Genomic DNA, 123,464 nt, shown 5'->3' on the forward strand with positions numbered 1-123,464 from the left:
GCAGTGAGGCCAGAGAGCTCATTTCTCAGCCAACTTGAGTGCTGTGAGCAGAGGACACCAGGCAGAGAGAAGCCCCAGAGGCAGTCAGATCACAGGAGCACAGCAGCCTCTCTTCAGGAGCTGAAAAGAAGAAAATCTGGGGGCGCCTGGGTGGCTTAGTTGGTTAAGCGTCCGACTTTCGCTTAGGTCATGATCTCGCGGTTCGTGGGTTCGGGCCCCACATCGGGCTCTGTGCTGACTGCCAGCTCAGAGCCTGGAGCCTGTTTCAGTCTGTGACTCCCTCTCTCTCTGACCCTCCCCTGCTCAGGCTGTCTCTCTCTCTCTCTCTCCTAGAAATAAATAAAACATTAAAAAAAAAAAAGAAGAAAAGAAAAGAAGAAAATCTGTTGTCTGGTTGGCGCGGTCTTATGCCCTGAGTGTGCCATCTGCCATGTCTCCTGGCCCAGAGGAGGCCAGGTTCTGGGAACTGCCTCTGGAACTGGCCATAGGGCCTTAGAATAAACCCATCTGGGCCACCCAGTCCCTGGTTCTGCTGCGGGCGCCACCCATTCTTTTCTCCTCTTCCAAGTCCTGGAAGCTTCCCCAGAAGCCGAGCTGCTCTCCAGTGTCCCCCCTCCCGCCACCTCCCTCTCATATCTCCTGGAGCCAAGGCCTCGCTGCACAAATCCTGATGCCAAGGAACATCAGAGCACGAAAGGGACACAAGGGGTAGAGGAATGTGAGCCTGGTGCCCCTCCCCCTCCCCATCTCCATTTACCATTTCAAAGAGCAGGAGCTGAGGCTGAGGCTGGGAAGGGCTGCCGTGGAGGTCACAGGCACGGCCCAGAGCCCCAGGGCCTGCCTCTTCACACGGGCCGCTTCACCCTGGTTTGAGCCCAGGCTTGATAAAGCACAGGCCAGGAGTCCCACAGATCCCGGGAGCAGCAAAACTCACGGGGAATCGGAAGCCCCCAACCCAACCCAAAGCAAAGGAGAGGTGTCAACTACTGGAAGGAAGAGCTTTGTGATCACAGCGCTGCCATCCACTGGCAGTCACCTGGGTGTCCCCAGAGCACTCCCTGCACAGACACCAGTATGGTCAACAAGGGCACCAGCCTTAGAGCAAAGCACCGGAAGCCCCTCAGGCTCGCTCAGGGAGGGACTGGTCTAGACGGGAGCTGAGACAAGCGGGCTTTGGACCCAACGCTGTGGGGGTAGGGCTCCAATCCCAGATGGGGGACTTGGGACAAGTTATGTAAACTCTTTTAGCCTCAGCTTCGCCATCTGTACAAAGAGATCAATAGAAATTTCTACACGTCTTACTGGATGTTTTAAGGACTTGACAACATAGTAAGTAACTAGAAAAGTGCTGAGCAGAGTGCGTAGAGAGCACTTGATAAACAGATCATGTTGATAGATGATAGATCATGCTGCTATTATTATCTTTATGACAACCTTTTATCCCCGTAACTCTGGATACCACATGAGGTGCAGGGGTAAAGGAGTTATAGGGCGAGCAAAGGGAGAGAGCTCCTCTCTGCAGCAGGATGCGCCCCTCCCCCCACCCCCACCACTGAGGGAGACCCAGAGGCAGGAAAAGGGCAGAACTGCAGGCAGCCTGTGCCCCCAGCAAGGGGCCCCCCTAACATTCCTGTTGGGACTTAACAGGGGGTGGCCAGTTAGTTCCTGGAATGTCCAAGAAAAACAAACTGGTTATTCTGAGTGAAACTGCAGCCTGGCTAAGGCGGGCTCAGTCTGCTTTAAATTAAACACAACATTTCTGAGATTCTTTTCATCTCCTGGCCACTGTGGGTTAGTGGAGACATTACCTCACCTCACCTTCCTGCTCTGAGGTGGGGAAGCTGACAGGGTGTGGGCCTGGGGGTGAGATGAGATGGGGTGGGGGGTGGGGAGCCTGAGAGTGGCCTGGGCTCCTCGGGGTGGCCAGAGGTGAGCAGGCCCTCCTCCTCTGACAACTCGGTCTACCTCTGGGGCTGGGGTACTGGGTATTTGGGTCTACCTTCGGGTAGCGTACTGGGTATTTGGAGATACGGGGTGGGGGGGTGTTCCCATACGCAGTCAACTCTGTCCTTGGTATTTAGCTAAGGAATTCCAGCATTTGCAAATACATTGCTTTTCTAGTTCTTGGAGAAAAACAAAACAAAATTTGGCTGTTTTACAAATCCAGAGTTGGTCCCTTCCTTGACCCTCAAACACCTGGGTGCTGGGTGGCCACTCCTGCCAGCCCCTAGGTAGAACCTCAAGGAGCCTTAGCTAGCAAGCTGAGACAGCAAGTCCTGTTTCCCCACAGGGGTGCCTTGGTCAAGGGTGGAGTTCCCTTCTGGTTTTGGAAATTGCTTTCAGCCAGCTTTGTCAGCTTGTGGAGTCCTAGAAAATTCTGAAGTGTTGGAGTCAGGCCAAGCCAAGTGTAAGTGAGTCCCGGTTTCCTCAATGAAGATTATCTAATCTTACTGGGACCTTCAATACCCTCATCTTTAAAATGGGGGATAGGGGTGCCTGGGTGGCTTAGTTGGTTGAGCGTCCGACTTTCGCTTAGGTCATGATCTCACGGTTCGTGGGTTCGAGCCCCGCGTCAGGCTCTGTGCTGACTGCCAGCTCAGAGCCTGGAGCCTGTTTCAGTCTGTGACTCCCTCTCTGACCCTCCCCTGCTCACGCTGTCTCTCTCTCTGTCTCCTAGAAATAAATAAACATTAAAAAAAATAATAATAAATAAATAAATAAAATGGGGGATAAAGGCACCCACCTTTCAGGGTTGTTACATGGATTAAATGAAATTCAGTGTGAGGTTCTCGTTTCAAATGAAGTATACCCACAGTTCCTTGGTTGTCAGAAATTGAAAATCTCCGCATGATGTCTTATGTAAAAGGGAAATGTTTCGTGTGGAACCAAGGGACTTTCATGAAAACAGGCCACCAGGCCTTTCCGGAGAAGTGGAACCAGGAAACTAAAGGGGGATTTGCAGCTTCTCTCTTGCTCTGTCTCCACCGGCCCTGGGCTGCCTGCTTCTTTCCGGACCTGGACGCCAGTCTTCTGTCCCCGTGGACCAGCTTTCTCTTTCCCATTTACTCAAATCCCTGCCTTAGCTTGACATCATTTCCTCACGCTAGGTCCACGGTGAGTGCCATTTGCTAGCGTGTGACTTTATCCTGTGTATGAAATACTAGCGTGCTGGATGTTCTGTCGGTCTCTCCAGTTCTGCTCCTCTGTCGTCTCCACCTTGCCCTGTCCCTGGGGCCGAGCTATATAAAGTGTGTCAACAGAGCTTCCTCGCCTTCTCTGTTCTGGTCGACCTGAGCCCACTGTGGACACCAGCAGGAAACAGGAGGGCAGGAGAAAAGAGCGGCAGGGCATCTACTGTTCCTTGCCTGTGGCGGATGGGTGGGAGGCGGTGTGACCGGTTGTTTCCTGTAGGAAGGCCACAGCAACCCCCTCCTTCAGTGATAGGCCTCGCTGGGTTCTTACAATCACTTCCTCTCCTTGTCTTTGCAAGCTTAACTGCACAGATGGCGCTCCAGTTAGATCCTGGAGGTGCTGCACCATTCCCTTGCCTGATGCCTTTCATCCTGCCCACATCTTTATAAATAGTCCATTCATTACATTCTCTCCGGTAATAGCAGTAAGGGCAACACTGAAATGCCATCTCTCTCCTGCTGGGACTCATGATACAAATAAGATCAAGGGGGAAAAGGTAGCCTTGTCTCCTTGTCCCACCTCCCACTCTGGCTCCTGTAGACAACAGGTGAAGAGCTAGAAGCTCTTGGAGATAAGCATTATAAACTCGATGCCCAGAACTGAGAAGACAGCCAGAATTCTGCTAGAAGTCTGTGAGAAGTCTTCTCATGTGCACTGAGAAGAGATACTTCCTTTGTAAGAGACTCTACGATTTCCTGAGAGGATATGACCCACATAAAAGTGTTAAAAATTTGCTACCAAATTAGGTAGGGCCTTTCTCTTTCCTAGGACACAAAGGCCTAAAAATGAGCTTCACACAGGTTGTGAACAGAGCATATTTTTAAACTGTCGACTTCTTTGTATTTTTCACTCCCAAATTTGTTGGATTGGTCACCAGCATCTCGGTCTTTTTCTTTTCCCTGTCTCTGGTCTCACCTACTCTGTTTCACGGCTCACTATCAAATTTCTGGAAAGCTTTCCCTGGGAGAGAGTATTTTATGCAAAGACCTGAAGAATGAGTAGAAACCATCCAGGTGAAGAGCTGGGGAAAAGGAAATTGCACTGGCCAAGCTAGAGGTGAGAAAGACGTTGGTACTACGGGTACAGTGAAGTTAACATGAAGTTAGCCAAAGGAGGGCAGACAGTAAGGACTACGATATGGATCAGGTCAGTGTGGGAGAGACATAGAGGTCAGATTGTGTAGGGAGCTCACTGTCCACGGCACCTAATGGGCAGCCATGGAGATAAAAAGACTCAGTTTTACATACCATAAACATTCAACAACTTTTTGGGGGAGGAAGGAGACTCGTAGAGAGTGAACCGCCTAGGATTCTTCTCACAGAACTAGGGCTGGTCAAAGAGTGGGCGTAGAGACTACTTCCCAGGGCACTCCAGAGAGCACAGACAGTGCCGGGGACACCCTCACCTCTCTGTGACTCTACTCCTGGGGGTCAACGGCCTTTTTGGCTGGACTAGTGAGACCTCCAGGAAGACAGTGAGGAAATGGAAAGGTCAGTGCCCTTCGGATGGTTCTCCTGGGAAGGCTTGCCAGGGTCCTGCGAAATGATCCAACCTTGGGAAACTCTGTGGAGGCGAGGCCGGGTTGAGTGCTGGGCCCTGGGCCCCTTGGGTCCTGAGCAGAGCTGGGCCCTGCTCCCTTCTTTCTCAGCAATAACTACATGAGACAGTGTCGATGGATAAGGAGACAGAACCCCAAGTGAACCAGCAGCAGAAGCCCTTGCTCTATTCTCCAGGTTGCAAGCCCCAGAGAGCAGGCTCCTGGTGCTGTCTCTGCTGTCCTGTGTAACCCAAACACCTCCACCCAGGCTGGTCCCCTTCCCTGTCCCCCCTGTTCCCTCCCTCCACTGCAGGCAAACCGGGGCGCACTGGCCGAAACCCAGCTGCACAGCCCTGGGCCTGCTCACCTGCCCTCCCCACCCAGCCATACAGGTCACGGCCTCAGGTCCTCCCAAAACACAGCTGGCCCCCAGGGTCCTGCCATTGACACTGTCCATGAGCTCCTTAAAGCAGGATCACACCTCATGCAGGTAGACACTGTGCCGGCTGAGAATGAGTGTCTGGTGGGGGGAGATCACAGCAGGCCCAGAGCAGGAGCGGGGCCGGGGCAGGATGTCTGTCCATCTACAGTGGTCTACAAGGGGTTCAGCCACAGGGCACACGGCCAGGCTGACAGAGACAGACCCAAAGGCTGGTGGGGGCAGTGTGGCTGAGCACGAGGGGCGAAGCAGGAGAAGCAGCAGGCCCAAGCGTATACATTCACACACGCACTCACGTCTCCATGAGCTGCATTCCAACAGCAGCACTTGAGACTTGAGTACATTTCCCCTTTAACCACGACACCCGTCTCCCCATCTCAGTCCCCCCACCCCGCCCCCACCTGCTCGTGACTTTCCTGCATCACAGCACAAGTTAACATGTCCCATAGGAAGGCAGGCCAGGCCCTCCTTTGCTACAAGGCTTGGTGACCACAGAATCAATTTGCTTCTCAAAGTGACAGCAGCCAGACGGTGGGGGTGCACCACTGGGGTGAGTGGGGGTGCAGGGGCAGCAGGCAGTGAGAACTGTTCTAGGGAACAGTGTCAGTGAGAGCCACCTGTGATCCCGACAGACATCCGTCGAGGCATGCATCTGTGCAGAGTCGCTAAGACAATTGCAGCACTTCCAGCCCAGGGTGAGGGGAGAAAAGGAAAAACACCTTAAAGATTTCCAACCACCCACCCATTCACCTATTCTGGCTTTAACCCACGCTTCACCCCTCGGTGAAATCGCCCATTGGCAATGTGCTTTGAGACCATTACTCACTTGTTGATTCATTCATTGAAAATGTGTCAGGGGCCTGGTATGTGTCAGGGGTTGTCCTAGGGCCAAGAGAGAGGCTGGCAAGGATGAGCACATAAAGCAGGGGAAGAAAATATATGGTATGTGAGCCACCCCAATCTCTCTTGCCAAGTCCAAGGCAGACATCATGAATCAAGCATAGTGCTTTTTATCACAGAGTCTGGGAAAAACCTCTGACTTCTTATCAACACCTTTCTCCAGGCAGCCTAGTTGGATATTATGGACCAAATGTTTGTGTTCCCCCCTACCCACAAAATTCATGTATTGAAGCCCTAACCTCCAAAGGTGTCTGTATTTGAAGATGGGGGCCTCTAACAAAGGAATGACAGTTAAATGCAGTCATAAGGGTGGGACCCTGACCAAATAGGATTAGGTCCTTCTGAGTACAGACCCCAGAGAGCTGGCCCTCTCTCTCCTCAGGCACATGCACCATGTAAGCACACGGCAACATGGCAGCCACCTACAAGTCAAGACAAGAAGCCTCAGAATGAAACCTCGCTTGCCAGCACCTTGATCTTGGACTTCTAGCCTTTAAACTGTGAGAGATAAATTGGTGTTTAAACCATACAGTCTGCGGGATTCTGTTAGGATAGCCGAAGCAGACTGAGACTTTGAATTAATGTGAAGGATGAAGCCGTGTCATCCTTCAGGTTTGTTGTGCCCCGGGGCAAAGGCATGGAGGTGTTAACAGGCATAGCTTGCATCAGAAACAGGGAGCAGCATGGTATGTCCAGGGCCCCTGGTATTTAGAGGGGGGAGTGGACAGAGATGGGATTAGAGAGTAAGGCAGCAGCCATATTGTGAATTAATGTGTAGGTCTTTGTCAGGGGCTTGGGAGTTACCCTAAGAGCACTGGGGAATGCCCTTCAGATCTGTATTTAGAAAAATGGATCTGACAGCTACAGTCAGGCTTGTGTGGGGCAGGTGGGGTGGGGAGTTGGGAGATCAGTAGGTGTCTCCCTGTACATGAATCCTGGGGTGGATGTGCACCCTGTGAAGGGGACAGCCTGGCTGCAGATAAGAGGAAGAGGTGAGGTGATTTCCTGATTTCTGGCCTGGACAGTGGGTTGGATAGATGGTCCTCGCTTTGACAGGACCTGTCTCCTGTAGAGAGAGCAATTTCTCAGCCTGTACAGACCTCAGGTTCTGAGCAAAGCAGAAGTCCCTGAAGCTCAGGTCAGCCTCATTCTATTGGTCAGAGCAAGGCAACAGCCAGCCCAGATTCGATGTGGCTGGCAACTACATGAATATAGAGAAGCGTGAGTCACAGGGGCCACTTTGTCATAATCTACCACCATATGCAAGTAACAGGCAGGAAGCAAGAGCAAGAGCAAGGCCCAAAGCCAAATGCACTTGCCACTTGATGAATTGATGAGTTTCTTTGCAGCCCGGGGAATTCCTCTGTGCCAGAGATAGAACTGGGTCATGTGATTACCCTTAGCTCCAAGGAATTCTGGGAACCTGAATATTTTAACTTGAGCACATTGCAATTTCCTACAGAACCTGAATTTTCAGCCAGGAAGAAGGAGAGAATGGCACTTGAGGATGGTAACAGGCAGAATGTTGTATAGAAGCCTTGGAGGGGTAGGGAGGAAATAATGGCTGCTGAGCCCCTTTATAGCAGAGAAATCACACTCAGCACTTTTCATACATCCCCTCAGAAGAAAATGGAGAATCTGGTTTTGTAGGTCAGGGGTGGGGCCCAAATGTGCATCTCTAACAAGCGTCCTGGGGGTGCTGACACTGCGGAAGGAAAGCCACATTTTGAGTGGCCCAGAACCAGGGTACACTGAAGAAACAAGCAACCCCCAAATCTCAGCGGATTAAATGGCAAAGGCTTGTTTTGTACTCATGCCACATGTTCATTGTGTGTTTCTGTGGCTTTCCTGCACTGGTGACCAGGCCGGAGGGAAAGACGTTGTGGCAAAGCACCAACTGGCTCTTATACCAGGCATTCCAGTTGAGTGGCCATGATCACCATCAGGTGGGGAGGAGAAGCTGTATTGGAGAATAATACTGCAGATTACCACAGCCTTCACCAAAGCAGTGGGATTTGAGCTGATGGGGCTTTGAGGGATGAACAAGGGCTTATCCTATAGAGCAGGTGGGGAGAACATTCCAGGCTGAGGGCACACCATAAATAACTACCATCGCCTGAACACCTGTTATGTGCCAGAAGCTTTCAGACTGTTTCCTAATTGGCTCTCACAAGAACCTAAGATATTTTTAGTCATTTTTATAAAAGAGGAGACTGAAGGTCTGACATCAGCTCAGCTGCTTGCTGAGGGTCACAGGGCCAGAAAGTAGGAGCCCAGGAAATCAAACCCAATGTCTGGGGCTTTCCCTTCCATGCCACAGTGGACAAGTGGAGGCACGTGGCTGTGCAGGGTGTTTGCAGAATCTGTATGCTGCTGCTGTTTCCCTGGAAATGGTCCCAACGTCTAGAGGATATTTTTTTATTAAAGAAATTTTAACATTTATTTTTGAGAGAGAGAGAGAGAGAGAGAGAGGCAGAGACAGAGAGAGTGCGAGCAGGGGAGGGCAGAGAAAGAGGGGGACAAAGAATCCGAAGCAGGCTTCAGGCTCTGAGCTATCAGCACAGAGCCTGACGAGCTCAGAGCCTGACGCAGGGCTCAAGCTCACAAACTGCGAGACCATGATCTGAGCCGAAGTTGGATCTTTAACTGACTGAGCCACCCAGATGCCCCTAGGGATTTTTAAAAAAACTTTTATTTGAGAGAGAGATAGAGACAGAGACAGAGACAGACAGAGAAACAGAGAGAAAGTGAATCCTAAGCAGGCTGCACACTCTGTGTAGAGCTCGATGTGAGCCTCGATTCCGTGACCCTAGTATCATGATCTGAGCTGAAATCAAGAAGCAGACACTCAACCGAGCCTCCCAGGCACCCCAAGGATTTTGTTTTTGTTTTTCAAGGAGGGATCACAGATTGTAACTTTTATTATGGTAAACATAAAACTTACCATGTTACCCATTTGTAAGTCTACAGTTCAGTGGCATTAAGTACATTCCCACTGTTGTGCAATGACTGCCACCGTCCACCTGCAGAACTTTTTCATCTTGCGAAACTGAAATTGGGCCCAGTGAGCACTAATGCCCCCTTCTCCCTCTCCCCCGGCCCCTGGCAACCACCATTCTACTTTCTGCCTTTATGATTTTGATGACTCTAGAAGCTTGCTCTGGTGTGTCCAGCTTCTCACTGAGCACAGAGCTTCACTGCTCACCTTGTGGTAGTAATCCTGAAACATTATTCCTTTATATGGCTGAATAATGTTCCATTTTATGTATGTACCCCATTCTTATCCATTCACCTGCTGATGGATGTTTGGATTGTTTCCACCTTTTTGGAGGGTATGCTGCTATACACGTGTGTGCAAATATCTCTTTGAGTCCCTGCTTTTGAATTCTTTTGTGTATGCACCCAGAAGTGGGGCAGCTGGGTCCAGAGGAATTTTTAACATAAAGGACTGTATATGGGCCAGAGGTGCCGATGGGCTTTGTTGGGGTGCAGAGAAAATGCAGCGCGCCAGCACCGTAGAGGAGGCCAAGCCCCACCAGGCAACCCCAGCCCCCTCACTGCGCCCGCACAGGCGGGAGAGCCCCGTGCTACACCACCCAGGCGCAGGGAGGCTCTCTGCCTGGTTATTTAACTGTCTTGCAGGCCTAGAAGTGATCGGGAGTCGGAATGCCCTGGAGGGAGAACAGCCATTAACCCCTCTGAGACTCCCTTTCCCTCATCTATCAAACCAAGGCAGTGGTATTCTCCTGTCTACCTTGCAAATTGTCGGGAGGTTCCAAATGAACATGAGACTGTGAGAGACGCGGAGCGGCTGCAGCCTGCTGTAGACCCACCACCCCTGCCCCGGCTGCCCTCCAGACACCTCCCACCCCGTGCTGGGTCAAACAGGGGCACTGCAGGGGTTCTGTCTGGGAAGGCAGAGGCGCCTCTGGGGCCATTTCAATAAGGCCAGGAGAGCCCTACGGCTGGGAGCTAGAAAGAAGACGGCAGAGGCAAGAACGCTCCCTGGCGACAGTTCCAGGGCAGTGGTTCTCAATCTGGGGCAGGTCGGAGAAGCCCCAGAGGGCTCATTAAGACACGGGGGTTGGGGGGGGCACTCCAAAGATTCTAATTCTGGAAGTCCAGGGTGGGGTCCAAGAGTCTGCATCTCTGCAAGTTCTTGGGGATGCTGATACTGCTGGTCTGGGACTGCTCTAGAAAATGGAAGAGGAAAAGCTGCTCATTTGGGGACCACGGACACGAGACCCTCCACCCCTCCCAGCCTCTTCCCTCCCTTTCTGGTCCAACACTTAATATTAGAGTGCAGGGTCTGGGCTAGGCTGACCAGATGGTTGTTGGCTGCTGAGGGCCCCAGGCCTGTGGTGTGACCGGATGTGGAGGAGTCAGTGAGTCAGATCGCCAGCGGAGGGAAAATACCGTGTTCCAGGCGATGGGCCAGGGCGACCTTCCAGGCTCCGTAAGAGCCCAGGGCGTTGTGCAAAGCCGGGACAGCCTTCCCCTGGGGTCGGGTGGTCCCCAGGCAGCAGGACACTGGGACAGACAGCTGATAGAGTGCTGTGCCAGGCCCACGAGCCCGGCCCCAAGGCGCTCACCCAGACTAGGCCTTCAGAGACGGGACTGGAAAGCGAGCTGGGAAGTGCAGTGACCAGGGGCAGAAGTCCTGTGGCCACTTGGGAGCAGCCAGCCCTCAGCCCTTAGATGGCCAAGCCGTTAGATTTGCCCCTTCGTTAGACTTGCTCCAAAGTCCTAGTGTCTCACTCGTGACCCATGGTGAAGCCTACAGTCCACCTTCCCATGGGCTCGTCCACCAGACTTGTGTGGGCCTTTTCCTCCCTTCCCTAACCTGGGCCTCATTTCTCAGGGCCCCTATTTGTTTTCAGGGAGATCACTAACCTGCCTGATAATGGAATCTAAGACTTGTCACCTGTGCCATCAGAACCTGATGAAAATGCCAGGAGGTGCACTGTGTAAAGATGCAGCTCCAAGAAGGACATCAGCCCCAGGCATCTTTGTCAGGAGTGGATCTGCCTCGAGGGCACTGCTTTCACATTTTCTAAATCTACTTCTTCAACCACGCAATGGGGCCAATGGGACACCAAGTGCAGGGAGTCAGGGGAGATACTAACAGAAGTTCTCTGCAGCGAAGCGTCAGCCTCGAGGTTCTGAGAGTCCCTCTGGTAATGCACAACAGGTGAGGCCCTCATGACGTTTTCTCAAACTCTTCAAAATGTACTTCTACTTTTATTTGGGTCACAGATTGGGGTTCTTAGTTCTTCACGGTGAAGGAGATCTCCACACCTGTAACGGGGCTGTAACGGGGCCAGAGACGCTATGTAGGAGCCCTGGGCTCTCTGTGCACTGCTCCCGACTTCTGGGAATTTTGTTACCGCGGTCCCTCCAGCACTGTGGAGACACAGTCATGGGTCTACTTCTTCTTCTTAGTCACCCCCCCTTTTTTTTTTTTTACAAACAGTTTATTGTCAAATTAGTTCCCACATAACACTCAGTGCTCATCCCCACAAGTGCCCTCCTCCATGCCCATCCCTCCTCCCCCCCACATCCATCAGTCCTCAGTTTTTGTCAGCATTCAAGAGTCTCTCATGGTTTGCCTCTCCCCCTTTCCCCCACCATTTCCCCCCTTCTTCTCCCCCATGGTCCTCAGTTAAGTTCCTCCTAATCCTCCTATACGTGCGAACATATGGTATTTGTCCTTCTCTGCCTGACTTATTTCACTAAGCATAATACCCTCAAGGTCCATCCATGTTGCTACACATGGCCAGATTTCATTCTTTCTCATTGCCATGTAGTATTCCATGGTATAGATAAACCACATCTTCTTGATCCATTCGTCCGTTGATGGACCTTAGTCCCCCTTTCAATCTATGTACCTCAGAAGATGCTCCAGCTGCCCCAACTAAAATCTAGGGGTGAGCATGGTCCAGTGTGGCCTGCAGCTAACTTGCTTAACCACAGTGTGGGTTCTGCACTAAACTCTGGGCCTGTAGGATCTCGTTCATTTCACTTTGGGGAGAAAGTATTTAATGCGGATGACAAAAGGTTATCTATTTCCAGGCTTGGGGAGGCGGAGGGACACAGTCAGGATATTTACGTTGGCACGTGTCTTCCAGGCATTCATTCCTAGCCTTGCTCGAGGGGAGTCACCTGAGCAGCCCAGGTGAGCGGGGGGTGGAGCTCAGCCCTGCTCCCTGTCACGGGGTTGTGGCCTTTCACCGGGCCTGGGAACAGACCAGAGCTATATGGAGTTCTGGACTGAATGGAGCTCCCGGATTACCATCATGGAGTGAGGAGGGCATGCTGCTTAGAGCTTGGGGTATAGTCTTCACTGAAGGGCTTGAGTTCCACATGGCAACTTCTCACAGAATTTCTTCTAGGAAAGACTTGCTGGGCAAGTGTCCCCTCCTCCTGTGCCCCTGCAGGTGTGTTACCAGCAGGAACTTCTAAGTTGAACAAGCAGCTTCCGTAATGTGCTGGGCTGGGAGGCCACTGTGGGCCTCTTGCTTTCTGCCTGGAAGCATCACGCCTTTTCTGTGCTGAACCCCAGGTAGAACAGAGTGAGGCATCCTTTGGCCTCCACTCTATCATTGTGGACATCTACCATGGCTCTATGACTGCTTTATCTCACACACCCTCCACTTTTTGAGGGCAGGGATCAGATCTTAAGATCTAAGTGGTGAAACTTGGCATCAGTGACTCACTCACTGAGACGTAATGACACAGAAAGTGAATGACTGTGACTTGCAATATAGGGCTTAATTCTAAGTCAGTTGCTAACCTGCTGCAATTCAGACTCTTCCTGGAGATCTTCCAATGTGCAGGCCACCCTCCAGGACTCATGAAAACAATCTCTGTGAGAGCGCCCTGGAATCAGTTTTTACAAAGTCTCCCAGGTGTTCTACCCCTGATACTACATTACCTGTTGACTAACATGGATTTAAATAAATTATCAGAAGAAGAAAAAAAAAAGCTTCCCACATGGTCTGAATGTGCAGAATTGAGAACCTCTGTTCTAAATAGACCCAGGCAAAAAGGTGTGCTTGATGGTGTTAAGAATTTAAAATTTTTGACGGTAGCTATTCTGGTGGCTGTGGTTGAAGAACTCCATGTAAACGAGGCAGGGGAGAGAAAATTGCACTGTGGTTGGGAGACCTGTGGAGGGCCCAGCAATTCCACCTGAACCGCGGTGACTGCCCTACCCACCCTGCCCCATTCAGAAGTCTGAAAGACTTGTCACCTAACTGGGCTTAAGGACCAGTCTTTCCTATTTCAGGAGTATTTTCTAGAGTCCTAAAGCCCCCAATTCAATCATAAACTAAAATTTTAAGATTGGCAAGCAACAGAGAAACACTTAAGTGTTAACTTAAGTCTGTGTGGATGCAGACCACCTAAGGGCCCCAACATCTGACTGACTGATTTAGAGTGTACACGTGCACACACTTGCACAGGCAGGGGAGAGGGAGAGAGAGAATCCCAAGCAGGCTCCATGCCCAGTGCAGAATCCAGTGCGGGGCTTGATCTCATGACTTTCAGATCATGACCTGAGCCGACATCAAGAGTTGGACGCCTAACAGACGAGGCACCCAGGCGTCCTGCAACATCTGATTAGATCGGGTCACAACAGCTACTATATATAACAGAAGAGGAAATAACATATCAGCAGGGGTGTGAAGAAGTCAGAACTCTTGTGAGCTGTTGGTGGGAATGTAAAATGGTACAGACGCTGTGGAAAATAGTATGGCAGCTTCTCAAAACCTTAAAAATAGAACTGCCATATGATCCGACAATTCCTCTTCTGGGTCTAAACCCTAAAACTAGAAGCAAGAACTCTAGGAGACTTCTACATCTATGTTCATAGCAGCGTTATTTACAAGAGCCAAAAGGCAGAAGCAATCCAAGTATCCACTGATGGGTGAATGGAAAAACAAGATATACATACAGCGAAATGTTATTATTCAGCATTAAAAAGGAAGGAAGTTCGGACACATGCTACAACACAGACGACATTATGGTAAGTCAAATAAGCCAACCACAAAAGGGCAAATACTGTACCATGCACTTATATGAGGTACTAGTCAAACATAGCAAGTAGAACGGTGGCTGTGAGGGGCAAGTGGTCACCAGAGGAATAGGGAGTCCATGTTTAAGGGTGACAGAGTTTTAGTTTTGCCAAGAGGAAGCCGTGTGTGGATGGCGGATGGCGCTGTTAACTTAACAATGTTAATCACTTAATGCCACTGAACTACATAATTAAAAATGGTTAAGAGGGAAAATTTTATGTTACTTTACCAAGATTAAAACAACCCAGAGCCTTTGTCTGGGAGGGGCGCACATGAAGGAGACAACCTTTCTGGGAAGTGGTTTATCAGAGTTACGGGTTAAAAGAGTCCTGACAGAGCAGTGAGGCCTAGGAGGGGCCCACCTATGTTTTGTACGTATATTTTGGGATGAGGACCATGGAGAGAAAGGACTAAGATCTAGGCTGGGAATGGGATGAGGTGCTTCACCTACCCCTCAATTTTCTTCCTGATTCAGACAGAAAATGTCAAAGACTCACGGGGGGTACTTGTGAGAATGCTGGTAGTGTTTTCTATGACAACCCAAAGAAGAAAGGTTAAAAAGAAGTGAAGTTATAAGCAAGTGGACAGGATGTGGACACAGGAAGGGGTGAAGCGGGGTGACATCCAAGAGCAGTGGCTGGCTCTAGCACCTCAGAGTCTTCTAAGATTTCAACAGCTTCCATGAAGTTTGTGAACCCTGCCAATCACTCTCCATTCCACTTTGATTGATTATGTACCATGATCTATTCTCTTCATCAAATGTGGGCCGGACCTACTTGTGGTGCTTTCCAAAAAAACAAGAGTGCCCTCAGAGCATTTACAATACACAGAATATTCTCAAGAATGCACCACCCTAGGGGCACCTGGTTAAGTGTCTGACTCTTAATCTCAGCTCAGGTCATGATGTCATAGCTGTGAGCTCGAGCCACACTTTGGGTGAGCCTCACTTTTCTCTCTCTCTGCCCCTCATGGGATTCTCTCTCTCTGCCACTTGCTCACTTGCGCCCTCTCTCCTCCAGCGCAAAAGAATATGCCATCTTAAATTGCAAAAAAGGGCCCCCAAGGAGGCTTCCGACAGAAGCAGGGAGCGTGTGATGCCCTAAGGGGATCCAGAGGATTCCTGGCCCACCATGATGTGCAAGCTCTGGAATGTCTGCTTACAAAGCAGGTGTATCCTGGGAAAGAAACACATGGGAAACACAGGTGTCCAGGAAATGCATGGAAGGATGGGCAGGGGACCATCACCTCACCTCCCAAGACAAGTGAAGAGTCTAACTTCAGGGGTGCCTGGGTGGCTCAGTCAGTTAAGTGTCCAACGTCAGCTCAGGTCATGATCTCACGGTTCCTGGGTTCGAGCCCTGCATCGAGCTCTGTGCTGATAGCTAGCTCAGAGCCTGGAGCCTGCTTCAGATTCTGTGTCTCCCTCTCTCTCTGACCCTCCCCTGCTCACGCTGTCTTTCTCTCTCTCAGAAATAAATAAAACATTAAAAAAAACTTAAAAAAAAAAAAAAAAGAGTCTAACTTCAGTGTGCATGGTCCATGCCCTGGCTACATTCTGGGCTGGCTCTTTCCCTTTCGTACATTCAGCGCCTGGTTGGGGCTGAGCCACAGAACTTACTCGCTTTAAGCTGAGCTGTGGGGCCATGTGACCATGCGCTTGCTTGTCCAGCAGGTTACCTTGTGACCACCTGAGGACCCTCTCCCACAATTCTAGCATGAGTGGAAACCATCAAGTAGTGAATCGGCCCACACCCCTGAGAACACACGCCTTAACCTGTGGCACAGGATTCCACTGTGGCCGTTCTTCCTGTGTCCCTCAGAAGCGGTGCTGATTCCTCTGTACCCAAGCCCTAGTAAACCACTTCTGCCATGTTCCCCAGCGTGGGCATAGGAGGCAAAGGCCAGACCCATCACATGTCTGGAGGAGCTCCCCGATAAGGCCTCCCTTCCCACCCAACACACAAAGGTCCTTCCCACTAGCTTCCACTCTTCTGGTTGTGGGGCCAGAAGCTGGCTCGGGAAAGGGGGACACAGCAGGGGCTGAGCTCTCCCCCACATCCTCTAACAAGAACAGAAGGGACCAAGATGGGACTGCGCTGAGAAATTCCAGTCCTGGGCTCTCAAATCACAAATGTAGAAACCACAAACCAAGGGAAAAAACAAAAAACCCCAAGTCTTTAAAAAAAATTTTTTTTCTCCTCCCAATAGCTAGTTCCAGTGATGTTTATTACTCAGCCTGAGTTGGAATAACATTAGACAAAAATAGAAACAGCCTCTGGGTTTACAAAGTCTTTGTACAAGTCCTCTGACTTTTCTGTTCATGCCAGGGCCCCCTGCTGTGGTGCCAGAGGTCGGGTGGGGGTGGGGCTGGACGGCCCAGATGAAGCAGGGCCCGCAGAGAGGGATGCAGGCCTCCACGATGGGCTGAGAGCAGTGCCAGGAAAGATAAGGCAGGCAACTTGTCCAAACAGCTCGGCTGGCGACTTGGGGCTCTACGTGTGGGGCTGAGCTGCTGGGGCGCTGCCCCGGGTATAGAGGTTGGGTGGGCAGAGGTGTGGGCGTGGCCCAGGCAAAGGATTGTGGGTAGACTATATGGGACCTGTGCCCCTAGGAACCGGTGCAGCTGGGAGGGGCAGGCCATGGGGCAGCAGGCTCCAGGTTCCTGCTCTGCCAGAGCCCTCGGGAAACCTCCTTGCAGTCACTGGCTGCTCACAGCCAACAGGACGTCACCTCCTTGCTCCAGAGGTGGCACACAGAGGAAGGCCTGGCCACTCGGTGAACCTCATTCATGGTGTGAGATGGGGAAAGGCAAGGACAAGGAAGGCTGCCGCTTTCCGGGTGAGGCTGGTCGAGCACAAAGGCCGGCTGCTTTTCGGACCCCCCACATCCCTGCTGTGCCCTACTTGGTCACTTTGAACCATCTTGGGCTCTGTCCTCAGGCCTCTCAAGTGAGTGGCAGGTCAGGCCCTCACCTTGGTCCTCCTGGCCGTCCTGAGCAAGGCAGATGGTGCTGTGGTGGCCACTATCTCAGGGGCTGCTTGAGCTCGAACAGGCCTGTCCCGCCTCTGACGACTTTCCCAACCACGATGCAGGCTGAAGGGGACCTCAGCTCATCATGTGATCCTGGGAAACACAAGAGCTCATTAGATGGTTGAGGGAGAAGTTGGGGGTGATGTAAGAGGACTGGGTGGGGTGGGTGGCTGAGAAGATGGGCCACCTCAGAGGCCAGCACGAGGCTGAGTCCTAGAGGCTGATGAGGTTATGCAAGAGAGCACTGCTTGTAGAAAGAGGAAGGCCTTTCTCCTTTTCCTTCAAAAGGCAGACACAGACTTCCCAGCTACTGCCCACCCTCCCCAGCTGCTTCCACAGTGGGATTCCAGCATCTCACTTGTGTGGAAGGTGTGTGGAAAGGTGCCCGAGGGACAAGCCTATTGGCCCAGAGCTCATTTAGGAGAGGGAAGGCCAAGGGCACTTGCCCATGCACTGACCCATCATGGTGGCCTGCTTCAGAAACTGGAAGCTGGTTTCAAATGTCATTTGCTGCAGAGGGGAGGAGTTGGACCGGATCCCAAAGCGATTCAACGGCTTGTACACACCCTCGAAGCACATATAGTCGGCGACCAGGGAGAGATGGCGGGGATCGACCTCAATGCCTGTCACATTGGCAACAACATCAGGAAGGATTATACGATGACAAGGTGACAGTTGGGGCAACGTCACCTGACACAAGCCAGGACATAAGCTCAGATGTCAGACCCCAGGGCTCCACTTTCAGCTCCATCACCTACTCACTCGGCAACTTAACCCCTAACCTCAGCTGGGCAGCCCCCTACCCCCGTTCCAGGCCACATCAGCCCAGCCCACTCTCCACTTCTGTCCAGTAGCCCAGGAAATAGACTCCAGACTTGCAGGACACGAGAACTTCACAGCATAGTTTTACTTGGGACCCAAACCCCTGAAGGTAGGCAGGCTGGGCCCATTCATCAGACAGGGGCTTCTTCAGAGGCCAGAGGAGAAACAAGTAGGGAGGCCCCAGTGATGGTACTGAAACTTCCTCTCCCTGGTCACTCTCAGGGTCTCCCATAGGCCACACGCTCACTGTACCCATGTTTTGGTCCCGTACAGAGCTGGCCTGACTTGCTGGGATCTTCTGAGTGCTGTCTGTGGCTCCTCTTACCGTACACGGCAAACACATCCTTGATCTCCTTCTCGATCACCCGCAGTGCGGCCTCGATGCCGTACGTGCTGGCCATGGCGTGGATGTCATTGGAATAGAGGCGGCGTAAGTCCAGAACCTAGGAAAGGGGGGAGAGACTGAGTACAGGGACCTGGCCCTCTGCTCCCTTCTGCGGGCATGATCCACCCTGGCTAAGCTCGCTCCCCATCCGGTAGTCAAGCAGAGCCGACGACAAAGTGATTGAAAGATGGCCCATGAGTAGCGAAAGGAGAGAGTGAGGCAGAGCTGCAGGTTGGCCAGAAAAAGGATTTTTTATTTGTTTATTTAACAGACAGACCTGTCCCCTATCTGTCCCCTAGGATGGAGGCTTCCTGTGGTAGGCGAGGGACATTCTCCAGCAGAGACACTTAGACCCCTCCACAGGGCACCCAGGGCAGTGCAGGGCAGCTCCACAGGGGCCCAGCTCGTCAGGGGCCCGAGATGGCTCTGTACTAGGGCAGCTCCTCCCCATAGGAGACTGTGGAGACCTTGGTCTTGTTGAAACAAACCCCCTGAGCATGACGGAGTTTGCCCTTTTGATGGCTGGCTCTCAGGAGGTACGGGCCCACCCTAACCTGTCCCTGGGAGGCAACCGGGGAAAGGCTCCAGGGAGCAGGGGCCTCTGCAAGGCAGCTGCTGGAGGAGAAGTGCTCCAGGTAGGGAGAGCTTTGTCAGCTGGGTGCACATGGGGAGGGCGGTGGGCTACAGAGGTCCTGGCACCTCAGTATTCTCTGGGGAAACACTTGTGCCCAGGGGTTGAGAGCCTCTCAGAAGGTTCTGGGAGACACTATGAAGCAGAAAAATGAACAAACAGCTCAGAAGGACGACAGACCTGCTGGTGGAGCAGGCGGGGCACAGCACACAGGCCTCTGCCGGCACCAGGCACTGGCAGGCTGGTCTGGGCCACCTCTGCTCCCAGGGCCACCTTTACCAGGTAAAATGGGCAGCTCCCGGGCCAGCAACTTCACAAACTGTATCTCACAAATCTATTCTGGGGACGTATCAATTTCAAGGAAGAAAAATTTAGAGCCAAATTAGTCCAAGAAAGCTTGGGTTAGATAAAGTTCTTGCAAGTCTTAACGAGACTAACGTGCATGGGGCATCCCAAGACGAGGCCCCGGGTAACGTGGCTGCAGCCTCGCCTCCCCTGGCCAGCCTGAGACAGAGTGAGGACCTGGTCCCGGCCAGCAGACAACCCAGAGAGGGGTGCACACCTCGGCATACTTGAACAGCTCCGGCAGGTTGATTCCTTCTGTGTTTAACACCAGCTCCTTCTCGTTCTTCTTGTTGGTGGTTTCATTCAGGAGGCACCTCGTGATGCCCTTGGTCGCATAGACGACAGCACCCTGGGCCAAGGACACTACCAGGGAGCTCATGTCAAAGTTAATCTTCATCAGAGGGAGCTTGACTGTCACCTGCAAGAGGAGGGAGGGTTGCGTCAGGGGAGGGGCCGCCCCAGGCCCAGAGGAGTAGGCAGAGGCCCCCCGACTGGCTCCCTGGGTGATGCCTTCAAAGCTCACGTAGTAAACACCTTGGCTAGGGGCAGGCAGCCCTGGTGGGGCAGGCTGGGTGGGTCTGTACAGGCGCACACAGGGGGCCTTAACCGACCATGCAGAGCAGCCCTTTCCAGTCACCCAGGTGAAGGGTTCAGCAGTGGAGTGACACCTTCACAGATGCTGGTGAAAATCGTGTCTGCTCAATAGTACCCTCGATAGCCTTTCGATCACCAAAAAGTGTCACACTTGTTTTGGGTGTAACCTGCTCAATGACTCTTATCTACATTGCCGCCTGGGAGCCACTGGACTAGATCAAAGCAAAGGACAAAAACATCAGCCCACGTGTAAGAGTGTAGGCATCCTGACCACCAGCCTTGGAGGGGACGGCGCACCCCGCAGCTGGGAGACCACAGCCCACGGGAGAGGGGAAGCAGTGCGCTTCTGCTTGTCTCCGCAGCCCTGACATCCATTCACTCGGTAGTACGAAGACGAAATGAGGGGGGCTGCTTAGAAGTGCCGCCAGGGCTTGGCCCATCAGACCCTCATACACACACTGTTCTTGAGTCTGAAAGAACGGACCCACTAGGGTTCTGAGTCAGGCGTGTGGGGCAGTGATTTGAGAGGCAGAGGGTCCACGGCAGTCACCAGATCATTTAAGGGGTCTGAGATCATAAGGAGATTGCAACCGACTGCCACCAGCCCCACACGCCACCCGTGCAGACGAGCTGGGCAGCGGGCACTGACCTGGCACCACAGGCTCTCCTCGGTGTCGTACTGGTAGTCCTCTATGAACGGGTGGGACTCGCGCACGGCCTGCACACGGCGCTCCATGGCCTCGGCTCCCTGGGGCTCCTGGCTGTGGGTGGATTTCCGGGGCTGTGCGAGGGGGGCGTTAGGGGCCGAGTCCTCCTCGGGGCCCGAGCCCATCTCTTCATCCTGCTCCTGGGCCTTGGCAGCACCTTCCCCGGGGCCATGCCCTTCCTCCTGCATGTCCTCATCGTCGTTCTCCTCCTCAGCCTCCTCCTCCTCGCTCTCATAATCGACCTGGCAGGGGACAGAGTACAGTCTGTGTCACTGGTCTCTGGCGGCAGAACAGGTGGCCCTGCAGAGGCCCACCGGGCCTCTACCCCACCTGGCTCGCACTGCCTCCTCCTCTCTCCTGTTGGGCCTTCCCCTGGGAATGGCGGCCTCTCAGTCCCCACCCCCAACACTCTTCCGCCCTCCTTGGGCCCTCTCTTGTCCGTCAATTTCCTCAGCCCGTCTAAACTGCCCTTTGTCCCAGCAGCGGTCACGGCAAGACTGGTTTTGGTATATTTTCACTATAAAAAACAAGAGGCAGCCTGACTTAAGCTCCTTACAAAAGCCTCTGGGCCCCTGAATCTGACTCCATCCAGAGCCGAAGGACAGCCTTGGGATGGCCCGTGCCCAATCCTGCCCTGTGAACCTCGTCTTCTCCACCGACAAGTGTGCTGAGCAGGCCAGATTTGCCTCAAGGTTCCTAATGGGTTCCAGCAGGGTAACAAAGGTGTGAGCATACGTGGCGAGCCAAAATCCTGCAGGGGTGACACAGGACGGATGTGACCACAGCCCCTGCACCTCGGCCAGTCGCCTCACCTCCTCCTCTTGCTTCTTCTTGCGCTTGGCATCAGAGGCATCAGCGTCTCCTTCCTCAGCTTCGGCGTCCACAATGTGCCCTTCCTCTTCCTCATCACCCTCCTGCTCTCCCTGTGGTTTGGGGACAAGGAGGAAAAGAGACTGGCTCCAATACAGAGTGTCTGGTGAATCCATCTATCTACCCATTCATCCTCCTTTTCAGCTCGCTCAGCCACCCAGCCACCCAGCCACCCACCTGTCTATCTATGCATCGATTCATTATACCTCCACCTGCCACCCTCCCAACCACCCATCTACCTACCTCCCCTGCCACCCAGCCACCCTGTCCATCCAGTCCCTGCTCTGGGCTAGCCCCGCACTCCCTATCTCCTTCTCTTCAAGTTTCATTTTCACGTGTACCATCTGTAAAACCTTGCATTTAAAAAAAAATTCAGAAAAGGGATCAGGCTTTCCAAGTCATTAAAAGAAAATGGTATACAATATTGTTCTAAATATTTTTGTTCTAGGTGGAGATGAGGAGACAAGAGTATCTTGGTGAACTATTAAGTATTTTGAAAACCAAACATTTGTACTTTTCTCTTCTGACCTTGGCTCCTAGTTTCTTAGAATTTTCTGGGTGACTTAAGGATCAACGGAGCAGCCTTTCAAAGACCACCCATACCCATCTGTGCTTGAGTTAGCCAAGTGGTAGACCTCCCGGGCCAGAGGCCTAGCATTCTCTCTGGTCTATCCTAAGGCAGTACTAAGTCATCACTGGGACCCCCCAACCCCCAAACAGGCTGACTGCATTGGCATAGCTATTGCTACATAGCCCTAAAAGCTGCTGTTGGCTCAGAGGACAGTAGGGGACCTGCCCCCACACTACCCCTGGGTTTCCTTGCAGATGAGATATCACCATTCCTGGACTATTTTGCCCCTAATGGTTTTTCCCTCTTTCCTTTTTTATTATGGCAGCCCAACTTTCCTCCCTCAAATGCCTCTTCTAACTCCTACTAGTACTCTGTGGGCCTCAGTTTATCTGGCCCAGGGAAGACAAAGGTAGAGCAACATGAAACCAGAAAAAGAATTAAAAAGCCCAGTGGGTACCAATACTTTCAGCCTGTCCTCAGGATAAAAATCACTTACAGAATGGTCCTTGAGAACAGACAGATAGATCACCCTGAGCCTTCACCCAATGCCAACCAGACGTGCTGTCTGGCACTCCCCTATGACCCTGTGAGCACAGCACGTTAAGTGGTGAGGTGTAGGGAAAGATGGGACAAAACCGGGAAGGGGCTCGAGCCTTGCTGAAAACAACCCCAGAGCCTTTCCAGGGGAGAAGGTTAAGCCAACAGCCACCCTATGAGCTTCCCAGCCTGGGACCCTGCCTGTGTTGGTCCTAGAGGGGTCCCTGGGGGACATACTCACCCGGTTCCTCTCTGAGTCCCCAGTGTTGTCTAGATCCCGCTGGGTAGCTCTCCGAGTGTTTACACTTCTGAAAGCTGAGCCTTTACTGTTCTTCTTTCTGATGGATTCCATTAGAATTTTAAAGAATCTAAAATAAGAAGAAAGCCACACAGCCCTGTTCAATATGAGCATCTCTACTCTCCCGTCCTTGTGGGGGCAGGATATTCTGTCCAAGGGTCTCACAGCCATCTAAGGTGGTGTCAGGGATTTACATGTGAGCCAGAGATGCAGCGGCTCCTATCAGCTCACTTTCCCCACCTCCTGCGGTTTCTGAAGGGCAGAGAGAGAGCACTGCTCCACAGCCCACAGGGCCTGGTCTGATCACGTCCTGCCACTCCTCAGGTGAGTGGCTTTCAGCACAACAGTGTCCTGAGCTTTAACTCCCTCATCTGTAAAATGTGAGTATGAATACGCATCACAGTCCTGTTTCAAGGATTAGAAACAACCCCGTCCAATAACTGTCACGAGGCCTGGCGGAGTGGGTGCTCCATACGTCAAAGTTGCCAGTGCTGCTGTGACCAGAGTGTGACAAGGACCACAGACTCTCCAGCAGGAGGGGGGTCCAGGCCAGGACTAGGACCACCCCCGCCTGCTCCCCGCGCATCTCCAGAAAGTGGCGCAGCGCAGGCCTGACAGATCCCGTCCCCATGGGGTAGGAGCCCTGACAATTTGATGGAAGAACTAAGATGTGCAAGGGTTCATCAGAGTTTTAAAGGTAGTAATAACTTGCTTTGTGGCAATAAATCGTGTCGACAAGTTGGAACCAGACCAATTTAAAAGAACCAACTTGAAGCAGAGCCTGGGGGCCTTCCCTGGCCCCTTGCCTCTTTCTCCTGAGTTTTCTATTTTGAAGCTCCCTTAAGGCCTCGTCCTGCCTCCCTGCACCTCCCCCCCACCCCCTTCCCCATCTTTATTTTTTCACATAATCTCTTTGCCTTTCTTCTTCTTTTAGCCCAGAACAGCATGCCAAAATGGACTGCTTTAATTATATGAAGTATCAGGTCCCTCAGCCAGCCAGTCTGTCCTGTCTCAGCACCTATAACGTGCGTACCATGTGCCCTGCGTGCAAAGCAAGGCGAAGCCACAAGAGTGTAGTCTTAATTTAACAAGCAGGCAAATATTTACTATTTTTCTTATTAAGAGCAAAACCCTGCTGGTCTCCCTCCTCATTTTTTTTTTAAACTTTTTAAACTTTATGGTTTTGCTGAGGTTTCTGCCCTTGGCAGAAAAAAGGCTCCTCACTCACCAATCAGGGAAGAACCTGGTTACCAGGTGCTAGGGATGGGGATAAGGGCTATACAATCTAACTGAGAAGAGGGGTCAAAGGAAAAGTTTCTGGAATGCCAGGCTCTGGTTCAAATCTGCATCTAGCCAGAGACCCAGGAGGAAGGCCCCGATCTTGTCTGCATGGTGGGACACATCCACCCTGACCTGAGCCCACTGCATGGAGAGGAGTGGAAACGGGGGTGTGGAAGCACTAGGCCCACTGCTCATCTCCTCCCACTGCTTCGGGGGTGCTGCTCTGACTTCTTGGACTCTCACGGCAGCTTTGTGGCCATGTCACCCCTCCGAGGGTCCTTCCTCAAGCCCTCCATAATTGGCCCAAACCCCAACTACCCATCTCCTCCTACCCACCCTGGTGCATCCTCTGGGCTTGCTCCACCAGCTATTTCCCCAGCCCCTTCGCTACCTGCTGGAGTTGCAACCACCCTTCGAGGCTGGCCCTAAGTACAGATAAAGTCCCCAGGGAGACCTTCCTTAATCCCCCCTCCTTGGGCACCCCTCTGCTTGGACTGCCTCTTCCAAGACTGCTGGAGAATAGTAGTCTCACCTGTGAGAAGGTGAGAAAGCAGAATGAACCCTGACCAGTAAGTGGCAGACATGTCACCAGTGCCAGAGTTCTCCTGTGGGTGCAAACCAGTTTGCCCTCCTGTAATTTTGTCATGAGCTAGGGAACTGAAGGCCCACAATGACTGTCCTGTAAAGGTTTTGCTATTTGTCAGAATGTGGCAACCAAAAGGGAACAGGACAGGTCGGCTGCAGAGATACCTCCCATCCCACATAAATAATTGCACACAGAGAATATGACCCCTGGCGGTTTCCAAGGGCACCTGGCAACCACTCTGCCACCTGCTGCTTGCAAAGTCAGACTCCCAGAAGCTCTAATTGCACAGTCCAGCTTGGTCGTTTCACGGCTGGGGACGGGAGGCCAGAACTTCCACCCGACTCCAAGCTCGGCGCTCTCGTGACTCCCCCGCTCCCTGGCTCACCGCCCAGATGGTTTACACAAACATCCACAGTGACTGCTGTAATATTTACAGAACCTCCAATGCTTATACATCACCATCTAGACAAATGCCTCCATGTCTTTTTTTTTTTTGTCCAATCTATTGTCAAAATAGTCTCATGAGCCAATAGTTGGAAGAAGAGATGGAATGAGAGGGAGGGAAGGGGAGAAGAGAGAGAAACCGAGGTGGAAGAGGTGGGGGTTGGAAGGGAGAAAGGAAGGAGGAAAGTTTCTTGTGGGGTCGGAGTGGGGGTGTCACTCTTTGAGAGCACACTCACATTGCCTCAGGTCCGGAAGAGGTCGCTCCACTGCCCAAGCCTGTCAAGCACCATCCAAACCACACCCCAGTTCACACATTGCTCCTTCTCTCATTTTTGGCCCGATGTGCTCGAGCCAGAGTAGCTCCAGCATGAGCTACTGCACATGGCTTTGTTTATCACAGCTTTTCAAGTGCACAAGCAAAATACAAACTAGGAGCTGAAAGAGTACTTTGCTGCTGGGAAGAAGCCAGGGAGGGCTGACCCTCATCAAGAAAAAATATTTTATTAAAGGTGAAGGATTTTCAATTCCCTGAGATAACAGAAATAAAAAGAACTCCTAAGTGCAGCCTGGTACATGCCTCATGCTGACCTACCTGCTCAGCGGGCAAAGCCCCAGGTGAACAGAAACCAGGCACACCACCTAGCTCTGACTGCTCTTGACAAGTCTTAAGAGGCCATGTGATCCTAAATCCCATTTCTCAGGAAAGGGCTGCCTGGCCAGCACAAACATGCGGGGCACTTGGGAGTTATGCTGCTCCCTGTTAATTAATGAGCCGGCAGGCTGGAGACGCGTCTCCTGTGACATGGCCCAGCATCTCGAGAGCACTGGGCCTGCCTGGTAAAAGGAACCTTCTCCACCCATGTGGATGGTGATGCACGGGCGGTCCCCCAAGACCCAGGCAGCGACAACTTCACCCGGGCTCATGTAAATTGGGGCAGGATTTATCCAGTGGTGGCCCCTTTCCAAGGGGATGAGTTCACGTCCAAACCCAACAACCATGATACCCACTGTCCTGAACACCACACGTTGAAGAGGACTGGCCTGAGACCAGCTCACATCTTCGGGTCGGAGGGAAGAAGAGGGCCAGTGGCAGAACGGATGCTCTCTCCTGGCCACACTGCATCCATGACTCAACCCTGAATGGGCGTCACTCAGGACAGGTTGGTGGGATGACTGAAAGCAGTGGGCTCTGCCTCCACTCTGCCCCATTGGCTCTCCATTTCGGGGAGGCTCCGGGAAGATCTGAGAGCTGGTCTAGATTAGAGGCAGTGGTTGGTGGTCTGTGACCAAATCCTGCTGACAGATGTGATCTATTTGGGCTACACCAAGCTTTCAAAAATGTAAGAATTACTTGCTGATATTTAAAAACGAAGAGACTTCTTATTTATAAAAGCAGTAACGAGCAATCACATAGCCAAAGACAGGAAAAAAAACAGAGAAAGAGGCTTTTTTTTTTTTTTTTTGAATCAAAAGATCGAGCCACTCTGGCCCCCATGCCTGTCCTGAGGCAGGTTCTGTACTCTCCAGCCTGCCAGGGGCCTCCCGGCCTTCTTCACTGGCCTGTTCCCCGCTGGGCCCTGCGGCCATCTGAGTTGGCACGGCATGATGTAGAGTCAGCTGGTGAGTCAAAAGTGCTTTGCTGGCTCTTCCTGGTTTACCCTAGCCCCAGTGCGCCCACCATCCGACTCCTGGGTACTGAGCGTGGTAGCCTGTGCTTTTCAAATGTCCAGCACTAACTTCCACTCAAGAAAAAAAAGAATGCTCATTCTCCCTACCATAAGGGAACTTGAATCTCTCTGTAAGAAGCTGCAGGTTCCCCAGCTTAGAATTCGGGTTTACAAGCAGCATGCTGTCTGTATACCGCTCGTTATTGCACAGACTAGAAATGTATTAGGAACCATATTATGCTGCCTGGAACATCATGTCAAAAATCAACACCATGTGCTAGTCTGACCTCACAGCAGTACCCTGTGATGGGGCTCCCTCCACTTTCCGGTACATAAACTTCCACGTCGTAAAGCCTCCAAACCCAAGGCAACAAGACTCATCAACCAGAGAGAAGGCAAGTTTTCAGAGAGTGGTGCATGGTCAATGCAATCACACCCACAAGCCTTCCAAATTAGGCTGCAGGGCCTGTTGTTTTCCCAAACACTGCCCTTGAAGGATCCATTTAGATGAATGTAGCCAATCTCTAGGAGTCCTGCAGCCTGGAGCACTTAAGGGCAATGACAAAGTCAAACAGCAAATGTGGCCCAAGTCCTCACCTCGTTTCCATGAAGTGCAGGATGTCCTCAGGTCTCAGGCACTTCTCTTGCTGGTAATGTGCACGTGGCAAGAACTGAAACCGCAGCTGGTACACCTGAAACTTGTCCTGTTTTTCTCCAATACAGAAGGATTCCTGGACATCAATTTTCTCCAGCACCTTGAACCAGATGGACAGAGAGAACCCAGCTTGCCTGAGTCCCAGAGAACTGTGCATGACTGTCATGGTTTTGGGAAATCCAAGAGTTTAGGGGGATAGGGCCAGGGGCCACAGGACCAAACCCCAAAGAAACCCCAATAAGTTCTGTCACTGTGAATCCTTGGGGGACAGATACCCACGGCTGGGGGGGTCACCTCCAGAGGATGGCCCAAGGCTGCAGACACCAGTGGGGCTGGTAAGCTGCCGCAGAAAGGATGTTTATTTTGAAAGCATGCAAGAAAGCTGTAGAACCGATGATTACTCCTAAAGCTTACTGGTTCATCCCTGCTTGGCACCTGTCAGAGGGAGCTTCTCCCTCCTTCGTGGAAGTCTGAGCCCAGGGTCTGAACAGTCAGCAAAGCCTGTTCTTCAGAGACAGAAAATGCAGAAAAATGCCTCCACACACTGTGGAGCCAGGTCCAAGAGATCATTACCTCCCCCAAGCACACTCTGGTGAGCTGCTTCTTCAGGCTCTTCACTCTCTTCAGTGCTTTCTTGGTGTTGAACACGGGCACGCTCATCATGGGCGTCTTGATGTTGGCACTGGCCACCATGAGGATCTCCCTCAACCTGTCGCAGAATGAGGGCACATCTAACCATAAGAAGTACCCAGATTCTCTACCTGTGCGAGGCCTTTCTTATCAAGGTATTATGGCTCTTTGGGGATCTGAGAAGCCTTGGGATCTTGCAAGGAAATACAATGGATCAGAAAGTGTGAGCTCTGGCCCAGTGAGTGACAGCAAGTGACTCTTCCCATCAATTTTCTCCATGGAAGCATGGACTCCTCAAGGACAGGCTAGTATTATTCTTGTATCCTATCACCTGTGCCTTGCATACAGTGGGTGCTTAGTAACAGCTTATGGAATAAATGAGAGATGCAGGGATGGCAACTAGCGTCTGTAGTGCTCCTACAGGGGCAGGCACCATGATGCTCCTGGCCTTGCCCCTGAGTTGTCAGCCCACATGGTGCAACTGCATGGTGGGCCCTGGCCTCCTCCCCTCCATAGGTCAAGGACCCTGAGGTTAGGGGAGCTGAGGAACCTCAGTCTCTCTGCTAAAAAGTAGCAGGGCCAGACATTCAATGCAGGTGGGTCTTCCACCCTTTCCTCTTGCCCAGTGACCATCACCCTGTAGAGGCGTACATGTACCTGAATGGGTCCTAGGTGACTGGTGCCCCCAGAGTTAGACAGCCAAGTGCAAGTGGCTTGTTAACAACCTCTGTTTCTGAGTCCCAACCCCAGGAGTGTACCTTCACAAGTGTCCCAAGGTAACGGATACAGGAGTTAGCAGAGGGATAAAGAGAAATTCTAAGAGGCCTGGTCACTGATCCAACCACAGAAACCAACTGGGCTCTAGAAAGTCCAACCCTAAACGCCATTTTGGATGAGATGCCCACCCACTCCCCTCTCTATTAAATGACTTTCTCCCCACGAGTGGGCTTAGGACAAATCCCACCCTATGCACCCATGTAGCCCCGTACCTCGGAATGCCCAGAGTGACATTCATCTCGCCTCTGCCAGCAAAGTGGAAGGTGTTCAGGGTCATCTGTGTGGAGGGCTCCCCGATGCTCTGGGCAGCCAGCAGGCCCACGGCCTCACCCGGATCACACAGTGAGCGCTGCCACTTGAGCTGCAGCAGGGTCCTCAGCCTGGAATGGGGTAGAGAGGGGGGCAGGGCTAGGAGCACAGACACCATCTGTCTGTCTGTTAGGAGCTGTCACCACCACCCAAAGCCAGGGTGCATGGAATATTAGCTCTCCCTCTTTCTGAGCTTGTTTTCCCTAGGCAAATGATCCTCCTAATCCTTCAAATCCCGTCAGTGACCCTGGGATGTCCTAAATTATGCAGTACAGATCCCAGCTGGGTGGCTGAAGTGCTAGACACTCATGCTTGGACTGTTCATGTTTGCTGCAGGAACGTCACGCTCCCACTCTGCACCAGTTACCGTGAGCCTAAAGTAGTGAGCATTTCTGAGCTCACTGTTCATGCTTTCCTTCCATTCTTTTCTCCCCACCTCCCACTGTACAAACTAGGAAGGGGTTCACTGAACAATTATGGGGGGAAGGTGGGGGAGGAAAAGGGGGTTGCTATCTTACTCGGTGCAAATGACCCCAGGTCACAAGGGAAATGTGCATGCTATATACAGTTTTGTGATGTATTAACCATTCTTCCTTTTAGAACAGCCACAGAAATAGTGTATTTCCCCAGCACACGGAACAAGGAAGGGGCTCAACACAGGAAGACTAAATGGACGTATGTGTGGATATAAAGTAGTGACAGTACATTTCTAAGCAAGTTCCTTTTAAAAGTAACATTTTCCTCTAATCCACCATGTTGTCTCTCCCAGTTACTTCAAACCAGTGAAGTCTGAGTACCTCAGTATTTCTCACTGAAAAGAACCTTCAAATACCTCCAGAACTTTAGAGATTCACCCAGAGATTCGCTTGCTGCCTACTGACAGGTCCCCTGTGAGTGCCACTGAGGCAGAATTGCCTCTCCCTCTTGGTCCTGCAAACCCAAATGATGCTCTCCCCACTCCCAAGGCGGTGCTGCCCGTCCTTCTGAAGGTAAACAGCCAGTGTCCTGAGCTGCAGGGAGGCAGGTGAAGGGGGCAGGGGCATCAAGGTCTCACTCTTTCAGGGAAAGCCCTGCCAGCAGTTGTGATAACCCAGCATGATTTATTCTGTCCGGGCCTCTCTGAGGCCTGACTAGAGAAGCCCCATTAAAGGGCAGAGAGAGTCCTGCTCCTCCCCTCGGGTTCCTCCACTCACGCATTTGCCTTCCCTCCTTTGCCTTTATGGATTCCCAACTTCCGCCTGCAGGCCCATTCCCGGACTCGGCTAGTCTCACCGGGTGCAGGACGAGCAGCCGGGCCTCGGCCCACACCCTGGAGGTCTTCCAGCTCCGCCGGCCAAGTCCAGTGAGCTGAGTGCAAAGGGTCCCGGCACGGACCCTGCAGCGGGCCTTCCATGGGGGCACTTTTGAGGCTGTAACCCGATGTGGCATGGTGCTGGTCATGCCTGGCTTCCCACCCACCTGGACCACAGGATTCTTCTATTTATTTATTTATTGGTGAGTAAGTCCAGGCTGAGGACTGCATGTGTTCCTTCTTTCTTAAGACTTCAGGACCCAAGGCTCAAAGGAATATTGGAGTAAATCAGATCCAACCTGTCATGAAAGGCTGAGCCACGGGGTCACAGGGCAGAAAACGATTTGCCCTGGGCCAGAGTTAGAAGCTGGTGAACGGCAAGCAGATTCCCTGACTCTCAATTAGCCACAGCCACCATCCTGAACTCAAGAGAGATGTCATTTGTGCAAGTTCCCACCCAGGGGAGCATTGTTCTCTGTCCTGGGTCAGGCAGGGGTGTCCATTGCTATTTGCCCTTGCCTCTTTTGGAGACCTCTGGGTTTGCAAGGTGTCTTTTCTATTTTACTTTCCTCCCTCCTGCTGGAGGCTTGAACTCAGGAGGCTGCCCCGCCCCCCCTCCAGAGTAGGTAAGGAAGGGCCCGAGAAGCATATTCTCCCTCTGCATTTGTGCCCTGCAACAAATCAACATCCTTACCTGTCAAGAGAAAGCTCTGATTTTTCATAACTCTTCTCTGCTTGAGAAGCCCACTCAAGACTGTAGTTGTCCATCTTTTTTTCAAATGTTTCTGACACTGATGCAAAGTAGATGTCTGGGCGCCAGACGGACAGACTGGGGTCAGGACAAGGAGCTGCTTTCTTCTGGTACTTCCTTCGACTCTGCTCATCTAACTCATCCCACATTCTCAGCATCTGAAAGGAAGGAAAGGCCTCAGCCATGTGGGAGGAAACCAAGAATGGGCCTGTCTTTCCTGGGACATCCAGTGGTATAAGGAGGATAAAAGGCACTGGCTCCAAATGAGAGTAGGGGAAGGAGACAGAACCAGATGACAATAAGAAATCCACCTCAACATTTAGGACAGGGATAAACAGAATCCATCCCGGCATGCCTGGGCTGACCATGACCCTTCACCCCGGCCCACTGGACACAGGCAGGGCGACCAGGAAAGTTACTGTCCAAACCAGAATTCTTTTAAGAGTAGAATGGGGAACTGTCATTAATAATGCTAGGGCGAACCAGGACATGGCTGTCCTTCTTCCGAGCTTTCGCACCCTTGATGTCCCAAAGCTACCCCACAGCAAGTGCTTTGAAGTGCTCCCCTGCCTCCTGGCCCCCTGCTGTGTTTGTCTAACGGGAGGCCCCAGCAGCAGAGGGGAAGGTGGGAGGAGAGTGAAGCTGGGCATTTATCCCCCACCCTCTTAAGAAGCCTCTGAGTAAGTTATGCCTCCCTACTGCCCATGGACACCCTCTCCACCCCTGGTGGCTATTCTCCCTATTCCTGCCCACCTGGGGTGGTAAAGACCCAAGTTACCAGCCCCAATCAGTTTCTCCAATACTGGCCCACACCCTAGTAAAGAGTAAAAACCCTCCTTGAGTTCCTATTTGAGGGCCATTTGTTTCCTAACAGTGAATAAAGCCATATTATACTATTATACCTTCTATTAGGAAATCAACCCATTTCAATCCCTGAGGTCTATATGCTCCAGGCACTGGGGACAGAGCTACCCCCCAAGTCACCTGCCGAGTCCCAGGGCTGCGGCCATTCTGGTTCCCACCCTCAAGGTTCAAGGCTTTCACAGCTGCCTGAATTTTCTGTGAATAATTCAAGAAGGCGCCTTTCTTCAGCATGGTGTTGGGATGCCTGCTTTGCCATTTTTTGATGGCTCTGAAGTGGCGGAGAGCTTTCTGGGGATCTGCTCTGGATAAAACTTCATGGAGATGCTTTGATTTCATGATCACCTAAATGAGCAAACAAACAGACAAACAATAGACACAAGACCAGAGAGATGAGGGCATGATGCAAGGGTCATGTCACACAACTTCACGGGGCCAAGATGGTCCGCGTGGAGCCCTCACGGCGCCTCTCAGAGGTGCTGAGCACCTGCTAACAGGGCCCTCACTGTTTATCCTGGACTTGGGAGCTGATGTTCAGACCTCCCCCCCCCCGCCCCGTGCCAAACCCAGTTTCTAGGGAGAAAGGAGGAACGGAAGTGATCACCAAAGCTTTGGGACAGGCGCCAGGACAGAAAGGAGCTAGCACTGAAGTGAAACCTTCAATGCTGCCATCTGCTACATAACCACGGGCAGGTCACGATGGTTTCAGTATCGGACTGCAAACTGGGGTGACTGCTCAGTCAGGGGTGATGGTCATTTTGGAGCGGCAAGGTATGGTATGAAGATCACCAGCCTGTGTGGCAGATATGGCTGGGTCCAAACACTGGGCCTGCCACACGGCAGCTGGTCACTTGAGCTCTGATACTCGTTGTCTCAGCTGTCAAACAGACAGAAGAATACCTACTTCCCCAGGTTGTGGTGAGCATAAAAGCATACGCTGTCCACAGTGCACTTTAGTTTAGGGCCCAGCACGTGGCAAATGCCTCCAGATGGTAGCTGTCGTTCCAGAGGTACATGTGCCTTTCTGCGACCTCATGGGGAAAGTCCCCAGAGGGGTTATGAAAATGTCAAGTGTTTTAGGGCATCCACGGGTGCTTTATAACCTTCTCCCCACTCTGCTTTTTGACAGCCACCTCACTGCACGGCAAGGCTCAGGGTGCAAGGCCCACCATGCAGCTCCGGGCCCCACCATCCCCAGGCACCACATCTGGCCAACTACCTCGTAGTTACTGGCGAGGAAGGGGAACTGCTTGGGCTGCAGAAACTGTGTCTTGGGGATGTCCAGGCCGTCCTCCCCGTACAGGAACTGGACCACACTGCCATCGCTGTCGCGGACTGTCAGATCATACTGGACGACCAGCCCCTCCAAGTGCTTGATGATGCACCTGCACAGAGACCAGGGCGGTGGATGGTGGGAAGGGCAGCTGAGCAAGGCTCCAATGCCCCAGGCTCAGTGCTACAGCAGCTCCCAGCCACAAGCTGCACTTCCTGATGGTTTTCGGGGAGGAGGAAGCTGTAGCTGTGTGCTGGAGGGGCTAGCTGCCATTACTCGACCCAGCCCTGGCTGCCATATCCAGCCCCAGCAGCTGGGAGTGCCGCCTGCCTTTCAGCCCTCTGCACTGCAGAGCTCCCCAAGAATATCTGTAGGCCCATAAGGCAGTAAGGCAGGAGGGCTCACTACCCACCCAATGCTTCTCCAATGTGGTTAGTCCAGAGATTTGCCAGGGAAACTAAGGACACATGAGCAACTAAATGCTTATGTGCTAAGCCTAACCTGGTGCCCTTTTTCCTCAGTGCTCCCAATGGTCAGCTGCCTCCCTCAAGCTCTCTCCCTGCCACCTGGTACTGGCTCTGTAGTTTACCTCCAGCCACTCTACCCTGTCTCTTCCTGCCACCTTAACAGGTTTTTCAGGAGCCACTGTTCCCCTAAGCTCCAAGGCAGAGTTCAGTGTCAGTCACCACTATCTTCCTGGCCTGGTGCGGTTGGTGCTGAGCACCCACTTCTCTGCTGAAAATGCTGGAGGTGCTGCTTGGAGCCCTCTACTCTGCTCTCCTTGCCCGCAGGGTCCCGCCCTCCGCACCAGCCACGGCCCCACAAGGCTGCACGTCCAGCCTCTCCTGACCCTCAGGCCTTGTCTTTAAAGGACCAGTGGATGTGACTACTTGAATATCCTGCTGTTGACACCTGACGCCACACATACTTTCTTTCTCCTCCCTCTCAACCGTGTCCCTGAGCTGCTACTCAGGCCTGAAAACTCAACTAGGTTTGTCTGCCGCCCTTCCAGCTCTCACTCCTGGGTTCCAGCCAGCTGCTCTATGTCTTCACAACTGCTTCTTCCTTTCCAATGACACTCTTGGGGGCAGCCTTCCAACGTCTAGCTGGAACGCCACCACAGCCGGGCTGGCCTCCTCCGATCCATCCTGTCTGCAGCAGTGCACGGGACCTCCCCACCACAACCCTCCACTGCAGGCGGAGCCCGTGGAGGCTTTTGCACTTTGTCCCGATGGTTGCTGCTCCCCCATTCCAACAAACACCCCCCACATCCTCCCCCCAGCATATCTAATTGGCCTCAGAGACTCCCACCCCACACATGGATCCCGACCACTCCAGACTTTGATCATTTGTTTTCTAACTTTTTCAAGGTTACACTTGTACTAATGAGTGATTTAAGAAATGGGAAGTGGGGTATAACCCCTGCTCACAGAAGGAAACGGCTGTGTGATCTGTGCCCGACAGGGGAACTCATCCAGCTGTGCTGAGAGCCAGCTTCCCACGTGGTTCCGCCAGCTTGGCAGATGGGCGCCTTGCTGCCCCGCCACCCAGGGTTGTCCACCCCAAACCCACCTTTCCCTTTCTTGGCCCAGTCCCATGGGCTGCAGCCTTGGTAGTCAAGGGGGAGGGGACCACAGCAAGGAGTGCAGCTTTGGGGAATCTGGAACACAGCAGCAGGAGAGGGGACAAGGCTGGAGCAGGGACAGGAAAACCTCGGAGGGCAGGATGAAGGAGTTCCGTCTCCTGTGGGGTAGTCACCGAGTTCCCAGAGAACAGGACTTAGAACCAGGCCTCAGGGGCTGGGGTGGGGTGGGGGGGAATGGTGCGTACCCGCAGAATGCAGGGACCCTCGTATAAACCTCCAAGCTCACGCTCTACCAATCTTTTAGAAGGGGAAGTGTATCAGCATTTTCTGTCCCAGGCCACCCATGGCCATTTTTGAAAAGTTTTTTCACCCAAAGGGACTATAAGCGAACTGTCAACGACAATGTGAAAGATGACAACATGGAGGTGACTAGTCCTGGGACACAGATCCTATCCGATAGGGGCAGAGCAGGTGCTTTTTACCTTTGGAGATAGCCGGAGCGGCTGGTTTTCACGGCGGTGTCCACCAGACCCTCTCGCCCTGCCATGCAGTGGAAGAAGAACTCCTGTGGGAGATGCGGGGCCGGGCCCCAGAGGTGGCCGTGAGGAAGGCTGCTTCCTGGAGGGCGGTGCAGGCCACCACCACCAGCAGCTTGTTGGATCTCCTGTGGCTCTCGGCCCGGACAGGTCTGATGGCCCCAGTGGCTTCTGCCCTCCCCTGTGGCTTACCTTTGCCCTACCTTGCCAGGAGCTCTACTTGCACCCATGCATTCCACCCTCCGTATTTTACCCCATACTGCACACCCCACTTTCCAAATGGAAAGGGCACTCGGGCTTTATCACCCTTCCATTCGGCCCACATCCCTGAATTCTGCTTCCAACAGTGTTATCAGAGGTACGCAGTCTTTTCCAAACGTTTTAACTAACCCACCACAAGAAATACGCTTAATAATAGCAATCAGCAAATATACATATATACACATATGGACATACAGATGGAAAACTCAAACGAAAACTTTAGGAAAGTGTCCCAACTCTTACTTGGATGCTTTCTTCACCACCCTGTTCTGTTTTAGTATAAAGAAATGCCAGTCACTCTCTATTACAGTGATTTCACAATTCACTAGGGGGCCACAACTAGAGTTTAAAAAGTTCTGGTCATATCATCTTTCCTCCCTCCTTTGTCAGAGGCCATGGGTGATCACTGGAGAGCCCATGCAGGACTGATGAGCCCCTGGAGCAGTTGGTGGCCTTGAAACAAAGGGCTGGTCCCGTTCATGACCTGGACTTAGCTGTCTGATCTTATAGAGATGCGCTAACCAAGGAACAAAACGTACGGACATTCAAAAAGCCACTTCTGACAAGTGTGAGGAGGAAACCTTTTTCTTAGGGGAAAAGTCTGTTGCTCACCAAGAATTAGACATTTACCATAGCTAGTCAATTTCCCCACTGTGAAGGAGGAGCCATGGGAGGTGCTCTTGGGGGGGTGAAGTGTGAAATAAATCTGTGATGTTCCTTTAGGCAACAGAGGGCACCCTGGTGAGAGGCATTCCCTCTCTAGCTGCCTTCAAAGTAGGTAAGAAATGGCTGAGAGAGGGCATATGGCAGGAAAAGGCAGACCTAGGATCGGTCTTACCCATATTTTCACTTCTCAGCAAACAGCTGGCACTCATGATGTGCCAGGTGCTGTGAAAGCTCTGGTGTTACAATGCTGAACACAACAGTGTGGCATCCTTACTGTCCTCGTGGCCACAGGGTCTAGTGAGTAAGTAACAAATGGCTTGGCATTTATTACTCAATCGTCTTTGCTCAAAGTTGTTGGTATAGGTCACAAGCCTCCTACCACTGAGCCTGGCAATGAGAAGAGGCAAGAGGAAAGACCAAAATACATACAGGAGGCTTGATGCCAGTGAGGAATCTGCCAGTGACGAAGCCGCCGGCCCTGGGGGTGAATTCATAAGGCTCAAAGCAGGGCAATGACTTGCCAGACGCCATCAGGGGAGGTCTCCGACCTTCCAATTCAATCTGGCCCAGCAGGCATGAGATCTGGAGGAAAGGAAACCCAGAGGAGAGATCCACACGTGTGTTAATGCTTTCTCCTAGCAGAGGGAGGGAGGGCCTGCTCTCAAAGAAAAGCTGCGTGAAACCTCGGTTTTGAAGGCCAACCTAGATTTTCCAACGAACCAGAGGAACTCATGTTTTAAGAACTGTGCATCCGTTCTGGTGACTGATCAGTATTTTACGTGTTTGGGGTCAGTTGTAAATGGGCAATATTTGCAAAAGAAGACATGTCTCAGAATCATCCCGTGGTATACCTGGAATGGAGAAACTGAGGCCTGTAAGAAAAAGTAACTTATTGTAATCTTTAGATTCTAAGGACAAAAGAGAGTAAAGCCACCTATTAATATTCTTGGGGGGGGTGGGGATGGGTAGAAGAGCAATGTGTTTGGATTTTACTCTAGTCAAGGGGCTTCCTGATCGCTTTCAGCCTTACAAGCCCATTCTTACATTGCCCTGTACTCAGTAAGGTCATCAAGACTTTGAAAAGAAATGTTAACATTTGCAAACATGCTACAATAGTACTGCTGTACCCTGCAGAGGGAACAGGCCTCAAATTAGAAACCTCTAGGACAGGGCTTATAATAATAAATGGAGAAAGCAGACCATGACAGGACCTCATGTAAGACTGATTACACACACTTACACACACACACACACACACACACACACACACACACACAAACTGTATGTTCCTAACACTGATGTGCTAACAGTGGTTAGTTACCTCCTGTACTGATTTCTATATGCTTCTATATATGCTAGTACTTGCCATATTTTATGTGGCACATGGACCCTTCTACAATCAGAAAGAAATCTGGAAATTGCATCCCGCCATCACCCCACCCTACTGGCAAAGCGGCCAGTCCACCTTTGTTCACACCTGCATGGTGTTCACAGTTGAACCTTTGGCTCCAGACTGCACCATCATCTGCAAGTTGTTCTCCGGGAACTGTCTGTGCAGGCCGAATGGCATGCAGGCCTGCAGAGTAAATAAAGACATCAAGTGAGTGACTTCACTCCCACCTGAAATCCCAAGGTGACCCCAAATCACAAGGTAAACCCAGGATTCAGAAGCACTTATCCAGAGATAAGTGCCAAAGCCCACTCAAGGTAAGAAGTCTCATTTGGCAACAATCCTTTCTGCTAGAACTCTCAGAGAGAAGTCTAACGATGATGGCCTCCACGTGCTGCACTCTCCTGACACCCTTTGCCAAGAAGCCCGAGGCTCTTGTCACTGGCAAATGGGAACAAAAGGGAGAACCAGAGGGGCCAGCATATCCAGTTGGTGATTCTAAAAAGGAGCTGGCTAAAAAGGAAATTTGAGGCGATACCACTGTGAATCTGCCCAGCAGAGCACAGCTTCAGTTCTTGCACACTTGGCAGGGAGGACCAATGTCCGTGACACACTCACATTTACCAACGTGCTGCCCTAGCACCACATGGGAGCCTGGCCTTAGCTCTAGGGCCAGCAGACATGAGCGAAACCCCCCAGGGGGAGCCTGAGGAGATGCTGGGAGGGGCTCCAAGTCTACTTAAGCTTCTGCTAGGGTTGCAGAGACACAGACCCACACAGGAGAGATGGGGGACAGGTCACAGTGGAAAGAGGGGCGCTGGCGGGACAAGAAGCGATTCTGAGGTGCTTCTGAGAGCACACCCCAGCATTCTTAGCCAAGCCTGGAAGCTGGGCCTCTGGGTTCTCAGAGAGGTGCTAGGAAGGCTCCACTGAAGGAAACCTCTTTGGGACAGCACCTGTACCAACGAGAGGGCTGCGCTCCTGCCGGCCTAAGGGATCCTGGAAGCCAGGTAAGAGGCCACCAGGCAAACACTGACTGTTGTTGAGCAATGGCCTTGCTTCTCCCTCTCCTCCTCAGGCTGGGCCTCGAGGTCTAGGAGGCAGGGTGAGGCCCAGGCTGGCTCCTTGAAGCTGCAGGACTAGAAGCCCCAGCTCTGGGGCAACATGGTAAGAGAGCCCAGGCTGTGGTCCTGGCCCATGCAGGGACGTCCCTCTCCTTTCTCAGACGGACGAGAACTGGCTTGGTGGAAAAGTAGACAAGGGTTCTGGAGGATTTCCAGAGTGCTCTAGGCGTGTCAAAAGCCTAGTGTAGATTAGCTCCTTAATCCTCTCAGTAACTCTGTGAGGTATGTGCTCCTCGTATCCCTCCTTCCAGGTGGGTAAATCAAGGCACAGATTGCTTATATCACTTGCCTTACGTCACAAGGCAAGTACATGGCACAGCCAGGATTTGAACCCAGGCCTTCACCCCCAGCTCTGCCATGCAAGCAGCAGTGGTGGTGTTGGTCCTTCATTCTGCTCCTCCACCACAGAGTGGCCCCAGAGGGATTCTTTAGTCCCTTTTGATGCAGTCACCTCCAACACAAACATGTAAAAAGACAAAGAAGTGCAAAGTATCCCCTCTCAGCTTTAATCGAGTAAGAGAATGAAGCCTTTGGCTCTTCAAAATGATGAATTCTATACATCCCACCTCACGTCTCACCCAGTTGGCTGTTAAATAGCCAAACTGCTCCTCAGGGCCCTAAGTGAGAAGCAAAATGTAATTTTTTTAAAAACCAGTATTCAAAATGGTGGTGATAAGTGCACACGCTGCTGGACTAACCTTGTTAATCTCATTGTTGTAATGGTTCACTTCCTCCTTGAACTTCAGATCAATCATGTTAAAATCCCTCTGGTCTTTACCCAGATGGGCATCCTGCCATTTCCCTCGGACCTCATCACATGACGCAGTTTCTGGCAGGTTTAACGCAGCCCTGACAGCCTAGCATGAGAAAAGGAACACGTAACTGGCAGCAGCCAAGCGAGGAAGGTGTGACTTTTGTCCCGTGGGAGAGAGACGCGACCGTCTGCAATAGGCTGTAGCCTCCCAGGCCCTCCTCACCCGCGGCCCGCAGTGAGTGGACTCCTCAATGACTCTGCATCTCTTAACGTCTGCCTTTGGCTTAACCAGAATGTCTTCCACGCCTGTGAAGGGAGACAGACAAGCTCGGGTGGGACTGTGTCTAACTTCTCACCAGGCTGTAAGCTTGGGGAGGTCAGTGCCACAAACACAGGAAGCACCAGAATAACGATGATGATGTTGACACCGTTATCAAGCAGAGATTGCCACCATCTCTTATGAGGCCAAGCGTTCTAAACCCCATTTTATAGTCAAACTAAGGCTCAAACTTGAGTGACCTGCCCAATGTTCCATAGGCGGAAAGTAAATCAGGGCCAAGTCACAAGCCTGTGCTCTTAGCCACCAGCTAGACTGCCTCCACTCAATAAATACATGTTGAATGAATGAATGGGCTAGGGCAAAGGTGAGGTTTTGAATGAAAAACTGAGAAAGAAGACAGGGAGGGAAAGAACAACTTCGTTTTGATTCCCAGTGGTCACACGTTACAGGGCCCACCCTACATGGCTGCATGTGTGTGCAGGCACACGCCTGAGCCTGGGTGACAGGGACCACCACTGCAGGCTCCTCTCTGGATGAGAGCCAGGGTCACTTCAGTAAATCTGTCCTTCTGGCCCCAAAGGGTTAAGCAATTCATCACCTTGGGCAGGACCTCCTTCTATTTCATCTTTCAATCATTCCCTGCCTGTATCTGTTGAGTGTTACTGGACTCCAAAGTCCCTCAGCCAAGATTTGAATGGGAAGACAAACAATGGCTACACTGTTCAGAAGCTGAGCTAAAACAGCTGGAATTCCCAATGCAATATTCTGGAAGCTTGAGGGGCTCCGGAGAATACATGTAAGTATGAGAGGAAAGAAAGTCCCTCTGTGAGGAAGCCATAACCACAAAAGCAAGTCTTTCCATGGGGTCAGCTCCAGGCCACTTTGCCGTTCCTTCACTGACCTCTGGCTATGAAGGCGGGAGCAAAGGCAACTTCTCTAGCTTGCTCTTCCCTCAGAGCTGTGCCCAGCTTGGCCTTGCTCCCTTTCTCAGTCTCGTGGTCTCTGGGAGGCCTTTGCACCTGGGGCTGAACTCTCTTTGTGCCATGTGCTACGCAGAGCTGCGGGTGTGGTTAGGTGTGGTCCTCATCGTGATCTGGGTGTGTCATCTTCTGCTACTTTTCATTTTCAAAGATGGGATTCCCAGCAATAAAGTGAATACCAGGAAAGTGGCTAAATGCTTTTATTACAGGACTGGTTAAATAAGCTATGGTACATCTGCACAACTAGAATAATCCGTAGCCACAGACCTGAGGATGTAGGACACATCGAAAAGAACATATATAAATATATTCCAAAAAGGGGAGGAAAAGGTTACAAAAACTGTGTAGCGTAGGATCCCATTTTTCTCTGAATGTGTTTATACTGGATAGTCTAGAAAGATACACACAAAATCATATTAGTGGTTATCTCTCATGGCTTGAATGCTGGGTGACTTTCACTCACTATCATGACTGTATTTATTTCTACTCTGCCGCAGTGAACATCTATCATATAACCACGCAGGCCCCACTGCTGGGAAGCGAACAGACTCCAGCTGAGGCAGGCCCAAGGGCCGCACTATGGGATTCCCACTATGTCCGCACATGAGCAAGTCTGCAAAGCACAGAATCCTACTTCCACCACTAACAACATCAGCATCTGGACCATTCTAACACTCACTGTGGCTCATGCTCAACATGTAGCATGCCACTTGTTCTTCACAGGATCAAAGCAGAAGGGCTCAGACTCCACTCCGTGTCCTTGGGAGACACACCACCCTGAGTAAGCCCAGGGCACAGAGAGGAACAGCACGCTTGCTGTCTTTATCAAAGGCAACTTCCTAAAATGGTGTGTGCTCACTTCCAGGAAGGACACATGGGAGTTACTCTTCCTGTCTCAGGGTCACTCCAGACGGTCTGCCCCAACATGGTGTTTCCAATGGCGCTGACACCTCCGCTGTGTTGGGAGGTGTGGGCAGTTGTGACAGCAGGAAGAAGGCTGTCTGTGGAGCACGGAGTGCCCAAGGAGTTTTGGAAGGACACTTACAGGGAAGAATGGAAGTGGGGTCGAGTGTGAAAAATCAGTGTCCGGGATAGACAACCACGAAGGCTGGGTAAAGAAAAGGACAGAATGGAAATGAGGAGCGAGAAGGGTGAAGAAACGCTGGCCGTTGAGGAGGGGTGGAAAGCACCGAGAAGGAGCATGGCTATGTCATGCTGCTGGCAGCCAAGTGAGGACATAGTTGTAGGAGCCTGGCCATCCCCCCAGAGGCTGCTAGGACAGTCAGGGAGACATCCCGGTGGGCGTGCTGGCTAGGAGAGAGGGAGCCCCGGGGCCGCGTGCCCAGCACTCACCCAAGGTAAAACCCCTGTAGAGCTGCAGGTAGGCAGTGAAGAGGCGGGCCAGGCAGGTGAGAACCTTGCCGCTGGTCTCCCCGCCATAGATCTCATAGCAGCAGTGGACCAGGCCATAGGCGGAGCTCCCATAGTGCGCCTTGTCCAGCACCCCACAGAGCAGCTCCCCTTCTCTGATGATCACCTGTGGAGGGGATGACAACAATGCTGGAGTGGAGGTGATACCTCTGGTGTGAGCCACCCCCTCCATTCTCTGCGTTTTATTAACTCTACTGGGTATGTGCCCCCACTGTAACCTGCTTCAAATCCTTGATGGAAAGATGTAGGGTATAAATGGAACTAATATATTTTTTCTATTTTTTAAATTTTTTAATGTTTATTTATTTTTGAGAGAGAGAAAGAGAGACAGAGCATGAGCAGGGGAGGGGCAGAGAGAAAGGGAGACAAAGAATCTGAAGCAGGCTCCAGGCTCTGAGCTGTAAGCACAGAGCCCGACATTGGGCTTGAACCCACAAACCATGAGATCATGACCTGAGTCAAAGTCAGACACTTAACCAACTGAGCCACCCAGGCATCCCTAATATATTCTTTTCCAAATAAAGAAGACGAGGACATAACAGACCAGTATTTTTAAATTGTTTTTTTTTTCCGGAGACTATACTACACACAAACACACATGTGCAGACATTTCAGTGTTTACATGTCCCCTTGCACCACAACCCTGCCATAACTGACTTGAGGTCAAGTACCCTTGTCAAGGACCTCGTGACTACAAATGAGAGCATCCACAGTGTAAACTTCATAACCATGACCTTGGCCAAGGTACTCCCTCCCTTGGACCCTAGAGGTAAGAACAATATAACCTTTCTATCATCTTTTAAGACTTTTGAACTTTCATAAAGTTGGGATAAAGCATTAGAAGCTAATTAAAGGAAGGACTGCTAGGTGCATAATGGAGCACGCATTAAGCATATGATCTATGAAGGGAAAAGAAAAGTGGCAGCTTCACTTTGAAATGGAATGTCTGCTGGACCCTGTGACAAAGCACTTGTGTGTGAGCCAGGGACTTAAGGCCTTGGAACTCTTTAGTGTGGGGCCACAGTCCTACTTGCTTGTAGGAGCGCTGTGCCTAGATCCATTGCCCTGGGCCTCCTCCCGGAGAGGCCTGGTTTCTGAGCCACAGGGTTGAAAGGTATGGAACCTCAAGGCCGGTGCGTGACCTTGAGCCACTCAGGGGCCTCAGGGAAAGCTCAGGTTCTACATTGCCAAGTTTTACAGAGTTGATCCGGAGGCCTTCTGCTCAAGTGGGTTGTGAGGTTTATACTGAGGGTCAAATGCTAGTGATCCAGTCTGACCCTTCCTTTCTTTTTTTTTTTTTTTTTTTTTTTAAATTTTTTTTTTTTTTAATGTTTTATTTATGTCTAGGAGAGAGAGAGAGAGACAGCGTGAGCAGGGGAGGGTCAGAGAGAGAGGGAGTCACAGACTCTGAAACAGGCTCCAGGCTCCGAGCTGGCAGTCAGCACTGAGCCCGACGCGGGGCCCGAACCCACAAACCGCGAGATCATGACCTAAGCGAAAGTCGGACCCTTAACCGACTAAGCCACCCAGGCGCCCCCTGACCCTTCCTTTCTAAAACTAAAAACTGACACCAACTCGGACAACTTCCCTCTTATGAACCATGATGCCTACTTCTAGGGGCGTGTCTCCCTTTCTCTGTCTTAGATCAATTTGCCTTAAACTGGGACTAGATGTCTCCAACCCGCACAGCTAGGCAGCCAGACCTGGGACTCGCACATGGAGTCTGGGTTAAAGCCGGGAACAGGCCGAGGGGACTCTTGCACCCAGGCTTTGCTGGTGATCTTCGCCTTCCCTGACAAGCTCAGTGGGATGTGGTCCTCTGGGATTATGTTTATGAGCAGCGTTGACACAACCTGGAGAGAAAAAGAAGATAAGCTGACTGTGGGGAGAAAAGGTGAGGCATTCCCTTTTAGGAGCTCCTGTCCCTGTGCATCCCAAAAAGCCAGACAACTCCATTCTCATGATCTGTAGGCAGAGCAAAAAAAACACACTTCCGCTTCTGTAGGACCAGTTGATCTCAGTTCTTTTTCACTCACATGGCTTAGGAGGGGGCTTAGGAACAGGAACAAACATACACCATTAAGAACGTCACTGGGATTCTTATTTCCTAAAACGATTCTTAGAGTGAACAATCTCCTGGATCTGAAGATTAAGTCAAGTCCCTGAACAGACCAGAGGAAGAAGAGACAAAACATCTGTGGGGTCATAGCAGAGAAAGATTTGAGTATGTTGTAAAAAAACAAAAACAGAAAAAAAGTTAAAAGGGTAAAAAATTAAACACAATGACAGTGGTGGTGGGAGCTGTAATGCTGGCCTCTCCCAGAGGTCAGTCCTGACATGACGTCAGGCCGAGGACTGAGGCAGAGGTCAAAGAACGCTCTTCAAAGGCGTCCTTCTCTCATCTTCAGGCCACATCAAAATAGACGATTATTACATGCAGTCATTACATACAGTCAATACCATCCTCCCACAGAACAACTCTGACTTTCTGGCAGGCGCCAAGGAAGGAAAGGACACATAGACAAAGAATGGAGGGCTCTCCCTCTGAAGAGCTTCACACAGGAGGCCTGAGGCATCTGACCGAGAAGCTTCAGGGATAAGTGTTCCACTATCTGGTCCACCACTGACTGGTCATGTGCTGTGGGGCAAAATGACTATGCTCTTAGGCTGAGCATTGGTCATTTGCAGAATGGATAAAATCCACCCATTCACACAGCAATTAATACAGTGAGTGCTTACAACGGGCCAGGTGCTGGGAAAAGTCATGGATAAACCAGTCTGTCTTTAGCGGAGCCTTCATTCCCAAAGAGGATTATCCCTGGAGGAAACTAAAACAGGGAAGGAGGACTGCGGATAGAGCAGCGGTGAAGGGAGACGGAATATTCAGGATTTTAAATAAGATGGGAAGGGAAGGCCTCGTCAACAAGGTAGTGAGGAAAGGAGCCATGCGGACATCAGACTATGCATTTCAGGCAGAAGGCTTTTAGTCTGAGTGAGAAGGAAACCTATTTGGGAGATTCTGACCACAGGACTGACATGCTCTGATTTTTACTTTTAATAGGCTCACTTATTCCAAATACATTCCTGGTCTAGACAACTGAGGCTACATAAATGCCTTAAAGAACAAGCCCCTTAAGTGGCACTGACAAGAAGGACGAGTACTTTATTTATAAGTGGTCATTCAAGTTGAGCGAGGCGTATCACCAGACCTACTGATTACGTGACTGGCAACCTGATGACCCCCACCCAATCAGTTTTTACTGGCTAACACCAGAAATAAATTCATTTGCCTGGAATTAATTATGGCTACTGAGAGGCTAGGGAGTCCTTCCTTTGCCCCAGCTGGGTACATCACAGTGGCCATCCACTCAACAAGCTGCTGCTCTACTGAGAACCCAAGGGAGGGCAGCAGTAGCTGGGGATAACCATGACTCCAGAGGGGATAACCATGACTCCAGAGGGGCCAAAAGCACACATTCCCAAAGGTGCAGCAGGCCAGGAGCAAACAGGCCAGTGCAACAGGCATGACGGCTAAGGAGGGGCTAGAAGCCATCAGCTGGCATCAATGGCTCGCTGTATGCCTGTACCAGGCTGCACAAAGTAGTGTCTCTAAACATGCACAATGGGGTTTTGGTGATTGCCTTTTAATGCATGTACATCAGAAGCGGGAGGACAACTGGCAATAGCATCTATAAAGGAAGCAGACAATACACGATCTCAGCAGATGACTAGCAGGGTCATGACTCACACTCTCCACAAGGCTGGCACTGCCAGGAGGGGTGAGGAAGTTAAGGCAAGAGCATGAGGCTTCCTTGTCATGCCAACCACAAGCTACACTTCAATCAAACTGCCATATGCATAGCAGGTGACTGTCAGGCTGGGCACAGTCAGGAAAGGAAGTCTATGTGCAAGGTAATAGAAGCACACATACCCAATCATCTAAGGACAGGGAAATAGGACCTACCATCTCATCTATAAATTCAAGAGGGCAGTACAAGCAAAGCATTTGACAAACTCCATCACCCTTTCATGACAAAAACACTTAACAGAATTGGGATAGAAGGGAATGGTACTGACCTACAACGGGAAGGCATTTGGGGCACCTGGGTGGCTGTCAGTTAAGCATCCGACTCTTGACTTTGCCTCAGGTCATGATCTCACAGTTCGTGAGTTTGAGCCCCACACTGGACTCCGAGCTGACAGTGCAGGTCCTGCTTGGGATTCTCTGTCTCTTTCCCTCTCTCTCTTCCTCCCCCCTCCACTTGTGCTCTCTCTCAAAATAAGTACACTTAAAAAAAAAAAAAAAGGAGGAGGGACCAATGAAAAACCCACAGCTAATATACTCAATAATCCAAGACCAGACACTTCCTGCTTAAGATCAGGAGTAAGAAAAGATACTTTGCTCTCACCACTTGTATTCAACAATGTACTAGAGCATTGTACCTGGCCTGTACTGGCCAGGGCAACTGGGCAAGAGATATAAAAGGCATCCAGATTGGAGAGGAAGAAGTAAAATTACCTCTGTTTGCAGATGACATGATCTTTTATATGGAAAACACTAAATACACCCCCCCAAATTATCAGAGCTAGTAAATGACTTCAAGCAAAGCTGAAGGACACAAGACCAACATAGAAAAATCGGCTACTTCTATACATTAACAATAACAATCTGAACATGAAATTAACACAATAATTCTATTTATAAAAGCATCAAAAACTAAAATACTCAGGAATAAATTTAACCAAAGAAGTGAAATAAAAGTCATATGCTGAAAACTATAGCACAATGTTGAAAGAAATTAAAGAAAATCTACGTAAGTGGAAAGACATCATGGATCAGAAGACTTAATACTGTTAAAGCAAGAGTCGCCAAATTGATCTACAGGTTGAATGCAATCCCTGCTGAAATTCCAACTGCCAGTTTTGCATAAATGAACAAGTAAATCCTAAAATTCACAAGGAAAGGCAACAGACCTTGAAGAGTCAAAACAATCTTGAAAAAGAAGAACGAAACTAAAAGACTCACACTTCCAGATTTTAATACAACAAAACTACAATTATTAGGGCACAATAGTACAGTAAAGATGGACATGTTGATCAATGGAAGAGTCCATAAATGAGCCTACATATCTACAGCTAACTGATTTTTGACAAGGGTGCTAAGAACGCTCAACAAACGGTGTCAAGACAACTGCATATCCACGTGTAAAAAAAAAATGAAGCTGAACTCTTATCTCACACCATATGCAAAAACTCAAAGTGAATCAAAGACCTAAATATAAGGGCCAAAGCCCTGAAATTCTTAGATGGAAAAATAGCTATAAGTCTGTGTGATCTGGGATTAGGCAACAGTTTCTTAGATATGACACCAAAAGCACAAGCAACAAAAGAAAAAGCAGATAAATTTCTCAAAATTAAAGTCTTTGTGTGTCAAAGGAACTAATAAGAAAGTGAAAAGACAACCCTCAGAATGAAAGAAAATATTTGCAACATGTATATGTAATATAGATTTAATAACGAGGATATATAAAGAGCCCTTGGAATTCAACAATAAAAAGACAAACAGCCCAATTACTAAACTGGCAAAGGGCTTGATGAAACACTTCTCCAAAGAAGACATTACAATACTCTGGTTTCTCTTCAGATCGAATAAATCTTTCGCCTTTTACAAAGAAGACATTACAAATGGCCAGTAAGCACATGAAGAGATGCTCAGTATCATTAGTCATTAGGTAAATACAAATCAAAATCACAATGAGATACCACTTCATACCCACTAAGTTGAAAGAAAGAAAGAAAGAAAGAAAGAAAGAAAGAAAGAAAGAAAGAGAGAGAGAGAGAGAGGGAGGGAGGGAGGGAGGGAGGGAGGGAGGGAGGGAGGAAGGGGAAGTAAGTGCTGGTATGAATGTGGAGTAATTAGAATGCTCACGCATTGTGGACAGAATGTAAAATGGTAAAAGTGTTTCAGAAAACAGTTTGGTAGTTCCTCAAAAAAGTTAAAAATAACATTACCATGACCCAGCAATTTTACCCTTAGCTATACAGCCAAGAGAACAGAATACATATTCACACAAAACCGGTACATGAATATACACTGCAGCTTTATTTGTAATAGTCACAGAGGTGAATGACCCAGAATATCCACTTATCAACTGACAAACAAAATGAGGTATATCCATACAATGCAATATCATCCAGCCATAAAAAAGAACGGAGTACTATTTATGCTACAACGTGAATGAATCTTGAAAATATTCTATTATGTAAAAGAAGCAAGTCATAAAAGACTCCATATTATGTAACATCTTTTACATGAAATGTCCAACATAGGCAAATCCATAGAGACAGAAGTGATGGTCAGGGAATGAGGGAGGAATTGCCAGTGATGATGACAACAGGTACAGGATAATAGGTTTCTTTTATGGATGATGAAAATCTTCTGGAAATTAGCTAGTGGTAATTGCTCTACAACACAATGGACATACTAAAAGACACTGAATTACACACTTTAAAAGTGATAAATTTTGTTTAATATGAATTATGTCTCAATAAGAAAAACAAGGGAGTCAGACAAGATGATTTTAAGCTTCTTTCTGTATTAACACTTCAGCAGTGTTTCATTTACTTTCTGGTCATAAATTATGATGCTAAGGAGAAAAGACTGCAATGTTCTTTTAAACTGTGAGAGGTAGCAGTATCTATGAGAATAATAAGGATTTTTTTTAATACTACGACTTATTAAACTTTAAAAAACATTTTAAAAGTTAAAAAAGATTTCTTTGAAAAAGAAGTTTGACACCCTTTGACTCAGTAATCACATCGCTGGAAACTCGTCTAAAGTACATACCAACAGGGGCGCCTGGGTGGCTCAGTCGGTTAAGCGTCCCACTTCAGCACAGGTTATGATCTCACAGCTCATGAGTTCAAGCCCCGTGTCGGGTTCTGTGCTGACAGCTCAGAGCCTGGAGCCTGCTTCAGATTTTGTGTCTCCCTCTCTCTGCCACTCCCCTGCTCGCACACACACGTGTGTGCATGCTCTCTCTCAAAAATAAACATAAATAAAATAAAATACATACCAATGAAAGCGCGCTAGTATAAATAGAAGTGATGCTCACCACAGCACTGGGTAAAATAGTAAAAACCAGATAACAATCTAAATGTCTGCCAATAGAGAGCCAGTTAAATCAACTACGGTATCTGTATCGTTGGATATGTTAAAAAGAATGAGGTGGATCTACATGTACAAACACAGAATGAGCCCTAAAATATGTCATTAAGTGAACTAAATATACCCCAAAGCAATCACAGGAAAGGTTCTGTTAACTTGGCACATGAAAACAGGTAAATGAACTTCTTGCTGTATGCAGAGTTTGTGATGGTGGTCCAGATTAAACATGCAGACTGCTTGAAATAATGAATTCCCCCTGGAAGCCCTGGTGGCTCATTCAAAGTAAGCCAGCTTACAAATCAGTCAAAAAAGGTCCATGTGCCTGGTGGTCAGGAAAACTCATACCTCAAGTACCAGGATGTCATGGATAAAGAGGTTTAAAATATAAACTCAGAACTGAATGTCAAATTTAATCATGATTCATGGTTCTCCTGAGCAAGTATAATATCTCATTCTTAATTATTTTCTATGAGAGTATGTGTGGACATGGCAGAGTGGGGTTGGGGAGGGAGAGAATTTCCTTTTCTCCTTTCACATTACTGATTTTTGTTTCACAACAAACTTTAGTCAGTTACTTCTATACTTAAAAAGAATTTGAAGGACAGAGATCTAATAACTGAACTCAGCAAAGTTGCTGAATACAGAGACAATATACACAAATTACTGGCATTTCTACATCACAATTGTAAACAATTAAAAAATTTAATAAATATCATCCATAATAGCAATACCTGGAAATGGATCTAATGAAAGATATATAAGATTTACATTAATTAAAGAATATGCTATGTTCATAACTTGAAAGATTCAATATTGTAAATATGTTGATTCCCTCTAACGTGATCCAAAGGTATAATGTAAACCCAACAGAAATCCTAGCAGGTATGTTTTTTGTAGAAATTTACAAGCTGACTTAAAATTTATATGGAAATACATAGGGCTACGTATAGTCAAGACAGTCTTGAAAAAGAACAAAGCAGGAGACTTTTACTATCAGAAATCAGTATGATAAAGCTACAATAATTAAGGTAGTGTGGTGCTGGTACAATGGAATCAAACAAACTAATGGAACTAAACAGAGTCCAGGAAGGGCCCCACAGGAATATGACTAGTTGATTTACAACAAGAGATACTAAAGAAGGGTGGAAAAATGTTGGTCTTTACAACAAAGGATGTTATATCAACTGGATAGCCATATGGGAAAAAGGAATCCCCTACCTTTTATCACACACACCCATAAATATCAACTTCAGGAAGACAATTAGAGCTAAGTGTGAAGGTAAAACAATAAACCCACTAGACAATAACACAGGCGAATACGTTTGTGCCCTCAGGGCAGGCATACTTACATAGGACTAGCCATAAAAGGCAAACACTGGTGTATTATATTAATAAAAGAGCTCCAATAATTAGAAAACAGCATTAGGTTAAAAAATAAAGGTTTGGCAATGGACTAACAGAAGAATATATACAAAAAACTTTTATCTATTAATAAGAAAATGGCATAGAATATAAAACAAGCAAAAGACTTGAATAGGCACTTCACAAAAGATGTTACCCTAATAGCCAATAAGCATATGAAGAGGTGCTTAACCTCACTGTCATAAAGCAAATGTAAATTAAATCCACAATAAGGTGCCACAAACTCATGTGAATGGCTAAAATTAAATAGATATTTTTTAAAAAGGGACAACAATATCCCTGAGGATAAGGAGCAACCAGAGTTCTCATGCCCTGCTGGAAGAACTGTAAAGTGCTATAAGCACTTTGGAAAACCATTTATTAATAAATCTACTAATGCTTAACATAGATCTTATGACTCAGCAATGCGATTCCTGGGTATTTAGTCATCAAAATACACATATGTTCAACAAAAAATATATACAAGAATGTTATAGTAGCCCTTTTTATAACAGCCAAATGAAGACAAGCCACATGTCCACCAACAGTAAAACAGACAAACATATGATGGTACGGTCACATAATGGAAGACTATGCAACACTGAAAACAAACGAACTACTGCTATATATGATACCATGAGTGACTTACATAGACATATGATTTACCAAAGGATACTACTTATATAAAGTTCAAGAAAAGACAAAACTTACCTTTAGTGTTAGAAGTTAGGTCAGGGGCTATCTTTGGGGAGGGGTAAAAACTGATATCGGTCTGGAAGGGTCTTGTGGGAATGCTGGTTAAGAGTCTCCTTTCTGACCTGGGTGACACTACAAAGTTGTATTCACTTTGCAAACATTCATTGAGCTATACACACTTGAGATCTGCAATGACAGGCAAATCCTTTTTCTTTATATGCTCTTTCAACAAACGCTGAGAGACCTCAGATTCTTAAACGAAAAGAAAAGCACTTAGAAGGCTGCGTGAAATGCCCTGGAGAAAGAACCTGAGACTTCATTTTCTGAGGCAGTACAAATAAACTGCCTAAGCTAAGCTCCTTATCTCCTGATTCTGAACATGGCTTTTCTCTGCAGAATCAGACTGAGCCACTAACAAATTCTTGTACAGGGCAGTCACTCTCCTCTTTCACACCTACATGCAAAGAAATAACAGCCAATCGGAACCTCACAAGAAACACCTAAAAATCTCAACTGTGACACAAATAAAACCAGGGTCTATTTTCTAGTTTTATTTAGTTAAAATGTAACAGTCATAACTTGGAAATATTATAAAATGAAAAAGAAATGAGTCCTAACATGAACCAAATTATTCTATCATTTTGATCTTTTTAAATGCAACACGTTTTCTCATATACGTGCTTAATACAGTTGCAACTATGACTGTATAGAATCCTGTGATCTACTTCTGCTCTCAACATCATGTCAGAAAACTACCCAGACTGCTACATGGTCTTTTAAAACTACTCTTTTAAACAACTACATAATATCCTAACAAATGGATGTTCCACAGTTTACTTAGCGCCAATGTTAAGTATCCAGGTTTTTGTAATTTTCCACCAAGACAAACCATGGTGTGTAACGGACTGGTTTTTTCAAGTAGCTTTTTCTACATTTCAGATTATTTCCTTTGGCTGGCTTCCCAGATTAAAGGGAATCAACATATTTATGGCCCTAGATATATATCCTTTGTGTACTACTTAGCTCTGTTTTGATTACATTTAAACAAGATTCTAATGAATCCTGGACACTTAATGACATAAAACATAATCCCTCACTTCCAAGAAAACTTGAGATAGCTTACAAAAGAAAGATATAGAAATAATAAAGATAATATAAATGGAAATAATAAAGTAGACAAATACATATATCAAACTAAAGCAGGGGTCAGCAAACTATAGCCAATAGGCCTAATCTGGTCCGCTATCTGTTTTTGTAAATAGAGGTAATCAGACCACAGCCATGCTCATTCATTTACGTGTTGTCTATGGCTGCTTTCATGTTACAGTGGCAGAGCTCAGTAGTTGCAACAGAGACTGTATGACCTGGAAAGCCTAAAATATTCACTATCTGGCTTTCAATGAAAAAGCTTACCACTCCTTGAACTACACTATCCATACTTATGGATTTTAATCTTAAATTGCAAAATTCTCCATCTATTCTGTTTAAACTGACTTCCATTTCTGGCCAGGATAGAGCAACAGTGACCTGAGGGCTCTTCCACTAAAAACAACAATAAAAGCAGACATGAATATGAAACAGTGGTTTTCAAGACAATGGACACCAGGCAATGAAAGACAGTGATCAGCAAAGATACAGCAGACTTGAACTATATACTAACTGAACCTAACTGACATTTTTGGAGCATTCTGTTCGACAGCAGATTATTACTTTTTAAATGTTTATTTATTTACTTTGAGAGAGAGAGGGAGAGCAGAGAAGGAACAGAGAGAGAGATGAGAGGCAGCTCATGTTGTCTGTATAGAGCTCGATGGTGGGGCTTGATCTCACAGATGATGAGATCATGACCTGGGCTGAAACCAAGAGCTGGATGCTTAACCAACCAGCCACCCAGGCGCCCCAGACTATACATTGTTTTTAAGGGTACACAGTATATTTACCAAGATACACCATAGCAAACATAATCTCATAAGCAAATGTCAATAAATTTAAAAGGATTCTAGTCACCCGATGTATGTTCTTTTGCCACAGTGGAATTATTTTTTTAATTTTGTTTATTTTTGAGACAGAAAGAGACAGAGCATGAGCGGGGGAGGGGCAGAGAGAGAGGGAGACACAGAATCTGAAACAGGCTCCAGGCTCTGAGCTGCCAGCACAGAACCCGATGTGGGACTCAAACCCATGAACCGCGAGATCATGACCTGAGCCAAAGTCAGACGCTTAACTGACTGAGCCATCCAGGTGCCCCGCCACAGTGGAATTAGATCGGAAATCCATAACAGATTATTTGGTAAAATCTCTAAATACGTTGAAACTAAATAACGGACTTCTAATTAACTCACGGGCCAAAATGAAGTCAAAAGGAAAATTAAAAACTATTTTGAAATGAATGAAAATACAACATAATAACTTATATGATGCTACTTAAGCCAGAATTTACAGGGAAATTTTATATCTAAAATATAAAAGGAAAAAAGGTCCCCATCAATGATTTCAGCTTTAACCTTAAATGACGAGAAAAAGAAGAGCAAATCAAAACCAAAGTAAACAAAATAAAGGAAATAATAAAGATCAAAGTGAAATCAGTGAAACAGCAAACACAAAAATACAGAAAGTCAGTGAAAACTGGTTCTTTGATAGCAAAATGAATAAACCCTCAAAGCAAACTGATCAGGAAAAAAGGAAGAGGACACAAATCAGAGTGCCTGGCTGGTCCAGTTGGTAGAGGATGCAACTCTTTTTTTTTTTTTTTTTTAATGTTTTTATTTAATTTTTGAGAAAGAGAGAGAAAGAGCATGAGTTAGGGAGGGGCAGAGAGAGAGGGAGACACAGAAACCAAAGCAGGCTCCAGGCTCTGAGCTGTCAGAACAGAGCCTGATGTGGGGCTCAGACTCATGAACTGTGAGATCATGACCTGAGCCAAAGTCGGACGCTTAACAGACTGAGCCATCCAGGTGCCCTGGGATTTTTTTTGTTTTTAAAAACTCTTGACCTCTGATCAAGTTGAATGAGTTCAAAGCCCATGTTGGGGGGAGAGTTTATTAAAAATAAAATTAGATAAAAATCACCAATATCAGAAATGAGCAAGATGACCCACCTACCAATTTGAAAATTAGAATAGTAAAGAAATATTATGAATAGCTTTATGCCTATAAATACAAAAACTTATGACAAGAACAAATAGCTTGAAGAGCCCTATATGTAACAGAAAGATAGAAATTTTAGTTCAAAAATCTTCCTACAAAAAGAGTTCAGTTCAAGGTGGAGTCATTGTTAATTCTGCCAAACATTTAAGAAAAAAGTAATACCAGTACTACACAAACTTAGAGAAAATTGAAGAAGAGGAAATATTTCCCAACTCATTCTATAAAGACTGCATTACCCTGACACCAAAAACAGGCAAAGATATTACAGGACAACTATATATCAATACAGACATATCTTTGAGGCTGTGGGTTGAACGACAGACCACCACAATAAAGCAGACATAATAAAGTGAGTCAAGTGAGTTTCTGGTTTCTCGGTGCATACAGAAGTTATGTTTACACTATCCCATAGTTTATTAAAGTGTGCAATAGCATTTCTTGCTTAAAATGCTAACCATCACCTGAGCTTTGAGTCAGAATCACTAATTGCTGATCGCCATAGCAAATATAACAGTAATGCAACAATTTGAAATACTGTGAGAATTAGCAAAATGTGACAGCGACATGAATAAGCAAATGTTGCTGGAAAAATGACACCAATAAATGAAATGAAAAATGGGAAAAAGCATACAAAATTGCTTGAATACAGGGTTGCCACAAACCTCCGATTAGTAAAAAAACACAGTTGCTGCCAATAAAACAAAACGCAATAAAATAAGGTATGCTTGTGTCCCTCACAAATACAAATGTAAAATACTTCTAAACAAAATTTTAGTAAACTGAATTAAAAATACATATAGACAGGGGAATACCTCACAATAAACAAGGGTTACCCCTGAATGCAAGGTTGGTTTAACAACTAAAAACCAGTCAGGTCGCAGGTCCACAGACTTATGACTGTACTTCATTATTTGATCAGCACATATACCATTATTTTACTACTTTGACAGGAAGCATGGTGTGATGTCTTAGGGGTTGCTGGGTTTGAACTGCAACTCTGTCTCCTATAGACCTGGGCATGTAACTGAAGTTCTCTAAGCCTCAGTATCCTCACCCGCTAAATGGTGGTAATAATGGTCTCTGTAACACAGGTGGATTGTGAGGATTAAATAACATACCTAAAGTAGTCAGTAAAGCACATGGCCCCTCCTAACAAAAATACTACTATTACCACCACCACCAATACCATTGCCTCTTACAATCGCATTTGCATTATGAGGACATCAAGGACAGACACTGTGCAGTCTGCTCTTAGGAGACACTCCCTTGAAAACACTCAGACCCAGGAACTCCACCAAAGAGGAAATCATACAGATCATACAGGCATACCTTGGAGACATTGCACATTCAGTCCCAGACCATTCTTTTTTAATGTTCATTTATTTTTGAGAAAGAGACAGAGCATGAGCCAGGGAGTGGCAGAGAGCAAGACACAGAATGAAGCAGGCTCCAGGCTCCACACTGTCAGCACAGAGCCCAAAGCGGGGCTTGAACTCACGAACCAGGAGGTTATGACCTGAGCCTAAGTCAGACCGTTAGTTGACTGAGACGCCCAGGTGCCTTAAGTCCTAGACCATCTGATTTGTCATTTCTCTCCTTTCGGCCTGGGCTCTACTGGGAATGAAATCTTCTATACGAGTGGCCTATTTCCTTTTTTTGATTTTCTTCCAATTACCTGCTTTCCCGTCCACAGTGGAAAGGGCTTCAGGATGGCAGGAGGCAAGAGCTTCACACGCCCCACTTTGTCTGTAAGTCCTCGGTACAGCAGCTCCATATATTGCTCCCGAGTGAAAAAGCAACCTCGAGTGGTCATGTTTGCACCTGAAACCATGTGGTCTTGGATCAACCCAGCCAATGGCTGGCCATCCTACAAACCAAAACAATAAGAAAGAAGACAAATAGGAAGTCACATTCTAATTCCTAATCATCTGCTTGGAAGCCACACACTAGCAACAGCCCGCCCTTATACCCCTGTACTGTCCTGCCCCACAGCCTTCCTAGGCTGGTGCTTGGGCCTCCCATCTGGAGAGCAAACTGCCTCCCAAAGCACATGACCAGGCCTTCCCGACTGGTTTCCACAGTGACCATTTGCCCACTGTTCTAGATCAGGACAGCTTCAAACTCATCCAGTTCCCCGAGCTTTTCTCCATCATCCCATCTGGTTCTAGTTACTCCAGCATAGTTTTGGCATCTTTGCATAAATTTGGTCTAGCTTGCACTTTGCTGTGTTGTTACTTTTATATTTTGGTTTTATGCTTTAGTATTTTTTCACACATTTCTGGCCTGGCTCTCCTCTAAATCAGTCATCCATTCAATAAATATTTTTTGAGAGCCTACTACATGCTCAAGCATTGGGTTGGCCCTCTAATCTACTCTAGTGGGCCAAAAAATCATTATCATTTATGGTGAGGAAGAGCTAGATAGTAAACAAATGACTGGATAAATACATTACCACAAAGGGCTTTAAATATCATGGAGGAAAATAACAGATGGGTCATCATATAGATTAGAGGTAGGGAGACGGTACGAAACGATCTCTCAAGGGCACTATTACAAAGCCCTGAGCATTATTGACTTAGAGTCAGCTCTCTCTAGGGGGTAGGGGTTTGAGAGAGTTGAGAGGGCCTTGATGTATATGACTATAAAAGAACATACATTTACAAGCATCTCTTCACAATGTAGTGCATGTTCACGATGGACCTTTAATAAAAGCTGTTGTCTACCAGATGCCCAAACAAGGGCTTTTATGTAAGCCCTAGTACATTCATCTCATCTGAAATCTTTCAGACTTTCTGATCCCTACCTAGACTCCTGCAACTTATCTGTAGGTCTATGTTCATGGCAACATAAGACACACTAAAGTAAAAATAGCTGTGCCCAGTGACATTTTTTAAGAGGTGGTTTTTGCAAACTTTTTAATGTTTTATGGGAACTTGAGAAAAATCTATGCCTTGGATCTAAAGATTGTTATAATTTGGTTATTTGTTAAACACTATTTAATATGATGGCCAGGTTTCATAACTAAGGCTAAAGGAACTCACGAATGCAGCCATGGAGAAGGGCCAGGAGGAATTTAACCACATGTACTACTTCAAAGGATAAAAAGAATACTTGTCAAATAGCCTAAATACTGTGGCAACGGGCTCTACACAAACTCAAAGACAATTATTACAGATGGGCTGAATAGCTGCTGGAGATATAAGGCAAGGTCAGATGGTGCACACGGCCCCTCTTACGAAGGCTCTGAGTTAAGAACGTGAATAAAAAATTATACTCTGCATCTTGTTCCAAAGACAAGATCTTATTTTGCTTGGAGGAAAAACCCAAACCAGTATTACACAATTTGCCTCATCCCGCAAGTCTTTGGGGGCAGATATAGAGTTTTCCTTTTGTTTTCCTCTTTTAAAGAACATAATTACAAGTTATGTGATCTATTCAGTGTTTTCTCCCTCTCCATCCAGATTTTTCCATGGCTAGAAAATTACCTTAATGGCTAAATTGCTTTCAACACAATAATCATGAATTGTAGGGAGAAATGTTGATTAAAGCAACTTACTGAGAGCCTACTTATAATTCTGGATTTCCCTTACGATCAGAAAGACCATCTCTAAATCAGAAACCCAAATAATTGTCAGCTATCCTATTCCATCTAATATCACAGCAAAATGACATTACAATTAATGCCTTTGGTCAGGACGCTTGGAGAATTAGGGTATTCTGTGACCTAAATTTTCTGGCTAAGTCAACAGAGTCCGGAAACTCTCAAACCTTGTTACAAAAACTTTCCACAAGGCACTCGCCCTCAAAAAATACAACAATGAAGAGAAACAAAACTCCACAAAAGAACACATCAATGAAAAGTTCAACTGTTTTCTTAGGAGAGAAACAGCTGAAATTCCATTCACTTATTTTAAGAAAACACAGAACTCCATTAAATACACTCAAGCAACAATGAAATGTACTTCAAATCTGGTCCTATGGTTAATTAGGAAGAGAACCTGAAACACAGAAGTGGAATAATGAACAAACGGAAATGGAAGCAAGGGACATAAAGATACACCAAGAAAAATTACCCCTCTTACTGTCCCCTGCACCTCCAAAAAAAGAACTTTCCTGGTTTAACAAAACCAGTGCCTGTTCTCCTAGGACTGTGCCACCAGAGTAGTTCAAGACACATTGCATTTTTGTAACCATTAGCAAAATTAGGATTCCATCTCTTGGCATCTACACTACAGACCAACTGAAATTTGTCAAGAATCACACACTCCAGGGGTGCCTGGGTGGCTTAGTCGGTTGGGCGTCCGACTTTCGCTTGGGTCATGATCTCACGGTTCGTGGGTTCGAGCCCCGCGTCGGGCTCTGTGCTGGCTGCCAGCTCAGAGCCTGGAGCCTGTTTTAGTCTGTGACTCCCTCTCTCTCTGACCCTCCCCTGCTCACGCTGTCTCTCTCTCTCTCCTAGAAATAAAAAATATTAAAAAAAAAAAAAAAAAAAAGAATCACACACTCCGTACTCTGTTCTGCCTGTCTCCTGACCTACATCTCGGGGGCATGCGAGCATGTGATGAGGCACATCCGGATTGAAACAGGCCAGTCCTTTGAAGGACACAGTGTAAGCATGAAGCTCCTGTATCACCTTACTCAATCAAAATGAAATAAAGAACGTTCAAGTTCACTGGCCTGAGAACTTCAGAGCACCCCAATTCCCCATTCCAACTTCTTTAATGTCCAGTGGTCACGGACATGTACAGAGAACCATCTGGCTGCTCCCTGCTAGTGTCCCCTGTGGTAAAATGTGATGCTGCCTCTAGAGTCAGAGAGCCAGTTCAGTCCCGGGATCCATTTACTGCCACAGTGCCTCATCCAGCCCCAGCCTTGCATGCAAAGTGAGGCTAATAACACATGATGCTGAGCACTGGAGCTTGGGAGTACAGGTGCTGGGTTCGAGTCCTGCCATCATCACTGGCTGGCAAGCCACTCGTGTGTTTCCTCATCTGAAAATCACAACTACTTCATAAGGCTGTTTTGAGAACTAAATAAGAGAATGTTTGTAAATCACTTAGAGCAGTGCCTGATGCACAGGGCGTGCTCCATAAATGGTGGCATCTATTGCCACACAAGGACAGCCACAACTGTTATTTATGTGAAAAGACAGAAAGCCAAATTTCAAGTTAGTAAACTTATTCTAACTTCTGAGGGACCACAGTGGGCCTTTAATCTCTCTTTCCTACTTTTAGCCTCTTCGTCAATCAACAGCTGGCTGCAGAGGGCAAAGAAGGGAAAGAGAGTTAAACTCAAATAGCTGGGTCCAGCATGGAGCCACCCCAGCGTGTCCAAAGGCAAGGGGACTGGGACGCTGAGCCCCCGGCCACGGTCCGATTCTCTGGGTGGCGGATGACTGCTGAGAAGAGAAGTTCCCAGGTGGAGAAGGCCCCGACCAATGCTGGACGTCTCCGAGCAGCTCCTGTGCTCCCGTGGCTGCAGACGTCTTCTGCAGCAGGTCCGCAAGAACCCCAGAGGTAGAAAGAAGCATGCTGAGGATCCGGGAGCTCTGTGCAACTTCCTCCGCCTTCTCAGTGTCCTGGTACAAGCACTTCTTATTCTTCAGGTGTAAACATGGACACTAACGGCACCTACTCTAAGGGCTTGCCAAGGGTGAGAGTGAAAGCCTCTGAAGTGCTCTGCTCAGGGTCTACCATTGAAAAAGGGCTTGGCCAATGGTAGCCATAATCCCATGTTACCATACTACTGATTCTTTCACACTCTACCATGAACCAAGAGAATGACACAGAATTGCAAATCACTGTGACACAAACGGCTGATAATTTAAAAGGCCTCAGGCCTTAGGATGGGTGGTACGGGGTAAATGGGGTCTGGAACATACTCTGCTCTCTTTCCTGCAGCCTGGCTCTGTCCCCACCCTGTTGCTCCCATGAACGCTCACTGACTCAGGCCCCTGCCACTTAAATGGAATGGGTCAGCTGGCTGGGCAAGGGTAAAGGAAACTGAATTCTTCTCTGTACCTTACCAAACAGCCATGACCATATGGTGTTGCTTTAAAAAAATTTTTTTAGTGTTTATTTTGAGAGAGTACTAGTGGGGGAGAGGGGCAGAGAAAGAGGGAGAGAGAATCGCAAGCAGGTTCCATGCTCAGTGCAGAGCTCAATACCACGACTGTGAGACCATGACCTGAGCCGAAATCAAGAATTGGACGCTCAACTGACTGAGCCACCCAGGTGCCCATATATTGCTCTGCTTTTAAGGACCAACCTCAGTGAGAGAAGTCAGGAATTCAAAGGGGAAACACCTTCATGGGCTACAGGGATCTCATTTGGGTCCCTGGGGTTAAATTATCTCTAAAAACTCATGTTTGTCAGAACTCAAAGGGTCAAAGTCATCTGGGAATCATAAGGACCATCATAGTTAGGATGCTAATGCTTGCTGAAGGTTAATAACTTATCGAAGGCCAACATAAGTCCAGAAGAAAAGACCTCTTCCACAGCCACTAGTTGCTACCCTCTAAGCACCAGAGGGCTGAAAGCCCCACCTGAAAGCCAGGACCCTCTATTCCATAGGCCTCTGCCCTAGAGCTACCCACTCATCCCAGAAGCCAGAAAGAGCCCAGACCTAAAATGCCAAGTTGTGTCAGTGATGACCATGAACTGCCTCAAGGTCAGACCTACCTTGGGAACAAGGTACTGCTGATCTGTGCAGGCCAGGACGTAGGCCTCAGCCCGGCCCAGTTCACTCTGGGGGAAGTGGGCATTCATCTCATCTCCATCAAAGTCAGCATTATATGCCTTGCAGTTGGCATAGTGGAGCCGTAGGACTTTCTCTTCAGGCAGGATGCGGGCGTGGTGTGCCTGGATGGAGGGTCTGTGCAGGGTGGGCTGTCGGTTCAGCAGGAGGATGTCCCCATTCTTCACATGCCGGCACACCTGGGGGCAGGGCAGAGCAGAGCAAAGGGCGGGGGAGGTCGGTGACAACTTCAGTAGCATCACTACTGTTCCTAGGGCTCACCTCAGCCTGGCCTGCATATGGCTTCTGTCCATCTCCTATTTTACTCAACCAAATGGAAGGGGAATTGTTCGTTTGGAGTGAAACCCTAAAAATCTTTGAGAAATAGCTACTAGCCCCCTGTAGGCCTGATCCTGGCTCTGGGCTCAGAGATGCAAGCAACAGATGAAGCTCCAGGCTCCTGTCTAGTAGTCTCTGTCTTCTTCAGAGAGGTACAGAGAAATGCCTTTCCAGAGTCTTGGATTCCTCTGACAAATGGTCTAGGGAAAGAAATGAACACATCTGACGACAGCATGTCTGCACGGAGCTGTGAAACCCTCGGCTTGAAAGGACCTAGCAGACTTCTGGGACTCCCTGCACCCCCCTACCTCACCCCCCACCCCAGGCACATGAGAACAGGTTATTTTAAACATGAATCCTATGTTTTAGAACTATCTCACCCAACCTCAAACAGCCGAGTCAGGACTGGAACACAGGGTTTTGAGTTCCAGTTCAATGCCTTCTGAAAACATTCTGTTGCATTTAAAACATTAAAAAGAAGTTTAAATTGCCATAGACTTTGGGGGAAAGCAATCTGACAACAGATTTAAGGATATTTATAACTCATTTCCATTTGGCATTTCAGAAGGAGAAAAGTGCCAATGTCAGCTGATATAAACAACTATGTTTAAGCAGCAGTGTGCACAGAGGACAAACATGAAATAACGCGGGCTGCCCACAGAGGTGGCATGGGTATGTAAACCATGGTATACACTATGGTTCTATGCAGCGATGAAAGAAGTGGAGTTAATATACCTGTCCTGAAGTCACGGCAATAATGTATTCCAGTAAAAAAAAAAAAAAAAAAGGAAAGAAAGAAAGAAAAAGAAACTCCAGGTGCCAGGTGCCATATAAGGTGACAGGATGAGGCGACTTAAAACCCAACACAATTCTGTATGTATTTATATGTACAAGGGAAAAGGCTTCTTGGATCACTACCCAGCTGTCACTGTGGACTCTGCAGGTACAAAGGCACATGGGGAAAGTGAAGCACAGGGTACCATCTTTACCTCTACACATCTTAGTACTGTTCCTGCGACAATGCGCGTGTATCACTTCTATCAATTTTTTTTTTAAAGATCTCCAACTATTTTTAAGGAAAGCAAGAACTACGGCCCAAGTGATATGCTCACTGTGGGACAGAAAACAAGACACAGACTATTCAGAGAACAGAATAAAGACCACAAGTACTTTTACTCCTTAAAACATAGCCACCATCCACAGTTTCCCCCTTACCAATATGCAACTGGTCATGTCCTCCTGACAGAACACCACTTCCCACAAAGCTGATTCTAGTGGAGGCTCCCTGAGCTTTATACTGCCCCTTAGCTTACCTCACGTTAACTACTGTGCTTCCTAGATGATGAACATAAAAGCTATTTTAAAAGATAAACGTATGAAGGTAACTGCTGCCCTAGCCATTCTGCAGGCCCCCTGAGCAGCCCAATGCAGTCATGGACTTGGTCAGACCCCTCCCACCCAAGTTTCCCTCAATTATAGCAGGCAACAGATTGAGAGTAACAAATTCCTCCAAGTCTAGTCTCTTCTTATGTTCCCCACATTTATGAAGGTGAACCAGAAAGGTGGCTCCAGAGAGTCTAGAAGTGAACAAAAGATCCTCTCCCCACCCAACCCACTTCACCCCACATTTTCAGCTGAGCTTAGTTTCCTCCAGGTCAGGGAAGCAGGGAATTCTAAAAGGCAGTCCTAGAAGCACTTAGCAAGGAGGCAGTCTTTCTGCTCTCCAAGGAGTCTCAACATTCCCCTCTCTGCCCCCACATCCATGTTTCCAAGGAGACCTAAACTCTGAGAATTCCCATGAGCATCTGTCCAGGGCACGTCATAGAGCCTGAGCTGACTTTCAAGGTCTTATTTCTTTAGCCTCTCTAGGGAGAAGCTGCCCAGACCTGTGGCCCAGGCCCAAAACCCCAGGATGGGCCTCAGATTTGAGTCTCGTAAATTCGAGACATCCTCCAGCATAAGCAAACTCCACAGCTGGGAAGGCAGGCAGGCCAGTCTGGCAGGCACCAGCCAATCCAAACAGAAGCCCTGGAGCACAGGGAGCTCCCCTCGCCAACCCAAACCTGAGGCCCTTCCTTTCTCTTGTCTCTAAATAAATAGTGCAGTGAAAATTAGCATGCCCCAGTGCCCGGGTCAGAGTTTTCAGAAGCAGACCCAGAGCCAAAGAGCGGCTTCTGGCAGGCTGCTGGGCTGGGAAGCGAGCCTTGGCCGTGCTGGCCACCTCCTCCTAACTTACAAGGCCCAGAGGAAGGGACAGAGGTTTCCCACCTCCCAAGGGAAACGGGACCTGTCAGTCACCCTTTTCCTTCTCGCCTAACCTGCGGTCCGTCCTTCCCTGGACCGGGCACTCTGCTTCCCAGTCATGACCCCAGCCCTTCAATCCAGTCCTAATCTACGAGCAACACATTAACAATTTGTGAAAAGTTACAAATATGTTGTAAGTACACGTGTATGTGATTATACAAGTGAGCACTGTTTATAATGTTATTGAGATTTTGGAAATAGGGGCACCTGGGTGGCTCAGTGACTTCGGCTCAGGTCATGATCTCACGGTTCATGGGTTCAAGCTCTGCAAGGGGCTCTGTGCAGACAGCTCAGAGCCTGGAGCCTGCCTCAGATTCTGTGTCTCCCTCTCTCTCTCTGCTCCTTCCCAGCTCACACTATGTGTCTCTCTCAAAAATAAAGGTTAAAAAAAGGAGAGATTTGGAAAATAATCATCCTTCGTCCCTATGTCTTGATAGGGCCACTTTTCCTTCATAAAATCTTTTCCTGTCTTTGCGCCTGGTTATCATGTCCAACATGGCCCTCGCACCTCAGTGCCTCCCACATCTCAGCCTGGGTCCGTCTACTCCACTGGGGTTTCCTGAGCACCTCCTGCATGCTGGGTGCTGATACACCCTGCCTGCATCCTCATGGAAGTTAGGGATTGGAGGGAGGAAGAACGGGTGCACACATGGTGACACCACCAGGCAAAGAGAACAAGAGGTGAGGCGGGAGTGATGAGCGTGTGGTGGGAACACCATGGTGGGCACCTCCTACAAGTTCTGAGAGTGGCAAACTACAGAACACAAGTGGGACACCTGCTTTTGTAAACAGCATCTTCTGGGCACGTGGCCAAGCCCATTCATTTGTGTGCTGCCCACGGCGGCCCTTACACTCCCCAGGCAGGGTTGATTAGCTGCATCAGAGACCATGTGGTCTCCAGAGCCTAATATATTTATGAGCAGGCCCTTGGCTGGAAAAGCTTGCAGACCCCTGCCCCAGAGAATGAGGGCTTTGCTGAGACCTAAAGGACTGGCAGGAGTTGGCCGGGGAGCATGGGGGAGGGCAGGGTGATCCAGGCAGGCCACGAGTGTGCGAAGGCAAGTCCTGACGGGGAGGGACTCTACACTGATGGGGGCCAGCTGGTATGTGGAAGGCAGGCTGAGAGGTGAGGCTGGAGGGGAAAACAGGGACAGTGTGCCCAGGACTGGAACTGAAGTTGGAAGACCAGTGAACGGGCCGGCCCCATTCAACCTCGCCACTGCTCGGAACTTACTTCAGTCACTTCCCAGGAACTGACCGGCCTGTGGCAGCAGGCCAACCTTCCCTCTCCAAGCTCTGGATCCCGCTCACCTCCGACCCCACAGACGTAACCAAGGCCATGTCAAGTTCTCCATGCAACTGCCTCACCCTTGCATCCCAATCACGTCAGAAACCCCGTACCGTTCTGTTTGTCTTTCAAATGCCCTTAGCTACTGGCCCCGCTGCCTCACGAGAGCTCTGAAACCTCGCTGCTCCCACTCTTTGAGCTGCTCTTCTGCGTCACAAGTGACCTTCATTTGGACAAATTGGATATGCCCTCTCTCAGTTTCCGCACTCTTCTCAGACTTTCATGAACATCTAACAGGTGTCCCTGGGAGATATGAAGATGCCAGGGGCTGCTCTTGACCCAGAGGAGCCCCACAGCCACATGTGGGAAACAGATGCAGATGCCAAATGCGGAGGCCCAGCACCCCCCCCCACTCTCCCTCAGCTTCCCCAGTTCTCCTGCTTTCCTCCTGCTCCCACGTTTCAGCCCCCAGGAGTCCTCCATTTTCTCTCTCCACCGTATTTTGTGCTCAGAGTTTACACTCTGAAAATCCCATTTCTCAACTCTATGGCCCTTAATTTAAGTTCCACACATCCACCTCTCACAGGAGATGGGCCTTTAGATTAGCCACCATCACCTCACTTTACAGGGGCCCCACGTACCTCCTGCCAGGGCAGTGACACTCTCCTGTGCTGGGAATCACAGCTTGGCTCTCACCTCCTATCTCTTCCACAGCCTCGACCCCCAGTCTATTTAAGTCACCCCCTCCCCCTAAACATCCCTGCCTCGACCTTCACTTTCCTGCAGCCCTCAGGCTGGCCCTCCCCTGCCTCCTGATTGAATTCGCCGTGCCCTCCCACCCTCAGGAGCCCTTTTGTTGTTGAGTTTGCATCACATTATTTCTAATAAGAACTTCATCTTGGTCACCATCAAGATACAAATATAAACACTGATAAAACATATAAATGCATCATGCTTATTCAAGACAAAACCAAGAGTATGTTTCAGTCCTGACTGGGCATCTTAGTCTACACACCTGAAAACCAAGTATAACTTTTTTGATTGAACACACATAATTTCTTCATCTTTCAAGTTCTTTGACTTCCATGAGCCTTTCTTGGTGAGCATCAAGCACTAGAGGCACAGGCCTCTGTTGCTATTCCCCACTGTGTCCGCCACACCACTGAGTAGCGATGCCACACGTTCCCTGGAGATGCCCCCACCACGCTGTAAACTCCAGAGTAGTGGGGCCTTATCTACGGTGACTGGAAAAGCACGGCACAGAGCGGTGGGTCCTCTGTACCGCCGGACCCCACTCTTCCCTCCATTTTTCTTCCCAATTTCCCGACTAGGAGACTATATCACATGTTTGGCCTGAGTTAACAGGAAAACTATGTTGGTCTGGCTTCACCCCAAGTTATGGGAAGTACCCCTTGAAATCTCCTGCGTCTCTCACACAGCTCCTACCAAAACACCAGGCGCTTCAGAAAAGCAGAATAATCCCACAAGCCTCAACATAAACCTTACTTAATGCACTAGAAAAGAACAGGTGACCTGATCTGCGTCTGCCTGTGTCTCCTACCACCAACGCAGAAAATGAGTAGTGTTATTGTTGGACCTCGGCAAAGTGGAGAGACAGGAAGTGAGAGGAGGGGCTGCGGTACAGAACCTTCAGTCACCACAACGAGGCCACAGCGCCTCCCTAATCTTCTTGGTTCCTCCTTCAAAGTTCCCTCAAGGCCGTCAGAAACTTTGCAGAGCTCCAACTCATTACTACCGAAGACCTGGGTCAGCCACTGGGTCTGCATGTTTCAGAGGGGCAAGGAGAGGTCTAACAACACTCACTCAGTCAGCCCCTGACTCTCTCCACATTCACACCTAAGTTAAATCCAAAGAAAAATCCACTTCAACAACTTCTGCTACTACCACCTGGTTAGTGACCCACCAGGGTCATCTGTTCTGCTCCCCCCAGCATACATGGTTCCGATTTAACAGGACACAAATGAGGTCATTCACTCATTTCATACCCCCAGCTAATCAATCACGTACTCTTCCCAGCGGAGCCCAGCCAAGTGTTAGCTTCCCTTAACACAGGACTACAAGCAGCCATCAGCAGCCACCAGGAAATGAGGCATCAGATGAAACCTGTGGATTATCAGTTATCGTGGACACAGAGCATTTCCTTCTTTTAGGTCAGTTCTCAAACATCAGCATGCAGAGGAACCCTCCAGAGCACTTGCTAACACGCAGATTCCTGGCCCCCATTCCCAGAGATTCAAATCCATTTTGCGGAGGGGTGGGGAGAAGAGGGTGAACGTGCATTTCTCACAAGCCCTAGGGATGCTGCTGCTGACCTGAGAACCACCCTTTGATGAGCCCCGCTTAAGGACAGCAAATTCTCCTGCTCCAGGGAGACAACTGAGTTATCACAAGAGAGCATGTGTGCCTGGCACTGGGCTGCGTGTCACTGGACAGCCAAATGAAGCTTGAATCACGGCGTCAGAACCCTAGAAGGCCAGCTTCAGCTGCGGAGACAGAGCAAGGACCACGCGGTCCAAGGAACACTGCGTGTGGGGGATGATTCCTCTAGTGCAGGCTTAACAGCTCACAGATTCCAGTGTCAGCACTCACGGCTGGCAGTCACAGGCGAGCCAGACAAGAGCTGGCCGAGCCCCTGAGCACATGTGTCCATTACTCACAATTTTTGTTCCCTGGGGCTTAGGTGCCCCCGTGGCTGGTGTCAGGAGCTGTTTGGCCACAGCTTCCCGCTGTGTCAGGTCCACGGCACTCAGGGCTGTGCGACTGCCATCCTCGTTGATGACCATGGAGGCCCCTGGGTGCACACTGGGGCCATTGATGACTGCTTGCCTCAGTTCCTGAACATTCCAGGGGGTGACCGGCTGGGGGTAGGTCAGTTTTGTGGCAAATACCTGGAAATAAGGAGCAGATATGAAAATTTGGGGCAAGCAGAAAAGACTGTATACAGATTCAAAATCTGACTCAACAGGCTATGTGACTTCTTCCTCATGACGCAGAGGTGCTATCTTAGCCATAAAAGTCCTTCAGGGAGTAGGCAACATCCTGTCTGTCTTCTCCATAAAGCCATTTATCTAGGCTTGATGCCTTAGGGGACTAGAGATCGGGCTTCCTTTCCTAGCAGTCTGTCTGGAGAGAATAGTCTGAGTGTTGCAGTTTACACATTAAAATTTTTTTCACTCATTCTAAAACTTCATCATTTCCTCACCCACTAATCAATTCACAGTTCCCAAAGGCAACACGGAATGGGACACTAGCTTGAGAGGGGTGACAAATATCCGCCCTCAGGTACCACCATGGCCCCCTCCACTCCATCAGGCATCACTAACTGATCACGGCCCTTGCCCGGAGTCCAGAGTTGGAGCCTCTACCCAGCAGTTTTGGCTGCACTACAATCAAAGTGGCACTTGTATTGAAACCAATTCAGTCTCCTCATACACAAAAAATACAGTGTTACCACTTAATGCTTGACCTGCAATATACTGGAAGAAAGACGAGTTTTCTGGTTAAGTACGTTCCTAAGTTCATGATTATTATAAACACGAAGATGCTCCCACATACACATAACCATATCAGAGACTCTGAAGAGTCCTACATAAAGAGCCTGGTGGGACTCTGTCCAGGTCTCTGCTTAAACGACATTTTGCGAAAAGCCTCACCTGCCACCCCAGCCAGTACTCCCTCTCCCCACAGCCTATTCCACTTTTTCCAATGCACTGACCACCACCTGACAGTGTTTATGCTCTGATATATTCATTTGTCTCTACCACGGGAATGTAAGTTTCTCAGGGGACACTCTAGTCAATCTGGTTCACTACTAATCTCCAGCTCATTCCCCAAACTTATTTCAGTTCCTCTGTTCCCAGAACACCTCTCCATGGTGCATTATGGGAAGGGTGTGCCACAAGGAACCAAGAGGCACTCTCTCACATCCGGCTCCTCACAGCTATCCTGTGATTAACACCCCCAGACCACCATGGCCCTGAGACTTGGACTAGGTTGGAGGTGGGCAGAGGTGGAGTCCTTCCTTAGGAAAAACAATTATGAAATGAACCCAGATCCAAGAAAGGTAGGCTCGGCACCTCTGAAGGTGGAAAGAGGCAGCACTAAAGGTCTCTCCCAAAGCTGGGCTGCTCCAGGCATATAGGCCAAAGCCTACAGGGCTAGTCCATGCCTTCTGTCCAAAGGAAGCAACCAACAGCAATGAATGAGGGCCTCTCCTCCCAGGGCCTCAGACTCAGGAAGGTCACAACTGGGCTTCATAATACCTTTCCCTGCCACCTGACTTAGCTTCCAGACATAAAGATCTACAGTTCTAGGAGGCGGTGGACCCAGGACTAAGCGTTCTCTGACTCCTGGCCTCTCATACGTGTGCCCTTGCCCAGGGAGTCGAGTGTATCCCAGAGAGATGAGGCAGTGGGCATGCAGGAGGCCATCAGAACACTTGAGCTCTGCTCATTACCAGCGCTCCCCATAGAGCAGCAGAGGGGGCAGCATGCGAGGAAATGAGACTCTCCACAAAGGGAATTAAACCATCTTCATATTACTGACCTCAAGGCCCATTAAGGAGGAAGCCAATTAAAGCGGTACTGCTAATGAGCACCACAGCCTGAATGGGTGGGGAAGTGAGAAAAGGAGGCTGGCTCCCTGAGGAAACACTAATGGGTGGATGGGGCAAACTGCTCACCCCCAAGGAGCTGGGAGGATGGATGACACACACAGAGCCCTCTCTGGGGGCTTTCTCCCCTTCCTGCACCCGGCAACTAAGTGTACACATTCCTGACTCCTAACGCCAGGCAAGTGCATGGGATGGAAACCCCCCTTTCCCTCTTCCTCATCTCTGTCCTGCACTCAGTCTGACTAAGAAGGTTTAGAGACTAGGCTTTGAGAGGCAGGAGGAAGATACGCAGGCAGGGATGTGGTAGTCCGCTCCCTCCTTGCCCAGGAAGAGGGTCTTCCTCAAAGGTACTAGGTGTTTGGAGACTTGGTCAGGTGTGGACACCATCACACAGCCTCATGTCCCTGCCAAAGGCTTGCTCAGGAAGAAGCAAAAGTTGTCCCCAACCAAGCCACCACCAGTCTGCTACATACCTTCTCCCCCAGCCCTCAACACTCCCATGTACCACACCCAACAGTAGCCAGAGAGGCCCCACTGCACACACCATAGGAATTCCAATTTCGTTGGTGTTAATGTACATGTCTGGGCAGATGACAGAGCGGGCTGCATAGTCCACTCGCTTTCCCATCATGTGCTTTCGGAACAAGCCATCCTTCTTCTCCAGGATCTTTTTGCAGGAAAAAGTCCACAGAAAACATGTTAAAAGAAAAAAAACAATATCCTTATTATTTTCTTGCTTCAAAACAAATACGGTTATTTAACCCCTTCAGTTAGCAACGGGGATCCAACTTCCTGCTCACCTGTCTAATGCCAGGGTACTTTTCCATCATTAATTTATCCATCTCGCTATCAAACACAATATTGACGTGGCTCTGAAGACGAATCCAAATGTTGTAAAGTTTGTCTGTGAGGGACTGGCCTGGAAGCATACTCAAAAAGGATCGGTCCAGAGCAATCGAAGAGTCTTTTTCCTGGCAAGAGACAACCAAGAAAAGAGGCATGATGGAAAAACCTCACAAAGGCCAGGTTTGGGTTTTTTTTTTTTCTTTCTTCCTCTAGCTCTGACAACTGATGGGCTCTGGAGTTTGCCTTTATGTCTTTTGAACCTTATGCATCAGTGACAAAAGTCCTAATAAATCAATCTTGTTGGTTTGTATCAATGTAACATCGGCCTCATACATTTACCAGCCTGTGTTTTTCTGATACTAAAATGAACTCAAGTTTACATGTAAGCTTTCTTTTCTTTCTTTCTTTCTTTGTTTTTTAATCAATACATATTTATTATCTCATAGTTCCTGTTAGTTAGGGATCAGGGCACAGCCCAGCTGGGTTCTCTGCTTCAGAGTTTCTCCTAGGCTGCAATAAAGGAGTCAGCCAGAGCTAGGGTCTCATCTGAAGATTCAACTGGGGAAGGATCCATCATCTCTAAGCTGACATGGTTCCTGGCAGGGTGCAGTTCAGAGAGCAGCTGAACTGGGGGCTTCAGTTCCTAGTTGCTATTGGCCAGAGGCCACCTATAATTATGTGCCTTGTGGGCTTCTCCAACATGGTAACTTGTTTCACTGAACTGTGAAACCCAAGAAAGTAATGGAAGAATCTGCTAGCAGCAGCTGCTGAAGTCCCTTACTATCTAATTCAGACCACTGTAGAAATTCTTGCCCTTTAATACTCTCTATGAAGCTCTTATCCCGCAAGATAACTGTCACATGGAATTTTACCTTTGTTTATGGTTTTGGAAAACCTTGATTCAAAGCATTTATGAAAATCCAAGTGGAAGAATTTCTTAAAAGAAAAAATGTTTGCCATATTATTTTCTATTTTAACAATGAAAATGTGGGTCCCCAACTGAGATATGTCAAGTGACTGGCTGATCTCCCCGCCTCGTTGGAATATTTGAATCCTTTTTAATATTTCTGTCCCTGGCTCTGCCTCCTTCTCTTCTCTCCTGACCTGCCCAGGGGACAGGCCCTTAAGCTACGTGACAGCACCACCTACTGACACTGTCTGGCCACCTACTAGCCCCAATTGGCTGGGTATGGCACTGGGGATAGACAGATGTCCCCCAGTGTGAGATGATGAGAAGAAACCGTCATTGTGTTGGGGGAGGTATGAGGGGAGGGGAGAAGCTCTAGTAAGAATGTCAAGAAAACCATTAGTGAAGTGGGTTTGTCCTCAACCATAAGAAATAGGAACATTTTCTTTAGATACAGGGAAGACAGATGAATTTTCTGCTCTGAGGGAGCCTTAGGAGAGATGGTCACCTGTATGACGACAGGGGCCCTGTCAGCCTAACTTATAATGTCATGTCATATGCATGACTTTACCTGATTCAGGGCTATGGGACTACTCGTGCAATGAGACCTTGTCTTAGTGGCATATACTTGGTGCCTAGTATAGCCCCCTGGCCCATGTCAGGCATTCATGATTCATGAGATAGCTGCCACAGAAACAGAATGTGGGGAGCAAAGAGGGAAAGAGATAAGAACATGTCCTGTTAATCACATAGAAAGAAGGCACTGCGACTTCAGGTAGCAAGCACCTTAAGAATCAGAAAGGATCCTGTTTATTTCTGTAGACACTCGGTCTTTTTTCCCGTTTTTTTTTTGTTTGTTTGTTTTGTTTTGTTTTGTTTTTTGGCCAAAGGCCTGCTCTAAATTCAAGAGACACTGAAATAAAGTTCTTAGCCCTGGTCATTGGTTTTGACTATCTCACAGACTTCCCCCTAAACTGGACTAGGGCCTGAAGATGGCATATTCCTCTTAGATTGAAGGATTTTGAAAGCACACCTATGCTGACAGGTCAGAAAACTTAAAAACCAAAGATCAGCCAGAGGAGAGCAGGGACAACCCACAGCACCAGTGTCCAGGTAGACAGTGGCGCCACCTGCTGATGGGCCTGGCTCAAAGCTGAACGGCTGCCAGCAGCCGGAAGGGAGCCAGAGAGCCCCGTCCACCTAAGGCTGAGACAGCCTTCCTGCTTCCATCCAGACGGCATCTCAGAGCAGGGAAGGAGCTCTGTGATCTCAGCAAGCTTTCTGAGTGCCTGATTCATTTTTATACCCACAGAAGACCTGGCACACTGAAGGAGGCGCGGAAAGTCAGCTGAAACAAGAAAACTGAATCCAGCTCTACCATTTACTGAGACCTCAAACCTGACAGTCCCATTCTGGGAAATTCCTAGAATCGACAACACTTGCCTCCTGAACCCCATGCTAGCGGTCTTAATGAGCCAAAAACAGAGCTGGATGATTCAGGCTCTGGCACCATAACCCAAAAGAAACATTCTTAGAGCCGACAGGATGCAGACTCTTCTTTCTAGAGCTGCCAATCACTGCCAGTGACGGTGGGTGGCCCAGAACAGCCTTTGTGTCAACTCTTCCCACTAACCATACACATTTTATAGAGGAAATGGGCCCAGGAAATTAAAGCAACTTAGCAACAGTCACTGGGGCAGAAATTAGACCTTTCCATGCTCATATCATGCTTTCCCCCTGACATTACCTAGGTCCTCCAAATGACAGCTCGCACACAGCTGTACAGAATTCCCAGCCAGCATCTCCCCGCACCCCCAGAGTTCTGCATCTGCTCTGCAGGCATTAGAACTAAGCATATATGCTTATGACATCAGCTCTAAAGCAGCCCTGACCTCATCCTTGGCAGGTGCTGCCACCTCACATGGCAGCTCCTGTTCTTGGGCCATCAGTGCCAGAAGTTTTCGGATCAGGACCATGTCCTTCATGACAGCCTGCAGGTTCACTGTCTGGCCATTGGTAAACATCTGGTCCCCCAGCCGATTGACAGGGCGATACCTGTAAGGGGACAGATGGAATTGTTCAATGTGAGTGAAGGGTCACGTTCTTCAGCCTCCTGCCCATCCCTGCTATGGGCAACTCACAACCCACCACACTCAGAAGTCAACCAACATTCTTATCACATTCAGGACAATACTCCCAACCATCTGTTACCTGGGTTGGAAGAGCTGCTTTACTTTTCAGTGCCCTGGCTCTGTAAGCCTCTCCCAGAGGTCATTATTCAATCAATCCCTCAAAAAACCTTTTCCAAGTAAAATAAAGTCAATTAAATGGCATTACCTTGAGGGTGGCACCACCAAGAAATCCAAAAAGAACATACTAGGATTAAATCTGGACTCCATGCCAACATCTTCCAGTCCCAAAAAAAGGTAATTCAGAAAGAATCCTGTATTTGAAATAAACCAAAATGATCATTTAAATTTATGTGTTAGGGCAGGGATGGATGGCCACAAAATTTCACCTGGTGAAAAAAAAACTACTCAAGAATATGAGACAATACGTAGAGGTAAATCACATTTTTCTTTCTAAAAACAAGCAAAAACTAGCCTCTGCATGTTGAGAACCTGCACACAGGTGATGGTGGATCGAAGACAGGCTCCATAAGGACCCCAGTTCTCAGCCCGGGGACTGGGATGGATAAGGGTGGTGAGAACTTTTCCTAGTTTCTCACTACCCTGCTGCAGGACTATTAGACTTAAAATACACACACACATACGGCTTTGGCTTTTATGAAAACTGTATCTAAAAGTGCAGGGGAATCAAATTTTAGAAAGTTAGCCTTCTTAAAATCAAAATAAAACAAAATACCCTTCATATGCTACCAAGAGGGGATCATTTTTGTGGATCAAAGCTATATTTTAAGTTTCTAGTAAACTTAAAAAAACAAACAAACAAAAAAGCTACGCCAGAGTGCCTGGGTGGCTCAGTCGGTTAAATGACCTCAGCTCAGATCTTGATCTCAAAGCTCACGTTGGGGTCCATGCTGGGCATGAAGTGTACTTTAAATTAAAAAAAAAAAAAAGGCGGGCGCCTGGGTGGCTCAGTTGTTCAAGCATCTGACTTCAGCTCAGGTCATGATCTTACGGTTTGTGGGTTCAAGCCCTGTGTCAGGCTCTGTGCTGATGGCTCCAAGCCTGGAGCCTGCTTTGGATTCTGTGTCTCCCTCTCTCTCTGCCTCTTCCCTGCTCATGCTGTCTCTCTCTCTCCCCCTCAAAAATAAATATTTAAAAATATTTGGAAAAAAAAAAAAAAAAACCAGGGCACCTGGGTGCCTCAGCCGGTTAAACGCCCGACTTTGGCTCTGGTCATGATCTCACAGTTTATGGGTTTGAGCCCCGCATTGGGCTCTGTGCTGACAGCTAGCTCAGAGCCTAGAGCCTGTTTCGGATTCTGTATCTCCCTCTGTCTATGACCCTCCCCTGCTCACGCTGTCTCTCTCTCTCTCAGAAATAAATAAAATATTTAAAAAATTTTTTAAATAAAAAATTAAATTATTAAAAAAAAATGCAAAATCCAGAACAAATAAAAGTGTTAGGGCCTACTACAGAAATGATCATAGTAACTAAGAGTACTCTTTTTTTTCCCTGACATCACTTATCTGTTCAGCAACATTTCAAGTGTTTATCATTCCACAGCAGTTGCATTCAGTGTTCCAAAACAAGGGCACTCTCAGAGGGTGAGGACATGGTGGCTCGAATATACTGCCTAGCTTTTGTTATACAGGCAAAAGGAATGGAAGACTTTCCCTTTTGTAGGATATTAAAACATAGAGAGACCCTAATTTAAAAAAGACATGTTACAGTTCAGTTTTTGAATCATAGGAAGAATTCCCTCAGAATTCTCTAAAAGTTACTTACAGGCACTTAAAATAAAGTAAAATAAGCTGTACCTCATAGAAATCTGTCAAACTGTATTAAACAAGGCCCACCCATAGCTATCATTTAATGACCAGGTTCAGGTACCATAATTGTCAAGTTCATGGTTCTTGCCAATTGTCTAATGCATCAATGACAATGTACCCTGAAGACAGCTCTAAACCTATGAATTGATTTCAGGAGAGATCTACAATTATCAGAGCTTGGAAAAAATAAAAATAATAACGCCGGATAAATAAGCCTAGAAACTTATTTCTATTTCTTTAGGTTGATACAGCACCTTCATTCTTCCAAAGGGCAATGAGATGTTCTCGGGCGCTGGTGGGTGTCAGGTACCCTCGTTTTCCCATCTGAGCATCCTCAATTCCTGGAGCCAGGAGGGGGGATTAAAGCACAATAAATCAGTAACAGGCACTCTTCTATAATGGGATTTATCAATGCTTTCTCCTCACCCTGCCAAGCCTGCAATTTGACCACAGAAATCAGTCTCTAGGATAGCTTACTCTCAGCTCTGGATTTCTTTCCCCCTTAACCTAATTTCTAAAGTAATGGAAACAATATAACTATTTCATAAAACCAATAGAGCAAAAGAAAAATAAATCACACACCATTCCATCACATTGTCACTACTATATATTTTTTCCAGTCCTTTGGTTTATATAGCGTCTAAGATAACTGTAATCTTAAGTGTGGACTTATTCTGTACCATGCTTTGCTCAGTTAGTACCATCTTGTGAACATTTCTGCATATGCCACTGAGAGGATGCTCCCTAATGACCTGACCATACTCTTACAGTTGGACATCTACAGTTGACCCCAGTTTTTGTACTATTTTAAGTTATACTATGATAAAGAATTTTATGCACATGGCTTTACCAGGAAGATTCACAGAAACTGAATTAGAGATAAGTTAGTATCATCATTTTTATGGGAAAAGGTATATTCAATTCCTTCTTACAAATATGCAGGTACACGGAGATTGATTTGGGTTTCTCAGATTACACAAGAGTACCCTGGGATACTATCTATCCATCAGCTATACCCAGAGGAAGTCAGAAAATCAAACTTGGTGCTGTCATTCAGGAACTAGGGCTCTAGGCACTTAGATAATTATGGAGGGCCATAATAATAATAATAATTATGGACCTTTTAGTTTCAAAACTATTAACCTCTTCTGAGATACACTGACTGAAATTAGACATTATTCAATTTTCCCTCTTTATATACTTATCAGCACAGTAACTCTGTCTTGTCTGTGTTCCCAGCATCTGACACAATGTCTAGCACACAGCAGATACTAAATAGTCACTGGCTCAAATATACGTATTCAAAACATCCTCCAACAACCTATGCTTATAAACCCCACTCTTTTGCCTTTTCTACACTTGTAAAATCCAACTTCATTCCACCTCCAATTCTCCAAATAAGATTCTTTACCATCTGCAGAGGATATGTCATCACAAGTTTTTACAGCAATAGGAAACCTGGATCTCAGATAACAATTAATAGGTGCAACATAATTTAACTAGTGTCTCTTAATAGGCATTTAAGTCATTTCCTATTTTAAACTATTTAATACTGTGGGTACGTCTAATTCTTAAAAGTCGTGAAAGTATAAGTGCTAGGTCGAGGAGTCCACACATTTAAAATTTTGATTCCTATAAAAGCAAAACATTTCAATCAGTTAATGCAATTGAAGGAAGTGTGGGTATGCAATGAAGAGAGCTTTTGACCTTCAGGGGTAACCACAGCATTAGAAAGCTATATATATTCAGTGGGAAAACACAGATTCCATTAAGCTAAACAACTTGTGGGCATTTCTGAAAAGGACTATCTGAACTTCCTCTCCTACTAAACAGGTTTGAAGGGCCGAGGAAGATCAGTTGAACTTGGCAGTACTCACCCGCTCCTGTCCCAGTAGCTACCAGTACATGACATACCCCACTGCAGTTTTATTGCTGGGAAGGCCAACTAGAATTAGGGTTATTCGTTCACAGGATCTTAGAGTCAGAAGAAATCTATGGGATGTTACCTCCTCACATGGGCTGAACCATTCTCACATGACACTTGTACAACTTGGAAAATGATTTCTGTTTGGATGGAGTTTCAGAACAGCCCTAATGTGGGTTTCATTCAGCTGTAAGGGCTGCTACGTGACAGAGAGGTTGGAAGGTCAAGTAACTTGAGGAAGACTGGATCATGGTGGAATGTTTTGGCTATAAGGATTCTCATTTTAAAATGCTAATGTGCACCATGGGGCTCAGAGGAGTGTTCTGGAACATATGAAAATTTTACAAGCTTTAGTGCTCCTGGTGGGATCACTACTACTAGTAGCAACCACAGAGGCACAGGTCTCACAGGCTGGCTCCCCTTGGTCAGGAACCCTTGTGCAGAATGCTCATGTGCTTCCATACCACCCGCTCCCTGGACTTATGGACCTGTGTCACCTGCAGCCTCCTTTGAGAGCAGAGGGCACATGGTCTCCACCCTGACACTGTGCTCAGCCATAAGCACAGTCTTTGGCATGAGGCTGAGTGCCCAATGAATAAATGTTTGCTGAATACTAAAACCCCAATCCTGGAACCACTGAAAACTACAGTCGGCACAGAATTTTAGGTGACACCACCATATTCTCATAGCTGCAGTGAAAGATTCCTCTAGAAGAATACATTTGGTAAAGGCAACGGAAGGCTCCTTAACTGCTAGATGTTTGCTCCAAAGAAACAGTTATCTTTTGGAATGCTGACTATCTTCATTTTCAATCCATGAACATTTTCTATGGCATCCTAAGAGCTAGAAAAGCAATTCCCCACCTCAAAAATGGTTTCAAGGGCTGCTTATATAAAAGATAGGAAAAGCCACCTTTGTGGTTAACTGTTAACCATTAAACAAAATTAAACAGGCTTTCTAAATGCAGCGTGGCACCTTGGATTGGATCCTGGAACATAAAAAGGACATCACTGGAAAAACTGGAGAAATTCAAATTAGGTCTGTAAATCAGTTAACAGTAGTGTACCAAAGTTAATTTCTTAGTTTGGACAGTATACCCTGGTGATCCGAGATGTTACTTTAGGGCACACTAAATAAAGAGCAAACAGGAACTCTCTATACTATCTGTGCAATTCTTCTGTAAGCCTAAAATTGGTGTAAAATAAAAGGTCTGAAAATCTGTGTCCCCTCAAGTTTCACGTATTAAAATCTTAATCGCACCCATGTGATGGTGTTGGAAACGAGGACTTTGAGAGGTTATTAAGTTATAAGAGCAGACTCTCATGACTGGCTTCTTTTTTTTTTTTTAAGAGAGAGAGAGGGCACAAGAGAGGGCAGACAAAGGAGAGAGAGAGAAAATCCCACAAAGGATAAGGGGCAGAGAAAGAGAGAAGTGGGGCTCACAGGGAGCTTGTGCTCACCCGAAGTGGGGCTTAGGCTCACCTAATGTGGGACTCGAACCCATAAACTATAAGATCATGACTCAAGTCGAAGTCAGATGCTTAACGACTGTGCCACCCACATGTCCAGGATGGGTGCCCTTATAAAAAGACCCCAGAGGGCTCCCTTGCCCTTTCTGCCATGTGAGGCTACAGAGAGAAGACGGCTGTCAATGAGGAAGCAGGCCCTCACCAGACACCAAACTTGCCAGCCAAATTTGCCACCAAAAGCTTGAACTTCCTAGCCTCAAGCCATGTGAAAAATAAATGTTTACTGTTTATACGCCACCCAATCTATGATATTTTTGTTACAGCAGCCCAAATGGACCAGGATAGTTATTTACTTGAATCCTTGCCACACAGTCCTTAATATAAAAAATTATGCATCTCTAAGAATAGAACTTATTTCCCTACCTATACCATATTCTCAAGCTCTGGAATAAGGTTTAATAACAATATGCTATGGACTTTCACTCATGAAATCTCAACCGTGGGCCAGAAGTTTTGTTCTTGCCACTGTACAGAGCTGAAAATAAAGCTCCAGGAAGTGACCCTCCCTAAGCCACTCAGCATAAATAGCAGAGTATCAGTCACAGGTTATGCTTTTTCCATCCTGGCACACTGACTGCATCACGAAAACGAGCAGTTAACATCTATAGAGCATAAACTGTACAACTATAGGTAGCAGGCACTGGTCTTGGTTCTTAAAATGGAAGAGCTTATCTAATCTTCACCACCTCAAAAGAAAACACAAAAAAACATGTTTAAACAATCCTGTGGCTACAAAAATAAAAAAGGAGAAGATATGCAGATACCACAGACTCACGAAAAGATGCTTAACATCACCCTTCATCAGAGAAATGCAAATCAAAAGCACAGATGAGCTATCACCTCACACCTATCAGAATGACAAGCACTAACAAGTATTGCCAAGGATGTAGAGAAGAAAGAACCCTTGTACCCTGTTGGTGGGAATGTAAGTTGTTACAGTTACTGTGGTAACGAGCATGAAGACTCCTTTAAAAATTAAAAATAAAAATACCAGGTACCTGGGTGGCTCAGTGGTTGACTTTTGATTTTGGCTCAGGTCACGATCACATGGTCATGATTGAGCCCCGTGTCTGGCTCTGGTGAGCATGGAGCTTACTTAATACTCTCTCCTTCCCTCTTCCTCTGTCCCACCCTGCCTCCACACACTTGCACTTGTGTGCACTCTCTCTCTCTCAAAATAAATAAATACATACATACATACACCATGACTCAGTAATTCTACTAATGGGTATTTAACAATAAAAAGAAAGAAAAAAAACCTACTAATTTGAAAAAATACACACACTCCCAAGCTTATTGCATTGTTATTTACAATACCCAAGATACAAAAGCAACTGAAGGGTCCATCTATAGATGAATGGATTAAGGAAGATGTGGTGAAGAGATATACAGTGGAATAGCATGTAGCCATAAAAAGGATGAGAGTGAGCCATTTGCAACAACATGGATAGACCAAGACGGTATTATGCTTAGTAAAATAAGTCAGATTGAGAAAAGTAAATACCACACGTTTTTACTCATCAAGTGGAATCTAGACAAAAATGAATAAACAAAAGGAATCAGAACTATAAATACAGAGAACTGATGGTTGCCAAAAGGGAGGGGAGATGAGCAAAATAGGTGAAGCAGATACAGGTTTCCAGTTATGGAATGAGTGTAAGTCACAGTAATAAAAGGGACAGCATATGGAATACAGTCAATGATACTCTAACAGTGATGATTAGTGACAGATGGTAACTATACTTGCCATGAACACAGCATAATGTATAAACTTATCAAAGCACCAGTTATACACTTGAAAGTAATACAACATTGTGTCCACTATACTCAAAAAAATTTTTATAGGGGCACCTGGGTGGCTCAGTTGGTTAAGTGTCCGACTTCGGCTCAGGTCATGATCTTGCAGTCTGTGGGTTCAAGCCCTGCATTGGGCTCTGTGCGATAGCTCAGAGCCTGGAGCCTGTTTCGGATTCTGTGTCTCCCTCACTCTCTGCCCCTCCCCAGCTCATGTTGTTTCTCTGTCTCAAAAATAAATAAATGTTAAAAAATTAAAAAAAAATTTTTTTTTATATAAAGAAAATGTAGGGGCGCCTGGGTGGCTTAGTTGGTTAAGCATCCGACTTTTGCTTAGGTCATGATCTCGCGGTTCGTGGGTTCAAGCCCCGCGTCAGGCTCTGTGCTGACTGCCAGCTCAGAGCCTGGAGCCTGTTTCAGAGTCTGTGTCTCCCTCTCTCTCTGACCCTCTCCTGCTCATGCTCTCTCTCTCTCTCCTAGAAATAAATAAAAATATTTAAAAAAAAATAAAATGTAAAAGTAGAAGTACTAAGTCACTCAAATGTTTTCCCAAGTACCCCAACGGCAGAGCAGAATGGAGTAGGGGACATTCTACTCCAGGAATCTGAGTGCACAGCCAGAAGTAGCCTGTAGGAGGCGCTAATGTTCTGAATGTTCAGTTTTCCTTTAAAACTCACCTACATTAGTTTTACACTTTACTTCAAAATAAATCCACACTTAATTGACAATGAAATGATTCTAAATATCTGTCAAGTAGATTTCTTCTTCCTCAAAAATCTTCCAGGAAAATGACTGCCTAAGGAAAGATGCACCTCATTCGGCCCATGGCGCACTTCCTCGTAATGTAGCTCAGCCTGTCAGTTCTGTATGACAGGCCAGGGATGAGCACTAACCTGGGTCCCCTCCAACTGGAAAAGGCCTGGACACTGCCTCTCTGCTAGCCCGCCACAAACACGCAGGATAGAAACATGTGGTAACGACCAGGTATTCCCAAGGTTCAAGACACATCTGATGGCCACACCTGTGAAATGTGGCCAAAGACCTCCCAGCCTGCTTACCCAGAGGCTCTGTGTCCTTCTGGTCAGCTTTCCTGTGCACCATGGCTGGATATGTGATGGTCAGTTTGCTGTTGTGCTCCTTTCGGATGACTGACCGTCCAGTCCTATGTATAAGAACAGTTGTGACTGAGGAGAGAAAAACCTCAACAACATATTGAGTAACAGCTGTGAGTGACTGGCCAGAGGCTTCTGGGGAAAGAGAAAGGCAAGAGCTCAGAACTCACTTGCAGTGGGGACATCGCTTAGCACTCATATGTGCCTTCCAGAAGGAAGCGATGAGTTTGCTCCTGCTCTCACAAACATTTTTCACCTGTTGAGAAAGGGCATAAAACCTTGCAGTACCATCTGAAGAACCCTAGAGCATATATTATTGTTATGATTCTTACCTTTTTTTTAAAAAAAGAAAACTATCCTCTTTCTTAAACATTTTCCACAGAACCCTAATATAGCCAAACTCTACCAATTACAGAGTGATTTCTTTAAGCCTTAAATTTCCTCATCCATACATAGGAATAAAACTAACCACCTCATCAAGCTGTTACTAAAAGATTGTGAATGCGAGGGAATGTGGAGGAGGGAGCCCTGGAATACAGTAAGTCCTCAATAAATGCCAGTTAACTTAAAACAAATCTCTCTAGATGCGGCTAGTATACGGTCCCTGCTGCCTCCTTCAGAAAGGCACATCCACAGTAAGCTACATGAAGGGGACTGAGCCTGGCTGCAAATGATACTTTTCCCTGGGAGCTTTTGTAACTTCGCTAGAATTCTACCCTAGACCAATTAAATCAGAATCTTGGTTGTGAAACTTGGGCATAAGGGAAGTTAGATTTTAAGATTAGTACTTGAAAGATGAGTACAGGTTGATTACCTATGTCATTCGTTCATCTGTTGAATGAATTAATAGTTACCCAGGTGCTGTAGAGCTGGGGGGTGGGTGAGAGGGTAGCGATGGTTTACAGTGTTGGCGAGAGAAAGAAGAAAAGAACACAGACACCACTCTAAAAATGAGACCGTATACCACAACCTTGCTGGACACTGTACTTAAACCACCTAATTTCATCGAATCCTCTCATCACTCCTGCAGGCAGACATTAAACAAGAGGACACAGAGGCTCAGGGACAGCAATGTAACTTACAATGTCACAGGCCTCTAAGAGGCAAGGCTGGGATTCAAACCCAGGTCTGCCCTGGGAAGCAAGAAGTATACACAAATGACAGTGCAGAGGGTACTGTGATAATTATACCAAAACCCAAGTGTTCTAGGAAAAGGGATAACTCACATGTGCTCCGTGGGATCCCAAAAGATTGTTCTGTACAATACTGGCTGTATATTGTTCTAACTCTTCCTGAATTTCGAAGGCAGTAGGATCAGCATTTTCTTCTAGAAACTGAAAAACAAAGTGGAAAACCATACTATCGAAACAAGCAAGCATCTGATTGCAGCATCACGGGGCCAGCCTCTCCACAGGGTGGAAGAGTTGAGTTCAAGAGAAGGGAAGGAAACTTCACGCTGTGCTGCCTTTACAAAACAGTGAGGCAAAACTGCTGTTAAATAAATAAATAATAAAAAAAAATCAAAGAATATCCTGCTTCCAGTAATGTGAGCTAGGTTATTCAAACCAAACCAGAAAATGAAAAGAACCAAGATAGGACATGGTATTAAAAAAAAAAAAAATTAAAAGCTCTGAAGAGCTGACAGGACAGTGAGGAACACTGGCAGACTGAACTGAAGAGAAGCCAGGAATCTAGGAGGCCGCACAGCACAGGGCCACGCTTGTTCTGGTGCAGGGCTGTGGCTCTGCACAGCTCCAGGGTGGCCCTCAGTGTGGTTGTGTCCCCCTACAGAAGGCAAGGACACACTTCCGCGACACTCCCTGGAGCTGCACAATGTGGTAGTCCTAACTTTGGGCGCATTTTCAACTCACTCATTTTGAACTTAGAGGCCTCAAATGATGAAGGGGACAGAAATCAAAGCCTGGAGTAAGTTCAAGGACAGAATTCCACCCCACAAACACAGGAAGCTGGTTACACCCTTAGGAACCAGGCTGGGCCTGAGACAGAACTACAGCCTGGATTCCAAATGCCTGGGCAACCTAGAGGGCCCTCAGCTTTGAGGCCTACGATGGTCCCAGACCACCGTGCACATGGCAGAAGCAACAGGCATCCTCTCTGAGGAATGCAGTCCCATCCTACGCCTCCAAGTATTCCTACCAAGAATTAAAAAAAAAAAAAAAAAAAAAAGATGAAGAAAAAGAAAAACCTGTCAAAAACAAGCACACAGGACAGGGGAAAGAGATGGGGCTTCTGGGGACAATATCTTGACAATGAAGGTGACCACACAGGTGATGGTGTTTTGTAACTATTTGTTAGACTATATGATTAATGTATTTCTCTGTGTACAGTTTACTAAAGAAAAGTTTTAGGGTAGTAAGCATCATGAACAATTTTATACCAACAGATCTGAAACTTTCAATGAAATGGACCAACATCTAGAAAAAAACAGAACTTACTCTGGGTAAAGTTTTAAGGAAATCCTTCTCTCCAGGATAAGAGACTTTGGGTTAACTTTTTTGGCTCTGTTCCCTGGAAATCACATGTGCTTACATGTGCACGTGCATGCATTATTATGTACTGAATCAAACCAAACAGTCCAAGACCATAGGATTAATTCCAGGCCTTTTCTCTTTCCTGTATTTGTAACTCCTTTCTCTAACAGTATGAAATCTGGCCTGCCTTATCTTTAAAATATGTACTTATTGGATCAGTCCCCCTTCCTGTATGTAAAGCCTCTCCCAACAAGGCTGCCACCCCACCCATGTATGGCTCTCTCTCACTCAACTTGGGGTCCCACCCACTTTAAGCCCTCCTTTTTGTGGGACCCTTCTCATCCTGTGTGGGTGCTCACATCCCTCACTGGGCCATCCAGGATGAGTACCTTCTCACTTGACTGGCACTCACATCCTACGCTGAGCTTTTATTCCTAAATGAACATCTTCCTCACCCTATGTGAGTTCTGATATTCCATGTCGGGCTGCCCATACATACAGGGATGTTCTCGCCTCACATGCTTGTCTCATCTAGCTTGGGTTCTGACGTAAGACCACAGCTCTGGGTAGACTTCTATCTGCTCTGCCCACCAAATGTCTTTAAGACTGAATTATTCCAGAAAGGGAAGTCAAAAGGAAAGGTAAAAGGTTTCCCTTGTGACAAGAAACAAGGATGCCTGCTACTCCTTCAACACAGCAGTGTGGCTCCTAGCCACCAAATAAAGAAAAAGAAAAAGAAATAGAACATGTAATGACTAGAAAGAAACAAAACTGCCATTACTCCCAGATGATAGGATTATGTTGAAAATCAACAAGAATTTATAGGTAAAATGTTAGAATTAATGATACACTTTTGCCACAATAATATTTTGATCTACAGACAGAAAACAAATTTTACATGAAATACTTCTAATAGCACCAGAAAATCTGAAGGATTTTTTTTTATAGTCAAGAGAAAACTGTCTCTATGATAGATTTGGTAGTCTCCATCTTATCCAAGTAATCAAACTTAGCAATACCAATAATAAAACAACCTAACAGCATGTGCCTCCTGAAATGACACAAAACATCCCATACGGTGTAGGTCGTATTCTCACCAAAATGTGAAATCTAGTGGAAATAATCAGACAAATCCAGAGAGTGAGAAATCCTATGAGACAACTGGCCTTGAGTCTTCAAAAAAGTCAATACCATGAAAAACAACTTTCCACATTAAAACATCCTACATTTAAACAGACCAAAGAAATGGAATAATCCAAAGCAATGCGTAAGCCTCCACTGGCTCCTAGGTCCAGAAAGAAACCTCCCTGATGGCTAAAATGGTATTAAGATGTTCTTTTCATTAGCATTTCGTCCATTTCTCTTACAACTTCTAATCACAGAGCTGTTGGTATCTAGTGAGAAGACATAAAGATCAAAAGTTCTGGTGACCGTTAGGATGACAAGTCTCAGGGACCACACACGAACAGCTATGCTTTGAGCTGCTTTGGCTTGCCTGACAGCCACGACGGCCACCACCCACCTACCCTGTTTAGAATTCTCTCAAGTTCGTAGACGGCTTGTAGGGCCCCAACTTCCAGAACTCGCAGCTGGCAGACTAAGAGGTGAATCACAGCCCGGGGGCAGGTCAGCATGTGACAATTTAAGCAAGAGCCTCGGAGCAGCAGGTAGAGTTTCTGAAGAGAGGGGATAAAAAGAAAAAGCAGGATAATTAGAGACACAGTCATCAAGGTAATGTTTAACGTGCTTCAAGGTTTTGTTATGAAGCCAGTTGACTCCTTTGAGAACTCCACTTCGTGCAATGTACCTGGAAAGGTCTCTGTGGCCCTACAAACTAGATAAACACTCCTCTGTATTTTTTCTTATGGTTTCATTTTAATCTCTTAAAAGTTGAAATTTACTTTAGGTCTGAATTAGAGAGTTACTTTTATATTACTTAACTAAGTACTGAATCCTAATTTCAGTATTTAAATACTTAACTTAAAATATTCAATATTTGAATGATGCCTGGCTGCCTCAGTAGGTGGAGTGACTCTCGATCTTGGGGTTGTGAGTTCAAGCCCCATGTTGGGTACAGAGAGTACTTAAAAGTAAAATCTTTAAAAAATAAATAAAATATTTAATATATAAAATATTAAGTATTTAAATAAGTACCAAACTTAAGTTTAAACATTTGACGTTTAACTACTGCATTTAACAAAGATGATTCTCTTTCCTCAATACAATTAACAGACAAGAAAAATCATGTATACTGTCATCCGTGGAGTTTAAGACAAATCCTGGAGGCTAGGCTAACTGACACGAAAAGCTGAAAATACACAAATAGGATTCTACACAGGAGGTTCATTCTTAACTCACTGTCTGTCTTCAGGGCTTTGCTCATCTTGCAAACCAAGCAAGAGCCTACAAATCCATCAGAAGAGCTCAGGGAGCCCTGGAGAACTCCAAAAGTTTTTCTATTGCCAGGGAGGCTCCGCCTAGATTTCTAAAGGGCATGAAGCCCCTGACGCATAAAGTGTAGAGGATGAATTCAAATGCTTTCTCCTCCTATGTGAACAGAGCCAGGCGGTGGCTCTTTTCAACTGGAATCAAACCAAAATTTGTTAAGTTAGGGCTACAGGCCAAGTTGAATTTACGGGGATCTGGCACCTCAAGGTTTTAAATCTCATGGTAGAGAGCACTTCAATTCTGCGTCTCGAGCTAACCTCTTGTGAGGCCAGGAGTGGCACTCACAAATCCCACCAGCAGCTCTGAAACCCAACTGTGCAGGGCAGCCCAGGGCAGAACGTACATCAAAGAGGAGAGGGTTATACACTGTAAGCGGAAGCTCAATGTGGCCCAGGTGGCCAGGGCAGCTGTTGAAGTCCTGCACGCAGGTGGAGCACACCTCCTTGGAATCCGCAGGGCCCAAAGCTAAATCGTACAGGCCGTTCATTGATGGGTTTCCCAGGCTGTCCAGATAACGAGGGTTCGTAATGGACTTAACGCTTAATTTCCTAAGGAGATAAAAAAGACCAAGGGAAAATTAATGTTACCCAGCTTCTCAGATGTTTCTGTTTTGGCACTTCATAGCTAAATGAAGTTTATTTCCTCAGACATGCTGACAGCTTCAGGAGAGAATCTGTGTATGCCTTGCTCAGCACTGCAGCTCAGTGCTTAGTACAGAGCCTGCACGCTGCGTGCGCTCAATAAATACGTGAATACATAAAAGTGGTAAAATATTTAAAGAACAGAGTTAGTGCAAATCTTGCACTGAGTACAACAGGGACTATTTACAGAAAGTAGTTAAGTGCCTACCACATGCTAAATGTTTTATAAGCAGCATTTAGTCTGACTTTGCTCCTCGGAGATGAGCATCACTGTATGCATTTTTCAGAGGAAGAAACTGTGACTTTGAACAGTTTGGTGATTTAATCCAGGTGACACAGCCAGGATGGGGGGAGCGGTGGACAGAGGCAGGATATGGACCAAAACTAACTCCAAAGCCCATATAGTTCAATAAAGAGATGATTACCCAATAATCCTTGTATGTAGAACTCATAAATTGAAATTAAACACAAATATGTAAACCTTTGAGAAGTATAATCTGTTTCACTAAAAGTTCAAACCAGTATTTTATGTTTGGTTTAAAGGGGGCTTCCAGAGGACACTTAACTACTCTTACTAAAGTACATTTATGCCAAGTTTGCTTTATATATTGTTTTTTGACTTTTGAAATAAATACAATCATCCAAATCTCACAACCTTAAAAATAAAAAAAAAAACCACTGTTAACATCCATAGACATATCTCTATGGATACATTTTTAGAAACATAACTGGGATCATTTGGTATTTCTAGCATTGCATTGGTCCATTTTTATTTAGCATCAAATGAGTGCTTTTAGGTCAATAAAATTCTTTGGAAACATAATTCTTTTTTTTTTAAATAATTTGTCAAGTGGGTTTCATCCCAGTGCTCATTCCCACAAGTGCCCTCCTCCATGCCCATCACCCCCTCCCCCTCTCCCCACCCCTATCCGCCCTCAGTTTGCTCTCAGCTTTCAAGAGTCTCTCATGGTTTGCCTCCCTCCCTCTCCCCCACTATTTTCCCCCTTCTTCTCCCCCACAGTCCTCCATTAAGTTCCTCCTAATCCTCCTATACGTGCAAACATATGGTATCTGTCTTTCTCTGCCTGACTTATTTCGCTCAGCATTAACACCCTCAAGGTCCATCCATGTTGCTACACATGGCCAGATTTCATTCTTTCTCATTGCCACGTAGTATTCCATTGTATAGACAAACCACATCTTCTTGATCCATTCATCAGTTGATGGACACTTAGGCTCTTTCCATGTTTTGGCTACTGTTAAGAGTGCTGCTATGAACATTGAGGTACACGTGCCCCTATGCATCAGTACTCCTGTATCCCTTGGGTAAATTCCTAGCAGTGCTATTGCTGGGTTGCTGGGTCATAGGGGAGTTCTATTGTTAATTTTTTGAGGAACCTCCACACTGTTTTCCAGAGGGGCTGTACCAGTTTACATTCCCACCAGTGTAGGAGGGTGCCCGTTTCTCCACATCCTCGCCAGCATCTAGAGTCCTCTGATGGCGTGAGGTGGTATCTCAGTGTGGTTTTGATTTGTATTTCCCTGATGAGGAGGGAGGCTGAGCATTGTTTCATGTGTCTGTTGGTCATCTGGATGTCCTCTCTGGAGAAGTGTCTGTTCATATCTTCTGCCCATTTCTTAAAAATATGGAACACTTCACAAATTTGCATGTCATCCTTGTGCAGGGGCCATGCTAATCTTCTCTGTATCTTTCCAATTTTAGTATATGTGCTGCCAAAGTGAGCACTGGAAACATAATTCTTAAGAGTGATCAAATCTTTCATAATATAGCAATTAATAATTCATTTAACCAAGCTCTATCATAAGTAAGCTCATGAAACTTATCTGCATAAAGATTTGCACAGGACACTTCAAACTTCTAATTATGTCCTAAGAATATAATTATTTCCTCAGTGAACTGGAATCCCTGAATCAATGGGTGTAAAATGTTTGAAACTCCTGATATATTCTCCTACCTTGCATTTTAGAAAAGGTGGGTGAATCATAGATTGTCTGTCTTAACTAGCTAGCACCGAATCTTAGCACTTACTCTTTCCGGAGGTGCCTGGCTTGCTCAGTCAGTAAAGCATGGACTCCTGATCTCAGGGTCATGAGTTTGAGCCGCACTCTGGGCATGGAATCTACTTTAAAAAATGTTAAAAAAACAATCTTCCCAAATTTCAGGTGAAAAAATACTTCTCCACCATACGTTAACTAATTTAAAGTTTGTTTATTTTGTGACAGAGAGGAGCATGAGTAGGGGAGGGGCAGAGAGAGAGAGAATCCCAAGTTGGCGCCACCGTGTGGAGCCCAACTCCAGGCTTGAACCCACAAACTGTGAGATCATGACCTGAGTCGAAATCAAGAGTCAGATGCTTAACCAGCTGAGCCACCCAGGTGCCCCACATTAATTTTTTATTATGATATTTCTTTAAACTGCTTTAGTCCTTTACTTATTTTTAATTAAAATCTTAATGTTTTCATTATTGTCATGAGCTCCTTACACATGAAGACCTTAATCTTTTACTATAACGGTGGCAAATATTTTTCTCAGTTTATAATTTGCTTTTTGTCATTTTTCACATAAAGGTTTTAAAATTTTTTGTATTTTGTATTTTTGAAAGAGAGAGACAGGGTGTGAGCAGGGGAGGGGCAGAGAAGGGGCAGAGAGAGAGGGAGACACAGAATTCAAAGCAACTCCAGGCTCCCGGCTGTCAGCACAGAGCCAGACTCGAGGCAGAACTCAAGAACTGAGAAATCATGACCTGAGCCAAAGTCAGACGCCCAACCAATTGAGCCACCCAGGCGCCCTTCACGTTAAAGTTTTAAAAATTCTTTAACAGCTTCCTTGAGATATAGATCACATACTACACAACTCTAAAACGGTAGGATCAGGGCGCCTGGTGGCTCAGTCGGTTAAGCCTCGGACTTTGGCTAAGGTCATGATCTCACGGTTCGTGGGTTGGAGCACCGCGCCAGCTCTGTGCTGACAGCTAGCTCAGAGCCTGGAGCCTGCTTCAGATTCTGTTTCTCCCTCTCTCTCTTACCCTCCCCTGCTCACACTGTCTCTTTCTCTCTCAGAAATAAATTTTAAAAAAATTTAAATAAAAAAACCCGGTACGCTCAGTGGTTTTTAACTTATCTAAAGAGTTGTACAATCATCACAATGGTCCATTTTGAACATTTTCATCCCTAGTAAAAGTAACCCTGCATCCATTAGAAGTCACTCTCCTTGTCACAGAAATAAAAGAAACTAAAAACATTAAGGTCCTGCAAATAAAGTTTCGAGAGTGTGACCAACAAATGCTACGGTGATCAAAATGAGTCCCTTGATTTAGCAACTAAGCAGACAATGTAGGGGTCCTAGCAAAGAGAAGATGTCACTTGAACGGAGTCATGAAGGATAACCATTGTAACAAATTATGTTCTTAATTAACCACATCAGGGACTTTAGATAAAGCAACACTGCTAACGCTACTTAATTACCAAGGAAACTGATGGACGCGAACATTGAAACCTGGGAACCTTCATCAGCCTAGCGAAAACTCTAACCTAGCCCCACCGGGTTGTAGGTAGGGTACGACAATCCACTACGTTCCCGGAACTACTGGTCCCAAAAGGCCACGCGCCGGACAACCACTGACTCGCCGGATAAACTGGGCGCAAGACGTTTTGGGAACAGTAGTTCATGGCGCCCACCTCAACAGGCCGGCTCAGCATGCTTCCTCCCCACCAACTCCTAACTCCTTACTTGAGCTCGTCCGCCGAATACATCCCGAAGGAAATGCCCTGCAGCCGTCGCCAGGGCACGGTCTTCGAGCCCAACATCTTCCACGTAAGTTTCGAGTTCCGACACCCAAAGAGAGACTCCACTCAGTAACATTAACTTAACTCAGCCTAAAGCCCGTAGCCACCATGTGATTTACATTGCGCTTGTGCGCGAGAAAAGCTTACTGGGATGAGATTTACGTGGACGAGACCACTTTCACGGTGGGGGGGAAGGGATTTGACGACTTTCGCTTATTCGCTTATTCCCTCTTATCTTGAAAAGAGTGAAGATCTATGTCACTAAAATAATCATTTTGGAAAATTGTTTCGAGGACAACGAGGCATTTTGATCCTTTCACTTTCCGTAACAAAGTCTTTCGAACCACGTTTTAACCTATATCTTGATTGATTTTTTTTCTTGTTCCGTCTCAGCCAATAGTCGAGCTGTTCCCCGCCCCCGCCTCGGGTGATCCTAAAGGTCGAGGTCACGCTTTCCCAGCATGCTAAGCGAAAAAGCTAAAGATGGCGGCGGTAGCGTCGGGTCGCTGGCTCGGGGTCCGCTGCAGGCTTTGCCTGACGCTGAAGGGTCGGCAGGCAGGTCTGGGTGGACAGGCCCACAGTTGCAGGTAAGAGACGCTTGGAGAACCTATGAGAAAACCCCCATGGCCAACCTCGTCCTGTGTATCAGCTTTTTCCTGAGAGCTGTGGAGCTAGGTACGAAGGAGTGGGATGCGCATGCGCCATTTCGCAGCCACGTGTTTAACCTGGTGCGAATAGCTGGAGTCCTGGAAAATGGGCTGCAGACTACTTTGTTAGGGTGTTACTTCACGGTTCGCTGGCTTACCTTGTTGAGTTAAGAGCTGTTCGGCAAGGTTCGGACCCTGCTCTCGTGGCGTTTACGTTTGAATGTGGCTTTTAGCAACCACATCCCAAGTTTTAAAAATACGGAATTATGTGTTCTTACTCATTTTCACCAGAAGGGGCGAACTCTGAAGATTCTCCCAAATCAAAGCAGTTTATGAGGGCCACTGTGTGCTGGATGTTGTGAGGATGATTGACCGAAGAAATGATCCAGGTCTTCAAAAACCCAGGGAGGTTTAGGGGCGCCTGGGTGGCTTAGTCGGTTAAGCGTCCGACTTTCGCTTAGGTCATGATCTCGCGGTTCGTGGGTTCGGGCCCCGCGTCGGGCTCTGTGCTGACTGCCAGCTCAGAGCCTGGAGCCTGTTTCAGTCTGTGACTCCCTCTCTCTCTGACCCTCCCCTGCTCACGCTGTGTCTCTCTCTCCTAGAAATAAATAAAACATTAAAAAAAAAAAAACCCAGGGAGGTTTAAAAGATGGGAGCACAGCCATTGGATTGCTGTGAATGTTTCACCTTGGAATATGTGTCTCATATTTTTCGCTAAATACAAACAGTGAAGTAGTGGCAATAATTTGTAGTGGAAAGTTGGAAAAAGCCCAATTTTGGATTCAATATTTGCCATTTCTTTAGTGGGATAATAGACGAGTTTTCTCTTTTGTAGAGTGGACCTCGTAACAGTGAGAAGTGACGTGTGTTTAGAGTGTACAGTTTGTATCTTCACTCAACTCTACTCAAAAAAGAGTAAATGCCCCACCTGATACTGTAGAAGCCTTCATGCTGCTGCTCATTCCAAGCCCTTTTTCTCGTAGTGCCACTGTTGACATTTTGCTACTGTTTCCTTTGCCTGGCAAAGGCTCTTTTCCTCTGTTGACCTACAAGACCATGGCAGTCTCTAGATCCTAAAGTCATGAGAAACCAATAGCATGATTAGAGAGAGTTGATCCCTAGCAGAGTATTGTTTTAAAATGATGCCTGAACCAGATACCAGTAGAGGAAGTAGCTTTCTATCTATTCACATTTTGGCAGTTTTATAAATGGTATCAATTCCATGTGGGAAGGAAGACACAAAATGAGAGTGCCGATTATTGTGTGATATTTTGACTTTCTTAGTGTGGTCAGAACATCTTAAAACTCAAATCATGGGTCAGTAATTCTATATTTTGTGTAAAAAATATCAGCAGTTACAAGTTTAGGACGTACATATTTGGCAAATTGTTGATTGTGGAATGAAATAGGACGAAAGGCCCTGGTGACCTTAGCTTAATAATTTATCAAAATTGCTTTAAGTGGGATAGTCTTACTATTATTACAGTGCTATTCGTATAAATTCAGGAGCTCATTAAATCGTAACACTCTTAACTTCAGTGTTTCAGATTCCCAAAGTTGAAAGTCCCTTATTTTTCAGGGGTGCCTGGGTGGCTAAGTTGGTTAAGCATCCTATCCTTGATTTCACCTCAGGTCATGATCTCAGTGGGATCCAGCCCCACATCAGGCTCAGTCAGGACAGAGCCTCCTTGGTATTCTCTTTCTGCCTCTCTCCAGCTTGTGTGTGCGCACACTCTGTCTCTCAAACGTGTTGTTTTTTTTAAGTCCTTTATATTTCATATTAGCTGCTTCAGTTCAGGTGCTATTGAGATTTTTTTCCTGATTTTATTTAATAAGATTGCCTGATTTTATTTTATTTTTTTAATGTTTTTTTAATTTATTTCTAAGAGAGAGAGACAGCGTGAGCAGGGGAGGGTCAGAGAGAGAGGGAATCACAGACTCTGAAACAGGCTCCAGGCTCTGAGCTGGCAGTCAGCACAGAGCCCGACGCGGGGCTCGAACCCACGAACCGCGAGATCATGACCTGAGCGAAAGTCGGACGCTTAACCGACTAAGCCACCCAGGCGCCCCAGGATTGCCTGATTTTAAAAAGTTGACCACGGGGCACCTGGGTGGCTCAGTCGGTTGGGCATCCGACTTTGGCTTAGGTTATGATCTTGCAGACCATGGATTCGAGCCCCACATAGGGCTCTGTGCTGACAGCTCAGAGCCTTGAGCCTGCTTTGGATTCTGTGTGTCTCTTTCTCTCTTTGTCCCTCACCTGCTCATGCTCTGTGTTTCGGTCTCTCAAAAATGAATAAATTTAAAAAAAAAAATTTTTTTTTTTTTTAAAATGTTGACCATACTGTGTCCCTTATCTTCTATCTATTTTGTAATGGTTTTGAACTTGCTGTTTAGGCCATGTCTTCTTATTGTGCATTGACATGAATTTTCCAGTCATTTTGACCCATGACAATTGGGAAATTTGGGTTCAAAATGCACATAGGTGGAGTGGAAGTGGGAACTTCATTAATGAGTATTAGTTACAGGGCTTTTATTTTTTGCAGATTTTATTCTGGAAGTACAGCCCTCCCAAAGGCTGAAGGAGCTAATGTGACAGGTATATAAAAATATATTGAAATAATTTCATTTTGATGTTAACACATTGCACTTCTTTGTAGTAGCAGTAGTAGTATTGGGAAACTGATTTACTTTGTTTTATTTTTCAAATTAAGGGATTGAAGAAGTGGTCATTCCAAAAAAGAAAACCTGGTGAGTATTCAGTCAGTGTTCATTTAGCAAGAAGTTGAATGTAAAACATTTGAAGGTAAGGAGCCAATGACAAAGAGTAGTAGAGAGCATTCTTGGACAGAACAGTTGATGAGAGAAAAACTTGGGAGTGGAAAAGAACTTGAAAAGGGTGGAGGGTAGTGAATGAATGGGGTGTGAAATTTACATAAGGGTTAAAAGACCTCCTGAACTAATTTTGGTTAATAGTTACATAATGATAGTTAATTACGAGCATCATTATTAAAATAATTTCTTTCCTTTTTCTCTTTTATAAAAGTTCTTAATGTGGTTGGGAGACTAGACAGAAGTATTAGTCTTATGGATTTTTTTTGAAAAACCGAATAAACAAATACCAAACTCACAATGGAGGGGGTCACAAGTTGACACCATAATTTGTAATTTTATAATTTATTTTTTAGGGGTAGGGTAGTTGATTTTTTAAATAACCCTTTTTTAAAAAGAGAACTAATGAGTAATCTGAATGTCATGGGTTTTTGTGTTTTGTTTTTTTTTTTAACTGTCATTTGTTCAGTGTTCTATGAAGACACATTCACTTGATAAGACATAGGTTAATGTAAGCTTTAGGGAATGCTGAGACGTGAGAGAATGCCTTTTCATGAAATTGCAGAAGTGTGACATTAAAAAATGGATAGAAACCCAGTGATACCATCTATGTCAAGGAATTATTTAGTCTTGATATAATATGAAGTTTCTCGTATGTTTTCTTACAGATGACTTGTAATGACTATTATGTTAAACTTTGTTTAGAAAGATACTTATGGTTTACCAAATTTGTTCTTCCTTTTTGGAAATAAAGTGTATAAAAGGTAACACAGGAGTAGAAATAAATTTGGAATTAAACTGTCTAGGTTTGTTATTATTCCAGTGAAATCTCTTCAGTAGTTACCCATAGCACAGCAGGTAGCTGGCATGAATTTTTTTTCAAAGGCTATATAGTTGAGAGGTTCTAAATCAGAAGAGTATATCAGAATCATCTAGGAATTCAGCAAGACTGCATGTGACAGTTCCCCGTGGAACTTGGAGAATTTGGTTTAGAAAGTCTAGAGTACAGCTTGTGATTTATTCTTACATACAGGTGAGTTAAAAGGCACCAATTGAGATAAAAGAGGCAAGAGTAGCCCAGAAAGCTGCAGTAAGTAAGAATGCATAGGAAAATGGGGCTCCTGGCTAGCTCAATCAATAGAGCAATCTTAGGATTATCGAGTTTGAGCCCCACATTGGGTATAGAGATTACTTAAAAATAAAAGTTTTAAAAAGAAAACAGGCAGGAGGAAGCAAGGTTTAGGATAGATATAATTTTATGAGATGAGGGTGGAAATTGCTAGCCCTTGGTGATGGTAGGAGGGACCATGCCAGAGAAGGTAGGCAAAGTATGGTAGGAACATGTACTAATCACCTTTAGACAAAAGAACTAGGCAGTTTTCTCATTTTCTTTTTCTTTTTTTGTTTTTTTGTTTGTTTTTGTTTTGTTTTTGAGAGAGACAGACAGTGCGTGTGGGCAGAAACAGAGGGAGACACAGAATCCGAAGCAGGCTTCAGGCTCTGAGCTGTCAGAGAGCCCGACCTGGGGCTCGGACTCATGAACCGTAAGATCATAACCTGAGCCGAAGTCTGACACTTAACTGACTGAGCCACCCAGGCACTCCAGTTTTCTCATTTTCAAACTTGTTATTCTAGTGATCTTAAGAAATAAGAACTGGCTTTAGTTGAGACCTGAACTTTTTACGGCCAATCCTTTCTGAAAATAGAATCACTTGTTTACTTTGTGGATGTGAAAATGCCTGACATGGGCTAACTTGTGATTCTTGTTCTTAGGGATAAAGTGGCTGTTCTTCAAGCACTTGCATCGACCGTGAATAGGGTAAGTAGGAGTTTTAGGTTTTTGTATGCAGCTCCGTTAATAATACATTTAATATTCATACCTCTTGATTACTCATGATTAAACTCTTGTGGATATTGAAAGTTTATTAGAAGTGATCTACTCCACTCCCTTCATGTGCCATATATGGAAACTAAAGAGTTTGGGGTGTTTTTTGTTTGTTTTTAAAGTGTATTTTGAGAGAGAGAATGTATGCACATGTGCAGGAGAGGCAGAGAAAGGAGAGGGAATCCCAGGCAGACTCTGTGCTTTCAGCCCAGAGCCTGATGTGGGGCTGAATTCCATGAACCATGAGATCATGACCTAAACTGAGATTAAGAATTGAATGTTTAACTGACTGAGCCACCTGGGTGTCGCATAACTAAAGGTCCTAAAGGGACTGACTACACATTGGTTAGGAAGTTAAGTACTTGATCTAGTTCCATGTCTTTTATGTCCAAATTCAGTGTTTTTATTTCAGACCAGTAATCTTTAAACTTAATCCCCTGACGAGTTTGCTAAAATGCATGGTCCTGGGGGATGGTTTGGATGTGATACTGTAATTGCAAGTAGACCAGCTTGCAAAATTGTAATCTGTAGACCAGCTCTGAGCAGGAGTGTGTCTACTATGTTGGCAGTAATGCAGGGATTGTTTCGGAGCTGCACAGCTAGCTTTGTGATCTGCACTAAAAAGTTACTTTATCTCTTGATGTTTCCATATGCATATCTATGAAAGAGGATTAATGACAGCATCAAACCTCAAGGTTTTAGTGAGAAATAAGTACAGGTGACAGGGTTTAGGACAGTACGTAGCACAAAACAGGTGCTAAGTAAAATGCTAGCTATTGTGTTATTCATGAAATATTTTTCAATAACTTCCTCTGTTGGCAATTCAAAAATAGAGTTTATAGAGTTTGTACTCTGATAGATAAACTGAAACATTGGTTAAATGGAACTTTTTTTAAAACATAATCTGTGTACCCAACTTGGGGCTCACATTGCCAACCCCGAGGAACTTTCTGATTCTATTCTTCATTGGCGGGAAACTATACTTTTTAATTTTAGCTATGGGGATAATGTCTGAAACAATAAATTAACTCCCACGATATCTATGTGGATGCTGATCCTCTTTAAGGCCGTTATCACAGATTGCTGGAATTGTTTTCTATTGTATATGTTAAACTTAAGGAGTATTGGGCCAGATATGCTCTCATATATCCTAGTGGTGTCTCAGAAGGGATTCTTAAAATACTGCATCTTCAGGAGTGCCTGAGTGGCTCAGTCAGTTAGGCGTCTGACTTTGGCTCAGGTACGATCTCATGGTTCATGAGTTTGAACTCCATGTCAGGCTCTGTGCTGGCATCTCAGAGCCTGGTGCCTATTTCAGATTCTGTGTATCTCTCTTGCGCTCGTTCTCTCTCTCCCTCCCCTCCCTCCCTGTCTCTCCCTCCCCTCCCTTCCTCCCTCTCTCTCCCTCCCCCTCCCCCGCTTATGCTCTGTCTCTCTCTCTTTCTCTCTCAAAACTAAACATTAAAAAGATTTTAAAAATGAAATAAAATACCACTGCATCTCCACACTAGCATCAGTTATCCCCAAATAAGCACTTGTAATGTGAACTAGAGAAATGGTCCTTTGAGACTGTTCTCCGGTTTTGTTTTTGTTTTTTTTTTAATGAAAGTGGCTTTCAAGTCAAAGAAATGGTGGAATTATGTATGCAGCTTTCTGATTTGTCTGCATTTGGGCCCTTACAAGGTATTCATTCAGTAACCACCTGTTCTACCCTTATGATGTTGACCAAGCACTATGTGGGTGTACAATAGAGACCCTTTGCTCACACAGCTCCTAGAGAGGGAGGTGAAGGAACGCTGAGAAGAGGGTGCATAACCCAGACTGAGGAAGGACTTCCAGAGGAGCTAATAGTATTTGTATTGCTGCTTGGAAGGTGAGCAGCAGAGATACTATGGTGGGAAAGAACACTCCTAGCAGAGGCATTGAGGCACAGGAGGAATAGTTTGTATGGTGGGAACCAGGGATTTAAGGAGTGGAGAAATGAGAGATGAGGCTAGATGATGAATGTTATGCTGGGGACTCAAGTCCTTTGAAGAATTTTAAGCAGTGGCATGATCGAATCCGATTTTGGGAAAGACAGCCTTGCTGAGATGGGAAATCTATCAACTTTACCATCAGATAAAGGTCTTAAAATTTGCATGTCTGAACCCAAACCTTTGCTGTCTCTCTAATGGCAACTCCATTCTTCTGGTTGCTCAAGTCAACACTCTAGGAGTTATCTGTGACTTGTCTTTTTCTCATGCTGCACATTAGTAGGTCCTTTGTTTTCTTCCTTTAAAATATATGTGCATGGAGCCCCAAGACCGCTCCCAGGTTCAGTGATTTGCTAGGACTCCCAGTCCTACAGCTACAGTTTATTACCGGAAAAGGATACAAAGCAAAGTCGCCCAAGGGCAAAGGCAGATGGGGTGAAGTCCAGAAGAAACCAGGTACAAGCTTCCAACAGTCTTTTCCCAGCAGAGTCCCACAGGACATGCTTCATTCCTCCAGTGGGGTTTGACAGCATGTGTGAAATATCTGCCAGGCTCATTAGAACTCGGGGCCCAGAGGGTGTTGTAGAGTCTGGTCACATAGGCACCCTGTGTCTGGCAGGAGTTCAGCATAAACCACATTGTACAAGCAGTTAAGGCACAGTGCATCATTCTCATCAGTCCCGGGGATGATGGGAACCCTCCCAAAATCCAGGTGCCAGGTGCCAGCCGAGGGCCAGCCTTGCAAGGAGGCCTTTCTAAGGATAGCAGTGTCAGACCTGAAAACTTTCTGAACAATATCCAGATTCTGCACTCACCATCACGATGATCACCTTAGTCATCTAAGCTGTCATCATCTCTTCCTACCCTGGATTAATCACAGTAGTCTCTGTCCTTCCACTGCCCCAGCTCTGCCGGGACTGCTCCCAGTTAAGCAGCCCTAGTGATCACAACACAATGTTGGATCACATCAGTCTTCTGCTCAGAACTCCAGTGGCCTCGGATTTGTCATAATTGGGATAAAAACTGAAGTCCGTATGAGGGCTCCTAAGTTCAGTCCCTCCGTGTTCCTTCTGCCTGGACTGCTTCACCTGAGACTCACATTACTCACTCCCTCAGCTGCTTGAATCTTTGCTTCAGTATCACTTCAGTGAGGCCTTTCCTGACCACCCCACTTATGTTGTAGATCCTCTGACACTTTGTCTCTTTTTCTGCATAGCAGTTATCTATTTTTACGTTTCTTCTTGGTTTTTTTTGTTTTTTTTTTGTTTTTTAAATTTATTTCTGAGAGAGAGAGACAGCATGAACAGGGGAGGGTCAGAGAAAGGGAGACACAGAATCTGAAACAGGCTCCAGACTCCGAGCTGTCAGCACAGAGCCTGACGCAGGGCTCAAACCCACAAACTGCGAGATCATGACCTGAGCCGAAGTCGGGCGCTTAACCGACGGAGCCACCCAGGCGCGCCAGCATTTACCTGTTTTTAATTCACTATATATTGTTTATGTTTACTTCCTGGAGGTTCCCCCCCCACACACACACACACACACTAGACTGTAAGCTTTATGGGGGGTTGGGATTTTGTGTTTCCCATGTGTCAGGCTAGAATAATGCATGGCACATGTGAGGTGCTCTGTAAATAGTGAAAGAATAAGGAGCGCATTGAACTGTGTCTGTGGCAGTTGGGATAAGGGACAGTGGAGTAGGTAGGGGATGTTCAAGAACCTGCGTTGGTTGGATCTAATGATTGGTTAGTTGAATGAAAGTAACGGGACCAGATCTAGGGGTTGAACTGCAGCATGGTCAGTACCAGTCACTAAGACAGAGGAGATAGGAGAGGGTGTGGCTTCAGGGAAGTTCAGTGTGGGGTTAAATTTGGTTACAGGCATTTTAGCTCCAAGGCCAGAGTGGAGTTCTTTTTCACAGACTGCGAAGGACTCAGAAATTGTTAAGGGAAGAAAATTAGGAAATAGGAGAGATAAGTCTAGTAAAAAAAACTAGAGTGTTCAGAACCAGAGGCCCTAAAACAGGAATCTGAGAAGGGTGGTGTGGGGGATCAGAACCAGAGCCAGGTACCAGTTTGAGTATAATCAGGGAATACTAGTCCAGGGCAGCTAACCTAGAACTGCTACCTCTCTGGTTTACCATCATGTGACTGCCTCATCTCAATAGAGTGGTATAACCAGATAAAATGAGCCTCTAATGGATAGGAAGGGATGTGGGTTTTAAAAGTGGCAACATCGGGGCGCCTGGGTGGCTTAGTCGGTTAAGCGTCCGACTTTCGCTTAGGTCATGATCTCGTGGTTCGAGGGTTTGAGCCCCGCATCAGGCTCTGTGCTGACTGCCAGCTCAGAGCCTGGAGCCTGTTTCAGTCTGTGACTCCCTCTCTCTCTGACCCTCCCCTGCTCACGCTGTCTCTCTCTCTCCTAGAAATAAATAAAAAATATTTAAAAAAATAAATAAATAAAAGTGGCAGCATGAAGCTGAGACACCAGAAAAAAACCCTAGCCTTCAGGCCAGTAAAGCTCACCCTTGGAGAGGCCAAGTCAGTAAGACAGAGCATCAAGGGCACCGCAGAGGTTCTCCTCTGGAACAAAGGATATAGGGTCCCAGAAGGCCTAGGAAAGGAGACTCCAAGGGAGAAGAGAGGATAGAGAACGTAATTTGGGTGCAGTTTTCAGTGAGCGGCACTGAAGAGTTGATTTTTTTTGCTCGGGGTTCTGCCTAGCACAGTTCTTAAAGAATTATGGAGTTTGGACAGCAGCACGCAGAAGGTGCACCTTCCAAGAGGGCAAGGTGGTGTCCTCCGTGTGGAGGCAGACTCTGGGATGGGCAGTGGCCGTGCTTAGAAGGAAAGCATGGTACAGGACACTGGTGCCCAGACTAGTTAATTCACAGGGTCTGTAATTTACAACAGCAGTAGTTGCTGGGAGCACCCTCAGATCTTAAGTGGTCATGGGGGGCTGAGCCATTGTTTGCTTTAAGTATGTAATTATAACAAGTCTTAGCTGGGAGTACACTATAGGTATGAGTGTTTCTCTCACTGTATACACCCACACATCTGCATGGGTTACATATATAATTAAAACTTGTACGGTTTGTGGTCATCAAACCTCCAGATCTTTATGAAAATCTAGCTAAAGAGACTTGTGTCTTCACAGGATTCCACAGCTGCCCCTTATACATTTCAGGATGATCCTTATCTCATACCAACATCCTCTGTGGAATCTGTGAGTATTTCTGTGTAGCTTTGCTAGCATTAAGGTTTATCTTGCTTGTTTGGGTACAAGCACCCATATGTAATTTGCCTTGTTTGTAAAAACTTTTTAAATGTTAACAGATGCCGATCGATAATTCAGTAGACTTTCTAAATCCTTTACTACTTTATTTAAAAAGTTAGAGATTGTGGAAAGGTTTTGGGTTTTAATACTTAGAGTTCACTCAGTTTTGGTGCACTGGTTTTATGTTCCATATACTGTATATAAGATGTGACCTAAAATGTCACACTCAGTGACAGAGATGGATATATAATAGTATGTGATTTAACTTCTAATTGGGTTTCTGTGTGTTGTTGCCTTCTTTGGGGGGCGGAATAATTCTTCTTGGGTGTAATTTTGATCTCAAGTCTAAATTACATTTGAATGTCAATTTTTATCTGAAAATTTTTCTTTATATAGCGTTCGTTTTTATTGGCAAAGAAGTCTGGGGAGAATGCAGCAAAGTTTATTATTAATTCACATCCCAAATATTTTCAGAAGGACACAGCTGAACCTCATATACCGGTAAGGAGAGGTAATATTTTTAGTGTTTTTATTTATTTTGAGAAAGTTTGAGAGAGGGAGGGGCAGAGAATCCTAAGCAGGCTCCACATGGTCAGCCCAGAGCCTGACGCGGGGCTTGAACTCACGAACAGTGAGATCATGACCTGAGCCAAAACCAGAGAGTTGGACTCTCAACATACTGAGCTCCACAGGCACCCCTTGGTGAAGTCTTTTGCTGTGTATAGTTATTTTTGCTCACGATAATCTTTTTTTTTTTTTTACTTCTATGTGTTTGCTCCCCATCCTGTTTTCCCCATTTGGCTTCTGTGATACCAGTAGCTTAGCATTTCATCTCTGTGATTGTTCCTTTTCAGTTTCCTTCAGTAACTGAAGTGTTGATGTCGTCTATCCACCCCTTAAGTGTTGATGTCGTCTTCAGTTTCCATGCTCAGCCATTTTCTTTTTCCTGTCCACAGTCTTCCTGCTTCAGTGGCCATTACATCCCATGTTTGTATTTCTGGCCCAGATCCCTCTACTTTGATACTCTAGTGTCCTGGTTTCTCTTCAGAGTGTGTAAACCTTTTGTCTTTTACTTAGAACTCTGAGTTGTATTTCCAACTACCTCTTTGTTCCGTAGTCCTGAAGAGTGAGTATTGTGCAGTGTGTTGGCCCTTGTGCTTAGTGCTGTCGTTAGTGGTGAGCCGAACAGGTGCATCTCTGCCCTCTAGGCTTTATTAGTGGAAATAGTAACCTCAAACTCCTGTCCCAAACACCTTTCTTCCCTAAACACATGCACCCACACACAGCCTTCCTGTTTCTCAGTAGTAACTTTTAGTGACAAATTAGGAGGTCATTGCGATTGTGTAGGTAAAAATGCTGAAATCCTGAGACAGTGGCAGTGATGGAATGATGATTTGCTGGCTCACCCTTTCCCCTGTGTGTTTATAACTAGCAGTTACTTTTCTATGGTAATTAGCTCACTTTTACTTGAAGCCTTCCATGGGTCCCTGCTCCCTGGTAGGCAGCACTCTCATTCCTCCAAGATCTCCCATTATTTACCTTTCACATTAGATACACTGTAATTATTTCCTTCCTTGCTTTCTCCATTAGCTTGGGAGAACCTTGAAGGCAGAGAATGACTTTCATTTCTGTGTCTCCAATGCCTAGCTTCATGCCTGGCATAAAATGGTCAGCATTCAAGAAGTATTAAACTAGTGATGAGGTAAAGTCAACATACTTTGGTGATAGTAAATGTTTACAGAGTAAAAGAAACATCAAGGATGAAAGATTTCTGCCTCTGCAAACCAGGTGTACTGTGACTTTTTTAGAGAGAGACTGCAAGTGAGGGAAAGAGGTAGAGAGAATATCTTAAGCGGCTCCATGCTCAGCATGGAATCCCAACATGGGGCTCAATCCATGATCAATCCATGATCATGAGCTTAACTGAAATCAGGAGCTGGGCACTCAACTGACTGAGCAACCCAGGCGGCTCAGTGCTCTGACACTTTTAAACAAGATCAGGAGGAAAGGAGAAAGGATGTTAGTAGAGGACAAAGGTTCAAGTTGAAGTTGGGAGAGTTGGTTGGGATCCAGATTCTTCAGATAGGGATTAAATATTTATTTTTGGATGCTTTTAAATTCTCCCTGAGCTAGGAGATAGGTAATCATCTTGTTTCAGATACTGGAGGGGTTCTTTGATACTATTTTAGTTCTGTGTACTACATACACATAGTACTTGGTTCATAAAACATGAATTGGGAGGGTGAAGTTTTATTTTGGTGTTTTGATGATAAAAGTTCAGTCCTGCTCAGTTCTTTCTCGTTGAGCTGTTTGTGGTAACTCTAACCATCTTCTGTTTCTAGTGTCTAATGCCTGAGTACTTTGAACCTCAGATCGAAGATCTAAGTGAAGCAGCCTTGAAGGAAAGAATCAAGCTCAAAAAAGTCAGAGCTTCAGTGGACATGTTTGATCAGCTCCTGCAAGCAGGTGACGCAGTTCATTTAAAACACCTAGGAACACGGGCTTGAAAGTGGACTGTGGGTTATGTGATCCTGCTGGTTGTGAAGAATCTCTGCTTGATGACATGTTTATACTTTTTAAGAGTTTGAGAATATTTGAAGTTCTGCTTTAGCTTTACTTTTGAATTATAAGTAAATTATGGAGTTTTGCTTTACTGCTTAACTGCTTTGGCTTTACTTTTGAATTACGGAGTTGTAACTTAGTTTAGTGTGTTCTTGGGCTATATTGTGCTTCAAATAGAGACATTGTATCCTTGGCCTCCGTTTTTAATCTCTAGCTTATTCAGATTTCTTGTACTCTTTAAGTATGTTTGAAGGCATAAAACAGACAAAAAATATTTAAAAAGGAAGGAGCACTATACAGAGATACTGATTCTAGCTGTAACACTAATTAGCTCTGTGACTTTGGAAGAGTCACTCAGTTCCTCAGTCAGAACTTCTGTCTCTAAAATTTGGCTCTCTGAGTTTGGTCTGCATGACCCTTTAGTGGAATAGATCCAGATTGCATGACTTGTACACTGTCAGGAGAATGTACCTATATGATAACATCACAGGCAGTGGCATTGTAAGTTTACGGGCTCCAGGATGTTGAGTGATTGAGAATAAAAATCAACCAAACATAGAAGAGATAGAAACTGGACTGAATTGCTTAGTACGTTCTTGAACACAACAAGAAATGTTTGTAGAAAGCTGTGTTTGATTTGAGAATTTTGGTGTGTAGCCTGCTATGGCATTGGATGCATGGATTAATTACTGATGCACATTATACTTTAGGGAGCCTTTTCCCTATGCTAGTTGAAAAAGACAGTGTCAGACCCACAGCTCCCAAGTAACCGGACAAGGCAATATGCCGTGGAACGACTTAGAGGAAGTTTTACGGTCAAGCCCCTAATAAGTACCAAACACTTCTGGGCATTTCACATGCTTAATTTAATTCTATAACACCTTAGGAGTTGCTGTGTGTTATAATTTTATAAAGGAAACTTTAATTTTTCAAGGATACCCAGTTCTGAGATAGTAAGATCCAGTCCATTTACCCTTCATAGCCTCCATTCTCTCCACTCTGCTCTTTTCTGCACTTTTAAGTTTCTTGATGGGCATTTTTATTATCAGTATATTTTCGTTTTGTTTCTTTTTTTTTTTTTTTAATGTTTTATTTATTTCTGAGAGAGAGAGACAACGTGAGCAAGGGAGGGTCGGAGAGAGGGGACACAGGATTTGAAACAGGCTCCCTACTCTGAGCTAGCTGTCAGCACAGAGCCCAACACGGGGCTTGAATCCATGAACCGTGAGATCATGACCTAAGCCGAAGTCGGACGCTTTACCGACTGGGCCACCCAGCCTCCCCTATCAGTACATTTTCTTTAGGAAATTGCAGGCACTTTACTTTTAAAATATTGTATTTCTTCTTTTTCCCTTTTCTTCTTAGTGTCAAGATGAAAGCATGTTTTTGAGTAATAGTTTTTTAAAAAGCTACTATTATGAGACATTTAGGCTAGTATTTCTATGCGGGTATTCCAGTGAGGGCCTGGATCCAAGTGGAATAGTTCTTGCATTTGTAAAAATGGAATTGGGCCAGGGGAACTAAATGGCAGTAATTTGCAGAGTGTTCAGTTTAGACAGTAGTTAAAACCATGAGATAGTTTATCTGGAGACATGAGTATGTAAAGTAAGTGAGCACAGGGTCAGGCTTTGTCTTGTGTTTTAGTCTCTCCTGTCAGATCACACAGTAGGGATCGTGTCCCTGTCTGCGTCACTCTGGATGTTTTGTTGATGTGGAGTTCACACTCCTCCATTCTTAGAATGGTAGTTGTTACTGTATACATAGCCAAGAAAGCCACAGCTTATAAAAAGTGAAGAATTTTAATCCAGTGAGCTTTAGTTCTTTAATGTTTGAAGGTTTCTTTCCCTTTTTTTCTTCTACTCACAGGAACCACTGTATCTCTGGAAACAAGTAATAGTCTCTTGGATTTGTTGTGTTATTATGGTGACCAAGAGCCTTCAGCTGATTATCATTTTCAGCAAAGTGAAAAATCAGAAGAGTTGGTAATGGCTTTTGGCAGTAATTGTTAAAATTTCTTTGGGTAGTAATTCCATCTCAAAGTAAGGCAAGTTCTTTAAGCTGTGTATTAGCATAGTAGAGATTTGTTCTGAGATATGATGTGCTGTACTAGCTTTGATGGAAAGTGGTATGAAGGAAGAAATATTTAAACAATTATTTTAATTCTGGTTCCCTTATGACCTTGCATACCACATGCAGGCAAAGCTTTGACCAGAAATGTTTAGGCAAGCTGTTACTTACAGTGACCAGTGATGTGTGAGGGAAAGATCCCCTGGCCCCGGCCCCTCAAAAATGCAAATGTACATGGGCATAGAGGAGTGAGCACATGTGCTGGGGGTATATAGGACAGTACTGTGCCAAGGACTGGCCTGTTGATAGTGAATCCTATCTAACTTCTCAACCCAAGAGTTTTACTTCTAGGAAAAGATCGCAGGAGCACCTCTGGGTCCTGTGCACAAAGATTATATGCATCATTTTCATAATGTATTCATACTTAAAATTGCAAAAGTGTGGAACACAGGCTGGTTGTCCCATAGCATGAGACTGAACTATGGTAATGTGTGGTGATGGCCAAGGCTAGTGTAGCTGTGGAAAATGGATCTTACATGGAAAATGGAACAGCCAAGGCTGTTGAGCTGTGAAAAAATGGATGTTATATTAATAAGTGAGAAAATAGGCTAGACAACATTCCATTTATATAAAAATATTTTCATATGCACGAGGGACAAATTAAGTTCTTTGGTTCCATAAATGTTTCATTTTCCTCAACCAGATGTGCATTATCTCCATACAAATAAGTAAGTCTTTTAAAACATGTAGGCAGTGGGTGGCCATCAGACACTGACTTCCGGATTATGTTCTCCTAGACTCCATGGCCTGGCTGGCCCTCTGCCTCTCTCACCCCAGCTGCAGAGATGGTGTGGACCTGTGCAGGGCCAGCCCAGCCTACCTGATTGTACAGCCACCTCACTGCAGAGCAGGGTTTATAATTCAAGGACACAATGTTAGTCTTTTAAATATTATCATTTTTTTAATAAATGTTTACTGGGTTTTTCCTTCACCTTCTGTTGTATCTGTATTTCTTTTTTTCTAAAGTTTCTTCTGCCTTTCTGTTTTTAAGTATTCTAGCATGGGAGAATGCATTCTGTTGTCATATTTTGTTTTATTTCTATTGATGGTTCATTTTAGGAAGAGGCCATAGAGGAAAATAATAACTCTAAGAAGGCTGGTCATCAGTCTGGAGTCATGTGGAGGTATGTTACACATCATTAGAACCTTATAGTGGGGTTTCATACGGTGCATAGAATGTTTCCCGTCATCCCCTCAAGCTATGCCCCAATAATTTTCTAAACTAGGATTTGTTTTGGGGGTACAATATAAATATCACAATTGGTAGTCCTATGTACATTTAGATCTTATAAGACCTTTACTTCTAACCAGCAGTAGGAGCTTGACACTTCATTCTCCACCCCACCCATTTGACTTCATATCCTCTTCACATGGTATTGGTTACTTGAGTAGTTTCGTATGAAACAGTGTCCTCTGTGCAGCATATACTTGTCATTCTGAAAGATTGGATAATTTGTTTATGTAAGAATACACTTACATGACAGTGCAGTTCTAAATTTAGACAACTGGTCAGCAAGCAGAAATACTCAGCATTTCCAAACAAAAGGTGAGTAGCATTTAACATTTGAGAATTGAAGTGAGTAGAAATGTCTGAGTAAAAGAAGTATTTTACAGGAACATGTGGAGGAGGAAAGCTATCATTAATATAGGAAATCTTTTCAGAAGTGATGAATAGAATCAGGTATTTTAGTAATTTTACATAGTACTTAAGAGTGTGGACTTAGGTATATCATCCTGGCTAAAATCCTGGTTCTGATTTCTGAGACCTATTTGTAAGACACTTAATCAAGGTACAGCATAGTTGATATAACATGGGTTATCTTTACTCGTTTACTTTTTTTTTTGTTTTGTTTTTTTAAAGGAAGAAGGAGAGTAGATACACGTGCTAGAATACAATAGATTCAGGAGAAACTACTTGCGTGTGGTTTCCTCTGGGGACTCGTATCTGGTTGAAAGAGGGTGGGGAAACTTCGCCATGCACCCTTTGTACAGTTTGCTTTTTGTTGTGATTGTTGTATGTATTATTATTATTTTTTTTTTTTAAAGTCCTAGTTCTGTCCCTTAAACTGCCAAGCCAATGACCACTTGAGGTTTTGGAGCCTCAGTTTTTCCCATTTTTCAGAATAACCGTGTCTCTCACACACGCAGTGGTAAGAATTTTATGTGTAAAGTGCTTGGCACAGTGTTTGGAACATTGTAAACTCAGTATATTGTGGTAGCTGTTGGTAGCTGTTAGTTTTTCCAGTTTCCCCTGGTTTACATTTAATTCTTTTTGTGTCTAGGTCAAAAAACAATGCTGAGCGAATCTTTGCTCTAATTCCAGAGAAAAACTCACATTCCTACTGCACAATGATCCGAGGAATGGTGAAGGTAACATTTATTTATATCTCTTTTTTTTATCTTTAGTTTCCATTAAATGAGGAATTTTCATTCTCAGAACTATCATGAATTGGGCCAGAAAATTTGTTGTCTTGCAAGCCCTCCCGTGCATTGTAGAATGTTTACTATCTCCCTGCTCTCTACCCACACATGTCAGTACTGCATCCTCCCCCATCCCCAGTTGTGACAGCTAGAAATACCTCCAGGAATGACCAGATGTCACGTGGGAAACAAAATTGCCACAGCAGTAGATTATGAACTTCATGAGAACTGATACCTTGTTTTGTATTGTTTATTACTATCTCCTCATGCCTACAATAGTAGATGTTACAAATGTTTCCTAAGTAAATATGTTGGCTAATGCTTCATTTTTTATCCTTACCATCTTACAGCACCGAGCTTTTGGGCAGGCGTTAAACTTGTACACTGAATTGCTAAACAGCAGGCTCCGTGGTAAGTGTGTTTGGAGAATTACCCTCCCTCCTTCCTTTTCTTTCCTTAGGAATCTCTAAATCTTTGAATCCGCGAAATTTTTGGATTTTGCTTCAATCACAGGCTCACTTTTAACCTTTTCTTGTAGTATTGGTGGTAGAAGCAGGCGATGAGTTGCAGACAAGGGAGTGCTTGTCTAGTTTTGTGAGCACATGGTAACAAACCAGGAGCCACATGTGCATTACTGCTTTGCCTTAAACCAACTACCTAGGGGGTAAATCTTCAACCCAAATTTTGTTAAGGTAGTTTTCCTGTTCTACAGCTGATGTGTACACCTTTAATGCATTGATTGAGGCAACAGCATTGGGCGTGAACGAGAAATTGGAGGACAAGTGGAATAAGATGTTGGTAAGGAGGAACCCTCATTTTATGTTCTAATTGGCCTACAATATCCTGTCCTAGAAATATAGGGGGTGGAGACAGCATCTGTTAAGCATTTTCATGGCAGATACTTCTCTGCTGGGTACCCCCAGCGGTGACTTATTTCTGTCCTTCTAGCAACCCTGTAGTTAAAATAGCTGTGTCTTACATGTGAGAAGAAAAAGTTACTTGACCCAGAGTCTATGGCTAGAATTCACAAACACCTAGGTTGCTTTATTTCTCATAATACATAGTTTTTTTTTATTACAAAAATAATGCATATTTACTGAAACGTTTGAATGCAGTAACTTTGAAAAAATTTACTCAGGATATATTAGAGATAGAAATGTCTTTTGTTTTTATATCATATGGTTTGTATATTTTTGTACCATACTGCTCATTTAAAAAAAACAGCCCAGTTCATTCTAGTCTGTGCTTCTGCCTTACAATGCCGGGGGCAAAGAAACCTTGATCAAGTGAGGTGGGGTGACTGAATGAAGTGAGTTCTCTAAAAGGCAAAGTCACTGTGCCAGCTAACTAATAGATAATCCTTAAGTTAGGGATATATTTATTAACTTAATTTAGATCTAGCCAGAGAGCCAAATTCTTTTTTAGTGTGTAATATTAGTTTACTGGACAAATTACCTACCCAGGCATAAACAAGAGTTACCACTTTGATTCAACTAGGAGTTGCTGAAGGAAATGGCTGCCCAGAAAGTGAAGCCAAATCTACAGACATTTAATACCGTTCTGAAATGCCTCCGAAGATTTCATTCATTTGGACGATTGCCGGCCTTACAGACCATTCGTGAAATGAAAGCCATTGGGATAGGTGAGCATGTGCCCTCATGTCCCTCACTGGAGACCAAGACAGTGCTGACCAAAGAGCTTAGATCCAGACAAGGAAAAGTAGGCCATAAACTCCTTTTGCCATGTACATAGTATGTTGAGAATTTCTGTTCCATCATTTGGCACATTTAATTACGTGTATTTACTAATGGTGGGAGTTCCATTATTTTCATCTTTTTTATAGCAAATTACAGTGTTCTTTTAATATTTTAGGTAGTTTTCTGTGGATTTCTTTATTCCGGGGAGAACTGTTCACTCGAGTTAACTAGTTTTAAATCCCATTTCATTTGCTAGCATAATTAGGTATTTGAACCCAAATGTCCTATTATATAGTTTTCAGTAATTTTTTTAAAGTTTATTTATTTATTTTGAGAATGGGGAGAGGAGGAGTGGGGAGAGAATCCCAAGCAGGCTCCATGCTATCATCATGGAGCCTAGTATGGGGCTTGATCTCACAACCATGAGATCATGACCTGAGCTGGAATCAAGAGTCAGACTCTTAACTGACTGAGCCACCTGGGCCACCCTAGTTTTCAGTAATTATTATAGGTTGTTGGGGATCTGTTCACATTAGTATGCTTTACCATTCTTGAATAAAGAAAAGTACAAGTGCATTAACTATAACATTTTAGTTAATGTGTGTTAAGAGTTTCTAACAGTGATTCAGTGTTAATCACTTAACGTTAGTCAAAATGAGCTAGGAAATATCTTTGCTCAGAGGAATAGAAATGTATCTTTTTGTTTGTTTGAAACACATCACTTTTTACTTAAATACCAAAATCAATGTGTTTTTAGTTAAGTATGCCTCAGTAAGCTGTATTTTGGATATTTGTGTTTGACTTATTTCTTATTTTTTCTATCCACTTGGTAATTTTAGAACCCTCGCTTGCAACATATCACTACATTATTCAGCTGTTTTATCAACATGGTATGTATGACATATTGTATTAACTTATGTAGAAAGTTGACCCAGCTCCTTTATGTTTATGTGATTTAATGTTGTAGGCTGCCTTCACTGCATATGATTTAAGAATAGAGAACTCTCAAGTTAACATCTTACAGCTTGAGCAAAGTTATTCTTGAAGGTAGTGACCTTGTTTGTTATGTAAAACTTGAGCTTGAGGGTAAATGTTAGTCTATTAAATGTACTAACAGTGTTGATGTGCAATTAAATATGGTCAGATAGTACATGAATCTGGAGTTCTTTTGCCTCTCCAGAGCTCTGCTTTCCAGTAAAATAGCCTGTAGCCACCTTTGTTTGTTTATTTAGTTAAAATTAATACCTCATTAGTACTAGGAAGCCCCATGTGACTGCTGGCTCCTGTACTCAGTGATGCAGCAAGAGAACATTCCATTTTTAGGGGGAGTTGTTGGATGGCACTGCTCCACGTCTCCCAGCTAGGCCAGAAGGGCCTGGATACCTCACCTGATAAACACAGTCAGGCTGTGACAACTGAGTAAACTGTGCACTGGGGCTTGTACTGGAAGGCACATAGTAGGCACTCAGAGACCGTGGGTTCTTGTTTGCCCCAACCTGAGAAAGAACCCCAAGAATCAGAAATGACAATTCCAGTCTTTTCTCTCCTGAGACGGACTTTTTAAAATGACAGAGAAGAACTCGATTTTGTTTTGGTGGCTAATTTTACAAAATCACATCACCTGTAGGGAAGATTTTTTATATTTTAGGGTGAGAAGAGGAGGTAATTGACTTTATCCTGAAGACAGGTAGTTTCTTACAATAATCGTATCTTCTAAAATTTTACTCAGCCTTGCGACAGTGTAGTGAAACTAGTGTCTCTGACCCCACAGCCTGTTGGTTGTGCTTCTGCCATCACACATCACTTGAAGTCAGTTGCTGATAACCAGAGTCTGTGGTGAACACCCGGGAACAGGGGAGGCACAGGGCGTGGGTGCCAGCTTGTCTTACACATATGTAGGCTGGCTACTTGCAGGTACAGTTTTTAGATGTTTTCCAAAGGAGAAACCCTAAAAAATGAAGGATATGTATAAAATAATTATGTAACTAATAAAATGATTAGGAATGCTAGTAAATGGAAACATGCTTGAGGAAATTGTAGAAAACTGTACTGTCATTAAAACTACATTATCACTTATGTGGATAAGGTAGGGAACAGATTTGTTTGAATAGCAGGATGTGTTTGGGAATTGTGTAGATGTGTTTTCTGACCTATTAGTACCACTCAGTTCATGTGATTTTAAAAGGAATGCCTACGTCCATTATTTCTACAGGTTTTTCTTGGCTTTTTTATCCTGATTATACTTAAAAGCACAGATGACTACTAGAAAAAAATGTTTGTTTTTCTAAGTATATAGGCTTGGTGAGGTCATGTCTGTCTCCCTTGCAAGTGAAAGTCAGACAAGACTAAGGAGAAAGGGAAAGTTTCCGCTAGGAGCACATAGACAACGACCTGTGACTGTCCAGATACAGTTGCACCCCATAGTGTGCACCTGCTCCTTTAGCAAGCACGTGCCCCCACCGGCTGTACACTGGGCCGTGTGCTGGGGCGGAGGAAGAAGTGTGGCCCCTCTGCCAGGTGCTGTGTGGTTGCTAGTGGTTTGGAAGGGGACTCCTGATAAAACGTCTTTGCTTTTTTGCTCTGCAGAAAACCCTTCAAAAGGATCTTCCCTCATAATCTATGATATTATGAATGAATTAAGAGGAAAGAAATTTTCCCCAAAGGATCCAGATGACGGTATGCACAGAATTGCTTTTGTGAGACAAAAAGCCTGTATTTCTGTCAGTTACTAGAGGCCTTGTGATGAGCACAGGGTTTAATTTAAACTTTACTCATTTATTTTGGGGGGAGGGCAGAGGGGGAGAGAGAGAATCCCAAGTAGGCTCTGCACTGTCAGTGAGGAGCCAGCCCAGTATAGGGCTCGAACTCAGGAACCATGAGATCATGGCTGAGCCAAGTCTGATGCTTAACCAACTGAGCCATCCAGGCGTCCCAGAGGACAGGGGTTTAATTTAGCTTAGTTATCTTATGGGTGATAATTCTGTGGAAGTTGAGGCCAAAACGTGTGGCATGTTGCTGTACGCTTCGTCTCCTCTAGAGGAGGAGTCTTACTCCTTTAGGCTTAACTTCTATCTTGACAGCTTGGTTGCTAGGATTTTTATTAATGCTGCTCACTTAAAATATTTCATCCATTGTAACCAAGACTTTGTGAACTTTGATTTTCAGATATGTTTTTTCAGTCAGCCATGAGAGTTGTAAGTACCATTTCTTCCTTTTGCTTTCCTTTTTCCTTTTATCAGCTTCTTAAATTCATCTGTAACTGGGGGGGTAAGGGGTGGGGAAGGGGCTTTTCCCTGATTACTTTTACTTCCTAAGTTTTCTGTTTCTGTCTTTGAATCTAAATTTTTTCCTCTTAAGTTCAATACTAATTCACATAGCATCTCTACCTGTTGGTTGTTGTATACATTGTTTTTTTCCCCACACCTCTGTTCAGAAGAGGTTTCAGAATATTTCATATTTTCCTATTGACTTTTAAAATTGATGATGGTTGTTTTAAATTTTGGTTTTTCATTTTATGCCGATCAGTGGATGTGGATTAATACATCCTATTCCCTAAGGATAATGCTTTCCAAAAGTTGAGTGTGTATCTTTGCAGGTTTTTTCCTTTAGGTTTTCAGACAGCAGACATTTCCATGGTATTTTGTTTGCCGACAGCAACATAGTATTTTGTAGGAGGGAGGGACTACAGTTTACTTAACTCTTCTCCTGTGAGTGGGTTTTGGAGTTACATCATGAGATTTTTGCAAATACAGTGATGTTGGAGTGAGCACTTTCATCTGTTTTTATGCACGAGATCAAGTGTTTTCATAAGATTGATTTCTAAAGGTATAATCACTAGATCAAAATCATTTTGTGGGGTGCCCAGGTGGCCCAGTCAGTTAAGCATCTGACTCCTGGTTTTGATTCAGGTTCCTGAGACCGAGCCCCACGTCAGGCTCTGCACTGACAGTGTGGAGCCTGCTTGGGATTCTTTCTCTCCCTCTCTCTGCCTCTTTCTTATTCACATAACTTTATATATATATATCATATATATGTGATATATATATATTATATGTGTAATATATATGTACGTTATATAACATAACGTGTGTGTGTTATATAACATACATATATATACACATATACACATATATGTATGTTATATAACATAACATGTGACCATTAAAAAAATATTTTAACTTTCACAGAACTAAAGGGTTTGCTTTCCTTTTTTTTTTTTCCCCTTCGGTCTTATAACTCATTTGCTGTTAATAATACATTGAATCAGCATAAATATTTCCATAAGTAACTATGCTTGTTAACGTAATGAGCCACTATTTGGCTAATAAATCTCAGGATGATGTTTACTGCTTGCAAATTTTCAGTGCTCAGTTCTCAGAGATCTAGAACTTGCTTACGAAGTACATGGCCTTTTAAAGACTGGAGACAACTGGAAATTCATTGGCCCCGATCAACGGCGTAATTTCTATTAGTAAGTGTGTTGGAAATGTATCCCTTTGCATTACTGTAGCCTCTTGAGAAAGCAGCCAGAAGTCATTTCTGCAGGTAGGAGACGTTGGTATGCCTCCTGTGTCCTCTATGCAGGCAGCATGCCCCTCACTTAATGGTACTTGGAAATTGAAGCATTGGTAAAACTGATTTCCCAGACTGAGATGTCTGCTGTGGATCTTTTAGGATTGTTTTCTTTGTAACACTTCAAGTCCACACACTTTTTTCCTCTATGCTCTATCTTATGTTTTTGAATATCTGGCAGGGTGGGTCCCTAAACAGTTCAACACAGCCTCTTCTTTAAAGATGAAGATACAGAGATGAAACCCAAAGAGACTCCTTAAATGAGTTTGACTTCAGGTAGATAAAAACAAGAACTTAAGGAGGCAGCCTGTCAATAGGTGTGTGATGATTGTCCTCTATGTGTCCATTTCCTTGCTCCACACCGCATGCTTTTTAAAGTGAATGTGGTACACTGTCCACTCAGTGTGAGCTGGGAGCACACTGACTAGACCGTCATGAATGGCCAGTTGCGCATAAGATGTTGATCAGGAAGGCCAGAAAGCATAGTTAGCATCACCTGGTTCAAGTATTGTCCCGTGTAACTTGAAATTGTTTGTAACTTATAAATTGATTTAAATTCTGTGTAACATGACATTATGTAACTATGCTGTAATTTAATCTGCTGTTGCTGTTAGGGATCTGAGACTAAGCATACCTTTTCTTACCATTACAGTTCCAAGTTCTTCAGTTTGCTTTGTCTAATGGAACAAATTGATGTCACCTTGAAGTGGTATAAGGACCTGATACCGTCAGTAAGATGATTGATTACTTAACCATCGTAGATGTGTTTGTGGGTATCTTTGCTGATTAATACTTTAAAAATATGTTTGTATTTGTCTTCATCAGGTATTCTTTCCCCGTTCCCAAACTTTGATTGATCTTCTCCAGGCACTGGATGTGGCCAACCGGCTAGAAGTGATTCCTCAGATTTGGAAAGGTTGGTTTCAGCTAATATGTCTGGGCCCATCTCACTTCATTATCCTATGTTATGATTAACAGACGTTAGTATTGTTAGGGATAAAAACTTGATTTTTCACTGAGCTGAATGTAAGTATAGGTTGAGGTCTGCCTCATGGTCAGGTGGCTTGTGTTGCATTGCACGAGTAAAAACATGAGGAAGGTGACTTAAATCAGTTCCTTCGTAACAGGAATGGTAAAGCTCTGCATTTGTTCTGTGACATGACAAAGGGAAGGTCATGGCTGATCACATGGCACACCCTAAATTTAAATTTAGGTCCACAAACGTAGTCCACAAAGCCCACGTTCTATGTTAACGCCTCTGTAGCATGCTGCGTCATCGTAATAACTCTTGTCATTAAGCTGCCAGTGAGCTTGTAAAAAATAGGCATGCTTGTGGGTTTCTGTGTATCAGGTGGCTGCAGAAGATACTGCGTGTCCTCCATGGGGACTGAGTGTGGCATGCATTCCTGTCAGCTTCAGGTTTCCGTGTCCGAGCACAGGATGGCTCAAGTGGGTGTTACCTGTTACAAAAGATGCTGATTCCCAAGTGCTGTGAAACAGCATCTTGTCATATGGAGTGGAAGCTGCTCCAAGGTAGAGCGTACGCTGTGCTTCATACTTGGCTTGGGGGCACGTGACTGCCTTTCATGGCTCCTTGTGTTCTTCCCATGAATTATTCTAGTGGTTTCCTGGAGTCCTGGAGGAAGTGGCGTCAGCAACTTATTTTTACGCACCAAAAACTACGACAGTGGACAAGAGTCAAAGAGTTTTGGTATTCGATGACAGAAATCACTGCTCATTACGTACCTTTTCTGTTTCAAGACAGTAAAGAATATAGTCACACTTTTCGCAATGACCTGAAAGAAGAGATTCTGATGCTCATGGCGAGGGATCGGCACCCACCAGAGGTAGGCTTTATCCAAATTCAAGTTAGTTTACAATAATCAGATGTGTACTCCAGTATATTCTCTAATACTGAGGACCCTGTAAAGGTAAATTCCATGATTTCATCTAGGGAAACCTGGAGAGTTCTGCCACCTAAACCCACGTTTAAATTCTACATCTAGGGGTGCCTGGGTGGCTTAGTCGTTCAAGCGTCCGACTTTCGCTTAGGTCATGATCTCGCGGTTCGTGGGTTTGAGCCCCGCGTCGGGCTCTGTGCTGCCAGCTCAGAGCCTGGAGCCTGTTTCAGAGTCTGACTCCCTCTCTCTGACCCTCCCCTGCTCACGCTGTCTCTCTCTCTCTCTCCCTCCTAGAAATAGATAAAACATTAAAAAAAAAAAATTTAAATTCTACATCTAAACATACCGAACCGTTAGCAGAATCCCATTTCTAAAGTCATCCCATTTCTCTGGTCCAAAGCAAACAGCATGAAAATAGTTTCTTTCTGCCCTGACAATAGCTTTTTAAAAATAATTTCTCTCTGAAAAGAAAACCCATATTCTATTTGAAAGATATGGCCAGTTTGCGAATGATTGACCCAAAGCAGGGCAGGGTGTGTTCCTTTCTCCTCACTTTGTTACCTGTGGACTGTACGTGTGATGTGGTCCAGTGGTAAATGCGTGGCTCAGAAATGTGAGTGCTTCAATGGGGTCTCCTGAACTTCGATTCTCATAAAAGCAGTGACACTTGTGCTGATTGTTCAAGCCTCCTCCCAGCTTCAGGTGGCGTTTGCTGACTGTGCTGCCGATATCAAGTCTACTTATGAGAGCCAGGATGCCAGACAGACTGCTCCTGATTGGCCAGCCAACCCTCTGAACTATATCGCTGTCCTCTTTTTAAGGGCAGGGAGAACCCAGGAAGCCTGGTGAGTACGAAACCAAAAGTGTAAGTTAGAAGCATTTGTACTTGGGTCTCAGAGAACGTTTGCCCTGGTAACTAGAGTTTTTCTAATTCCTGTGGTGTGTAATCAGAAGGCAAATGAGTTTTCTACATAGTGAGTTTTCTCTGGGAACTGCAACTACCAACTGAAAAGAAACTTTTGGAAGAAGACCAGTATAGTGTATACAGTGTATGTAAGAGAGGACATGGTTTAACAGGCAAATTCTCTGACATTTCTGTAAGTCACTTGTCTGGTCACCTGAATAGAGTGATCGAAGAATATTTTTTAAAATGCTTTAGGCATTTGGTTTATCCAAGTGTTTCACTTGGGTGTACTATCCCTCCTCCCTGCTTAAAATGTAGGCTCTGCACTTGGACTTGAGGAAACTGGCATTCAGAAACATGGCCTTGACTAGAACCATTTTTGGTCTGTATTGCTGCATACCAGTTGTGTGTTCATCACTTCATTCACATACTCATTTTTAGTATTTGTGGATGGAGACTTTACATGCACTCCTTTTTCCAGAACCAGAAAAGTCGTCAAAAGAATACTTTGTAGAAGTGGTCATAGTTGGGGGGTGTTGCTGCATTTTGTTCTGGACAGAAATGTGTATTCTAACAGTAGGTGGAATACAATGTGTATGGTTTTTTCAACATGGGAGAGTAACTTAATTTGAACATAGGATGGTTGGCCCAAAATGTGGCCGTTCACTGTGTTCGGGAAAGGCTGGTGAAGGAAGGCTTTGCTGCCTACACCGGTCTTGAGAGTGTGAATCACACACATGGCCTGCTACACTACAGTGACTAAAACATTTGGTGCTCAAATTTGGTAACTCAGGTTGGCTCACACTTGTTATGAGTCAGGCTGTGATGATTGGCGCAGGGGTACGGACCTCAGCTGAGTCATGGGCGCTGACTGTATGTGTTTCTCCTTTGTCCTGCATGTGGCAGGGTGCTGGTGAGCACTTACAGGAGACTGATGCCTCAATCTGAGCCTGCTCTTCACAACATAATTCTAGGATGCTGATCTCATTCTGGATTATAAGAGAGGGAAGAGATCATTCTCTGTTACGTCCCTCTCTTCCAGCTGTCCATGGGATGTATTCCTTCCCTGGGTGGACTCAAGTGATCCTCTAGCAGCAGATAGACCCCCGCGATTCCGAACACTGGCAACAAATCATATTTGCCTGGGAAGCTTGAAATGTCCATATGTGAAGTTTGGAGGAGGAAATTAGCTGATGGACCCAAGGCGGGTTTGATGTGAAGACGGGGCTGGGAGCCAGCGGAGCTCACAGACACGTGTCTTCAGAGGCTAGCACTGGGAGGAGAACAGCTGTGGTCATCTGAATCGCCTTGTGTTCTCTTTGCATTCATAATCCATTTCTTGTCTCCTCTTGAATAGGAAAATGTTGGAGCTTTTCAGGAAGCATAATAAGATCCCTGGGTAAGTTGAAGTTAACAGACTTGCCTGGGTACATCCTGGAATTAGCTTCAGGGTCTTAACTCTTATTATCATGGGCTAATTGGAATTTCTTCACCTACCTCAGTGTTTTGATAGGCAAGCAAATGCACAGTTGCTCCCACCATCTAGAGCGTCCTGAAACAAGCAGTGCTTTTCATCTGTGCTCAGTGACTGTACCACGCTGGCAGTCCACTGAAGAGATCCTCAGTGATGGCATATTGAACGAGTGTCCGTTATCTCTTTGGCCCTTTGAAGTTAGACGTCATGTAACTTTACCTCCGGAACTTCCATTGAGGATTTCATGACTCAACTTTATAAAATGCTAGATTTTGCACATAAATCTTTGAGAGGGTTGAGGGGTTTCATTGGGGAATGTTGACATTTTGCCTTTCTTTTACAGAAATGAGTTGCTAGATGAGTTTATGGACAATGCAAAAGCATCCAACAACCCTGCCCAGGCCATTGAGATTGTGAAGCTGGCCAGTGCCTTCAGCTTGCCTGTTTGTGAAGGCCTTGCCCGAAGAGTGATGGCTGACTTTGCAATCAGCCAGGAACAAAAGTAAGTCCTGCACCAGTACCATAAAGGAAAGTGATAAAAACAGACCAGACCATTTGTCCATCTACCCTTTCACTGCGTATCGCTTTCTGCCTCCTGAACGTTCTTCTTTGCAAAGTCAGTATGTGTTAAATTTAGCTGCTGTTTCATTTGTCATGGAAGTCAGAGGTCCATGGATTTGGCTCTTGGAACCTTTTCTATTGTCCTTATAGTTGAACTATAGAGGACAGCTGCATAGCCCCCTCTCCCAAGACTGAATTGCATTCTCACCCTTCTGTTTGTTTCTCTTACAGAGAAGCCCTGGGAGACCTAACTTCACTGACTAGTGACAGCGATAGTAACAGCGACAGCGACAGTGACATCGGTGAAGGCAAATAAAAGTGGGTGAATCCGCAGCTGTCACCTAGCATAGCTGAACTGACCATATTGTGAAGGAAGTAAAAGAATAAAGTTGGTGATCTCTGTATAACAATTGATACAACATGGATGGCCTGGTTTAAATTCCTAATTTGATACTCCCTGAACCACCCATTCAGGGTTTACTACCACTTAAACAGAAGCATCATGTCATTTTCATTTCTTTGGACACATTGTGAGGACACAGTTCCTGACTTCAGCTGAAGCTCTGTGTTCCTACATTGTTTGGCGGCCGATTTCACACTGCTTTCCAGTGTGGTTTGCCCTCCCCCGTTGTGGACTTGGCCTCTGCTGGCTGATGCTATGATGCTGGTGCCTCCTCCGTCTTATAGGACATGTCCAAAGGTGGTTTGCATACGTATCACTGTTGATACTGAGTATCCCAATTTCAGGGGTATAAAGAGGTGCAAAATCATGCACCTTCAAAATGATTAAACATTGGCAATGGGCTGCACAAATGGGAAAACGAGGCTGTAAATAAACACTAGTAACGTATTTGCACGCATTTCCATTACTTTTAGATGGCTTGTGTTTCCCCCCAGCCGTGGGACTTGCACAAGAGTGCTTCATCTCCCTTTCTTCCCTCTTTGTGTGCCGGCACCTTTAGTCATGCTCTACTCAGAGCCATCAAAAAGTGAGGGCTTGTGATGAGAAAGGACTGAAATGAAAGGTCTTGATGTGACTGTATTGCTGGTGGTCATGCTGGTGAAGAACCTCTACTTCTAGTATTTCTCTTCCCACCAGGACTCTGAAACAGTATCAGAAGCGAACCAGGACCCTGCATGGTCTGCAGGAGCATCCTTACCTTCACCAGGGCTGCTTCCACAGGCTACTTTGCTTATACCTGGTCCCAGATTTACTAAGGGACCCCGTGAGTCCCCCACAGATGAACCACCTCATCCTTACCCTGCCAGGGTTGGCACTGATGGGCTGTGATGTTGTCTGTATATAGGTCTGTTCCCGTCTCCCATTCCGCATCCTCTCGAACCTGGATCCTGCATCCTTAGAAACCTAAGAATTGTTTCATGTTTTTCTCCTAGAATGTCAGTTTAAGACCTCTAATTGAGGGGCAAAGGAGGCAGGGAAATGACAGGAATTAGCTACTTAAGCATTCATGCGCATTGTCCCATTAGACCCTTGAGATAGCAAGGCAAATGAACAGAAAGGACAGTTAAAGCAGATTAGCCTTTGATCTTGGTTTACAACTTCCAGGGAGAACTTGGCTTCCTGAAGCTTCTGTTAACTCAGCTCCTTATCATCTCACCTACAAATGCCTGGCTCTCTGCCTGGCCAAGTACTCCCTCCTCACAATCCTTGTAAATGTGGTACATCTCCCCTTGCCAGGCCCCAGCTGTATCCTCAGCACAGTGCTTGGCAGCTGCACAGTTGGTGGGACACAGCCCATCTGGACTGATGTCATCTGAATTTGTAATGGATTTCAGGGTACTTCAGTGGGTTTAATTGCTCTAGATTTTCAGAAAATTATGTCTATAGGATTGGTCTCCATTCTCTCATTTTTACTTTTACTTTTGTAATGTTTATTTTTGAGAGCAGGAGCAGGGAAGGGGCAGAGAAAGATGGAGACACAGAATCCGAAGCAGGCTCCAGGCTCTGAGCGGTCAGCACAGAGCCCCACGTGGGACTTGAACTCATGAGCTGTGAGATATGCCCTGAACTGAAGTCAGATGCTTAACCGACTGAGCTACCCAGGTGCTCCTCCATTCTTGCATCTTTAAATGTTTATTCATGTACTAGTGAAATATTAGCCTCTCATAGTAAAAGATGTTGTTCTGTTTCTCCATAATTAGCAATTTTTGCTTTTGGTCCTGGCTCTCCCTCTCAATTTGCAGTCTATTCTTCCTCATGATTGACTCTAAACTTTAATACAACTCCTTCCTAAAAGGGATTTAATAAAATGAGCAGCGTCTTGGTCATGTGCTACAACTCATTTTTAAGACCACTCTTACAGGTCTTAACATCTCCCTGATGTTTACATTTTATATAGGAAAAATTACAACCTAAAACTCAACATTTTAAACGAATTGAGAAGTATGAGAAACAATATTTGAGTTATAATTCTATCCAGTTAAGACCAGAAGCAAGTTTTGTAAAGCTCTGGAACATTCAAGTTAATGAGAAAACAGCCTTTTGGAAACTGGGGACTGAGGACAATTTATTTTTGAGTAACCTACCAGAAAGGAACAGGAAAGGCAGCATCAGAAGGACAAACTGGGATCAGGACTCCTGCAACGGCAACGGTCAAGAGAGGAGTCCTGCTACCTCTGAATAAACTTGTCCAGTTTGCCTCAGATCACCGTGTGCACATTAGAAATAAACAGATTTGTGGTTCAGAACATCTGAAGACTCTAGCAGTAAAACGTACTGTCTTATGTTGGTCTTAAAACTGCAGGGGCGCCTGGGTGGCTTAGTCGGTTAAGCGTCCGACTTTCACTTAGGTCAGGATCTCGCGGTTCGTGGGTTCGAGGCCCGCGTCGGGCTCTGTGCTGACTGCCAGCTCAGAGCCTGGAGCCTGTTTCAGTCTGACTCCCTCTCTCTCTGACCCTCCCCTGCTCACGCTCTCTCTCTCTCCTAGAAATAAAAAAAAAAAGAAAAAAACACATTAAAAAAAAAAACTGCAGGGTTT

General features: G+C 45.8%; 2 protein-coding genes and 2 non-coding genes across 6 annotated transcripts; 2 read left to right on the forward strand and 2 right to left on the reverse strand.

The window, feature by feature from the left end:
• Nucleotides 1–16,350: 16,350 nt before the first annotated feature.
• Nucleotides 16,351–91,738, reverse strand: POLR1A (RNA polymerase I subunit A). Its single transcript, XM_039252636.1, has 34 exons — nucleotides 91,578–91,738; nucleotides 87,529–87,733; nucleotides 86,264–86,413; nucleotides 83,472–83,579; nucleotides 82,416–82,501; nucleotides 82,192–82,295; nucleotides 76,141–76,227; nucleotides 74,266–74,371; nucleotides 73,821–73,983; nucleotides 70,976–71,146; nucleotides 70,720–70,842; nucleotides 68,221–68,451; nucleotides 61,557–61,811; nucleotides 56,552–56,743; nucleotides 44,169–44,318; nucleotides 42,388–42,571; nucleotides 39,998–40,080; nucleotides 39,719–39,877; nucleotides 37,984–38,082; nucleotides 36,936–37,088; nucleotides 35,526–35,608; nucleotides 33,405–33,570; nucleotides 32,309–32,530; nucleotides 31,268–31,482; nucleotides 29,186–29,353; nucleotides 28,140–28,275; nucleotides 27,509–27,666; nucleotides 22,877–23,003; nucleotides 21,470–21,580; nucleotides 20,600–20,899; nucleotides 19,574–19,774; nucleotides 18,321–18,438; nucleotides 17,632–17,796; nucleotides 16,351–17,266 (listed from the first exon to the last, which is right to left on the reverse strand). The coding sequence occupies exons 1-34, from the start codon at nucleotides 91,652–91,654 to the stop codon at nucleotides 17,166–17,168; spliced, it is 5,157 nt and encodes a 1,718-aa protein (XP_039108567.1). The 5' UTR covers nucleotides 91,655–91,738; the 3' UTR covers nucleotides 16,351–17,165.
• LOC120245561 lies at nucleotides 89,467–89,573 on the reverse strand. The gene has a single exon (XR_005531821.1). It is a non-coding gene; the product is annotated as a U6 spliceosomal RNA (small nuclear RNA).
• Nucleotides 91,739–92,114: 376 nt separating the features above from the next.
• PTCD3 (pentatricopeptide repeat domain 3) lies at nucleotides 92,115–121,315 on the forward strand. Of its 3 annotated transcripts, none has more exons than XM_039252627.1 (24): nucleotides 92,115–92,220; nucleotides 94,827–94,879; nucleotides 94,995–95,031; nucleotides 96,886–96,931; nucleotides 102,127–102,195; nucleotides 102,643–102,747; nucleotides 104,589–104,712; nucleotides 106,675–106,790; nucleotides 107,995–108,059; nucleotides 109,218–109,305; nucleotides 109,707–109,767; nucleotides 110,069–110,154; nucleotides 110,854–110,998; nucleotides 111,893–111,943; nucleotides 113,640–113,729; nucleotides 114,219–114,247; nucleotides 115,418–115,524; nucleotides 116,278–116,356; nucleotides 116,451–116,541; nucleotides 117,387–117,472; nucleotides 118,223–118,371; nucleotides 119,788–119,829; nucleotides 120,248–120,406; nucleotides 120,697–121,315. In XM_039252627.1, the coding sequence occupies exons 1-24, from the start codon at nucleotides 92,117–92,119 to the stop codon at nucleotides 120,779–120,781; spliced, it is 2,067 nt and encodes a 688-aa protein (XP_039108558.1). In that variant the 5' UTR covers nucleotides 92,115–92,116; the 3' UTR covers nucleotides 120,782–121,315. The 3 variants fall into 3 exon arrangements, with proteins under 3 accessions (XP_039108558.1, XP_039108559.1, XP_039108560.1); XM_039252628.1 differs by having other exon boundaries at nucleotides 94,827–94,865; nucleotides 94,993–95,031; XM_039252629.1 differs by lacking the exons at nucleotides 120,248–120,406; nucleotides 120,697–121,315 and having other exon boundaries at nucleotides 118,212–118,371.
• Nucleotides 119,247–119,383, forward strand: LOC120245562. Its single transcript, XR_005531822.1, has one exon. It is a non-coding gene; the product is annotated as a small nucleolar RNA SNORD94 (small nucleolar RNA).
• Nucleotides 121,316–123,464: the final 2,149 nt, after the last annotated feature.

Source organism: Hyaena hyaena, unplaced genomic scaffold (assembly GCF_003009895.1).
Source record: "Hyaena hyaena isolate Hyena2069 unplaced genomic scaffold, ASM300989v1 scaffold_421, whole genome shotgun sequence".
NCBI classification, from domain to species: Eukaryota; Metazoa; Chordata; class Mammalia; order Carnivora; family Hyaenidae; genus Hyaena; species Hyaena hyaena.

What these genes read in the sequence shown, in the direction of transcription:
- PTCD3 (XM_039252627.1), top strand. Translation starts at nt 92,117, where the DNA reads ATGGCGGCGGTAGCGTCGGGTCGCTGGCTCGGGGTCCGCTGCAGGCTT. An exon ending in CAACGGCGTAATTTCTATTA is followed by an intron (nt 115,525 to 116,277) that starts GTAAGTGTGTTG and finishes TTACCATTACAG; the next exon opens with TTCCAAGTTCTTCAGTTTGC. An exon ending in ATAAGGACCTGATACCGTCA is followed by an intron (nt 116,357 to 116,450) that starts GTAAGATGATTG and finishes TGTCTTCATCAG; the next exon opens with GTATTCTTTCCCCGTTCCCA.
- POLR1A (XM_039252636.1), bottom strand. Translation starts at nt 91,654, where the DNA reads ATGTTGGGCTCGAAGACCGTGCCCTGGCGACGGCTGCAGGGCATTTCC. An exon ending in CAGCACCTGCCAAGGATGAG is followed by an intron (nt 71,147 to 73,820) that starts GTCAGGGCTGCT and finishes GTCTCTTGCCAG; the next exon opens with GAAAAAGACTCTTCGATTGC. An exon ending in ACTCCATGTGCGAGTCCCAG is followed by an intron (nt 42,572 to 44,168) that starts GTCTGGCTGCCT and finishes TCCCCTCCACAG; the next exon opens with GTGATCATCAGAGAAGGGGA.